We start from the raw sequence: 141,695 nt of genomic DNA on the forward strand, positions 1-141,695 counted from the left end.
TGGACACACACACACAGACACTCACAGACACACTCACAGACACACACAGACACACAGACACACAGACACAGACACACAAACATGCAGACAGACAGACACACACACACAGACACAAACAGACACACAGACAGCCACGCAGACAGACACACAGACACACATACAGACACACACACAGACAGACACACACATAGACACAGACACACACATACAGACACACAGACACACTCACAGACACACAGACACAGTCACAGACATACACAGACACACACACAGACACAGACACAGACACACACACACACACACACACACACACACACACACACACACACACACACACACAGAGTTGAGGTGGCAGAAAGAAGGCTGGGGTTAAATTCCCAGCATTTAGTGGCACATCAGAACCATCCCTAACTCCAGTTCCAGGTAATACGATGCTCTCTTCTGGCCTCTTTAGGTGCCGTATACATGTAGCATAAGAACAGACATGTAGACAAAAGACCCACAAATAAAACGAAAAGGTATTAAATTATAAAACCTCCAAAGCAGTTGCGCAGAAATAAATTCACTGATGAAGCAAGAAGCTTGTGACTTCTGGTAGGTATCAGCTCTGGCCACATGAGGGCGCTGCTGCCTAAACCAGACACTATGGAGTCTCCAGGGCACCAGCATTCAAGGCCTGGCTTTCAAGACCTGGAAGTAGGGTGAGATTTGTTTCTTCTTCATTCCTCCCCAGAAATCCCTAGTGTGCAGGGCCAGACCTTCACGGTCTGGGGCTGGGAACCGAAGTTCACACACGTCTGGCTCAGATCCAGTTTTGATTTGCTCTATGACCCCTGTGGAGCCTCTGCCTTCTTTGGCCTCTGTTTCCCCACTTGTCACCTGGTGGGGTCAATCAGTGGTGGGACCCAAGCAGAGAACTCCCAGCTTCAAGGTAGCCCTTGGGTGTCTAGGCCCCAGCTGACTCATCCAAGCCCCCAAACAGCACAACCCAAACCTCCAAGTATTCTCATAACCGGGAGCTTCATAGCCCAGCTCTGTGCGTCTCTGTGTAGCTCCCCCCACAGCCCCCCAACCTCCCCACCACCCCCTCCGCCCTCACTTCCCGTGTAAAATGGGAGGAGAAAAACTACTTCACTGGACATGTGGAAGGCCTGGACCCCAGCTGGATGCACAGCTGAAAGACAGCACTACCCTTCGTTTTGCTAGGGTGATTGATGTGTCTCCAAAACCAGGACACTTATCGCAGAAAGTAGAGCTTTTCGAGTGCATCACTGGGGGCTCTAGGGGTCCTGCCTGGTGGTGCTCTCGCCTAGAACCACAGTCCAGGGTTGTGTGTCCCCTAAGGTCACCGTAGCTCTGGGGACATTCAGATGCTGTCCTGCTGGCTGGATTCCTGTGGAGGTTGCTCCTGGCACTCTGGGCAGAGACTCCAGGCACCCGGGAAAGATCCAGTTCCACAGTCACCCACCCACCTACTCCAGTTGCTCACTCCCTGACCCCGAGAGGTATCTCAGCCTGTCTGTCTCTCAGTTTCAGGCAGAGAATGACTCCAAACAGTTGCCAGCCTCCTGCGGTGGTGGTAGGATCCACGTCTGTGCTGTCACTTGGATTCTGAATATCAGGAGTCGGTGGCTCCAGGACTCAACCCTGAGCCTGTCCTGTGTCTCCAGGTTCCCTTGCCAAACCCCATCTAGGCAAAGGGGACACAAATCTGCTGGAGACAGAGCAGGGTGGCCCTCATGTGAGGGCAGCTACAAGTTACTGCCTTCCTGTGACCTTCAATAGCAGATTTCTGCCTCCTCCCCCGGGGTGAGGGGGTTGTTTCAACAGTGGTGGGGCTGGATGCCAGTTTCACAAGATCCCCCTTCAAATGTAAGATACATTAATCCCAACAACAGTTGTGCCAACAGTCAAGCTGCAGCAGCCGGGGGAGTCAGGATTCCCAGCCCTCAGCTCCAGTCTCAAGATGGGGTGAGAAGGGAAAGTATTTTTAGGAAGTTTTTGGTTTTTTTTTTTCTTTTCCTTCCAAGAAAATGACTTTAAATGTGCAATTTATTCCCAGAAGCTCGGGTGTGCTATGGAGAAACCTCTGAGATAATGCTCTTCCTTTCCCCTCCTCCCTTTTTCTTCTCCTTCCCTCTCTTGCCCACCTCATTTCCTGTCTTTTCTCTCTTCTTCCTCTTAGTTCTTCCCTTTTCCCATCCCCCTCTCCCTGCCCTCTTCTCTCCTTCCCCAGTCATTCTTGGGTCCCCAACACAGGAGAGAGGACAGGTGTGAGTCTCAATTAGTCTAGGCCTAGCTTCCTCACAACCTTTCTAGTTCTGTGACCTCAGCCGCCTCACCTTGGGCAGAGGTGACCAGGTCCCAAGATTTTACAGATCGGGGGCAGCTGGACAAGGCTACCAGATCATCTGGGAGGAGACCTCAGGATGAGGAGCCATCCAGTCCCCAGCTCAGCCGTAGACTGTGTGGCATGGTACCCGTCGCCTCACTTTCTACGCCTCGCCTTTCTCAGTGTGAACCAGACGTACGAAATTGCCTGGGCAGGGCGAGGCTAACTGCTTTCTCCTCTTTGGACAGGACAGTTGCTGTCTAGAAGAGGAGTTGCGGTGACCACACCACGCCCTCCGGAAATGGTGCCCGCTCTGGTGTGAGGTAGCATACAATGGAAAGAACGGCCTGCAGAGGGCCACTCTGCAGTCCGGTAGCAGCTTCTCTAAGTCACCCATACTGGGAGGCTTTTTGAAGATGCAGCTGCTTTTGACTGAGTCACCCATGCTCCTAGGACTCACCCCAAGCCCAGCTCGGATGGGCTCATCCTATGGTCTGTTGAGTCCTGTCCGGGTAGAACAGGCACTTATGTCCCTCTCTCAAGGAAAAAAGTAACAATACTTAATCTGGGATTCTCAGGTAGATAGAAGCTCCCGCCCCTGCATGAGCAGAATGTCAGAATGAAGCTTCAGGTCACGCTTCTCGGCTTCAGAGCACTCGTCCACCCCAGCCTCTCTGGAGATGTCACTATTAGGCAGACCTCCTGGATTTCCCCAGGGGGAAACCTCATCCTGGCACCTAAGGATCTGTTCAAAGGTGAATGGTTGTCGAAACAGTATGGCCGCAGTCTCAGGACCCTCTGGTGCACAGCCCACCTTTAAGACTCTGTTCTCGGTGCTCTATATGGGTACCTCAGGGCAGCGCTGGGCAGCTAAGGCTCCCCAGAGCCAGTCCCACTATCTCCCTTCCCCTTCACAGCTGCAGGTCGGGAAGTCTCATCTGCTTTCAGTTTCCTTGGCTGTTCTGGTCCAGAAACTATGTGCTGCCAAGGGACCTGTTGGGGTCTTGAGGTTCCGCTGGCCCATCCACAGCTATTCCAGACACGAAGGCCTCTTTAGCCTGGACTCTTGACATCCCCTCTACACACCCATGAGACCTGAGGGATGGCTGGGCACTGTGGCTACCAGCTGCTGCCCACGCTGGATTTCACATGAAGGCAAAGAATGACCTCTGAGGCTCTCCAAGTTCTGCAAAGATCATTCTGGTTCCTTCAAGTCTGGTGCAATCCTGCTAGGATCCTGTTTCAGTTCCTACATTTGGGAGGTCACTGATTCCTCAGCCTTGTTTCACCAAGGCTTTCCCAGAAGTAAATCTTGACTTTGACCTCTATCCTGACTCTTGGGGAGCAAAACAGAAATTTGAGTAGGAGAGGGGAGGGCCTGAAAATGCAGGAGATGCTTTCAAGGACCCTCTTGTCCCAAGGTGACCACCCAGCACTGAGGTTAACAAGCCAGGCCACACAGCGATGGCATACACCCGTCAGGCAGATCTCTGTGAGCCCAAGGACACCCTGGCCTACTGAAAGAATTCCAGGTCAACCTGGGTTACATCGTGAGACCCTCTCTATTTATTTATTTTTACTTTTAATTAATTTATTGTCTAAGGAGAGATGGTTGAGTAGTTAAGCAAACCTGTAAAGCTTTCAGAGGACCTGTATTTGGGTCTCAACAGTCACATTAGATCTGATGCCTATGCCTGTCTCGTACCTCTATCTCCAGGGTGTCTGATGCCTTCTTCTGGCTTCCAAAGGCACCTTCATTCAAGCCCCTCCTCACACACACATACCTAGACAATGCAAACTTTTTCTTTTTCCAAGAGCTAAGTCCAGATTCCTGGTTCATCCACTTCCCGCCTGGGAGACCGGAAGCAAGTTACTGAGTGGGGGCCCTCAGAGTCAGCAGGCAAGGCACCTCTGTAGGCTGGGCTCTCTCCGAGGAATGAGTCGCTTGGTCCTTACAGCACCAGGCCTGGGAGAAGTCAAAGCGAGCAGGTGCTTGGCCAGGGCTTGGTGATGAGATGCCCTCTTGTAATCTCAGCTTTTCCTACTTGACAGGGGTTTTGAGGATCCCATCTGCTTGGCCAAACCTCTGGGGGAGGCAGGTGGAGAGAGAATCACTCAGTCAAGTCTGTCAAGTCTGGGGTGCAGCCTTGATCAGAGTGTTGATCAGTCCCTCCAACCCTTTTTTTGGGGGGGGGCTCCCGTAGTTAGGAGACAGTTTCACGAGGGGCACAAGGGATTGGGGAGACACGGTCCAGGCAGCTGGTGGGAATCAAACTTATATGCTAGGCCGCATCTAAGCATGTCTTGGTTTAGAGTGCAGCTCCCTCAGTAACTTTAATTCACTCACCAAACACTTCCCAATACAGCCTGGGGGTTAAGAGCAGAGGTCACGGTCTCCTCACTGGCTGGGTTTCAGCAGTAAGATGGTGGGGTGGGGCTGGACTCTTGTCCTGATTTACTTTCTACTGCTGTGATAAAAGTGATCGAGATCAACTCGGGAAGGAAAGGGTTAATCCTGTCTTCCAGCTCTCAGGTCATCCTCAATCACTGAGGGACATCAGAGCAGGAGCACAAGGCAAGAACCTGGAGGCAGGAACTGAAGCAAAGGAAATATGCTTACTGACTTGTTCCCCTGGACTTCTTCAGCCTATTTTCCCTTCTCTCCCTCCCTCCTCCTCCCCTCCTTCCCTCCTTTCCCTCCCTCCCTTCTTCCCTCCTTCTCTTCCTCCCTCCCTCCCTTCCTTTCTTTTCCTTCCTTCCTTCCTTCTTTATTTCTTTCTTATTTTTTCAGACAAGGTTTCTCTATGTAGCATTACCTGTCCTAGAACTCACTCTGTAGACCAGGTGAGCCTTAAATCAAGGGGTCTGTCTGCCTCTGCCTCCTGAGTGGCTGGTATTAAAGTCATGTCACCACCACCGGGCTTAAATATTTATTTATGTTTATGTGCAATAGTGTTTTGCCTGCTTGTATGTTTGGGCACAACATTTGTGCCCAAGGAGGCCAGATCCTCAGGGACTGGAATTACAGGCAGTTGTGGGTTGTCTTATTGGTGTGGGGAACTGAACCCAGGTCTCCTGGAGCTCTCAATCACTGAGCCATCTCTGCCTGCAACCTGCTTTCTTATGCACCTGCACCAGGATCACAGCACTCACAGTGGACGGGGCTCGTCCACATTCTCAGTCATTAACCAAGAAAATCCATGCCATCCCCCCTCCCCTCGCACCTGTCTATGGGCAAAGCTGATAGAGGCATTCTCTCAACTGTGGTTCCCTCTGACTCCAGCATGTGTCAACTTGACAACTGCCCAGTTCTTCTTGAGCTCTGAAAAACTGAACTGGAGTTCTGTCAGAGAGAAGGGTGGAGGACAGGCAGCCTGGCTAGAACCCTGCAGTTATTGTCCATTAAAAACTTGGACTTTGGGGCTGGGGATTTAGCTCAGTGGTAGAGCACTTACCTAGGAAGCACAAGGCCCTGGGTTCGGTCCCCAGCTCCGAAAAAAAGAACAAACAACAACAACAACAACAACAACAACAACAACAACAACAACAAAAACCAAAAAAAAACAAAAAACAAAAAACAAAAAACAAAAAACAAAACCTGGACTTTCCCTCCAGGAAAGACAGACGGACTGTTGAGTGTGTGGGGTGTTTTGTGTGTGTGTGTGTGTGTGTGTGTGTGTGTGTGTGTGTGTGTGTGTGTGTGTGTGTGTGTGTGAGAGAGAGAGAGAGAGAGAGAGAGAGAGAGAGAGAGAGAGAGAGAGAGAGAGAGAGTCTTTGCCAGGTGGCCTGAGGCTGGATGACGGCAGTTTCTGGAGTCTGTTTGGTGGATGGGGATAGCACACGGAAGGAGACATTCGAGTCCTGGGGGTGTGGAAGGACACACATGGTGGTATAGGTGGGGTGACCAGTGATGTTCTGAATGTCCAGGGACTAAAAGTGCACCTGATCCCCAGAGACTCCCATCTCAGCTCCGTCCATGATGTACCTATGACAAGCAGCAGGTGGCGCTCCTAGCCAAAGATTCCCCACAAGGTTTCCTGCTGGGATCTTGGTTTGTGGAAGGAAGAAGGCAAGGCTGGACCATGCTTCCTGGCAACTTGGTAGACTCCTTTGAGCAACACTCTGAGCCTTGCTTGCCTCCTAGCATGGGCAGCTCAGTACTTTGTTCGTCAGTCAGATCCAGCTATCCCAAGGGTTTTTTTTTTTTTTTTTTTTTTTTTTTTTTTTTTTTGCACATAGTTGACAGGCCACTCCTTGGGTCTCCTGCTTGATCCCTGCTAAACCTTTGGAAGCGCCTCAGAACCACTCTTGGTCTGCTTACCCACTCTGGGAGGTGGTGTCATGCCCATATCCCAATCCCCAACCACATTGGTTGACCTCCCAGTACATGAAAAGGAAGAGCTCACAGAAACTTCCCAGCCTGTCCCCTGACCTGGTACACACAAGGCGCTCGATGTGTTTGTTGAATGAATAAGTGAAGCCCATATGGTCATCATTTGCGTCATACATTTGGGGAATAGGATCAGAGAGGTGAAGCTGCACAAACAAGTACCACAGCTCATGATTGTCAGAACTAGGATTTGAACCCAAGCACTTGCTTAACCCAGAACTAGAGTCCCTCAGTTCCTAATTATGCTAGCGATAAAGCCAGCTCCTGATTCCTCAGCTCTACTCTTTTCCAGCTCTATTCTCCAAGGCATTCAAATGCCAAAATACGTCGAATGGATTTGGTTTAAAAGACTGTTTTTGAAGTCTTGGGGATGTAGCTCAGTTGGGGGAGTACACGCCCCTCTGCACAAAGCTCTGGGTTCGGTTCTTAGCACTGCATACATTGGATGTGATGGTGGTAGGAGGATAAGACGTTCAAGGTCGTGCTCAGCTACATCGAAGAAAGTTCAAGGTCAGCCTTAAAGCCCATCTTCTAAAATAACGTGTCAACGTTTGCTTTTATTATTTTTAGGAGATTTATTTGTATTATTCATGTGGGTGTGCACCTGAGGGCACGTGTGCCGTACCTGTGCACACAAGTGCAGGTGTCCTTGGAGGCTAAAGGTTTTGGATCCCTTGGAGCTGGAGTTACAGGTAGTTGTGACTTGCCTGATGTGGGTACTGGGAACTCAACTCACACCCTTATTAAGTAAGATGCTATGTCTTTCTCCATCTCCCTCTCCCCTCTTAGTTTTGTAAAGACAGAGACTCAGTATATAGTCCAGGCTTTGAGAGCCCCCTGCCTCAGCCTCCTAAGTGCTGGCCTTACAGCCATCTACTACTCAGGCTTGGCTCTTTCTCAGTGATCTGTAAACCACAGAGTGGAGAGATCCTCCCTCCCCTCTTGTTGTCTACTGAGGTTAGCTAGGCAGGCCTTGCATACCTGTGATGCCCCAGCCTCTCGCTCCTTCTGGGGAACCCATCTCGCACTCTGCCTTATATGGTGCCGAGTCTGGGTTTCTTTCCAAGGACACGTGGCCATCAAATGGATAGTGTTGATTGCAGGGACCTGGAGGGTGTCCTGCTCAGCTCATGTGCCAACGAACCAACGCCTACCCTTACCAGCCTCCCCCGAGATCCTTTCATGCAACTGAGCCCCTATGAATGGGGAACGGGTGACTTCACCAACATGTGTGGAGGGAGAAGCGTGCTGATGCTCCCCACGCGTGCCTGTAGCTGACCCAAGCCTCTTCTTCCTGCACTCAGGGTGCTAGGGGCTGTAGCCTGTGTTTCTCAGATAGACAGGTCAAGGTGAAACTCAGAAGGACCAGGGGGACCCCAAGCCGGATCCTCTGACACCACCCCAGGGAGTGTAGAGACGCGGGGTGCTGTCTGGAGGAGCCCAGGTTCTCCCGCAGCTCGCACACAGCGTGCTCCGCGAATCCACAGTTGGGGGGTAGACGTCAACGCCCCTCGTCCCCACCGCGCTCGGGGAAACTGAGGCCGGGGGCGGTGTCGCGTGCCGCTGTCGCCGCGGCCCCGCCCTCCTGCTCGCCCCGCCCGCGCGGGGGGCGGCGGTGGCGGCGGCGGCAGCGGCGGCGGCGACGCTTCCTGCGGGCGCGGCCGCTGTGGGCGCGGAGCCGCGAGCGAGCGAACGAACGAGCGAGGCGGAGCCGGCGGCCGAGGAGCCGAGCGCAGGTCCCGCGCAGCCCGCGCCGCGAACAAAGGCCGCCATGAAGCCCGGGCCGCCGCGCCGCGGGACCGCACAGGGGCAGCGCGTGGACACCGCCACCCATGGGCCCGGGGCCCGCGGGTTGTTACTGCCACCGCTGCTGCTGCTGTTGCTGGCCGGCCGCGCCGCGGGGGTGAGTGATGGGCCCCAAGAGAGTGCCCAGCGTGTACCCCGCGTGTCTTTGCGTGTCCCCTCGTCGCGCGCGCCGTTCTGGGTGTGTCCCGGTCTCACCGGGTCTCCTCCCCGCCGGGAAGCGTGTGCGTCCGGTATCCGCTGGGGTCGCCTTTTCCCCACCCCCACTCCAACCCAAGCCGCCTGCAGGGCCTTGGGGACTCCCCAGGAGGAGGGGGGTGGGTCGATGAAGGTGACCCGCGGGGGTGAATGAGGGTGACCCTGTGTGTGTCTGCTTCTAAGAAGGGTGCGTGGGCACCTGTGGGTGTGTGTGGGCATGGGAAAGGCTCTGTCCCTATGGGGCGGATGGCATCCGCATTCCGCTCCACACTGGGTGACCCATTGTGCACTCTGTGTGCCACCTTGGCCATGGCTGCGTGACTGCTGGATGAGGGGGTGTGTGCTCTGACCCATAGAAGTGCATGAAAGCACGCGCATGTGTGTGCAGGTGTGTGCAGGTGTGTGGCGATGGTGGGCCTGGCTCACCTCCCACCCCGGAAGACATGGATGTGCATGCCGGCAGAGGTGGGTAGCAGGTGACCCCTGACTGTCCCTTCGAGAAACCCAAGTAGCTATGGAATTGATCTTGGTTCTGGTTTCACTAGCAGAACAGGAGGAAGAAGGTCCTGCAGGTAGACCAGCTAGGTCCCTTCTCGGAGGAACCCAGCTCCCAAGTGAGTTCTGAGTTGATAGGTGTCTCAATGCGGGCCGAAGGAGCTGGGGATTTCTAGGTCCTACCACCGTGGCTGACTCCAGGAGCAATGGCTGTCCCTACCCACTCAGATGACCACCAGAGCCCAGGCTGGCCGGCACGCCCCTTCTCTCCTAAGCATGGTGGCCAGGTTGTAGGGAGTCAGGCAAGACCCTGAGCTGCCCTGGGGACTGTTAGCTTTGGGGACCCTAGAATAGTGCCTGGTGGTCCATGCATACCTTGTCTTTTCTCTCTCTCTCTCTCTCTCTCTCTCTCTCTCTCTCTCTCTCTCTTTCTTTCTTTCTTTCTTCCTTTTTCCTGAGAGGGGTGAAGGGAGAGGTTCCTGAGAGAAAGGCAGCGCTACCCATACTGGCAGTGGGAGCCGGCTTCTCAGCAGTATTAGAGAAAATTACCCTTGACATCAAAGACCTGGTTTCAAAGTCCAGCGAGGACCACCACCCATTCACGGTGAGGCCTTGAGCCAGCCTGTCCACTCCTCTGAGCCCCGGCTTCCCCTTCTGCAGAGACAGAATAAGGGTACTCTTCCTGGAGGAATAGACACAGAGTCACCTTTGAGGGTATTTTGGTGTGAGCACAAAGGGCTCAGGACAAATGGCTCCACCGGAGCTACTGTCCCTAGGAAGGAAAAGGCTGATAATACACTTTCTACCAGTAGGGAAAGGATCCAGGGAGATTTGGAGGACCTAGCACATAGTAGGGCCTCAACCAGGCAGGTGTGAAGGCAAAGTACAGCTGGCATGGTTCAGGCCAATGCTGAGTGACATGCCCAGGTGGTGGGCCTGGCTGAGCGAGAGGAGAGACTGTGGTAGGGATGGCTCTCCAAAGGTGTTCTTTCTGTAAGCATGTCGTCCTCCCAGGGAGGGACTGGGGCTGTCGAGGAAGGGCTCTGCCCTGGTGCCTGGCCTGAGAAGCTAAGGGTTAAAGGGTGGTGCTTTCAGAGAGGACTGAGGCTAGACTAGAAGAAGGCCAGCTGGCTGGTCCAGGAATGGTCTCTCTCTGGTGCCGGCCTTTGACCGCAAGGAACTGACAGTGGTTGGCTCAGTAGGTGAGAAACAGGATGACCCTGGGCCTTCTTGCCAGTCTGGGAGGGCACAGGATCAGGGAAATGGGACTTGAGGGAGGAGAAGGCTGCTTTGGTTTGATCCAGGCTGTGGCTGGCAAGTTGGGGGCGTGTCCTGACCTACAGATTTGAGGCTTCGGTCTTGAGAGAGACTGACTGTCTAGGGCTCTGAGGACCTCAGGCCACCTCAGCTGTTCTCGTTAAGTGACTCCCAGGGCGGCATGGAATGTGGGGACACAAGAAATTATAGCCTTGGGAGAATGTCCTTTCAAGGTCCAGATCTGGGAGTGACCATAGATGCCATTCAGTCTGCTGTCAGGGGTGGTTTATGCAACTGATTTGTGGCTGTGTGACTTTGTGGAAGTGACTTAACTGTTCTGTGCCTTAATTTCCTCTCTCTGTAAGATGCAAAAAAGAGCAAAAGCATAGCCTCAGTGCTTGGTGCACGCAGATTCCCTTTTGGCGGGGGTGGGAGCAGAGTCCCATGTAGCTCAGGCTAGCCTCAAACTTGCTACATAGGCAAGGATGATCTTGAACTCCCTACCCTCCTACCTCCCAAGTGCTGGGATTGCAGACACGAGTCACTGTTCCCTGTTCTTTGTCAGAGTTATGGTCGTGTGTTTGGAAAGGTGAGGTCTGTGGTGCCAGGTGAGGCTTGCTCCTGGCACCCAGGAGTCCTTTCCTTTTGCCCTTCAGACTGGTGACCTCACTATAGGAATGAAAAGCTGGGGACTGTCCCAGGCTGGTCACTATAGTAAGCAGAGTGATTTAGAGGCCCCAGAACCCAGGTCCTCATGACTTCTGGGGTGCTGGGCACCAGGAGCAGATGTTTGTTGTGTGATTGGAGCAGTGCTGTCATCTATCTTAAGACCCTCTCTGTGCATTAGACAGTGTTAGGCTCAGCCCCTCGCAGGAGCTGGAGTATGCTGCCTTTCTCTGGAGATGGCCCTTCTTGGAGGAAGCCTTGAAGGCTTCCTGGAAGAAGAGGCCTTCTGAGCTAAGCTGACAGGGTCCACAATGGCAGCCTGGCTAAACCTCCACACTCTCTCTCCCATCCATCACCTATAGAAACAGGGTTGAATTTTCGGGGCTGTTGGGTTGGACCTGAAGCCTCCTGCTCTCTGGGAGTGGAATCAGCCTCCTAATGCCAGATAGCTGTGGATGAATGGGCTGCCTGGGAGGGAGGGACCACCTGCTTCTTTCAGGAGAGGGGAGGCTCCTGGAAACTGACCCCCCAACCCCCACCTTTCCAAGCTGCCCAGGGAGAGGGCTGCTACTTAGAGCCCTCTGGGCCAGCTGCGGACTGGCTGAGGAGGACTCCAGGTAGGCGCCACAGTTCCAGGCTGAGCGCTGGGTAGTTCTGACACCTGTCCCCAGCCTTCTATATGACTGAGTGTAGGATGTGTGCCGGACAGTCTCTGAAATAACCAGAATTCCTGTTTCACAGATGAGGGAATGAGCCACAGACACTTGGTGACTTGCTCAGAGTCGCATAGCCAGAAGTTAGCTGTTTTGTGTTGGGGCCCAGCTGGCTCCCGCCCCGAGCCATCGGTCCTAGTCTATGCCTTCATATGCTGTGAGCTTACGTACTTTACTTCATCTCTCTGGGGTCTCCTTATCCCCCAAGTTATGTATTTATTAATTAATTTTTTTCCAAGACAGGGTTTCTCTGTGAGGCATTGGCTATCACTCTGTAGACAAGGCTAGTCTCAAACTCAGAGATCTGCCTGCCTCTCTCTGCTGGGATTAAAGGCATGCACCATCACCACCCCACTTACTAAAATAATTTTTGAGATCAAGTCCCATTGTCTAGCCCAGGCTAGCCCTTGAACTTGTGATTTTTTTTTTCCTGCCTCGACCTCCTGATTGTTGAGCTGATAGGCAAGGGTACCACTGTCTCTTCTTGGCTATCATTTAGCAGCTGCCCAGTCTCACTAGACACTGTCCCTGCTCACATTTCATTCTGCTGTAGTCTTGGGGGTTACAACAAGCCGCTAAAGGGAGAAGAGCTTTCCTAGGGCGTTTCCTCTACCATCTGCAAAGGGGTGACTCTAAAGGTCCCTGGAGACTGGTTGGGGGAACTTTATAAGAGAGGTGTACAAAGCCAAGGTAGTGGTGGCCCATGCTTTTAATCCCAGCACTCAGGAGGCAAAGGTAGGTGGGATCTCTGAGTTGGAGGCCAGCCTAGTTCTAGGACAACCAGGGCTTCACAGAGAACCCCTCAGTCCCCAAAAGATGTCTAGAGCTTGAAGGCCTTGTGTTGGGTCACATGAGTACAGGGCAAGGAGAATCCTGGATGATAAGGGGTTAAAGATCCCTTGGGTATGAGGCATGAGCCATGCTGCCTCTACACAGGTGACCAGACCTGCCTTTGCACCCCTACTCCACCCTCTATCCCTAGAAAACCATTAGGAACCCAGATCTCTGCCTCAGCCTTCCCTTCTGAGTGCCAGGTCTCTGACCCTCACTTTCTCTCTGTCCTGGTGGCAGAGAGGGAATGACTCACAAGGTCCAAGCCAGGATGAGGGGAGTCACAGGACTTTCTTGACAGACCTTGAGCTTCTAGGGGCACCCAAGGCCACTCTGGGCAGTGGGAACTGAGTATAGAGACGCAGAAAATGCAGCTTGGCCAGCAGTTCCGCTCCTGTGTGGAGGGATCAGTTGGTGAGGTGGGTGGGAACCTTCCTTATTCAGGGTATTGGACGCGGACTGGGAGGCGCCAGGGGGCTGCTTAGGGCGGGCCTGTGGTGATGCTGTCACCACCAAGTCTGGCCATGACCATGAGGTTGTGGCTCTGGGCTTCAGCCCAGCATTGTGCAGCCCTGTAATTTTGTGTCTGGGGGCAGGATGACCAAGTGGGACACTGCCTGGAGGCTGGCCCCTTATTTCCACCACCCCTCCTGGCTCCCACACCAACCAGAGCAAGGACTGAACTGGCGATCACCTGGATCGTTCAGATCTCTGTCCCACAAAATGTCCTGGGAACATTAGCCTTATTGACTGCTCCCCCCTCTCCCCCCACGCATTTGCCTTGGCTCCTAGCCTTCCAAGATTCCGGGAGGCTGGGCAGCCTTCACTTCCGGCCCCTCACTCCAGAGCAGGCCCCTAGCCAGAGGGGTGGCTGTTCCCCTCCCCCACTCCCACAGACCAGGCCTAGTCTGAGTATCAAACAGGAAGAGGGTGATTACAGAGGGGAGTCTGAGCAGCCATGGCTGGGGGGGACCTAGCCGTGGGAGAGTGGGGACCCTCACAAATGATCTAGCTCCTTTCTCATCTGGTGGCTGAGGGTGGCAGGCTGGGGCTATCTTGCTGGTCTGTGGGTGGAAGAATTCTCTTAATCCCCACTGCTGAAACAGTCAGAACTTGTCTTCTCACTCAGACCTTGGTGCTTGTCTCTGTTTGGGGCGGGGAAGGGGGAGCACCAAATCTGAAGGTGAAACCTGGAAACAGAATTGCAGAGACCTCTGCACCAGTGAGGTTGAAACCCTGCTGTTTCTAGTTTCTTGCTATGTGATCTGGGCGCAGTCACCCAACCTCTCTGAGCCTGTTTATAGCAGGGGCGGGGCACTTGAGAGTTAGGGTATGGCATAAACAGGGAGGGAGTGGCTGCTCCTGTAAATGTTAGATTAGCTTCTTGCTTCTAATTGCCCAGGCTTTTGCTTGTTGTTTTGTTCTTGCCCTCTTGGTCTTCTCTTGGACCTCTTGCCCTCTTGGACCTGCTGTCTGGAATCAGGGCTAGAGTTTCCCTATAAGACTGTGGGAGCCAGGCCTAAAGCAGAGCCCTGGGCTCCGAGTAGAAGAACTTGGGTTGGGACTCCCAGTTGCAGCTGACTGGATTTAGGCCAGATTAGGCAAAGTATTTTCTAGGCTCCACAGTGCTGAGTTTCTGGGAATTCTGTTCCCTGCAGTGCAGGCTGGAGACAGGTAGACCTATCTACTGCTCAGATGTCATGGCCCTGGGACTCTGCGAAGATCAGGTTGCCTGTGTGCAAATCCCTGGGCAGGGTGATGTGTGTGGAATCTGAGCAGCCATAGCCCACACACCCACCGTCCACACACCCACGACCTACACACCCACCATCCACACACCCACCGTCCACACACCCACGACCTACACACCCACCATCCACACACCCACCATCCACACACCCAGGATCCTATATCCTAGAGCACTTGGTCTGAGTTCTGTTCTCCCCCCTCCCCCTGCCCAGGCTGTCTAACGTTTAGGAACCTTGGAGTGGGAGTTTCCTGTAGAGATGGTCACCCTCAGCTGTCCCGCTCAGTGGATGACCTGGGCCTTGCCCAAACATGGTGGTACATTTTGCAGTCAGAGATGGCTGGCTCACTGAGCCTTCTGGCCTCCCTAGGATACTGATATCATTGCCTTACTTACAAGGCTCCGGGATGGGCAGGTACCCACCACCAGTGGCGCCCACACGCGCCAAGAGGACACGGGGTCTGCGCTCAGCTGTTCCAGTCCTACTCTGGAGCTCTGCCCGGGGTGGCTAATGTTGTATCACACCTTCAAGGGTGGGCGGACTATACCTGAGCAGCTCTGGAGTATCCTGTACCCTCTCCCTGCCCGGTGGACCACCCACCCACCCCCAGCCCCACCTTAGCTCTTAGCCAGGCTGGAAGAGTCATGTAGAAGCGGCACCAGTGCCATCTGGGAGTCTAATTGCAGCTGGATGATTGCCAGTTCGATCGCCAGTGGCCGTGGCCGGCACCAGAATGGGCGGAGGGAGGAGGAGGCCGGTTCTTTAGTGTCTCCCTCCAGCTTCAGGCCTGGGGGACAGCCGAGGAATCCTGGCGGGTAGGGAGAGCCGTTGGGCTCTGCTCTGAATACCTGGTGGAGCCCATAACTGGCGCACTTATCCAGGGTGTGGCAGGTGTGGGTGTCCATCTGTCCTTTTCTCCCGACCATTGTGGTTGCCTCACCTGGGGCACAGGCCTTGCCTCTGAATCCCACCCACATTCCTGCCTTCAAGGTGCCTCCTGTCAGAGGGGTGGAGGCAGACGGCAGGGATGACAGTTGCAGGGACAGTGGTCAGGACATAAGGGTTCTAGGTGCTGGTCACCTCTGGGTCCTCAGCACTGCTGGTGGGACGTCATGTCATCCTATCTTACCCCATCTGGGCAGCAAGCCGTCTGCCAAGGTGAACACAGTGCTCTGCATCCTTCCAGGTGCTTGCCCGGGGCACTGTGCCACCAAGTAGAGCACACAGTGATGAGGGCTTGGGCACAGCTCCTAGATCCTTGCGATGGACTACTGGGTTGGGGCAGCAGTCTTTATTGGGCGCCTACGGTATACAGGGCCCATACTGGGCGCTTGTGGTATTAGTCTGAAGAGCCTATCTGCCTAGCTGTGGATGGGAAATTTGTGGAGATGGAGCGGGAGACCACTTTTGTCCACTCAGGGCAAGACCAGCCTAGCCCTGGAAGGGGTCTCCTCTTCTGTGGAGAGGGACTGGTGGCTCCTGGTTCTTCAGGCTTTGGGAGGCAAAGCTAGTTCAGCGGTCACTAGTTACCAGGGTGGCAGGTTTTATTTTTAGTATCAGCTTCCTTTAAGGTTGCCTTGGGCTTGATTCTTCTAGCAACTCATCTAGGAAAAGGGAACTGAATGGTCTGTGAAATGGAACCATTGGATGGGGGGCGATCTGGGTCTGCCAGTCCTCACAGCCACTGATGGCCTGACCTCGAGTGTCCCACACCCTTCAGGTGTCCTATCATGGTTCCTCTCGGGCCTGGGTGGGAGCCCCTTTCCTTTCCAGTCACACTGAGTGCTATCTCTCTCCCTGACCCTTGGGGACATGGTCACTCACATCCAGGCCACCCAGGGGTGAGAAGAACACTGGGTGGGGAGTCCATCACCGGGTCCTTGTCCTCACCTGCCTGCTGAAACCCACCAGACCCACAGCCCTTGTCTGAGCTGTGTGTGTCTTCCCCTAACCCCCGTGCTTGGCTCTGGACCTTATGAAGCTCCAATAATGGAGAAGGAAGGAGTCAAGGAAGTGAGGTGTTGGTTCTAGAGACTGAAGGGAGGCCTTGTGAAGGAAGTGTTCTTGGTTCAAGCCCTCAGTGGATGGCTGAGGGTTGGAGTGGTCAAAGGCTCAGAAGCAGGAAGGGCCATGGTCTGCTGGAAGGACAAGCTATGGAAAGGAACAGTAGGATTGCCAGCCAGAGGAGGAGGGAGCACGTCGTGTGGAAGGCGAGCATGCCTGTGTTTGAGATGGAGGGTTTTTCTCTCCCTATCCTGTTGCTAAAGGGGTGGCCTTACTGACTGGCTACTTCCAGGCTTCTGGCTTTGTACCTCAGCACATTCTGGGGTTAGATAGTTGGCCCCACCCAACCCAGCCCAGGCCCCAGTGCAGAAGACTCCACACAGCTCACCAGGTGAGCTGTGATGAATTGAGACCTTTACGTTCTGCCCTGAGGCAGTGGGTGTGGCCTGTAAGGGGGTCGTATGGTGGATACCAAACCTAGTGTATCAAAAATCACACTCAGCCCTGTGAGAAAGGCACAGGCATTATCTTCATTTCTTAAATATGATAGAAACACAGGGAGATGAAATACTTTGCGCAAAGTCACAGAGGTAGAGCTGAGTTGGGATTTGAACCCATGCAGTGTGATGCTAGGGCGCCATCTATTACACAAACTGCCAGCAGCAGAGAAGTTGTGCCATCCGGTGCTGCATCAAGACTGAGGTAAAGACCAAGGTCTTGCCATATCCTTGAACTTGTGTGCCTTCTGGGTGCTGACTCAGACCAGGGCCTCCTTGACTTCGAGGATGAGGACGATTCTTTGTTATTACTATCTCTGCTGAAGCTAACCTAGGCTTGCAGGGAGGGGACTGCTGGTGGCAGAGGACCCAAAGTAACAGCAAGTTGATTACCAAACTGAGATTGCAAACCTTCAAGAGGCCCAGGGTGAGCATCACTCCCTATACTAGTTTGTCTTTTACCTGTCTCCATTGTTGTTCAGAGCCCAGGTGTGGTTCCACTGTTTGTCTCCAGAAGCTTCCCCCCTGGCTGCCCCCAGATACTCTTGTGTCCCTTGGTATCTGTGCCACATCTATTCTCACTGTTCTTCAGTGCAAGGCTTCAGACTGGTTCCTCTGCCCTGCGCACTGCCCCACCCAAGACCCCTTCAACAGCCCATTTCTGACTTTTCACACCAATGTATATCCTCGCTTACCCCTCCAGTGAACTTCTACTCATGCTCCAAAGCCCAGCTCAGATAGCCCTTCTTCCTAGCTGCCCAACACCGGGGGAGCCCTCCTTCTGTCCTACCTCTGCTAGATTCCCAGGCCCTGCTCTTTCCCAACATTAAGATTCCTTGCCAAGCACGGGTCCTGCTTCAGTGTTTCTTCTTGTCTGACTCCCCACAGGGTTACTTTGTTACCTAGCCTCTGGGGAGCCCTGTCTTGGATACACTGTTGCAGCTGCTACCTTCCCCCCTCCCCATGACATCATCTCCCGGCCCAACTCACACATCCACGGTTCGTTTTCCCTGGTCTGACATTGCTGTATTGTTTCTTTTCCCCATTTTCACACATCCTCATTTTGATTTATTTCTGGTTCTTCTCACTCTAACACCTTGTCTTTTCTCCCTGGCCCTCCCCTGTATGACGACCCCCCCCTCCCAAGCTGGGGAGAAAAGGGAAGCAAGAACAGCTGGGGAGATGTAGTCATGGAGTTGTGTGTGTATCTTGGTGCTTTGGTACTTTGATGCCTTGAAAGTGGGCCCTGGGGGCTGGGTTACCTGGAGGTGTCCCCTTCAGCCATCCTTCCCCCTCCAACACCTTTGCTCCTCTCTTCCTTCCTAGTTTTCTTTTCCTCCTACTCTCATTCCCTGAGGCTGTCCCTCCTTCCCTCCCTCCCTGGCTGATTGGGACCTCTCTCATCCCTGACTGTTATTCAGTGGGGACTTGAAGTCTTGTTCCTTGGAGGGACAGGATCTGGTTAGAGCTGGGATAGACATCCCTTTGGAAGTCCTCACCTCCCCGTCAAGGGCTCATCTCTCCCTTTAACAAGCCCCAAGGAATTTGAGGCCAAAGCTGCTTTGAGGACAGTAGACACTGGTCTTGCTGGTCAAGGTCCTGTAACTGAAGGAGCTGGGAAGCTGGTTTTATCTTGCTTTCACATGAAGTGGAGAAATGATTTTAGACCTGGCCGGGAGGCTGTGATGGTCCCTGGGTGACCCTTTCTCACGTATGGTTACTAACATCACGGTTCTGTCCAAGCTTACACTGTGGTGAGTGACGAGGTCATCTGCATGCAGGTGTATACGGAAGTTGCCAGGAGTCTAAGCTGATGATTGAGTGCCTAGAGTAGCGGAAACCACCTCTCCCACTTCCCCAGCTGCTAAGGTTCACTCCCTTAAGGTGACTCCACATGGATTTCGACGGAGGAAGTCGGGAGGCGCTGTGGCAACGTTGTAAGGGTCAGATGCACCCACAGAGGCTGGGCACTCGCTAATTGAAGTTCTAGCTGTCAAATGGGAAGACCTAGAGTCCAGGTGAGCTAGGTGAGCATGGTGACCCATGTATCATCCCAGCACTCATGAGGCTGACTGACACAAGGGGTCCCTGGGACAAGCTGTCTAACCAGGCTCCCAGAAACTGAACTCTGGGTTCAGCAAGAGACTATGGTTCAACCATAAAAGCTGGAGCAGGAAGACACCTGACATCGACTTTAGACTTCCACATGCATTCATACATGTGCACATGTACCGATGCATGCACACATGTGAAGACACAGATGAACGTACTCGGACTCCCAGACCAGTGGCAGGGACTGTTTTCGCATGGAGTACTAAGACTCCTTGTGCCCATAGGAACAGGCTCGGACTCGCAGCATCCACACCCACAATTGGCCCCATCCCATGCACACACAGTGTCCCTAGGTGCTTCCAGGAGCCCTCTGGACACATGTGTATGTGCTGTGCAGACACAGCACTGGAGCTGTGCTCACGGGAACAGGCCTGTCCCTAATCCAGGTCTTAATCCCAGGGTCTAGAGCTCTGGCCAGGGGCAGCTGGTCATCTGGCCTCCTTAGGGAGATTAAAACAAGGACAGAGGAGACACTGGGAGCTCTGCCTCCTGCCCAACCCCCAGAGGCACGTCATTCTCATGCCAAAAAGCTACTCTTGGACCCCTCAGAGAGCTGGTTCTGTATGCCACTCATAAATTCTGGGTGCTGTCAGGGTGGGAGTGAAGGCAGGAGCTGTGTGTCCCCCAAGAAAGGGACAACTACTAGAGAGAGGCCAGGAGGGCCATCTCCTACCACTTAAGTACCTACCTGTCTGCAGGGGCCCCTGACTCAGAATCTTGAGCTGGGAAGCCCTCTGATTCTGGTATTTGAGCATTCTGGTGAGGCGGGAAGATAGATGAAGCCCAGCCAGGACACATCATATGTTGGGTTCCGAGCATGTGTACAGCTAAGATTGAGACCTGTCTAGTCGACGGGAGATCTGAGCTGGAGGCCCTGGAGGTGACTAAGGAAATGTTGGTCACTAGCAGAATGGTGCAGGCACTGAGCAGGCCAGGCCATGGTATGTGACTGCTGTCTGAGCATGGTTCCCTGGTGGGTCGCTGTGCTATGAGGCATCTGAAAGTTGCATCTACTAGAGGAGATTGGCATGAACAGTGGCTCTGAGGTGACTGTCCCTGGCCCACTGTGGGAGGAAACACCCCACACTACCCAGAATGTAAGACCACGCAGGCTGGGCCTTGCCCCTGTTTCTTCCCACCTCAGCTCTGTCCGAGTTTGGACAGGTAGCAGTGTGTGTTGAGGGTGATGATGAGGCAGTGGCTTGGGTGACAGGGCTGTGACTTGGGCCTCTAGATCCCCTCTGTAAACAGAATAGCCCTTGTTCCACTAAGGAAAGCATTAGGGCTCATGTAGCCAGTTTATGGTGGTGGCCTCAAGCTGTGGCCAGCGTGTTGGTAGTGGGAGGAGTCTCAGCCACCATAGAGGTGACATCCTCACCCTATCCCAGGCTCAGTGAGCAAGACTGCCCTGGCAGCAGTCCACTGGCTGACATCCAGGTTGGTGGCCATCTTTCCAGCTCAGACCCTCTGTCACTAACACTGTCTTCTTCCAAGCTGGATCCTGGGCAAGACCATCTGGTACTCGCTCATTTGTCCCCTCGTTCATTCATTCACTCAGTCATTCATTCCCTCCCTCTCATTCATTCATTCCCCTCATTCATTCCGTTTCTCACTCATCTCCTTCCTCATTAATTTCCTCCCTCATTTAATTATTCTCTTATTTATTCATTCCTTCTGCACTTTTTTATTAGTCCCCCCACCCCCCATTCATTCTTTCCTGAGGCTGGGCTGGAGGCAGACACCCTGTAGGGAAGGGGCCAGGCAGGTGTTATGGGAGTTCTTCCAGCCTTGCTGTGGAAGGAAGGGTCTGGGAGGGGTCTTGGTAGAGGGGATGTGGTAGCTTTGTGGTAGCTGCAGAGTGGGTTGGAGGCCACTCAAGGTCCTCAAAGGCAGGGTGGTATCTGGGCCCAGTGCAGAACCTGTGTGGAGGGTTAAGGGGAGAGCAGGACTTATATGCCCAAGCATCTTGGGATGCTGATGAGGGCAGACACGGCATATGGGGTTTTCCATGCTCCCTCCACCCTGTCACTGAGGGGACACTGAGAACCTGCCAGACAAAGGCAGGCATCTGGGGCCTGGGCCAGGCCTCAGGACAGATGGGGCCTCCGTCTGGGAGCAGAGAGCGGAAACTGCCCGGGGCTTGGCAGCTGCTGTTGGCTTGGTAGAGGTTCAGCCTGGGAGCCAAGTGGAGGTGGGTAGGGATGAGGGACAGATCCTGGAGCCCTCAGGGCTGTCTGTCCTTGAGGCTACACAGGACAGCCACAAGGTAGGGGCAGATGGCCTTGGGTCTAGCCTCTAAGGCCCCCTCTGGTCCTAGATCTTGTTAGGACAGCTAGCAGGACTCCTGAGGGGGCATCTGGATGTGAGCTGCTCCTGCACCTTTCAATGGCCCTTTGAGAGTTGGTGACCTACAGACACAGAGAGAGGCCTGGCTGGGCTCTGCTTACTTGAGGGCTCCACCCCAGGGGTTTGTCTATCTGCCACCAGAGGGCTTCTCTTGGGTACCCAAAATGGGAGCACTGAGATGTGTGTGACAAGGGTGCATGATAAGTTCTCTGGAGATTCCAAATTTGTGTCTAGGCTCTGCCGTGTAACCAAATTTCCTCCCTTCCTCCGAGCCTTAGTTGTACGCATTCGCCTTTATTACACAGTCGTATCGAGAGGAGACCCCATGCCCTAAAGTGCAGATGTCTCCCTTAGCCACGGCTTTACTCCCTATGCTCAACCAACCACAGCATGACAATACTAAGTGGAAAATTCCAGAAACAAACAGTCCATCAAGTTCAAATTGTGCGTCTTTCTGAATGGTGTGGTCACGCTGAGTTCTGCCTGGAAGCAGAACGGGCCTCATGCTGTGTGTGCATGCAAGTCACTTAGGAACATCTCTGTAGCCAGATGGGCTGTCACTGTCACCGGGCAAGTCTTCAGGTGACCTTCGTTATGCTTACTAGAGGGCCCAGCATCCACAGTAGAGATGCCTACAAGGTACCTGGGTAAGACATGGAAGGACCACTAGGTCCCATGTGGCTGCAGGGCATTGTGGGACTCTGGGTCAGTCTGTCTGAGGTTCTGGGCACTCTCCAGGGGTCACTGGAGGAGAGTGGAGGCTGCTATAATTCAGAGCTGCAACCACCACCTAGTTTAGGACTTAAAACAAACAAACCAACGAACCAACCAGATTTCCAGTAGTCAGTCCAGGCTGCCCTAAAGCTTGCTTTTAGCCAAGGATGACCTTGAACTCCTGAGCTTCCTGCTTCTACCTCTGAAGTGTCTGTGTGTGGGGGAAGGGGGGGCGGTGTCTACAGATGTGTGCCACCACTCTGGGTTATTTCAGAATGATTTTTATTAAGTGTTTTAAGTGTTTGGGTTTTAAGATAGGGTTTCTCTGTGTAGCCCGGCTGTCCTAGAACTTGTTCCGCAAACCAGGCTGGCCTCAAACTCACAGAGATCCACCTGCCTCTGCCTCCCAAGTGCTGGATTAAAGGTGTGCGCCACCGCCGCCTTCTGGACTTTAAAAAAAAAATCATTCTGAAGGGAGACCCTGTGCCAGTGCCATTGTTCCCTGTGTGCCTAGGGTGCCCAGTGCTAGCAGTCAACAGGATGGACACTTCCTTCTCAGGGGACCACACAGTGTGAGGTCTGCAGACCTGATTTTGCCCCTTCGCACAGTGCTTGAGAGGTTCACTCACTGGGTAGTAGCGTCCGCCATCTTTGTAGCTTTCTCTGATGAGTAATATTCTTCTATGTGGATGGATCCTGCCTTAGGCGTCCTCGAAGCAGGTGACACATGCTAAGAACAAGGGTCATATGAGCACTGACACGGTGACACAGTAACTATTCAGCTGATAACAGCGATGTTCCTAGTGTGTGCACACCCAGCAGGGGTCCTCTGCATCCAGTCAGGATGAATTCACTTTTGCCCCTTCTGGACAGCCCTGCTTTTCTGTTCTTGATTGCATTTCATTTATTTATTTTTGTTTATGTTGGGGCACATGGAAGTCAGAGGGCAACTTTGTTCTTGACTTCCACCATGTGAGCTCCGGGAACCCAGGTCTTTGTCCTTGGCAGCAAGCTCCTTTATGAGCTGAGCCCTCTTGCCTGTCCCGCTTTTGTGTTTTAAAAATTAAAAAAAAAATAGAATTACTGGGTCATACAGACATTCTGTTTTCACATTCTGAAGAACTGCCAGCTGCTCTTTGAAAGTGGCCTTCCTGTTTTGATGTACCCACCAGAGGGGTCTGTGGTCGCTTCTCCTAGCTTTCTAAGCAGGCTCTTCTATGGCTTCTGAGCACAGTGGTCCCTGCATTACTCAGGTGTCTATGGGGTGGCACAGTGGACCAGGTATGAAGCTCAGGGTGACGATGGATAAGAGCTTGTCCTTTGAGGGGCTGCTTCAAAAGCTTAGCCCATGCACAGCTGAAGGAGCCAGACCATCTGGGAGCTGGGACTGCAGACCCATTGCTTGAGAGCAAGGGTGGAGAGTGGAAGGATCTGCCTGTGGGCCACCTGCTGTGCCCAGGATCCTGTGCTTTCCTTCTAAGGCCCCCTGCTCTGTGTCAGGGCCTGCAGATGGGAGTCTGAGGCTCAGGCCGACAGATTGCTGAGAAGGGAGGTTCTTACTGGGCCCTCGGTGTCAGATCCCCTGACCCTCTGAGGTCAGTGTTGTTATTAAGCATACATAAGCAAAGCAAAAGAGACCGCAGCTCAGAGAAGTCAGCTTCCTGCCTAGGGTTGCACAGCTGCAGAAAGCCTATGCTAGCATTTGGCACCTTCTTGGTTTAACTTGAGCCCCTCATCCTTTGGATGATCTGTGTGGCTTCTAGGAACCAGGATGAAGGTGGCTGGGGACAAGCATATTGGTTCCTAGGCAGGCTCTGAGCACTCTGCCAGTCAGACCTCCCTTGGTGTCTGATGTGAACCTTCTGTATATGTCAGTTTCTACCTAGACACTGGGATGGTGGCTCCTGAGGCCTCTGCTGCTCAGAGCACCCAGAGTCTCCTGAAATGAAGTAGCTCTCCTCCTATGGGACAACAGACCGGGGAAGGATGGGACCTGAGGCCCTAGTGTGTGAATCCACATGAGGTAAATAACCTGACAGGCCCCTGTACAGTAGGGTGCTCCTGGGGTCTGGCTAATGTTGATTTTGTATCTTAGTCCTATTGCTGGGAAACTCAAGGCCAGTTGCTTTACCTCTCTGAGCTCTGGTTCCCATGTATGGAATGAGGATTAGCCCCCACCAGTGGGATTTGTGGAGAGAATCTAGGCTGTATGTATCCAGAGAACCCAGGCCCACTATTCTTCACAGTGAGGGATGGAATGACACAGATGTCCTCTGAAAAATGCCCAGGGGATGCACCAGGCTGCAGCGGGGGGCCTGTGTGCACTCTTGGAGGCTCAGAGGTTTCAGTCAAGGGTTCAAGCCCTATTGGGACACACTGGTGGTCAATAGTCTTAGTGTCTTTATCTGTGAGTGAGAAGAACCTGGGACCCAACATGGTCAGGCAAGCCCAAGCCAAGTGGGTCAAGCCAAGCCCACTGAGGCCAGAGGACGGGAGCTGGGGTTTCCTGTGGGAGGATCACTAGGCAGAGCCTGGAAGACCCAGGCCTCCATGGGTGCTCCCCCTTTGCACAACTCAGGGCTGGGAATCAAGGAGCAGCGTGCCAGGGGGGTCTCAAGGGTGATCTCCAAAAGCACGTGTCTGGGAGAGTGGGAGTTGCCTCAGCCTGGGCTGAGGGGTTCCCTAGCTTACCAGTGCTGGTCACTGTCTTTCATCCCAACACAGGAGACAGACTGTGTGCTGTGGAGCGGCTGCCTGTATCTCATGCCTGGATGGGCAGCTGGCGGGTGCCTATTTGTAGAACTATCATGGTGAGGGTGATGGCGGGGTGGGGAAGGGGGCAGCCAGGCCCACCAGCCTCTATCTGCAGCCAACTGTTTTTTTGGGAGGTGTCCACAAAGGAAGAGGGCTGAGGAAACCATTGGCCATCAGGTGGTGGGGGTCCTTAGGAAGCAGGCACAGCGCTTAAAGCCAAGTACTGGAAAAACCACAGACCAGCCCAGATAGCTGGCCGGCCACTTCAGCCTCTCTGAAATGTAACTTGGGGATGACACTTCCATAGCAGGTTCTGCTAGGCTGGCTGGACGCCATGTGTGTTTAATAGTCTCCCTTTGGAACTTGATGGCGAGGGTATTAACTGCGACAGTCCTAGGCCCAGTCTCCATTATGATGCCCCAGAGAGGTCATACTGCCTTTGTTTTGTCTGGAAGGGCAGACTGACAGAGTTGGTGCCCGGCCAGGGCCATTCAGTCATTGAGGGACAGAAGTACCCAGCAGTCACTTTAGCAGTCCAGCTGTCCCTCTCCTGGCAGTCAGTGGACAACTTTTCCCTTATTCTGGAATATTCTTTCAAAACAACTTTTTTAGAAAAAAAAAATCTTCTGGGAAGCATTCAGGCCTTTCAGGGACCTAATTAAGCAGCTGGGCGTGTGAGAATACACTTATTAACAGCTACATACTATTCCATGTATGCTGACTTATTTAGCAGTTCCCTATTGGAGAACAAACAACTGCTTCCAGTTCCCCTTCTTATTCAGGGCACTGCCCCGGGGCTCCTGTTCTTGAGGCCCCAATTGCAGAAGGCTGGCAAGGTCCAGCTTAGAGGGGTCCTGACCTGGGCTTCATAGTCTGAGGTTTCCTTTGCACTTTACTGAGGAGGAGGAGGAGGAGAAAGCCCTGTTTGCAAGCGGGGAGGAGCTCACGTGACCTGTGCACTGTTGGTGCACCACTGTTATGGATAGAGATTTGGGGGGCACCAGCAAGCTGGAGAAGGTGATAGAGGGAGGTTTTGCTGACAACCCCACTCCACCCCCGTCCCCCTGGCACACAGAAGGGGAGGGGTGCAGTCACCATCTTGATTTCCTTTGCAGAGAAGTTGGCTGGCTGGGATGTGCTAGGTGGAGGTGAGGAGTGGGGAAAGGGGTTGGGGGGTAGGTGGGTTTTAGGGGCGTGGGAGCGGGTGGAAGCTGGGGTTGGGGGATGAGGGAGATGCTGGGGTGAAATGAGGAGGTGGGGGAGGAGTAGTGGGGGTGCATTTTCTGAACTCAGTGCTGCCCTGTGGGGGTGGGGTAGGGTGGGGGTGGGAAGCTGGGGCATAAGACTGGGAGGGGTAGGACTGAGGTTATCCATACTGTCATTGTCACCCTGGCCATCCTTCTGCCCAGAGCCTGGCCACAGCCCACATTCCTGCAGAGAGTCTCTGGGTCTCCCGGGTGGAGTTGGTGAGCATGAGAGGCACTGAGTTCTCACAGAGCTGAGGGCCTTTGGGGACGGAGCCCATAGGGACCCTGGGGGCTACTCTGGACCGCTCCTCTCCCCTCCTGTCTATCTCTGCATCTGCTGGGAGAGGGACTTGAACACTCTGATCTCTCAGGCCTAGTTTAGACTTGAAACTGAGATCTGGTGTGGGAATATCAGCCAAAGACAGTCAGGACCAACAACAGTCTGACTGGCAGCACACACGTCTTATGTGCTGCCTCACTGGATTCTCACAACAGCTCTATGAAGCATACATTATTGTTGTCACTGTTTAGCCAAATACAGGCTCAGAGAGGTTATATAACTTGCCCAGAGACACCCAGCAAACAAATAGGGCTTGACTTGAACCCAAGACTTTCTGAGCCCAATGCTGGGCTCTCAGCCCCAGCTCACATTGTCTCTGGTCACCAGGACGTGGAGCCCTAATCTGGCTAGTTGGGGGAAGGAAGCTGGGGCAGAATTAATTACACTTGATTTTGCTCTAGCTTTTGCAGCCTGATTAGCAGGGTGCTGGGCTCCTGGCCCCCGGCGGCTGACCTAATTTATGTGTCTGAATGCTTCTGCACCTTACTCTGTCCTTCGTCCTCCAGTCTCTCTCTCTTTAGTCCTCTGTGTGGCTTTGGCAACGTTATTCAACTTCTCTGGGCATCAGCAGTTCCCTCTGCAGCTGTCTCCTCCAGGACGACGCTGTGGCTTCACTTCTGTAATTGTGGAGAGATTAACATAACTGGTAATCAATCATTACTCACCCACCCACCCACCCACAACCCTGTTCCTGCTTTGCACAGCCCTGGCTACCCCTCCCAGTGGCTCAAAGATTCCTGCTCTTACCCTCTCATTTCACAGATGAGGAACTGAGGGCCCTGTCTCTCTACAAGGTGGAGGAGGAGGTGGAGAGGGTTCCTTGGGACTTTGTTGGTGACTTGGAGAGGGTTCTGAGTAAGGGGTGTGTCTCAGAGGTAGCGGTCAATGGCTGCTGTGGGCTATAGGGACATTTCTGACTTGAGGCTCCAGATGCTTAGTCTTGGGCAGGGAATCTGAGGAGATGGGGTGGCCTGCAGGAGGAAGCCTTCTGTCCAGGCATTTGGAAGCCCAGCAACTCCCACAGCTCCATGACACTCAGGAGAGAGGCCTGTGGCTGTCTAGGGGAGCTTGCTTATCATAGGGCCAGGACCCCACATCCCTGGACAGGGGCCTGGGTGTCTTTGAGGCCTGAGGCTGTTGTTCAGTTCCAGATGAATGTGATAAGGAGGGGTGGGACATTGTAGCCGATCACAGGCACATGAGTTTGTGCTGACCCTGGGGGTTGCATCTCTGTGAGTCCAGAGGGACCTGCTCTAGGAGTGAGAGGCCTGTGTCGTCTGTGGGGAGGGTGTGTGCTGTGAAGCAGATTCAGTCACTGAAGCCAAGTTTGGTGAGTAGGTGGGGCCGCAAGCACAGGTAGATGCTGAATTGCTGGGGTGGGTGTCAGACTGGGCAAATGGGGCTGGCCACACGTGTAGGAACCCTGGGCTCTGGCTGAACATGGGGTTGGGTGGCCTGGAACACTCAGAGAGAAGGACTGCATGAGGGTGGTGCTCATGCCTGGGTCGTTGGCTAGCCTTGCTGTCTGGCCCTGTAGAGTGAAGATAACAACCCTCCCACCCAGGGGACGATGATGATGATGATGATGATGATGATGATGATGACGACGACGACGACGACGGTGGTGGTGGTGGTGGTGATGATGATGGTGATGATGATGATGGCGGTAGCCTGATACCCAGGTCCCAGTGGCAGGAAGGAGGATGTTCTACTGGCTGTTTGCCTTGTGTTGGCCCTGGAAGAAAACATGTCAGGGGTACTTCTTCCCTTCATGGTGTGTGCTGGACCAGGGGGTCGTGCCGTGACATGCAAATGTGAAGGGATTGGATTCAAGTTGTAGTGTGTGTGTTTGAATGGAGCAGGCAGTGGAACAAGAGTGCCATGTGGCCTAGGGGACGTGTGTGTCCACGGAGGTGACACTTGGCACCTGTGGTCCCAAGCCTGCTGATGTTTGTGGAGCACCTGTAGGGGTGAGTCATTCCTTCATGAGTTCCCTAGGGTATGTGCACAACTGGGACAAGACTGTACTGGCAGACGCCACTGATAAACTCTACTGGGCATGTGCATTGGGGGTCTGTCAATGCCGCTTTTAACTGTGTCCATTGGGTCGTGTGTCTGCTGAGGTATTGGTGTGAAGGAGTGTGTGCATGTGTGTACAAGTGTATGTATGGGTATGCATGTCCATATATGTGTTTGTGTGTGTGCTAAAGGATGTGTGTCCACTTGTATGTGTGTGTGTGTGTGTGTGTACAAGTGTATATATGGGTATGTACGTTCATATATATGTTTCTGTGTGTGCTGAAGGGTGTCTGTCCACTTGGATGTGTGTGTGTGTGTGTGTGTGTGTTTATATATATGTCTAGGTGTGTTGTGTGTGTCCTGGGGTGTGTATACATGTGTGTTTATGTATGTGCATATTGGGTGTGTGTTCAAAGGACTATGTATTTGTGTGTGTGTGTGTGTGTGTGTGTGTGTGTGTGTGTGTGTGGTGTGTGATGGGGGTGTGCTGGGGTTGTACAGTTTGTGTCTATGTGCACATTAGGCTGTATCTCCTCTCAGTCACTTGCTGGGACATGAGCGTCTGCAGGCTGCTCAGTCACAGGGGGTTGTAGACCGTTTCAGTGGAGAGTCACAGGGAGGGTCAGACAGAGAGGCCAACAGGGCCCACAGCACTAGGACTCTATTCTCTTTTTTTTTCTTTTTTTCGGAACTGGGGACTGAACCCAAGGCCTTGCGTTTGCTAGGCAAGCGCTCTACCACTGAGCTAAATCCCCAACCCCTAGGACTCTATTCTTTAAGGGGGTGACATCAAGTGTGAAGTCAGGCCAATGCAGATGCCATTCAGGGGTGAGATGCTGTCTTTGCCTCCCCTCAGTTAGTGACATTTAAAGCTTTCTTCACTGCCACCTTGAAGGCTGCCCGCCAACCCCCCCCCCCCACTCCCTGCCCTTCTGCTGTTCCCTGGGAGCTGAGCTACCAGCATCCCTAGTGTCCTGCAAGCCTCCTCCTCCTCCTCCTCTTCCTCCTCTCCTCCCTCTTCTTCCTCCTCTTTTTCCTCCTCCTCTTCCTCTTCCTCCTCTTCCTCTTCTTCCTCCTCTTTTTCCTCCTCCTCATCCGACCCACAGGGTAACCTCAGGGTGACTGGGCTATGGGCTAGACCCCTGGCTGGTTCAAGCATCTCGTTCTAGAGGAAGGATGTCTGGTGGAGGCATGGTGGGGAAATCATGCCTCTTAAGGTTGCCTCTTCCCAGCAGCCTCTGATGAGTGAGACTAAATTGAGATGTGAGATTCCACCTCCCCACCCCCCAAAACGTTCTCACCTCCCCTTCTCCCCAGCCCTGACTGCTCTGGCCTTCCCCTTCTCCATCCCTCCTGTCCTCTGATCCTTCCCCATCTCCCTCTCCCACACTCTGCAGCTCTGTGGGGAGCTGCAGCTCCTGGTCCTTAGCATGGAGAATATGGTTACCATGGCAACTGTTGTCATGTCAATGGCTACTGAGCCAGGATGAATAGTATCTAGGTGAGTGCTACCTGAGTGGAGGCTGATGGGTTCATGAGAGGCTATATGCTCCTTTCTGAGCTCAGAGCTGCTTGCAATACCCTCCACCCCTCTCAACTTCTCTCACAGGCCCCCAAAGACATGCGGTCTGTTGCCTTCAATGGCTGCCTCTAGGTGAGTGTGTGTTGGTACATGTTTGTGTCTCTGACTTTATCAACTGCAGGGTCCCTGTAGCTTTGGAACTGTCTCTGGGTTGATGCAAGCCCTTTTTGGCCATTGAGGAGCCTTGAGGAATCCCCATTTTGACTCCTGTGTTCGCTCATATTTTGGGTCCCTGGAATGACAGATGTCTTAGAACATTCCTTCTCAGCCTGCTTCAACAGAACTTAGTCCCCATCCTGCTGTGTGACATCAGGTTACTGGCTGGACAATGAGAGGGACAGGTGCTTAAAGCCCCCACAGGATTCTAGCTTGTAGGAGATGTGGCTCTCACAGTCCAGGACCTGGGAAGTGTGGGCTGGGCAGAAATGGGAGCTGGTGGGGGGAATGATGGGCTTGCTCTGAGCTCCTGGGATGTCTACAAAGGAGGAAGACCCAGTGATTAGTCACGGGGGCAATTACACTAATTGTTCCATCCCATGACTCACTCGTATAAAGTAAATACTGATTAATTCATTACTTCCAGATGTGTGTGTGTGTGTGTGTGTGTGTGTGTGTGTGTGTGTGTGTGTGTGTGTGGTATATGAGGGGTATCTCCTGGCTCCCTGCCCTGGCTGCCTTGGCTGGGGCTCTGGAGCAGGTGCTGGGGGCTGGGGGCAGGAAGCCAGGACTAAGAGCCTCTCTTTGGCTCTGCATGAATTCAACAAGGGTCTGTGAGCGGCAGGGGTGTGAGATGCTGAATGTAAATGTAGTTCCTGCCCTTCTCACACACCTTCTACTGCTCCCCACTGCCAGCTGGGGCAGATACCCAGGCACTACCTGAGAAACTCACCCACTGGCTAGCCACCGGGCCCTCTGTGACCAGCCTGGTGACTTGGTGTCCACACCTCTAGCCATTCCAGGTCCTAACTCCAAATCGGTCATCCTAAGCCTCCTCAGTGCCAGGAACCTTGCTAGTCAGGACAGCCACCACCTTGGAACATCTTATTGTAGATGGTGAATGGGAACAGCCCCTTAATACTGGTACTTCAAAGCAAACTGCTCACGAACTTCAGGCATCATGACTTGGGAGCGTGGGATGCCTTTCAAAAGAAGTAACACTGGAGGTGGCTTGGGAAGAATGTGCTAGGCAGAGAAACCAGGGGCTGTGGAGGGTGCTGGGTGAACCTGCATAGCTGCAAGGGAGGCAGCTGCATTGACCAACCCCAGAGTGTATTAAGTTTCTCTTACCTAGGGTGCCTTTCTCCTTGGATTTTGGTTATAAGACGTAAATGTCATAGGCTTCAAATCCTAATACCAGGAGCTTCCCCTCAAAGCTCTGATGGTGGGGACCACGGCCGGGGTAAGTCAGGCAAGTCAAGGCCACTTATCAGTCTTTGGGAATCTTTGAGGTTCTAGGTGCTGGCTCCAACTGTGAGCTTATCAGGAAGACTACAGTTAAGAGCTGAGAACAGCAGCTTCAGGCTTCCCAAGTTCTGACCTGGAAGGGTTCTTAGGCCTGGAGAGCTAGATGCTTGGAGAAGCAACAGAGACAGAAGTACTATGGGGGCTTGTGCTGATCTGGGCATATACTGTGGGGTAGGCCAGGCGGCAGCTAACTTTCCGTTAAGAAAAGGGGCTTGGCTGGCTCAGCATGGACACTCCTTTTCTCCTTTCCCCTCCTTATTCTGGTATTTCTCTCCTGGGTCCTCAGCTTCCCCAGCGTCCATGTCTGTCTTATAGAACTATCTCTCTGCCCTTGCTAATTTTTGGTGTCATTTGGATCCCAAACCTCATTTCACTCCTAGCCTTCTGGGCACTGGAGCCTCAGTTTCCTCATCTGTGAGTTGGGTTGGTGGTTGCCACCTGAAGTCACTTATCTGGAGGCCCCAGTGGGATCCTGTCTGTGGGCACTGTTCACACGGAGGTGATGGTGAGCCGGTATTGAATCTGCAGTGTACCAGGCCAATCTTGGAATAGTGGAGGGAGCCATTTTTTTGTTTACCGAACATACAAACAGAATGAACCACCCATCCAGTGTGAGAACGACCTGTCTTGGTTCAAACTCAGCTCTGCATGCTCCGAGCCCATTCTCCTGTGTAGGGGTTTTCATGGCTGGGACTGGGGGGGGGGGTCGGCAGCTGATGGTCCCTAGTGGCAGCTGGCAGGTAAGGGAGAGAGCTCTTCTACTGTGGCCTTGGGTAGGTGGGAAGTGGCCACCCGCCAACACCCAGCTCTCTGTAGCACATATGGGACACTCTGCCCTTAAATGTGTCTGCTGTCTCTTGGGCCTGTATGGGCCAATATCTTGGGTGCCTAGCCCTGTGCATGTCTGTACCCTCCCAGGCTCAACGCTGGCGCAATGAGAACTTCGAGAGGCCGGTGGATCTTGAGGGCTCAGGGGACGACGACTCATTTCCTGATGATGAACTGGATGACCTCTACTCGGGGTCGGGCTCTGGCTGTAAGTAATCCCAGGTCTCCCTGCCTGTCTTTAGTATCTAGCACCAGCCCAGAAGCCTTTAAGGTCATTTGAGTGAGTCCTGCCACTGTATGGAGATCAAGACCTCAAGAAGGAGGAGGGCAGAGCAACCTTCTGGTGGGGAGAAGGCTTAGGGAAGCCTTCAGAGGCCAGGACCCTTGTCCCTATATTTGCATGTGTAGCCTGGGCCTGTGCCTAGCCTTGTGTCTTGTTGAATAAACATAGATAGCCAATCAGTGTTCCCAGCTCAGCACCCATTATATTCGGAGGGCCAGGGGAAGCCCTCATCAGGGACGAACTTTTCGGTTCCATCTGGAGCGGGTGACCCTTTGAGTCCATCAACAGTAGGCAGGCTCAAGTTGAGATAGGGCTACGGTGGGCTTCAGGGGCGTGGGATTGGCCTGCTGGCTCTGTCTTCAGTCAACTGTGAATCAGGCAGGGTGACAGTGGATGCAGCAGCTCTGTCTTGTGGCCAGGAAGCCGAGTGACTTCCGACCTCTTGAAACTCCCATATTTCTATGTGCTGAGGAGTTAACCTTCCTCTCATAGGCTCTGGGAGGTGAGGACAGGAAGTCAGTATGGTCATGAAGCTGGTAACTGAGGGAGCATGTGGAGATGGGCCCAGCCAGGGGATGCCTGTTCCAGGCTCATGGCTTCCTGAACTTAGCTCTGCCTCTAGTTTCCCTCCAGTGTCTGCTTTAAGCCTCTTCCTCAGGAACCTGGGCCCTCCTCACTCAGCCTGCTCAGCCCTCATGACCCTGATTTGCCATGGCCTCTTCTCAGGTCTCCTAACTCCAAGCCCCTCATCTTATCCCTCCCTGAGTTGCCCCTGTGGCCTGGGAAGGGTGCTGTGCAAGAAGGCCTCATCTGGGAGGTGCTTGCTTGGGAGTCTCTGCTGCCATGGGTTTGTGTGGGGGCATGTCCTCAGGTCCCTTCCCACGAGGTCAGGCCTTGCTCTCCTGTAACCCTGACTGAATTCCAGACAGAAGCTTCAGTCAGCCGTCGTTAGGCCTCAGGAAGAGTGAGTTGGCAGAGTCAGGGCAGGCGGTCTGGAGGTCGTGGCCCCCTCAAGGATTTTTTTTTTTTTTTTTGGTTCTTTTTTTCGGAGCTGGGGACCGAACCCAGGGCCTTGTGCTTCCTAGGTAAGCGCTCTACCACTGAGCTAAATCCCCAGCCCCAAGGATTTTTGACTAGGCACTGACTAGCTCATCTGCTCAAGCCTCTTCCTTTCTGTCTTGTTTTCCTGGGGAAATTGCTCAGAGAGGTGGGGTGTCCTCCTGGGACGGCAATGGTTGCCTGGGAACCTGGCGGTGAGGAACACCCACTCCCCAGGGCTTTCCTTTCCCCACCCCCCCAGACTTCGAGCAGGAGTCCGGCCTTGAGACAGCCATGCGGTTCATTCCTGACATAGCCCTGGCTGCACCCACCGCACCTGCCATGCTACCCACGACCGTTATCCAGCCCGTGGATACCCCGTTTGAGGAACTCCTTTCTGAGCATCCCGGCCCCGAACCAGTCACCAGTCCCCCACTGGTGACAGAGGTGACAGAAGTTGTAGAAGAGCCCAGTCAGAGAGCCACCACTATCTCCACCACCACATCTACCACTGCAGCCACCACCACAGGGGCCCCAACTATGGCCACAGCACCTGCTACAGCAGCCACCACTGCCCCTAGCACTCCCGCGGCACCCCCTGCCACGGCCACCACGGCTGACATAAGGACCACCGGCATACAAGGGCTGCTGCCTCTTCCCCTGACCACGGCTGCCACAGCCAAGGCCACTACCCCAGCAGTACCCTCACCACCCACTACTGTGGCTACCTTGGACACAGAGGCCCCGACACCTAGGCTGGTCAACACAGCTACCTCTCGGCCACGAGCCCTTCCTCGGCCAGTCACCACCCAGGAGCCTGAAGTTGCTGAGAGGAGTACCCTGCCGTTGGGGACCACCGCTCCTGGACCCACAGAGGTGGCTCAGGTAAGGACAGTGGGTGAGGGGTTAGTGTGGGCAGAGGTGGGTTGGCCAGGGACCAGGAGGTGCCATTGGTGAACTAGGCAAGATGGGCCTGGTGTGTGTGCTGGGTAGGAGCTCCTGGATGGGGTTAGGGGAGGTCAGAGAGCCATGGCATCTGAGTAATGGCTGCTTTTGAGCCTAGGCACCAATTAGGTGGATTTCTGGGGCAGAGTTCGGGAACAGTGAGTATGCCTGGCTGGGAGTCTATGTCCAGAGCAGCGTTAAAAGATTGCCAGCCAACCCGGTGTGGTGGTACACAATTTTGATCCCAGCACCCTGGAGGCGGGGGTTGGGGGGCAGATCTCTGTGAGTTCGAGGACAGTCTGGTCTACAGAGTGAGTCCCAGGATGGCCAGAGATAGACCCTATTGTCATCTGCCATCTTTTTTCTCTTTAGTCTTAGCACATTAGCTGGTGGTTGGTGCTTTCTATCTCTTCATTTCTTTATCTGTGAGGGGAAGACCAGAGAAGGTACACACACCTAGCACTGAGGAAGCTGAGGCAGGAGGATTGCTGCAAGTTCAGATCAGCCTGGGCTATACAGTAAGACAAGAAGGAGGAGGAGGAGGAGGAGGAGGAGGAGGAGGAGGAGGAGGAGGAGGAGGAGGAGGAGGAGGAGGAGGAGGAGGCAGACGACGACGACAGAAACAGAGAGATAGGGAGAGAGGCCTGCCGTGGTCTGCACGTGGTGTTTCCTGACCATTTAGTTCTTAGAATTCTGGAACAGTCCACAAGCCAGCTGCTTGACTGTTGTCATGGCCATATTCATCGTTGTCATTATAGTGGCCTGAGGATGACTGAGTGGGTGTTACAGGGAACATCTCTCTGCAGCCAGTGCAGGCCACTATCCCTGAATACTTCTCCAGCCCCGCCCCTTCCTGCTATGCTGACTGATAGATATTTCTCTAGCCCTGTCCCCTCCCTCCATGCTGACTGGTCCCCTCTTTTTACAAGTGAAGCAGAGGAAGCCATGTTTCTAGGTTCCTCAGGTAGTAGTTGAATCAGGCTTCAAATTCTGACTGGCTGGGGACTCTTGAGGTGGGCTCCTAAGGCTGGGGACTCCTGACCTGGGGGGGGCTCCTGAGCTGGGAGCTCCTGAGGCTGACCAGTGTCCAGGGCCAGGGTTAAGCTAGGTGGGGCATGGGGATTGAAGGAAAGACCATGATAAGGGTGGAGGGACTCCAGGGGACTCCAGGGGACTGCAGTCTGGCCTGTGCATCACACCATGGATGTGCACAGGAAACCCAGGGTGGTGTTACCTGCCTGCAATTCCCGCATCTGGGAGGTGGAGGCAGGAGGATTAGAAGTTTAAAGTTCTCCTTCCCTGTGGAGCCAGTTCTAGGTCAGCCTGGGCTATATGAGACCTTGGCTGGAAAAAGTGTTTCCTAGCACCAGGCCGGAAGGGAACATGGTGAGTATGGAGAGCCGCAGAGCAGCCTGCCTTAAACCTCGCAGGGGCCTTAGGGCCTAGGAGCCGACTTTTGGAGCCCTTCAGACCCTCTCAGGCTCCAGCCAGTCCCATAAGACGCAGGCCCAGGTCCTTCCCTCAGAGAGGGAGCCTTTCAGGGAGGGGGAACAATACTAGGGTGTGGCCTAGAAGCAGAAGCAGGTGTAGGAGGTTTGGGGACAGCAGCTCTGACTTGGCAGGTTTGCTCGTGGGCTGGCCGCCATATACTTACGCTGTATATGTGAGGACAGAGCCAGCCTAGCAAGCCCCAGACAAACCCCCCGCTCCTGGACAGGAATCCTCCAAGAATTGTTCTAAGGCAGCTGGAGAGGAAGTCATGGGGACAGGATGTGGCCAGGATGAGAACACTCTGAGGTCCGGTAATCAGAAGTGCAGACTGGAGTCTGAGAGATCCCGATTTTAGTTCTGCTCCCACCGTGTATGAGCTGTGTGTCCCCGAGAAAGTCGAGACACCTCTCTGGGCTTGTTTACCACTCTGTAAACTGGGGATACTAATCCCTTCTTCAAGGGGACAGTGATGGCCCCACCTGGTGCAGGTTTGTGTGTATGGAGTACCTAACCCTAAGTCATACTACTGTTTCTGCAGACCCCAACTCCAGAGTCCCTTCTGACCACGACCCAGGATGAGCCAGAGGTGCCAGTAAGCGGGGGGCCCAGCGGGGACTTTGAGCTGCAAGAAGAGACCACACAGCCAGACACAGCCAATGAAGTGGTGGCGGTGGAAGGAGCCGCGGCCAAGCCATCACCTCCACTGGGGACACTACCCAAGGGTGCCCGCCCAGGCCTTGGCCTCCACGACAATGCCATCGACTCGGGCAGCTCTGCTGCCCAGCTCCCTCAGAAGAGCATACTAGAGCGGAAGGAGGTGCTCGTAGGTGAGGCCAGGCTCCAGGCCTGGGGCAAGGCAGAGTGTGGGATTCCCGTGAGGGTAGAAGGGAAAGCAGGGTTTTACCTCCCACTCCTCTCTTCATTCTCTGCTCTCTCTCTAGAACTCTCTTTATACCCTCTGACCCCTCCATAGACTGACTTAGGAACCTTGCTTTTTGGAGTCAACCCAGTTGACCCTGTGGGACCTTTCTTCCTAGGTGCTACTCTCTCACCTGTCTTTTGGTTTGACCTTTAACCCAGCTTTGACCTAAGACCTTGAAGGCTTTACCCTGGCGGGACCTGCGATCCCACTGGCTCTCCTATCAAGGTTCCCATCTCCTCATGGAGACAGCGGGTGCTGGTCTGGCAGTGTTGGGGAGGGGCCTTCCCTTCCTAATAGCTTAAGGCTGCGGAGCATCTGATGTTTGACAAGGTCGCCGCCTCCATCGTATCGTAGGGATGCGGATTCATTGTTGAGCCATTGGAAAGGAGCTGGGAACTGTAGGTGGTATCAGCAGCGTCCTCTCCCATATTCTCTCTCTGACTCCAGGTCCGGGAGGATCTCTAGGCTACTGGCACCTGAACCCTCTGCGTTGCCTCTGGGTCTTGACCTCTGTGTCTTTCTCCACAGCTGTGATCGTAGGTGGCGTGGTGGGCGCCCTCTTCGCTGCCTTCCTGGTCACGTTGCTCATCTACCGCATGAAGAAGAAGGACGAAGGCAGCTACACCTTGGAAGAGCCCAAGCAGGCAAGCGTCACATACCAGAAGCCCGACAAGCAGGAGGAGTTCTATGCTTAGCAGAGAGAGCCACAGTGCCTCCTGCAGCCTCGACTCCGCCTTGCCCAGTCCCTGTCCCAACAACAGCCCAGGCCCAATCCTGGGCCTGGGCCTGGGCCTGGGATGGAGCCTGGCCCTGCTTCCTTCTGCTCAGGCTGCTAGCTTAACACAGACTGTCCTAAGGAGCAGAGGCGCCACCATCTGCCCCAGACTGTGCCCGTATGACCCCTTCTCTAGGCCCATTCCCTCCAGCCTGGGGCTTCAGGATCTTGAGTCCCATGGACAAGAGGAAGGAAGCCCTGGTTGCTGGTTGAAACATGGGCGGGGCCAGGGTTAAGATGGCCCACAGTGCTCTTCACGCAGAGGCCACCATGCTGGCTTCTAAAACCAACACATGGTACATCTAGCCCTCCAATTCAACATCATCCGGATGCTGAGGCCTCGAGCTGCTGTCCCAAGGCCTCTCTCGACAGGAGGGTGTCCTTTGTCACCAGCCTGAGTCGTCGTGGAGTCACCGCCCCCTCTCCCCTGCCTAATGCACATGTCCCCAGGCTGCACCTCTTTCTGCACCTCCTCCCAGGGAAAGGGCTTCCTCAGTGCACAGGGCAGTCAGTGGTAAGGGAGGCCACTCTAGCGTCCCTCCTGAGAGGGGATGTCACATCGCCTTTGTCAACCACTGCTATAATCCTATAATGCATTCACACAGGAGACAAAAACATACCCAGTCCTGACCACCCGGCCAGCGAGACATCACACACACGCACCACCTTCACGCAGTGCTCAGACATCCTGACGCTTCTGCCACGTAGGCCACTGTCATCGTCACCAGTGGCAACCACGCCACCTTCCTCCCACTCTCTCTTTACACACATTGGTCCTGCATCTGGCTCCTCTAACCATCCAGGTCACTGAGGAAGGCAGGACCGAGTTGTAGGCATCAGCCCATATTGGGTCCCCCAGAGTCACCCTATTCCACTTGGTCCCCACCATGACACCTATACCAGCCACACTGATGCTGATCCCAGCTGATGTCAGTCACAACCCCACACAGATGCAGGCTCGCCCTCCCCACTGTGGCTCATAGAGAAGTTTTGGGCTAGCCTCTGCCAGCCAAGTCTGAAGGAAGAAGGGAGCTAGGGTCTCCCAGGACCAAGGAGCTGTGTGGGTTGTCCCTGGTCTCTATGTATTTCCTTTCTGCTCTGAGCCAGGAGCTGTCTCTGCCTCCCAGGACACGTGTCTCCAAAGTGCCTGCGAGGGCGGGCTCCGCCCAGGCCCTCTGTGTCCCCTGCCCTGCCCTGGCCTGGTGAGACCGACCTCAGGCCTACCTACTCTGGGTCCTCTCTGTGGACACAACTGACCAGGCAACTTGGCAGTTCTGGCTACAACTGGATGGACCCATACTCCAGCAGGCTCATCCCAATGCTGTAGGCCCCAAGAGTCATTGATGGGGACAAGGGTGTCACAGGCCTCAAGTCTACCACCCTGTCTCTGTTATTCTTAGAAGTGGGGCTATTCCAGAGGTATTTTAAGTGTGGGATCACCATTCTCTTTGTGAGAGGGGTGTGCCGAGGGAATTCTCAGCACCAAAGGGACGCGGCTTAGGTAGTGATTAGCGGGTACCCCTCTGCCATCTCTCAATGTCCCAGACTCAGTCAGGTGACCACATGGTTTCTGTTTCATTTTAAAGATTCCCTGACAGCAGAGTTGGGCAGAATGAAGAACCACATCTGGGCAATGGGGACAGGATCTAGGCACAGCTTGTCTTTCTGGGGTGGGGGGTGTCCCCTGTCAGGCTCTGTCTGTCTTCCAGACCCCCAGGCTTCTTTCAATGGGGCTTTAGAGTTTTGTTAAGGAAGCCAGTTGGCCAGGACTTTAAGGAGGGGAAGAAATGAGAGGTGTCCTAGTCCCATGAGGTATGGAGGAGGGAGCTTGGCCGAGATCTTCCCTGCAGCAGGAGGGCTGGGTAGGGAGTAGAGGAGAGCAGTGTCCCAGACCTTTCCACTCCTCCCTGGTAAGCTGCAGTCTTGGGAACTAGAGCTTTGGAGAGAAAGGCTCAGGAGGTGGGGGATGCAGCCTCCAGGGGCTCATCCCTAGGGGACACCGGGATCAGAGCAGGAGGCCCCAGCTTCTTCTGTGTTGGGCTAGAGCTCACTTCTCAGTGTTCAGGGTGGCTCCAACCCTGGGGCTGTGGGTTTGGCCTCTGGGACCAGCACTCTTTCTGCGTCAACATTTGAAAGAAGATACTGTAGGTCTTGAGTATGGGGTCCAGGCCCCAAGGCCAATGTCTTAGGTTTTATGCCCATGACGTGTGACCTAAAGGTTAATGGTGTGAGCAGCCCAGATACACTGGGCTAGCCTGGTGAGGCCAGGACGATTTAAGAGAACTCAGTTCCAAGGGTGAACTGAACTCTTCCTAGTGCAATGTGGGTGCGGGGTTCCCACCCTGCCCCAGAAATAGTGCAGTACATGCGGGGCCTGCCCAAAGGAATCCGGAGACACCTCAGTGCTCCTGGGTAGGTATTCAGGACGCCGGCATGCCTGGAAGCATGGTGCATTCTGAATCAAAGGAGTTGGTGTGTCCTGGACCTCTCCACGCCCTGGTTTCCTAGGGAGTAAGACATGCTGGGGCCAGAGAGCTGAAGAACTAGGCTTCGTCTCTCTTGGGGGCCAGACTAGGGACTCTCTGTGGGCAAGGTTGATTCCCTTTGACTGCCAGAGGCAAGTGGGTGACAGCCAGGACTGGCTGAGCCGACCTGCAGCAAGAGCCTAGGATGCTGGGGCCAGACCTCCCTGGGCTTGGCCTCCAGGCTGGGGCTCGAGCCACACAGAGAAGAGCCAATGCTGCTTTCGGGGCAGGGGTGGCTGCCTGGTCTGCCCTGGCTTTCTCCTGGGATGGACCTCCCCAGACTTGGTGTCTGTAAATAGAAGCCCACACTGTACAGATCTACAGAGAGGCCCAAACTGGGCCCTGGAGTCACCATTCTGAGGGGCTGATGGCCTGGCTTCCCCCAGGGGCCCTCTGGGTGCTTGGGTATGCCTGGCCCCGGCGTGGTGAATGCATGTAAATACTTTTCGTAGACAGTGTGGCTCCAGAGAGCCCCCTGAGACAGTGTCCCCCTCCCCACCTCTACTGGTTCATCCTCTCTCCTGTACAGAGCCCTCCCGGCCTCTGGGCCACCAGGAACAGGGGCTTCCTCCTTTCCCTAGGCTTCCCTACCCGTCCTTTCCCTATAACCCATTTATTAACCAACCCTGTCCTGAGTTCATGGCCAAAACGTACATAAGAAAAGGAGGAAGGGTCAGATGGATAAAGATAAAGATACCAAGGCCTGGTCCATCCTAGCATGGGCGCTCGTCCACCCCTGACTTGGGAAGGACAGGGCTTGCTTTGTTTTGTTTTCTGTTTGTTTCGTTTTTGTTTTTTTTTTTAACATTTCCCTGTGCTGTGCCCATTTATAAGAGGGAATAAAATTAAGCTGAAAGATGCTGTGTGGTGGCCCATGTGTGACATGAGTAGGGGATTGGTTTGGGAGGGACAGCCTATGCTCACCGTGTGTCCCAGCCACTGTCCTCTGGGGAGATGGAGAATGACCCAGGGCTATAGGATAGCATCCACATGGGAACCATGAGGTAAACGTTGTGGTTGGTTGAATGAGGGGAAATGGTGTATATGACTGCGGTTGGGGCACTGGGTGGGGGGTTTGCTGTTCATCCCCTCGGGGAGACTCCAACTTGAGGCTGCAAAGAGAATTTCAGCCTAAGGGATGTGGGAATTGGAGCCCTGCATGAGGGGAGACTGTGCCCTTGGGGTCCGATATGCTCATTCTTGTTGCTTTTTGTTTTTGTGCTTTTTGCTTTTGGAGACGGGTCTCACTGTGTAGCATAGTCCAGGCTGGCTTTGAACTCACAGAGTTCTGCCTGCCTCTGCCTCCCGAGTGCAGGGATTAAAAGCATGAGCCACCAGCGCGCGGCTGTCATATCCATTCTTATGTCCAGGTGGTGGCATTTCCCAGCCTCGGGCCTGGCCTTGGGCGTTCCAAGTCTGTTTCCCTCACCACAAAGTGTCCCCTGTGGAGGGGGAGAGGGCTCCGTGACGAACTCAACATGATGTTCCTCGTTGCTAACTTGCTCAAGGTGTTTTTGAAGGCAGAGTGGGGACAAGAGCAGGACTCGGAGACCACACGTTTCTATGGCCCGGATCACTGGGTGCAGGCAGGGCAAGGCTCCTTCTAACCTCTCTGGGCCTTCACAGCCAGGTCCACTCAGTGCCTGACCCAGGGTCTTCCCGTGCGACGAAAGCCGCTGTGCCTCATTGGCCATCGCTCCTGCTTCTCTGGGGACACACACAGGGCTGTTGGGCCCCAAGGCAGGGGAAAGATGGTGCCCTTGGGTGTCACAGTCACAGTCTGCCCTCCTCTGAGGGGAACTTCCTCAAGGCTCATAAGTATTTCCTCAGACAATGGGGCTCCATTTCTGGTTGGCCCCTAAAGCCTGAGGACGCAGTGATGCTCTGGCTCCTTTCACATGCCTCCCTCCCCCACTCTTCCCCCCCTTTTCACTAAAGGTTCTCAGATGTCTACCCTCACCTGACCTGTGCTTGGAAATGGGAGCCAAGAGGCCACGGGGATGGGGGTGGGAAAGTGACTCAGTGGGTAAAACGCTCATCACACGAGTGTGAGGACTTCAGTTCGAACCCTGAGAACTCATAAAGCCAACTGCAGCTCCTGCGTGTGGCCTCCACATGTACACAATGGAATGCCCAGGGGAGATGGAAGCCTCTGGAGTCTTGCAGGTGAGCTAGCCTGGGATACCCAGTAGTAAACAAGACACCCTGCCAAGCAAGACAGGCCAGGCATACCACCTGTGGCATGGCACATGCATGCCTGCACACACGCACACACACACGCACACACACACACACCACAGCCAGTCAGACGACTGTGGGGCCACTAGAGCCTGGCAGGGAGTTTTTTCTTCTCAGCTCCACTGGTTCCAACTCTTCCCACCGTGTGGTAATTGTAAGACAGCTCCCCAGGGCCTCAGTGGGGAAAGGGGGACCTCAGATGGCTCGATTCCAGGAGGCTCCATCAACTTCCCTGGGTACTCACCGCTGCATTTGAGCAGCAAACACTCACTTATCAGCATGATGATGATGATGGTGAGGATGGTGGTGAGGATGATGGTGATGGTGATGATAGCTTTGCAGCTGCTGGTGATGATGGTGATGACAACGATGACGGTGATGATGTAACAGCCTTTACATAGTCTAGGCTAGCCTAGAACTTGTGGCAATCTTCCCTCAGCCTCCCAAGTAATGAGCTCACTGGAGTCTGCAACTACTCCTGGCTAGACCTGGCATACTGCCCACTGAGTGAATAAATGACCTGAACCTGGGCAGGGGTCAAGTGACCTCTGTTGACATAGTACAGACCCTGACTTGGGCCACGAGGGTCAACACTCATCTGGAGCAGCACTCTTGGGCCGGCCACACAATGGGCTGGGCACTGGAGGAGCTGGGGCCTCCCCTCTGGGGAGTAGCAGAACCGAAGGAGAAGGGGAAGAATGGCTGTTTGTTTCTGTAAGTCCAAGAGGTCACAGAGGCCAGCCTGAGCCTCCTTGGGAACAGAGTGTACTCAGCTTCTGGAGGCCACCCACCTTATTCTGCTGGGCTGAGGGTGGGCTGCCGGCCATTAGAGGGTCCAGACTGCTTGTGGTGGATTCTGAGCCTCAGCTCCCTCTAGAAGGAAGGAGGCCAGGCCTGCTGTGGTAATGGAAGACTTGGGTTGGGAGCGGAGGAGAGGATCAGTTGGCGGAGGAGGCTGGGCTGGGCTCCCCTTTATGGCTCTACCCACACAAGCTCTCCACAGTCTGTGCTGTCCTTGCAGCGTGCATTTGCAGATGGAGAAACTGAGGCTCCAAGAACCAGAATTCAAAGTCCTGCAGTTGAGAGGGTGCAGGAGACCCAGGCCAGAGCCCAGTCTCTCCCCTCCCCCCCTTCTCCTCCCTCTGGGGTGTGTGTTGGGGGGAAAGGCTGTGTGCTGCGTGAGTGTGGGCAGTTACCCAACCCCAGTCAGCAGCTGAGGAGCCACAAGAGGAGTACGTGTGATTGAGAGACTGAAAAAAATACATGGGACAACATGGGGGTGGGCTCCCCTGTCAGTGACTCCCCCACAGGCTCTGTGCTCAGTTCCTACACAGAATCAGCACCCTTGTCTCACAGCCGAGATTGGCTTCATCAGCAAAACCCAAGCTATGAAATGTTCTATCAAATGGTCCACTTCCCTCAATAAATCATTTGTAAAGAAAGAGAAAGGAATTTAGAATGTATAGAAAATATACACAGATGTATACACATGCATGTTTGTTAAGATAAAGTTGGGGGTGTGTCTGGATGACCTATCGGTCAGTAGAAGCTTGCCTTACAAGGGTGAGCATTTGACTTCAACCCCCTGCATCCAGACAAGAGGCAAGCATGACGGGATGCACTTATAACCCCAATGCCAGGGAGGCGGAGGCAGGAAAATCTGTAGGGCTCACTAGCCATAGGCTGCCTGATTGGTGAACTCCAGGCCAATGAGAGCTCACGTCTTGAAGGAGGTGGACAGCATTCCTGAGGAAGGACACCTGAAGCTGACCTCTGACCTCCACGAGTAGTCCATATATAGATAAGCACACTCACATGCAAACATACTAAAAACAAAAATAAAAACAACTTTTTGAGATGGGATTCTGCCGTGTTACTCAGGCTGGCCCCGAATTCCTGAGCTCAAGCAATCCTCCTGCCTCAGCCTCCTGTACCTTGCACCATAGGCATGCACCCCCCTAAAGACTTCATAAAGAAGATTAAAAGATGTAGTGGTCAAACACTGTAGAAACTTGATATGGATCCTGCTTCAAATAAACCATATTTTAAAATGCCAGTTAGGACACAAATAGAAATTTGAGCTCACTGAAGTCTGTATAGCCTAAATTTGTATTTGCTCTGACAGTCTCCTGAAGCCCAGGCTAGCCTCAACCGTTCTAGTAGCCCAGGATGACCTTGAACTTTTGATCCTCCTGCCTCCATTAACCAAGTGTTAAAATTATAGGCAGGGACCACCATACCAGGTTTGTATGGAGTTGGGGATCTAATCCAGGGCTTCACAAATGCTATGTCAGCACTGCATGGTCAGAGCCACAGCCTGACCCCACTCCCTTTAATATTTAAAACATTTTCAGCCAAGCAGTGGTTGTGCACACCTTTAATCCCAGCACTCCAGAGACAGAGGCAGGTGGATCTCTGAATTCAAGGCCAGCCTGGTCTACAAAGCAAGTTCCAGGGCAGCCAGGGCTACACAGGGAAACCCTGTATTAGGGAGAAAAACCCCAAAACCCAAAAACCAAACATTTCCATCATTTGCTCTTTCTTTTTCCTTCTCTTCCCCCTCCCCTTCCTTCCTTCCTTCCTTGTATGTGTGCATATATGAGTGTGAAGCACATGTGTGAATGCATATGTGCATTTTGTGTGAATGCATGTATATGTATGTGAATGCATATATGTATTGTGTAAATGCATGCATGTGTGTATATGAGTGTGAATGCATATATGTATATGTGTGAATGCATGTGTGTGAATGTATGCATGTGTGAATGCATGTATGTGTGTAGGTATGAATGCATGTGTGTGTATGAATGCATGTATGTGTGTGTAAATGCATGTGTATGTGTGTGAATGCATGTATATGTGTGAATGCATGTATGTGTGCTAGCTTGTGCATGTGTATGTGGAAGCCAGAGGTTGCTATCACACATCTTCCTCTATTACTCTCCCTCATTGTTTAATATTTTTATTGTGTTTATGCATTGTGTGCATTTGTGTGTATGTGTGTGCGGGTGCACTTGTGCCCTGGTTCACAGGGAGAGGTTAGGTGACAACTTGTGAGAACCGGTTCTCTTGTTCTACTGTGTCAGTAGTGAGGATTAAACTTGGGTTGTCACGCTTGGCAGAAGGAGCCTTTACCTGCTGAGCCATCCTGTCAGCTTTTTCTTCTTTATCTTTTAAGACCCTGTCTCTCTCGACTTTCGAGCTGTGTCTCTCTGTGTCTCTGTCTCTCTCTTTCTTTCTCATGTATATATGTATGTATCTATGTATCATGTATGTATGTGTCTATGTCTATATATCTATATAACTCTCATGTATGTATGTATCTATCATGCATATATGTGTGTATATCTCTACCATGTCTCATTGTATTTATAATGTATGTGTGTATGTATGTATGTATGTGTGTATGTATGTATGTATGTATGTATGTATAATGTATGCATGTATCATCTATCTTTTTTTTCTCTCTCCCTCTCTCACTGAGCCTGGAACTTGACATCTTATACCGATTGGCTACTGAGCTCAGGAGAGCTGCCTGTCTCTGCCCTCTGCTCCTGCTCAGCACTGGGGCTACATACATGAACTTGGCTTTTTGTGTGAGTGCTGGGCACCCGAACTCAGGTCCTGACTCAGGTGACTTTGCTGTCTGAACCATCTTGCTATCCTTACTTTCATAGTTTTTATAACACACACACACACACACACACACACACACACACACACACACACAATTCATATAGTACCAGGGCTTGAACCTAAGACCTTGGGCAAACTCTACTGAGCTATATCTCGGCCCCGCGTTTGTATTTTTGTTCACAAGATGGTTCTGTTTTTCTACAGAGGACAAATTAGCTTTCAAGGGCTGTGGGGGACTGGAGGGGAGGGTGGGCCTGGCCCAGCAGAGGCAGAACTAGCTGTGTGTCCTCTGTCCCTGCTGTTACCTCTCAGTGTCATGCTGATGTATACCATCCATTTCCAGTTGGTCAGCACCTCCATGGCCCCAGTCCCTTTCCAGGTAAGTAAAGGGACTTTCGAGCTGGCCTCTGACAATAAGGAAGCACACGGAGCCTGAGCTAGCCATGGCTTCAAAGACTCCTTCTACAGAATCATGAGACGGAGCCTTCCCGAGCAGTGGTGAGCTTAGCCTCCCTCACTTTCTGGGAACTCCCAACCCTGGCTTCTGGGATGATGGCACGATCTTTGAAGGATGTGTGATTTGTGTCTTTCCCTCAGCCCATTGCCAAGGCCCTGACAGGTCTGCACTCTCATCACGTCTTAGTGTGAATATTGCTGCTCACCCATTGCCAGCCAACTGTGATGTAAGAAGGGGGCGTGGACTGGTAGACACAGGCCCTTCCTGATTGTCTATGGGGGTAGGGTGGGGTCATCCCATACCCTTGCCTTGGCTTCATCCTCTATGTAGTGGCACTATGCCTCTTGCCAGGCATAGTCCAGCATCTGTTAGTGTTGGGCATTAGAACAGTGCCTCTGGGAGATGTTAGATGGCTCATTCTCTCTTTTCTTCTGGCATGGGTTACCCACTATGCTTGCATTACTATGCAGCCTACACTAGCCTCAAACTTGAAGCAACCTTTCTGTCTCAAGTCTCCTGCCTGCTGGCATGACAGATGTGCAGCACCACACCTTGACCTCTTTTCCTTTGTCATTTTGAGACAGGGATTCTCCGTGTAACCCTGGCTGTCCTGGAACTCACTCTGTAGACCAGGCTAGCCTTGAACTTAGAGATCTGCCTGCCTCTGCCTCCTCAGTGCTAGGATCAATGGCAGGTGCCACCATGGCCCGACTCATTTCTCATTTTGAGACAGGGTCTTACTAAGTTGTCCAGGCTGACCTTGAACTTGTGATCTTCCTGCTTCAGCCTCTGGAATGGCTGGAATCATAGATCTGTGCCAACATACCCAACTTGGGTTTTGAAGGCTATTCAGGAGTTCTCTATGAATAGAAAAGAGGAAAAATATTTCCTAGAAGAGAGAGAAGTATGGAAAGTCCTAGTATCGCTGAGGATGGACAAATCAAAATCAAGGGTGGAGGGGATGCAGACTTTGCTGGGGACCTATGCAATTCCATAACGGCTGGCATGGAGTTTATGAGCTGCCTTGTGTGGGTGTGTGTACTTGAGAGCTCGTGCTCTCTGTACCACAGCAGGGAAGTAAGAGGATGCGGATGTACTGGCTGTCAGTACGTCCCCAAGTATACTGCTGAAAGTCTTTGCCAGCAATCACCCATACCTCTCTTACCTTTGTTTCCCCAAACACTTTTAGGAGTAGGGTATGCAGCTGGTACTTAAGCAATGCTTTTGTGTAAAAACACAGGTGCCCCAGGTGGTGCCCCTCCCATACCTACCCCTGCACTGACACGATGTCCACAGTGCTAACACATGCTCTAGCCCCAGTGGTGGCTTAGGGTTGGTGTGTGTGTGTGTGTGTGTGTGTGTGTGTGTGTGTGTGTGTGTGTGTGTATGTGTGCATGTGTGAGCGTCCACATGCACTCAAGTGCACCCCCACATATATACACAAGTGTGCAGAGATCCCTCAGGGAATACCTGTAAGCCTTAGTGCATGATCTGGAGACAGGCATTGAAGCCAAACAAAAGCCTGGGTTGGAGGCTGGGGAAGGTGTTTGCTTTTGCTTTCCTTTTTGTTTTTTTGAGACAGGGTTTTACTCTATGGTGCAAGTTGGCTCAGCTTCCAGAGTACTAGGATTACAGGTCTCTCCCAGACCCAGGCCCTACGAGGAGTTTCGAATGTGACATTGAGCGTGACAGAGCTGGGTGTGGTAGTACACACCTGTAATCCAGCACGCAGGAGGGAGAGGCCGAAAGATCCCAAGTTCCAGGTCTCTTGTTGCAAGAATAAAGCTAGAAAGGAGAGGCTGGCATCTCCTAGTCACACCCAGGTACCAGATGCCACACAAGTGACAGAGGGACCAATTGGCGGGCACGCCTTCCTACAGCAGGAGGGACCTGAGTTGGCTTTGAAGGGCTTATAAAAGGATGCAGGTCAGTCAGGGGAGGGGTCTGGGTAGAGGTGACAGGTGGGCATAGCCATCGTGGCAGAGCCGAGTTGAGACCCTGCCTCCGTATCCCCCTTTCCTGCCTGCCTCCTTTCTGAGGCTCTTCTGGGAGGGTGGAATGCGTGTGAATCTCTGGCTGAGGGAGAGGCCGGGCCAGGCCAAGCTGGCTTAGGTCCTTCCATTGTGTGTGAGGCCAGCCAGGAGACAGAACCCTTTGTCTGCCGAGTCACCCAGCAGACACTCTGGTGGCCTCTAGTTCTCACTAGCCCTAGACTCCAAGGCCATGTCATGGAGACAGATTTTTCTCCCTGGGCAGGCTGTGACATCATAGTTCAGGGAGGAAAGGAGGGAGGGAAGGGTGAGTAGTAGTGGCCTTCCAGGCTGGCTGAGGGGCTGATAAATTGCTTCTTGCCCTCATGGCTCAGCAATTACCAACCCATTAAATCCTTTCACCCTGGGAAGCAGAGACTGCTGGAGCCACCAGTCCCAGAGAATCCCAGAGTAATGGAACCTTTTATAACAGACCCTGTGGACTACGCCTTGCTTAAGGATCATAGACTCAAAGGGCTGGGGTGGCTCCCAGGTACTTGCCTACCGTGCTTGAGGCCCTAGAGGACTCACAACCAGATACATAATTATAATCCCAGGGCTCAAAAAGTAAAGGCAGGAAGATTAGGAGCTCTAAGTCATCCTCAGCTACGCCGAACTTGGGGCTAGCCTGGGCTACTTGACAGCCGGTTTTACAAAATCAAATCAGAGCAAAAAACGAACAAACATAACAAAACATAGACTCAAGGCCTGGGGATGTGACTCCATTGTAGTCCTTTCTTTCTTTCTTTCTTTCTTTCTTTTTTTTTTTTTGGTTCTTTTTTTCGGAGCTGGAGACCGAACCCAGGGCCTTGCACTTCCTAGGCAAGTGCTCTACCGCTGAGCTAAATCCCCAACCCCAATTGTAGTCCTTTCTTAAGAGGAAGGTCCTAGGTTCAAGCCTCACAGAAAATAGACACGTTGATGGTTTCTTTGTAAGACTACCCTGAAATTGTATATGAAAAAAGATACAGAATAGCCACAGGTATGAGCACACTTCCTAAAGATCAGGCGTTATCTACATTCTGAGGGACCTCAGACCCAGAGAGGTGGTGTGTCTTGTCCAGGAACACACTGTGAGGAAGTGCCTGCATACACTGACCTGGAGGAGACCCAGGTGAGCTGACACCTCTTGAGGTAACTTGTCCCTGTGCTCCAGACCTCCCTGCTTCTTTCTGAAGCTGAAGGCTTCAGAGACTCTTCCTTGATTGCAGGCAGGGGGATGCTGAACCAGCTCTGACTCAGTCCCTTTGTGGCTTCGGCCTATTTGTTGAATCTCAGTTTCTTTGTCTTTGAAAGAGCAATGGAAATCCTCTCTGTGTGTCCCTAGGCAGAGGACAGCAGTTCTCTGAGAGGCTTCTTCCTGTGGGTGCATAGACACCGGCCATCCCCAGCTGCAAAGACCATCACAGGGAGACATGCTTAGCCTGGCTTGCATGATACAATGCTGGGTGCTGGCCAGGTGTTTCTGTGCTTACCTCGGTTCTAGTCGTCTGTAGGACAGAGGATTCCGTCCTGTGAGGATTGCTATTGCCTTAGGGTTTCTGGTGCTGCAATAAAAACACCATAGCAAAACCAAACCAAAACAAAAAACCCAAAGTGGAGAGGAAAGGGTTTATTCGCTTACACTTCCGCACTGCTGTTCATCACCAAAGAAGACAGGATAGGAATTCAAACGGGACAGAAACATGGAGGCAGGAGCTGATACAGTGGCCATGGAGGAGTGCTGCTGATTGGTTTGCTCTCCAAGACTTGCTCAGCCTGCTCCCTTATAGAACCCAGGACCACCAGCCCAGGGATGGCCCCGCTCATGATGGGCTGAGCCCTCCCACATCAATCACTAATTAAGAAAAATGACTTACAACTGTGTCTTATGGAGGCACTTTCTCGATTGATGTTCCCTCCCTTCAGATAACTGTAGCTTGTGTATCAAGCTGATGTGTGGTCGGGGCAAAAGCTTTGGAAAGCCCTGCACACTTGTCTGAATGTGTGTGGGAGCACAATGTGCCATCATGCTTGCAAAAGGCAGAGCTCAGAGTTGAGCTGTGGGCTTGGAATTGCAGCTTCTTCTTCTGGGTCTCCCCAGAGACCAGAGGGTAATAAGTGTTTACCAAGGAAGCCCCACCCCCTGCCAGGCAGAAATGAGATGCTCTAGCCAGCATGGGAGCTCAGAGCCGCCGCCAGGCTGGGGCTGCGAGCCCAGCCTTATTATATTAATGAGCATCAGGGTGAGGATTACCACTAATGAGATTAGTCACCAGTCGAGCCTTCCCCGCCCCGCCCACGCCTCCAGTGGAGCATGCGTGTGGCAGGCGCTGGGTACCCAGGACTAGTCCATCTTCCCAAAGCCCTGGGTGGAGGAAAACACGCCCCAACTTTACAGGTGGGGAAACTGGACCCCAGCAAGGATCTACCTCATGGCACGAATGTTGCCTTTTGCTTGCTTGGTCTTTCTCTGGCTTTTAAACATTTACTTTCTGAGTGTGTGTGTGTGTGTGCGCGCGCGCGCGCGCATGGAGATTAGAAAGCAACTTACAGGAGTGGGTTCTCTCCACCATGTGCATCGAGGGTTGACTTATGTTATCAGACTAGGCAGCAAGCTTCTTTACCCATCCACTGAACCTCGAGAGAGCTGTCCCTGTTCTCTCTCTCTCTCTCTCTCCCTCTCTCTCTCTCTCTCTCTCTCTCTCTCTCTCTCTCTCTCTCTCTCTCTCTCTCTCTCTCTCTCTTTCTGTCTCCCTCTCTGAGACAGGATTTCTCCTGACTGCCTTGGAATAAGCATCGATTCTGCCTTACTGTCCCTTCTTGAGTGCACAGCTGAGGACTGATCTTGGATCTAATAACAACAGCCCCTTGTTTTTTCCTTCCGGGACCCCTTTTCTCCCAGCAGTCATCACGGTGGGGCTCTAGATCCCTAGCAGAGCTGAGGTGGAGCCAGAGGCTTCCGTACTGCTTTGTCTTTTACCCCCTCGGACCCCTGTGTCAGGCCAAGCTCTTGGTGTCACCCGTTGGGCAGAACCGAGGCTACTGCTTAGCCATTCACCACACAAACCTATGTCCCCTTTGGGAGTGATGCATGCAGGGAGTCCAGCTTTCAACTGACTTCCCAGTTAACCCAGTGACCTTCCCAGGCTCTGGGGACACCAGAAGGGGACATCCCTATCCCATGAAAACTTCCTTCTCACTGGCAGTCACTGTGGCATGTGACAAGCCAGTCAACTTCTCCCTGTTGAGAAGCCTGGCCCTCTGTGGTTTATGTGAACCAAGCTGAAAAATAAAGAATTTTTCTCCTATTTAAGCCAGTTATTTTTGGTTTCTGACTTAGAAGCTAAGCTTACATCCTGTCTAAGAGGCAGACCAGAGGCTATAATCTGCTGGGACACAGAGAGATGCTGGTATTGGGGGGAGGGAGGGGGGTGCTGTTAGAGCCACATCTGGTGGATCTGCCCAGATGTGTCATTTCTCCTGCCAGTGGGAGGACCAGAGGGAGTTTGCACTTGTCGGAGTGCAGCCTGTTCTCAGAAGGAGACTCACATTTGAGCTTGTCAGTCAGGCCTCTCTGGCTATCAGCAGCAGCCTTCTCCTTATACCCAGGTGGTTCTGGGAAATGAATCCTCCTCTGTTCTCACAGCCCAGGACTGCAGGGTCTTCTGAGGGTGGATTTAGGGAGAAGTGAGGGATGATGGGAAGCTGGCCTGGGGGTGCGGGGGGGGGGGATGGGATGAGCAGTGCCAAGGGAATTGTGCTGTGAAGCCTCTTATAGTTACAAGCAACGGGAGTCCAGTCAGGCACCCGGATGCTCCTGTGAAGAATGGCTGGTACTTGCTTTGGTGTGTGTGACTCAGAGGTGGGAACTGTCATTCTCTACTCTGCCTCATTGTATTGGGTGACTTCACCTACAGTGCTAGATAGCAAGCAAGAGACATGGCCATGGGGAGAGGGCGGTTGGCATCACTTCCTTTCAGCTGGCAAGGACAGAAACCCCTGTCTTCTCTCTTTCTCTCCTAGAAACATTGTATCAAGTCCTGGGTAATGTCTATGGGCCAGGTGGGCCGGGGCCAGTCTCTCCCCTCGGAAAGGGGAATGTCCTGATGGACCGGCCTGAGTGTCCTGATGGCTTCAGGTGGTGAGATCATGTCACTTGGATAAAGGGGGAGGAAAACACAGAGAAGGATCCATGTCTTCTGGTACCTAAGATGGAGCTCCTAGATGGAAAACAGACATTGCCTACAACTGTAGGCAGGGGAGTGGACCCATGCAGGATGTCAGGTGGGCAACAGAAGACGGGAGAATTCAGAGGGAGGGAGGTGGGAGAGCCAGGTGGGGAGGGGACAGTGGTGTTCTTGTTTCTTGAGGCAGCGTTGCAGGCACTGTGTAGCCCAGGTTGGCTGGAACTGGCCATTCCTCTGCCTCATAATCCTGCCAGATGCACACTCACGGATATATTCACCGACACGCCCACAAATATATATTCAAAGACATATGCACACTCAGAGACTCCAGGCAGCCCCCACCCCCACAGCTACACAGATACGCAGCCGCACCCACAGGCCTACTGCAGAAGCCTAGAAAGCAACATGGCTGCAATTTTACAGGGTTTCCCTCTCTGTCTGGGACATTTTCCTGTGCCCAGCAGTGCCTGGGAGTCAGCCTGTGACCTCCATTCCTGTGGCTGGGACCGCGCCTCTGGCATCAGGATGCAGCTGGTCCAGCTTCCAGCTTTGGAAAACAGAGGTGGGTCCTACGCCCCTGAGAGGAGGGAGCTGTCACTGGACTGGAGGGCTGTGCTCTGCTTCTGGGTCAGTCTTCCCCACATGTCCTTTTTACCATGGTCACAGGTGTTGGGGTGCAAGCCCTGGGGGAGGGGGAAGTGGAGGGATCCATTACTTTTGTGTTGTCCCAAAGGTCTTCACCACCTTGGGCATTCTGGTTCTGAGCACAGGGGAGATAGATGTTCAGCATACTGTTGAGGATTGGGTTCATGGAGCAGTTGCTACTAGTGCCCCTGTAGACATGGACCTGAGGGTCCCGGAGGGCAGTTTGTTCCAGGTGGAATGGCAGCTGAGTGACACAAGTGTCCCTCTTGGGACCCTGCAGGTCCTCTATGGTCATTGCTATGCTCAGTTTCCTCGTCCCTCGGTGGGTTGCTGAAAAGACAATGGGGGTGAGGTAAGGGAACCATAGGTAGCTGTTTAAGAGAAATCCCTCTCCAGCTCCAGCCTGGGTTCTACTCTGAGAGAGGAAGAGAGAGAGAGAGAGAGAGAGAGAGAGAGAGAGAGAGAGAGAGAGAGAGAGAGAGAGAGAGAGCCTGCTTTGAAACTCTTATTGGTTAGCCTGGAATTCACTAGATTGGTTGACCTGAAACTTAAGGTAATCCTCCTGCCTCAACTTTCCAAATGTTGGGGGTCACATGTACTCCACTGAAGGACTGTGAAAAGCACCCTGGTTCCTGGTTGAGCTAAGTCTAGAAACCCCTGTGACCCTGAAGGGATGCTAGGTATTTTGTCTGACTTTCGGGGGGAACCAGGTCCCTGTCACTAGCCACAGCCCTCCTTAGATTTGTGGTCATCAGCCATGTAAGGGCAATGCTTCAAGCCCCTCCACAGGTAGAGAACGTGAACTGTGGTCACATAGGCTCAAGACAGATCTCTCCTTTAATGAGGTACCTAAATGCCTGGAGGCTTAGCCAATGAACTCTCCTTCCGAGACACTCCTCCCTGCAAAAGGTATTTAATCTAAGGCCCACCCTGAGAAAGGGGGGTACGGTTTCACTCATTCACCTTCCGCCATGACAATAAATGTCTTAAAGCCATGGACTGCCTCTTTCATCAGGATCTGCTGTGGGAAGCCATGGAGAAGGTCTTCACCTACAGAGCCACCATCTAATCCCCCATATAGGCCTCTCTGCGCTCCCAGTCACGATGGCCACCATCAAGCAAAACCAAGCCTGCCACTGTAAAGCCAAAGACTCCCCCACTGGGGACCAGCCGGAGCCCCTCCCCTTTCCCCCCGGCCCCAGGCTACATCTAGCCCACGGGCCCTCACTCCATTCTCAGCTCTTTCATGGCTTGGATGCCCAAGAGTCTGAGAACCTGATGACCCTGGTCTTCTTGCTGGCCTGGGGACCCCCAAGCCAGCCCAGGCTGTTCTGCACCTCAGACTGTGCTTCCCCACCCCCAGAGCGCTGTCCCGAGGCTGTCCTATAGCCTGACACCCGCCTGGGCAGCAACAGCGTGGGGTAAGTGCAGTCAACTTCCTGTGTCCTGCCTCCCTGAGCAGCGGTGCCCATGGCAGATGGGATGTGGGACCCCGCCCAACCCTACACTCCACCACACTGGGCTTCAGCTCTGAGTCCTCACTTCATTCCTTCAGTGAGGGCTGGAGTTGGGCAGCACAGGGAAAGAGGACAGAGAGAATCTTTTGGGGTGACAGGTTGGGGACCTCCCCTGGGTGACACTCATCTCCTGACTGACTTTTGGGGTCTAGCCTCAGTCACTTGGCTCCAATCCTCATTCCTCTGAGTTCCCCAGCTCCAGTCCTCCCTGGGGCCCTCCTGAGCTTGGCTGGGAGCCTCCTTGAGTGGTGTATGCTGGTGAGTCCTCACCCCGGGTTTCTGTCTACATGGTGGGGATAAGGACCCACAAGTGTCAGGAAGCCACTCACAGGGGATGTGGGATGGATGACAGATCTGCCAACAGTGGTCCATGGGGCTTCTGATGGTACAAACTCAGGGATGAGCCTGTCCCATGAATTTCCTACAAAAGCTATGCATAAGTGTCATTTTGGGGATCCCTGGTGTGGATTAGCTGTGTTCTTCCACCCCCAATCTTGACCTTTGTAATCTGAAAGTAGCTTTCCTTACCAGACAGTTTCTGCTGGTGAGATCCAGTTTAGAGGACGTCACTGCAGGCTACGGTAGGTCAGTGCCTGCTGCTCTTTAAGGGGGACATTTAGACACACAGGGAAGTGACTGGCAGAGGCAGAGGGTAGAATTTGCTGCCACAGGCTGGTGAGAGCTGGGAGACATACGTGAGTCTCAATCTCCCTGGGAACCCCAAGGAGGATCCAGGCCTGCTCTACCCTTGGCCTTTGGGGTTAGTCTCCAGGACTGGGAGAGAACAGAGGCTGTTGTTTGAAGTTTCCATGCTGGTGGTCCTGATCCCAGCAGTCCTGGGAAATGCATAGGGATGCCAGAGATGAAGAAACTGAAGCCCAGAGAGGTTAAGTCCTTAGCCCAAGACACACAGCAAGCTGGCACTGATGTCAGACAGACTCCAGGGCTGTTTGGCAACCAAGCTCATTCCCCTGGCTGGGGACTGATGCGACTGGCCACCTTGTTTCGGGATCGTTTGTATGTAGGGTCCACACCATGGGTCTATCTCCCCAAGGACAACTGCCAAAGTGCAGATTTGAGACAGACACATGGGGCCAGCAGGAGACCCCATGCCATGCTTCTCAGAACACAAGCAGGAGAAAGGAGCACAGCATTCATACCAAGGTGACCAGATATGAGGGTCAAGCTCAGCTTCTTACAGTGTCCCCACGACACTGTAAGACACAGTACACTTAGTACCTAGTGCTCTGGACAAGGTTTCCAGAAGTTTCAGTCTCAACCCTCACCAGCCTGGAAACCTGAGAAACTCACTTCCTCCACCTTAGTTTCCCCATCTGAAGAATGGGTATGGGCTCACAGGGCCTAGGATGTAGGGAGGGAACATCTTGGGGCATTTTAGGGACAAAGGACCCCTTGTTTCTAAAGTTTCAACACCCACACAGACTGTGGGATGACGCAGGGGAGGTGATCTGGGGACAGATTCCGCCGTGGCTAAGGGGAGGGGAGGAAAGCAAGGGACTGCATCCTAGCCTCGCATTCCCTTGGGAAACAGGAAGTCCATTCTGCACAGGCGCTGCTCTGGCTCCAGGAAGCCAGATGACCCTTTCCTCTCCTGTCTCCTCCCAACTGGGGAAGGAATTCACTATACTGTCAACAGCCCTGCCCAGCTTCTGACTATGGCTCTCAGAGCTGGGGAGGTGGGGCAAGGTACTGCCAAGACGCCCCCTCATCCTACTGGGTAAGGTTTACTGAGGCTCAGAGAGCCTAAGGCACCTGCTTCAGGCCACACAGCACACACAGCACACACAGCACACACAGCACACAGGGCCGGTGTGGTTAGAACTTGGTAGTTAGGAGTTCTCATGCTTAGCAGGACCGATGTCACAGGAGAGCAGGGCGCCACCACTCTCATGGCAAGCCACTCAAGGCCAGCCCCCTTCCCTGAGGACCTCCAACTGCCAGATTCCACCCACAGAACACTCTACCTATCCTAACAGCCTGACACAGGCCATGTCTCAGTCACCCAGAATGTCAGCATCAGGCTTGGACTCATCCAGCCCCAACCCCTACCCCTGTAACTGACAGCAGGCTGTCTACTACAATGTTGCCTCCACAATGTTACCTACTACAATGTCTCCTGGACAGTGTGACCCACAAAGGCAGGCTGCTTTGCCCTGGCTGTATGCATGGAGGCACCTGTTCTCCTGAGTACATCAGGATGCCACAAGACCCTCATTATGCTTCCAGGAGAGTCTCCCGGGGAAGCTCTTTGCTTATCCATTTCTTCCTGTTCAAATGCAGACAAAGGGCTGGAACCTTGGCACCCATTCTGGGATAGCGAGGCTCTGAAGAGGGAGGTGCATGTGGAGGATGCCTAAGGTATGAGAGGGAAGGAACACAGTGCCCTCGGATGCACCTCTTCTAGCCTGTTTTTTTGTTTTTGTTTTTAAGTTGCTGTGACTTCCTTCTCCTTTTCCTCTTGCTCCTCCTTCCCTCCTCCTCTCATATGGCCCAGGTTGACCCTGAGGTTACTATGTAACTCAGGCTGGCCTTTAACTCTAGATGACTCCTGTCTCAGTCCCTTAAGTGCTCGTGAATGACTACGCGAGGTAAGCTGGCATTTAAACAGAGGATACGGCGGTTCAGAGGTAGATATGACGACTATATGAAGACTAGATCACCGGAGTGGGTAAGAACTTGTGTGGGGAAAGCCGCAGCAGGGAAGGGTGATTCCATTGTCTCTAGTAGCCAGCAGCAGCTGACCCCAGTGTAGGCAGAGCGTGCCCTGGGTGCAACTGGAGAGGGATTCATGGACAGCGATGGAGCCACCCTGGGGCTTCCAGGAGTATGGATGGGGTGGATGAGGGTCTTGCCACTGTTCTGAGTCCTTGACACGGCATGGGATAGTGACAGGAAGACAGGACCCAAGTGCTATCTGTACAAGTGTCTGACAGGCAAGTGCTGAGGCCCAAGGTGCTACATGGAAAGTCAGGGTGCTCCACTGGCAGACATCCCAAGGTGCTCCACTGAAATTCCAAGGTGCTCCACTGAAATCCTAAGGTGCTCTATGGAAAGGTCAGTGCCCGCTTGCAAGTTGGGGAAGAAGCATCCTCAGCAGAGTCTTCTATTGAGCATATGACCTTGCCCTACCTGTTGTGTGGTCTGAACCAGCTCCTGCCCTCTCTGGGCCTGGTGAGGGGGAGGTGCCATGCTCTCCTATGAAGAACGCAGTGTGGCAGTGGGAAGAATTATTTTTCTGCGTTTCTAAGCTCTTTTATGTGCCTCTTCTTTCAGTCACAGACGCCAGGGTCTCAGGGAGGACCAGAACTGGGGATCTGAGGACAAAAGGGAAGGCTTGATGTTAGCTTCTGAGTGAACGTGCTGCTGCTGTTGCTAGCCCACTGATAATGGCCCGGAGAACCGGCAGGGGAGGGGCTCCCAAGTCTAGACATGTTCTTTGCACATCAAGAGCCAGATTACAGGATTGTGGACAGGATGAGGAGAGCAGGGAGAGGACACAGAGGCCACCATACTGGGAGTGAGAGGGACAGGGAAGACACTCAGGGATCCTGTGGTCCTGGGTGGGGAGGGTCTGGGTCAGTCTCTGCTTCTCATGATGTGGAAGGGGAGGCAGGCTTTGATGGCCCCTGGAGGTGCTCAGCTGCCTCAGCCCATACCCGTTAGGACACTTTCTCATCTGTGAAGTTCTCCTGGAACCAGTGCAGGATTTGTGGGGTTCAAGGAGCCGGTGCCAACTGTGGTGCCAGTTGCAAGAGGCAGGGAGAGGAGCCACAGGTAGAGCAAGTGTTACCTGGGGCACTGGGTAGGGGGTGTGGCCCAATCTGCATGCCCACCCTGCTGGTTCCTTCAGGAAGCCACATCAGCTCCTGTCTCCATCCGGGAAGCCATGGTGAGAAAAGGACTATTTTTTTTTTTTCTTGTGTGGGGCTAGGGTTGGAACCACAGGCCTGCCTGATAGGCCCTCTACCACCAAGCTTTTAAAATGGTTTCTCTTCAGTTTCCCTTTGCAGTGTTTGTTGGAATCCAGGTCCTCACAAATGCTAAACAAACCCTCAAGCACTGAGCCACACCCCTGCCATTTGGGGACAAAGTATAAAGGTGAGGGGTCCTGAAATATTAGATATTTTTTCTTCCCTCAGCCACTGAGTCAATCATTGAGACATTGCGAAGGGACAGAGCCACATCTATGTGTCAAATGCAAGCCCCCTTTCTCCACACCTGCACTGTCAATGGGTAGGGGCACCAAGAAAGCGGCATGCATGAAGAGCATGCAGGGGTGTAGGCAGGGGTAGAGAGATGGCTCAGTGCTTAAGAGCACTGGCTTCTCTTCCAGAGGTCCTGAGTTCAAGTCCCAGCACGCCATGGTGGCTCACAACCAACCATCTATAACTGGGTTTGTTCCCTGTTTTGACATGCACACAGAACACTCATATACACATACATTTTGAAAAAAGAGATCACGTGCGCAGGTCTGAGCTCCCTTCTCCAGCAGCTGGCCTCTTGCCTTTGTCTTGTCTCCTCTTGGGCCAGGTTTGCCCTGTTGCCGAGCTGGACACCTGGGCAGGGTGCCCATGGGTAGCCAATATAAGGCTCAGCTCTTTAGGGAGCCCGCCACTTGTAACATTGTATTTGACAGCCTAAAGGGTAAGCCCAGGTAGGTGGGGCATCTGATGTTCAGAGAAGGTAAGTGATTTTTCCCAGGTCACACAACACATTCTTAACTGAGCTGAGATTTGAACCCGGATCCTGAGAATTCCGAAAGCCACTTGTTTCTCTCTTGTACAGGCATTCCAGAAGCACCATGGCAGGGTGACTGGTGACAGTGGTCAGAAAGCTATGATCTACTTGGAAACCCTCCCACCATGTGACAGTATCTGCAGTGATTATAAAGAGGGCGGACAGACCTGTGTGCTGGCTCTCCTGCGCTCCGGGCTTTGTAGCTATTGCTGTTCCTGCGGTGCATGGGGAGGTGAGAAGAAAAGCCTCAAAGGCAAGGAAGAGTTGTGCCTGCAGCTCACTCTGGGACACTGGGAGAGGAAAGAGGGTAGTTGTCCCACAATGACCTTTGTTATGAGGCATCTCGGCAGAGCTGCCTGGAGTTGGACTGGTCCCACCTCTGATTGGGTCTCAGTCTTGCAGGTATAAAGAGGAACCACACAGGAATGCTGAGTTCTTCTGCCCTCAGACAGCAGGATGAGGCCCTCTCCTGCTCTGACTGACTTGCTGGTCACTTCCACTGAAAGGAGATAATTTCCCAGGAGAGGGAAAGGTTTTCTGGCACATGGTGCCTGCCTGCGGCTTCAAGGACTTTCACTTATGTGGTGGAGTCCCCTATATGGTCACTAGTGAGGCTTTAAGCCATCCTCCCAACAGGGGTTGACAGGTATCATTTTTGGGAAAGACCCACCTTTAGGGATAGTGTCTCTCTTTCCACATGTGCCTATCCCAGGTGATTTGCAAAGGTGGACATCATTTTTTTTAAGACATAGCTTTTTATTGGTCTAATTTACATGCCAAGAGACCGGCTTGGGCAACTTTCTCCATGTGCCCTCTGTTGAGAGCTCCTGGCTTGCCCCAGGAAAGAAGAGTGTCCTGGTCAGGGGTTGACAGACATTCAGTTGGGACCTGAAGGGGCTCAGGGTGATGGAGAGATGGGGCCTCAGGGCAGAAGGAGAGCAGTGCCCTGAACAGCCCATGCCTTGACAGGATGGGAGGGATTAGAAGGGAAGAACTTTCCCAGCAGCTCCTACTGTGCCCTTCAAGCCATCAGCAGGTGGACATCATTCTTGACTGATGCTAGTGTTCCTATACTCTGGGATGGAACCTCCAGCAGAGTCAATAAGATGAGGAGATAAAGTTCGTGATCTGCCCAAGGCCACGTGGCTAGCAATTCTCAGACCAGTTCTGACCGTATCTCCAGAGAACTTTAAACCATGAGGGAAGGGAGATCTAGAACTTAGAAAGCTCCAGAGCCAAGGATAAATGGATGGCATCATTGCCACCTCCTAGTGGCCATGTATCCACAGTACCATGAGGGTCACTCGAGCAGCAGGGCAATCCTCGGAGAGTGACAGACAGTTGTTCATGTGTCAGGTTCAGTTTTATGTAGTACTGATAGAGATGCCCAGTTTCAAGGGCTGCCTTGTCTGCTGGGGTAGAATCTGGAAGGGTGGTAGGGGGTGTACTGGGATTGTGGAATTAGAGGGGTATTTCTGGGGTCTGGGTCAGATAGAAATCTAGAAATTTCCTGGTGTCTTTGGTGCTTGTGTGTGTGTGGGAGAGCCAAGAGGAGTGGTGACTATGGGAGGAGCAGCCTGTGCCATGGCCCTGCAGTGAGGGAGCTTGGCTCAAAGAATATTGAGTATCACAGAAGGCTAAGGTGAGGGTGGGGACTGGATCCTGGGTAAGAGATGGAGGAGGCCACAGGGGTGGTGAGATGGGAGCTAGGGTGCTCCTCAGGGCAGAACTAGGGCTAGAATGTGTGATCCCCAGCTAGGAGGTCTCTGGCATGAATGAGATGGGAAGCTGTGGCTCCTGGCTAGCTTGGCTCAACAACTAATGCTCACTTTAGAGGCTCAGGGCTGCAACATGCCCTCCAGGTCTGGGCAGGGAAGAGAGGGAAGCCCTCCGTTTTACACTCCTTCCCTAACCTCGAGGCCATGCCAGGAACCCGGCCTGGAGGTACCCCTGCCTGACAGAATAGAGAGCTGGGCCCACAGTACCTCAACCTGAACTAGTTTAAAGCACCCAGGAACTCTAGGTGTGGTGCTACACATCTGTAGTTGCAGCTTCTGGGGAGGCAGAGCTGGTGGATCGGAGTTCGAGGCCAGCCTGGCAACTCTGTGAACTCCTGTCCCAAAAGGAAAAGTAACATCACGGCAGAGAAAGCTGAGGTAGACCAGTTATCTAGCATGCCTGAGACCCTGGGCTCCATCTTCTATGTCAAGCACATGGATGCACACACAGGCACAGGCATATGATGTATACACAGGCATGCACACAGCACACACAGACACACAGACTGAGTGAGGGCTGGGTAGAGAAACCCCCTTGCAGGAGGCTGTCTTTCACACATCAGCATCTCCCTGCTCATGGCATTGTGGGTCCCATCCTGTAGGTGAGAAGGCTCCTCAAGAGTCTGGGGGCAGGTGGTGGAGAAACAGCTCTGAGTCCCTGTGTGTTTGCATGCCTGAGCCTCCCTGGCAGGGCGAAACCTGCCCTAAAGGAGGAGTGTGCACCAGATCTGACAGCAGATGACAGAGGTTAAAGCAAATACTATCCTGGTGGCCAAGCCTAGGTCTCATGAGGCAGGAAGCCACATGAAGGCTGGGAAGAAAGCCTTGGGAAGGCTCAGCCTGCTGCCTGGTCTGCCCTGGGGAGCATCCTTTGGAAGGAGGAGAGATCCCATTGGTCTTCTCATGCACAACACATTCTTCCCCAGCCAACCAGCCCTAGGCTCTCTGCACATTCATACATCACTACATCTCATCTCAACTCCCATGAAAATGTTTCCACTCCTCGACTGCTTCATCCTTCTTTCCCTCTCTCCCTTCCTGCCCTCCCTCCATTGCTCCAGCCCTTCCTCCATCCATCCACGTATCCATCTACGTACTCCATCACACATCCCCATTCCAGCATCTGTCCCCATTCCTCTATCCCTCCCGTTTCCCTTCCTCCATCCATCCATTTATCACATCCATCCCTTCACTTCCAGCATTCTTTTATCTCTCCTGCTTCTTTCCCTCCCTCCCAACATCTTCCCCACCCTCCTCCTCTTTCTCTCTTCCTCCATCCCCACACCATTCATCCATCTATCTCTCTACTCATCCATTTTCTTATTCATCCATCTATCCACCCACCCACCCATCCATCTGTCTGCCCATCCATTCATCTACCTGTTCATCTGTCCATCCATCCACCTGTCCATCCATCTGTCCACCTGTTCATCCATCCATCTGTCTGTCCATCCATCCATCTGTCTCTCCGTCCATCCATCTGTTTATCCATTCATCCAGTCACCCAATCTATCCATATACCAATGTCTCCATCTACCCTCACTCCCATGAAAATCTTTTCATCCACTTATAGATTTCTAAGTTATTCATCCAAACACATTTCCATTCATCCATTCCTCCACCCACCCATCTGTCCATCCATCCATCCATGTACCCACCCAGTGACACTGGTTAATCTAGTGATTCAAAGACAGTGCTGGGGACCCAGGTTCTTCCTGGATATTTGCTCTGTGGTGCTAAGGATGTCTGGCTTTTCTCCTTTGTCATATCTCTCATGGCTACAAGATGGCTGCACGTCTCTGTATGTGTCATCTCACACACCCATGTTGGAGGCCAGAAGAGACAATGTTCCCTATTTGAGTTTCTTTAACGAGGAGTTGCTCTTGCGGGGCCCCAGTGGGGGTGGCTCCCCTGTCTCTCGAGCCAGAATTGCATCACACGGTTGTTCCTAAGCAAGTCTCTGGCTGGGGAAAAGGTATCATGGCGGACTGGAGAAAAACAAGACGCGTTGCCTGGAGAAGGGCTGGTCTCCTCCCTGAGTGCTAGAGACTGAATAAAGCCGGGATTCGTTTAACATGGAAAAAGGCAAGGGAAGAGGGAGGCGGCTGTTGAGTAGGCGAACGCAGGACCACTCTATCCCTCTTTCCGTTCCCGCATTCCACGTGGCGATTCATTCATCCATAGACCCCTCATTTATCCATGCATGCCCTGGCCCATCCATCAAACGTTTATTGATGCCCACTGTGAGCCAGGCCCTCCGCTCGCGCTCTATCTGCTGAGAACTCAGAAGAGAAAGATCTCGTTAGGGAGAAATATGGAATTTCCCATAATACCCCTGATAATGGCTTTATTTAGTCACAGTAAGAATAATATCGGTGGCGCGCGCGCGCAGAGATCTCTCAGGGCCACTCCTTCATTCTACACACGTTTGTCAAGCATCTGCTGTACGGCAGGCACAGGCTTTGAGCTTTACAGAGTGCTCTCTCCTACACTTGTCAGCAAGAGATTTCCAAAGTCAGGACCCGACAGCTTCTAGAGTCAGAAGAGGAGTGTCCCTGGGGCCTTCACCAGAGTTGCAATGTCTCCCGGGCTAGGTTGTCAGGAGACTCCTCCAGGGATGAGGGAATGTTTTGCAGAACCTTTTCTGAATGGCAGATGAATCTCTAGAGCGTGTGAGGGGGTGGTGTCCAGGGTGGGGGTGGGGAAACCCTGTCCAGGCACAGGTGGCTGCTGGGTCAGCTCTGATGGAATTGTGACTTTACAGTACAGCGTCCCATTTTCACTGATCCCAGGTGCCCAGAAATTTATTTACTTTGCCAGCCCAAGCTGTGTTCACAGCCACTTCCCCAAGGTCTGTGATGTTGATAGCTGTTAGGTTGGTCTTGACACATGCGTCATTCTTTTCTTTTCTTTTCTTTCTTTCTTTTTTTTCCCCGGAGCTGGGGACCGAACCCAGGGCCTTGCACTTGCTAGGCAAGCGCTCTACCACTGAGCTAAATCCCCAACCCCTGACACATGCGTCCTAATCTTGGTCAGGACCAGTAGCCTATCTGATCTCTGTAAGTCTCTCTGGACCTCCACATTCATTTTCATATTTCACCAAAACCTTCCATCAACCCATGTCTGTTTTCCTGTTCTTTGCTCAGAGGGTACTGGGTTCTTCCTTCATATGCCAGCTAGAGAGCCTTGCCTCCCTGGAGCTCATAGTCCAGGCTGTGTTCTGGGGACCTGAGGGGTGTGGTCAGGGCACAGAGACTCTCTCAGAGCACTGGGAGTGGGATTCCTGCTGTAAGGGAAGGGATGTCATAGGTCAGTTGACCAATGACCAGACCTAAACATGGCTCCCAGCCTTAGGCATGCGGAGCCTAGGAGTCCCTTCAAGCCCTGGCCTGTGATTTTTCCAGCTCAGATGACAAAGACATCTAGGCCCAGTGTCTTGAGAATCCCTATAGTCAAGGATTAGAGTCCTCCTCACTCAGTGGAGTCAGCTCCCCCAGTCAGTACCCTCACAAGATATCAACCCCATCAGTCATCACCCCCACAGTCACTGCCCCCACCAGCCAGCACCCCCACCAGTCAGCGCCATGTTCACTGAAAACCCATCCTTCCCCATCTCTCTGCATACCACAGACACCTCCAGGGGCAAGTGCCAACATAGCAGCCTCGCCAGGAAAGGTGTTCTGGAGTTTTGGATGTTGTGGTTTTTAGAATCCTAGGCAGAATATGTTTCATAGTTCAGGAAGGCATATTTCTTACATTTTGGGACAGAGTCTTTCCAGAACTATGTAATGCTTTCCTAGACTTAGAATTTTTCCTGAATTGCAACTAAGGGGTAGCTTTTCTCTCTGTCCCTCCCTCCTCCCTCCCTCCCTCCTCCCTCCCTCCCTACCTCCCTCCCTCCATTCTTCCCTCCCTCCTTCCCTTCCTCCCTCCTCTCCTTCTTCCTCCCCCTCTCCCTCCCTGCTTCCTTCCTCCTTTCCTCTCTCCCTGTGTCTCTCCTTCCCTCCTCTCTCTCTGACTCTCCCTCTGCCTGTTCTTCCTCTTCCTTTTTCGGCCTGGGATTAATGAGACCCTCATCCATACATGGCAAGCTTGTCACCACTGAGCCACATCCCTTGCCATCCCTGCCAGTCGAGCATGTCCCTAGCCTCGCCCATACCAGGCGAGCACACCGCCACTGAGCCACGTCATTAGCCCACGTTCTCCTTCTCACCTTGAGACAGAGTCACATTAAATTGTCCAGACTGGCCTCAAACTCACTCTGTAGTCCAAACTAGCCTTGAACTTCCGATCCTCTTGTCTCAGTCTCCACTGTAGCTGGGATTACAGGCCTGCAGCCACCAGCCCAAGCCAAAAATTTTCTTGATACAGAAACAGATCTCCTCTCCCCCAATTCATGGCCAGAGGCAACAATAAAAACTCCCCACCTGTCCTCCAGGGTACAGATGGCTTTTCCTCCAGAGGTGACGCCTACCTGGCATTCCCAGGTCCTGTTCACACAGAGACTTAGCAGCCCCACCCCCATAACCTCAATTGTAGCTCCCAGAGGTGGGTAGCAAACCTGTCCACATGTTAGCCATATGAATGGATCCACAGAGGAGCCCACAGCCCAGGCTTTGTGCTCATTAATCTATTTTACTCTTATGGAGGGAAAGGGCTGAGCTTGTGACCTGCCTTAGACTGTTATGTGTGAAGGGTTCTAGGATCTTCATCAGCTACTCTCTGCTAGTGTAACCTCTGCTCATCTATCTCCACGCACACAACTGCATGCAGAGTCCACATTATCGGCTCTGTGAACCTTGACTCTGGCACAAACACGGATGTGAGCCTCATTTGAAGCATAGTTGATCCCTGGGCCAACTTCCCAGCATGGTTCCGGGGAGGAAAGACCCCAATAACTGGGAGGTACAAGAGATGGTGGGTGGTGGTGGTGGTGGTGGTGGTGATGGTAGTGGTGGTGGTGGTGGTGGTGATGGTAGTGGTGGTGGTGGTGGTGGTGATGGTAGTGGTGGTGGTGGTGGTGGTGGTGATGGTGGTAGTGGTGATGGTGGTGGTGATGGTGGTAGTGGTGGTGGTGATGGTGGTGGTGGTGATGGTGGTAGTGGTGATGGTGGTGGTGATGGTGGTAGTGGTGGTGGTGATGGTGGTGGTGATGCTGGTGGTGGTGGTGGTGGTGGTGATGGTGGTGATGGTGGTGATGGTGGTGGTGATGGTGGTAGTGGTGATGGTGGTGATGGTGGTGGTGGTGGTGGTGATGCTGGTGGTGGTGGTGGTGGTGATGGTGGTGGTGATGCTGGTGATGGTGGTGGTGGTGATGGTGATGATGGTGGTGGTGGTGGTGGTGGTGGTATATTGACTTTTTCCTGTAAGCTTAGCACATAGAAGGTGGAAGCAGGAGGCTCAGACGTTCAAGGTCATCCTGAGTTACATAGTGAGTCTGAGGCCAGTCTGGACCTCAAAACGAAAACAAAACCAAAAAAAGTAAAAGACAGATGATGACAGCCACTGTTCTGCTGTGATGTGTATTGCCTCAGAACGGAAAGCTGCCCCAGAGCCAGCCAGGGAGAGTATCCTAGACTATCTTGACACCAGCACAGTCCTCCTGCTCACTGGGATGGGGTCGCTCTCTTCTCGTGGCCATTTGTCTTTTTGACAGAGGCTTCATGAAGTAAACCAGGAAGGTCTCAAACTCATAGTCCTGTTTCCACATCTGGAGTTCAGAGTGTGTGCCACCATATCCTGGGTATCTTGCAACTTTTGGAATAGGTGTTTTGATGCTATAAACATGATGACTTGACCGGGATTCCAGTCAATAAGGATTCCACGTCTTAGAGATTTTTCAAGGTAACACTATAGAGAGATCTAAAAAACCCAGCGGAAATCAGAATGTTTTTCAAGTCTAATTCACATTTCACAGAATGTGTTTTAAGGCTTGAGCTGTGATTTTTATTTGTGAAGACCATTGGGCCACTAAAAGGAAAATCCATATAATTGATACAGTGATAATCTGAGCTGACATTTTGATGAAACTGTATCTCCTCTAATTCTTCATGCTTTTGTGTTTTAAAAATATCAGCAATAAAATTTAGTTTGGCACCCTGCCTTTGAAATCAAGCAAACAAAACAAAATAAAAGTGTCTTGCTGAGAGAGCAGGTGGCAACCCCCCCCCCCAACCCTGTCCCCTGCACCCAGAAGGGATGAGCAGATATTGCCACATAGGAGTTAAGTCTGCTCTTAAGACTCATTGGAAAATAACACACTAGAGAGCCTGTGGGCCTCCTGACTCATCTAACTCCATTCAATCAGCACTCAAGTGTCTCAAAAGCATAGTGATACATTTATATACAATGTTATAATGTTAGCTATAAATGTTAGCTATCTTTCTTTTGTTTTTGGTTTTCTGAGGCAAGATCTGGGACTCCGTATGTAGACCAAGCTGGCCTGGAACTCAAAGAAAAATGTTCACCCATCAAAGGACTTTTGACCCAAATAAAACTTTTTATGATGAAACAAAGACAATTGCCTTTTATTGGTTGTTTGTAAAAAGCATCTAGCTGCAGCTGGAGCGTGTTAGGTAGAATGCTTGCCTAGCATGCATGAAGCTCTGGGTTTGATCCCCAGCACTGTGTAAACCAGCTTTGGTGGTATATGTTTGTGGTCCTAGCACTTGGAGGTAGAAATAGAAAAGCAAGGTCTTTTTGGCTAGAGATTGACTTTAAAGCCAATCAGGACTACATGATGCTAAATTAAAAAAAAACAACATTTAGCTAGGTCTCTGGTGTAGGCCTGTAAGCCCAGATACCAGAGAGGCTGAGGTAGGATAATAGTAAGATCAAGGCTTGACTGGGCTACTGAGTGAGTTTGAGCTTACCCTGGCAATGTAATGAGATATTTTAAACTGAAAAGTCAGAGAGCTGGGGATCATAGCTCAGTGGGAAAGTGCTTGGCCAGCAGGTTAAAAGCCATTGGTTCAATCCCCAGCGCTATAACATAAAAGTCACAGTGAGTGTCCAGTTGTATGCATGCATGCTTTCAGGGAGGCTGAGGGTGGAGCTTTCTTTTTGGGATGTAAGAAACACCTGCCACAGTGTAAATAACCACCAGACGTATCGATAGCTTAAAGATGCCAAGGATTCCACCAGGGTTCTACCATGCTCGAGTGCCCCAAGACCAGCGTGAAATAAGTATGGGAGATAATTCAGCAATAAGTCCCCAAACCTCAGGGAAGACCAGCTGAGGCTTGACCATAGCACAGGGTCTACCCTGTCACCCAGACTTGTGCAGTGCAGGCTACCCCAGCAGTGCGCAGGACCCTCCCAATGCATGGTGCTTTTTTTTTTTTTTAAATGTATTTAGGATAACTTTTTCTTTGGTGTGTGTGTGTGTGTGTGTGTGTGTGTGTGTGTGTAAGCCATTCAGGTGTGAGCATTCAGCTAGCAAGGGACAAATACAATGAGCTACTTATCAATCCATATTTAATTTCTTAGTGTTATGGATCTCAGACCCTTGCTCCTGCCTTGGCTTTTCCCTTCTACCTTACGGATCATGATATTTTATTTATGAACCTAGTAATTTTTATATAAAGTAAGATCACATTTACTTTCTCATTGATTGGTATTCAATTAAGTCATAAACTTGACAGATTAAATCCTCGTAAACTTTTAAACCACTCAAACATTTAATTAAGCAAATTCCTTTAGATATTTCAAAGTACAATTACAAATTTAATTTATCCAATTCAAATACTTCAAATACCTGACAAGGGAGCCTTACAAATATGATGAACAAATTCTTCCTAAGCACTCAAGCAACTTCTGTAAATCTAATCAGATGCGAAACTAGTTGCTTAGATTTCGTTTTAAATATTATAAAGGCAAGACATGACATCACATGCCTGTCATGCCAGCACAAGAGAGGCTGAGGCAGGAGAATCCAACGTTTAAGACCAGTATGGGTTTCCTGGTAGAAATCTGTCTCTTAAGAAACCCTAAGAAGCATGTAGAAAAAAAAAAACTCTTACCCCCACTCGGCCCCCAGACCTCCTTAATGTGTCTTATTACAACTGAAATACAAATTACAAAAAGTATCAATTCTATGGGTTCATTTCTTCTTGTGTTAGAAGTGAGGTCTATCCTTGGACCTCTGTACTTACTTCCTCAGACCTGGGGATGAAGCCCAGGCCCCTGAGCATGCTAGGCAAGAGGTCTACCACTGGTCACACCATAGCCCCTGGACCTCTATCTTTCTCATTCTAATGGAGAAGAACAATGTCTTAAATTAAATATACTTAGTAGAGATCTGGGGATGTGGCTCAGTTGGGAAAGGGCTTGCCCAGCATGCACAAAGCCCTAGATTCCATCCCCAGCACCACAGAAACCAGGTGACTGGTAGGACATGCCTGTTGGCTCAGCACTTGAGAGGTGTCTGCAGGAAAGTCAGAACTTCAAAGTCTGAGCTAGATGGCTCGGTGGTTAAGAAGGCTTACTGCTATTTCAAAGGACCAGAGTTCAAATCCCATCTCCCACAAGGAGTAGCTCACAATATCCTATAACTCCAATCCCAGGTGACCCAGGTGGGCTTTTCAAACATCACATACATACAGAATAAGCTCCCTCCCTCCTCCTTCCTTCCCTCCCCACCTCTCATACACACAGATTTTTTTTTTCCGGAGCTGGGGACCGAACCCAGGGCCTTGCGCTTCCTAGGCAAGCGCTCTACCACTGAGCTAAATCCCCAACCCACACAGATTTTTTTTAAAAGCTCATATTGATTCTTCATAAATTTTACTTCATGTACCCTAATCCCATTTATCTCCCCCTCCCCCTGTGCCTGCCCTCAACTCTTGCAACCACTCCCCTACAACAGGAAAAAAAAACTCATTGTGGAAGCTGTAGTGTGTCACAGTGTGTCCCACAGTATACCCTTTTATCCACACGTTTTTGCTTGCAAATGTTCACTGCGATGACCCTTTGGTCTGGTTCAAGGCCTCTGTCCTCTGTCACTTTATCAATAATGGAACCTCACTGGGACTCCTCTAGGACATCCTGCCGTTGCTGTGCCATGGAGGTCCTGCAGCTTTGCATCTGTGAGTCTGCCCTGCCTCACACACTCCAGCAGTTCGTGGATGGGGTAGATGTTCCAGTGGGACAGTTCAAAGCCCTGAATCTGAACATGAGAGGCGTATCTGAGCTGATCAGCCACCAGCTCTCCCACTCTCATGCCCTTGCAGCCGGCTCACCAGCAACGCCCCCACTCCTATCCCCACCGCATCTTCAACCAGGGCCTGCTTTACCCTACTACCCAGGTGAGGTCAAGGGCCTACTCTCCCAAGTGTTGCTACTAATGAGAAGCAGGACCAGTTCTCCTGCTCTAAGGACCCCAGGTGGTGAAGGTAGGGGAGGGAATGGGGAGGGAGAAGCAGTGGAGGTCTCTTTCCCTCCACCAAATGGAGACCAAGTGGTAAGGTCAGCTCTCCCACTCTCATGGCTCACCCGCAACTCCTGCAATGTCAGGACCTGCTCTCCCCAAGTACTGCAGCTGGCTAGGGGTGGGTCAGCTCTCCTGCCCTTATACCTCCAGGGCCAGCCTCCCAAACAATGCCCATGAGAGGGGTGGGGCAGGTTCTTCATAGCTCTCAGACATCAACATGTCCCCAGGTGGCAGCCCAGACCAGGGACTTCAGATCTCTGCTACTGCAGGGCCAGGGATCCAGATGTGTCCCTCCCCCCTGTGGCAGCACAGGCCAGGAGCCCCCCAGATGGCATCATCAGCTGCTCACATCAGGCTGCTCCCTACTACCCTGAGTCTCCAGTTCTGCCTCTCTTCATTGTGCCCACATCCTTCTGTTTCTCTTTCTCTTCCATTTCTCCACCACTTACTTGCTCCTCTTAGTGATGCCCAGGATCTCCTAGTGTTTAGGATCCTCTCAGGAATGATCTCAGGAGTGTTAAGCCCCACCCATGCATTGTGGCACTGAACAGGGGTCATTGCAGGCATGATCTGACCCTCCTAGGCCTGCATGACTCCTAACTGGTGTTCATATTAGGCTAGCTACCTGTCCAGGTTCTATGGTGCTGATCTGATGGCCATCTTGGGCTCGGTCCCTACTACCTTGCCTGAGTAGCTCCTTATGAGCGTTGTCTATCTGGGACTCACTCCCACACAGAGTCCCCAGTACCAGGCAGGGATTCTTTAAGTCTCTAGCAGCCTGACTGGGCCTGTGCTGGACTGGTGATCATCTCAGGCTAGTTCCCTGACCAGGTTGTCTTAGGCTCACTCTTTTCAGGGACTTTTAGGCTACTACTGATCATAGTCAGAGCCTCTCCTCTGCCACCTACTGACACACATGGGACACAGCAGCCACACCTGCAATGCCTCTAGGAGCAAGCAAATTAAAATTTCAAGAGAATTTGAAGGTCATCCTTAGCCACAGAGGGAGTTTGGGGCCAGCCGTGGCTGCTCTAGCTCTTATGGGGGGGCGAGGCAGGGACACAAGAACAACAAAAGCACATTACAACAAAGAATCCACAAGACCTCAGGCCCATGTCACAGAAGATAGTGGCATGAAACACAAGTTGCCAACAGAGGCCAGTGCAGGACAGCCTGCAGTTATCTGCCATTTTGCTCCAGAGTGGTGAGTTTCCATCAGCCACACCACTGATCCTCTTGTTTTGAGGCTGGGACTCACCCAACACCATGGGCCTCTCTAGGTTATTTCTTGGGAGCTACCAGCCGGTGTGTGAAATTCCTGGGGATCCACCGCACTGCCTTCACTCCCTTCTTACAAAAGCAATTTAACTGTGCAATTGTTTAAACTAACACTACTAAAACAGGCTCCGGCCCGTTCTCTCTACAACACACCCGCTGTCTTTACAAGTTGGTCTGTTTTTCCTCTAAGTCAGGAGATGTTGGATGTTCTGGATTCGAGCTCTTAGCCACACATGTCTGCTGCTGACATTTTTAAACACCTCTTCTTCAGCTGCTGTGAAGACTGGTCTCTCTCTGAGGTCCTCTACTCTACTACTTACTCCTGATAACGTCAACTGGCCATCGGGCATGGCGAGCTGGGTCCATGAACTGCTGCCTCAGCCTTGCCCTCAGTCTCCCTCGCCATCTCCTCCTCTGCGTATCTGCTTTGAAATCAAAAGTGGGCACTGCTCTTTCTCCAGCTGCTCCTCCCCCATTTACTGGAACAATGGAACCTTGGAACATATGATTATAAAACAGAAAATTTATGCAGAAAGTTTATGAGAATACAAGTAGCCCAGCTTCTGTAAATAACTCCTCCCCAATGCTCCTCTGAGTCACCCTAATTAAATTTATTGGATCCCTAGAAATAAGATATGAAAGTGTGTGTGTGGGGGGGGGAAGGGGTTAGTTGGCAAAAGGAGAGGCATGAGGGGGAGAAGGCAGACAAGAGAAAGTAACAGGTAGAGATGAATATGTTCAAAATACATTGTAACAATACATTATACACAGCACACAATGCATTATTTCACAATGAAATACATTTCTATACACAATTACTATATGCTAATAAAAACTGGAAAAAGATGCACAAACATAATTGCACAATTTAGCAAAGATAAACACCCACACACTCACCACCCACAGTGCCAGAATGCAAAATGAGTGTGTGTGTGTGTGTGTGTGTGTGTGTGTGTGTGTGCGCGCACGCATTTAAGTTTTGCTTGTATCTGAACATATTGAGACTATGTCTCAAAAAAACAAGACCTAAACCTGAGTCTATGGTTAGGAAGCCAGATAGAACTGGCCTCTGTCTCTCTGGACCTCATGCACTGCCTATTCCTGTGGGGCCCGTGCTCCTATTTCTTAGAATAATGTTCAGAGAGACACCAGCTCGGAGTAGGCACACATAAGTTCTTGACGTGTCTCTTTTGTTATCTAGTGAGGAAACCCAAGACTTCCTCAGGTACTTCACAGAAAATGGTTCAACTCAGGGAATTGCTTTAAATTGCCAGTGGAAAGAGACAGAGCTGTAATGTCGCTGGGAGCTCATGAGTCTCTTCTTACCATCAGAGCTGTTAGACACTGTCTTTTTTTTTTTTTTTTTTAATTCTTTTTTTTCAGAGCTGGGGACCGAACCCAGGGCCTTGCGCTTGCTAGGCAAGTGCTCTACCACTGAGCTAAATCCCCAACCCCGTAGAGTGGCTTTTTACTCCTTTTCACTGCCTAATCTTTCATGGATCCTCCCTGTTGGCAGAACCCACCCAGAACCCAGAATTGTAAAGGTATCTGGGAAATGTAGTTTTCTAGTCTTCTAGCCCTGCTCCTTCCAGGGAGACACAGGCCTTTTTTAGAAACAGTGCTGGGACAGTGAGGGAGGCTTTGCATAGCCTTGAGTGTGGACCTCCTGGCACCTCTGCCTGGGGAATGGGACAATGAGGAAGGCCTGAGGCTGGGTCTTCAGGTTTCAAAAATGTTTGTAGCTCTGATCACCAGGAGCTCCAACCTGGCATTCTTGACATCAAAGAAGCAGCTAGATTATTCTAGATGTTATGCACAGCCATCGAGTCAAGGATTTGGTTGAGATCTTGATGACATTAATGTGGCATTATGACACAAATTCAGGATTCGGTCTCACCACTATGTTAATACTCCAGGATACGCCTTCCCCTGAGAACCTGTGACACCACCCTGTGACACTACCCTGTGACACCGCCCTGTGACACCACCGCATGGCAAGCATAGTGAAAGCAGCATTCTGTGATGAGGTTATGAGGTGCCCCCTTACAGGGCTGTGCACAGTGAGGCCCTAAGTAGGTCTCCTCACCCGCTTGCATGTTTATTGAGGATCTGTCATCATGATGGTTGACTAGTGGGTGTGCGCCAAGTAGCACACAGAAGAGGGGCCCTATTAGGCTTTAGAAATCTACTACAATGGATTAAAGGCTTTCCTCTTCATTGGGAAGGGCTGAGGCATTGGTGTGTGTGTGTGTGTGTGTGTGTGTGTGTGTGTGTGTGTGTGTGTAGCAGAGAGAGACAGAGACAGAGAGACAGAGAGACAGAGAGGAGAGGAGGAAGAGACTGAGAGGGGAGGGAGGGAGGGGAAGGGAAGGGAAGAGGGAGGCAGAGGGGTTGAGGGTGAGGGAAGGGAGGAAGACAGACCATCCTTTGACCTAGATGGTGGTTACAATATTACCAGAGCTGTGAGAGAGGAGGCTGGGTGAAACGGAGGTGGGAGCAGAGGGAGGCTGGGTCAAAGAGATGATCCTGGTTTGGTGGGAGCTCGCTGTTGGTGGAATGGGATTTAGGAGGAAGTTCTGTGCCAGGTGCTAGACCTGGGGTGGGGGAGAAGAAGGAAGGAGGGGAAGAAGAGAGTAGGAGGGAAGGAGGAGCTTATCAGTTTAGTACAACTGATGGAGCTAGCATTACATACACAGATGTGGATGCTGTGGGCCATCATGATGGCCCTGGGTGGTTATCAGGAAGCCTCTCCCCCTCTCACTCCCCCCTTGCCAACTTCCTAGGTAAGGGAGCATCGATTCAATCACCTGACCTGGGCTGTCCCCATCCTTCATGCCTGCATCTCCACTCTGGCTAGGGGCTCAGCATTTCTTTATCCTGCTCAGAGCCTGCAGAAACTGGTCTCCATACTCCCTCTCATCATCCCTCATGGCAACCAAAGTACTTGACTCTCTTGTCACAGGTTCCCACACATCACGACCCCTCCTCTCTCCCTTGGGTGTGGTTCAGAGCTCCTTGACATTGCTTTCAAACCTTTTTGGGACCTCGCTCTTGCGTTTCTTTCCAATTTAGGCCAACTCCTCCTTTTCAGTCTCCCCATCACAGCACCTAATTTCCTGCCACAGCGCCCCAAGCGCCTCCTGCCTCTGGGTCTTAGCACGGGATGGAATCCTTTTCCTACCTTCTATTGTCCAGAAAACTTCAGCCCTGCTTTCCTCTCTCCCAGAAACCTCCACGAGCCAGTGGTTGAGTTGGGACATCTCAGAGTACCCAGGGGCCCTTAACATAGGCTTGCATTTCCCGGCTGCTCGTTCATTCAGTCAGGGCAGGACATCGGGGCACAGACTTGCAGGGGCTCATCTGTCAGCGCAGAGGTCAGCGCTGCCCTGCGTGGTTATGGGTGCCTGGCTGTCTGCAGGTGCTTGTGTAGTGACAGGGTGGGGCCAGGCACGGAATGGAAGGGAGCGGTTGTGGCAGAGTAGTAGTTGGTGTCGTTAGAGGAGTTCTGATTTCTGCTGGAGCTGCTGGAGCTCAGTTTTTCTCTTGAGGTCCCAGCAGAGGTCCTTGGAGTTGAATGGGAATCCCCGGGGAGAAAAGGGGAGCCTCCTTCTGGCATCTCTGCGCAACGCCGGTCCAAACTGTCATAGCAACAGCGCGCACCGGCGCAGGGGCCAGCCAATGGCAGCGCGTTCCGGTGAGGTAATGCCCAGGCTTGGCAGCCCATTGGTTCCGCTTTGGCCCACGCTGGGATCCCGGGCGCGGGTGGAACAGGTTAGTGAGCAAGAGGAGCGCGTGCTCAAAGCCAGGCTCCATGCGCGCTCTTGCTTGTGGCCTTGCGCGCGCACGGGCTCTCCCTTCTCCTGCTGCACTGTTTTGGATCTGACCGCATCTTCTTTCTCTCGGTCTCCAATTATCTGGATCCTTCTGTGACCCTCCCGATGTGTTTCAGGGCCTTGGTGACTCCTGATGACTGTTCTGTCTCTGCGCTGCAGCTCCTGGTCTTCTCCAAACAAGGGCGCACTGAGGGTTCCTTGATTTGCAGCCAGGAGGTGACTCACCACCTCAGACTGCAGCCTGGTCTGGCCAGTCTCAGGGGCAGGACCTTCTTCCATAGAAGCTCGAGTCCTGCAGACTCAGACCGGGAGACCGAGTTGAGCCTTGGACTGTGCTAGCTCACCAGGTGTCCAGGGAAAGTCTGTGCTTTGGAGAAGGGGCAGGCACGGAGATGGGCTTGAACTTCAGCAATTACAGCAATTATAGAAAGGGTGGTTAGACACGTCTATGTGAAGGTAGCAGGACTTTGGCTATAATCATGTACAGCACGGTCTGTCCATGAACACAACATGCCCCTCTGTGCCACATTTGTATTTGGCTATATTCATGGGGAGTGTCTAGGAGTCATAGGCTTATCTGGGAAGCTGGGAGAGACGTCAGGGGCAGAATGGCAGGGGACTCAGCAGGAAAGATCAGTGTGGCCGAGGTGGGCAGTCCAGAAATGTACTCACATGAGGAATTTGCACTTGACCCCAACGGTCATGGGGGAGCCACTAGAGGATGTCTGAGCAGGGAAAAGTCATGGTCCAGCACTGGCTTCATGCAGTCATGGAGACTGTTTTGCTCAGCCCCTATGCCCAGTTTGAGGCCCTGAATGACTGTAGGGAAGAGATAGATACTTGTTGAAGGAAAGCAAGCACTAGAGGGTGGTTCTGATGGCAGGGGACATGATGAGGTGGGTGTGCTCCTGTGGTGGAGGAGAGAGGGCTCTGCTGGCTCACTTGCAACAGTAGGGACAAGAGTGGGAGAGCAACCACCGTGGGCAAACATTAACCGTGGGAGAGGTCCTCAGGGCAACACCTACCACGCTGCATTGAGCATCTGAGTGTGTATAGTGGGGCAGATGGGGCAGATTCCAGAGGAGAGGTGGGCAGGGCGGAGTGTGAGCCCCGGAGTCTGAAAGCAAAGGGTAGGGGTGGTGGATGCCCAGCTGGGGCTGCCGTGTGGAGAGTTATGGGCTGGGGTTACCTGAATGAAGTTGTGGATGAAGAACTGAGACTCCGGGAGGACAGGGATGCAGAAGGGCGACTGTGTCCCGGGAGGGTGTCCCAAGAAGACCCAGCTTGGGGTTGGGTATCAGATGAACTCTGACACTGGCTTGCCGGGTATCTTTGAGCGAGTTACTCTTCCTCAGGAATACTACCTCTGCTCTGTCAGCAGAGTCTCTCAGAGGCGGAGAGAGAGGGCTTCAAGGGCTCTTCTGTTTTCTGCCCCGATGCCTACTAAGAAATTGCTATTCTATTTTTATACTCTTCATTATGTTTATTCTGCGTACAGTGGGTGTACGAGCCTGCACACGTCACAGCAGGGTGAGGCACCTGCTGCCAAGCCTGATGACCAGAGGCCAAACCCCAGAACTCACACCGTAGAGAGAGAGAATAGATTCCCACAAGTTGCCGTTTGACCTCTACATATGCTCTATGGCCTGTGTGCACTTGTGCATGTGTGCACACATGTGCATGTGTGTGATGGGGCATGTGGAGCATAGGCTAGCCTTGAACTGGCTGTGCAGCGAAGCTAAGGATGACCCTGGACTTCTGCTCCTCCTTTGCCTACCCTCCAAGAGCTAGGATTTCAGATGTAAGCCAGCACTCGTGGTTTATGTGGTGCTAGGGATTGAACCTGCAGCTTCATGCATATTAGGCAAGTACTGATCCATATACATAGACGTATCCTGTTTTAGTTAGCTTCAGCTGTCAACTTGACATGGCCTGGAGTCCTCTGAGGGAAGTCTCAATTGAAGGGTTATCCAGACTAGATTGGCCTGTGGCCATGTCTATCAGAAATGATCTTGATGATTGATGTGGGAGGTCCAGCCCACTGTGGGTGGCACCATCCCTAGTCAGGTGGATCTGAGTGTAGGAGCCAGACAGTGGATCAGTTAGCAGCATCCTCAATGGTTCCTGCTTGAGTTCCTGTCCTGACACCCCTCAGTGATGGACTGTGACCTAGAAGTGGATGTGTAAGCCAAATAAACCCTTTCCTCCCCCAACTGACTCTCTTGGAGTACAACCTAGATCTTAGAGTCAAGGTCAACCCCAGGCAAGGCTGAGGCTGAGGGCGGTGCCTTCCAAGTCAGGTTCCTAATCAACCTGTGCATATCCAGGCCCCACCTTGTTGCTGGCCCTAAAGTCTGCTTTAGCCATCCCCAAACAGATTCAGAGGCACCTAGCTGGTGTGAGGTAGTTCTACAGAGTACAGCATGGTTCTTGGTCCCAGTGTGACTGGGAATACTTCTTGCCTGCCAAGCACGGAGTCCGCTCCACCTACTTGCTCTGGGTGGCTTCTTGTGTTCAAACCCCCAAGCAGCGTGACACCACTTACATTGCTTCTGTTTTCTAGCTGTTGACTGGAATCTCATGAACTGCCCAGAGCTGCCTGAGGGCAGGTTCCTCTGAGCTTGGGGTGAGCAAGGAGATGGTGTCCGCTTCAGGCTTCAGGCTTCAGGCTCTATCTTCTGTGGACCTAAGAGAGCTCCAGGTAAGGAGAAACTCCAGGGGACAGAACGATGCTCGAGGTGTTCCCTGGGCCAGGAAGCTCAGTGACCAGGGACAGATGTGCTTTTATCGTCCTCTGTCATGTCTGTTTGGTATTTGTGACAGAATTTGTGAAAACATGTGTATAAGTATGTTAGAATGTCACACACCCACATAGCAACACATACCCACACACAGAAAGAGAGACAGCCAGACAGCCAGAAAGACAGACAGGTGGGGGTGGATTGGCCTCGCTGCCAAAAAGCCCCATGGGGGGTCCATCCTCCTGCAAACAGGCTTGCATTTCCATGGCCAGCTGGAAATGTCAGCGCTGTACGAACGCCAGTCCCTGCTTAGAACAGGAGCCTTCTCTCCTCTCAAAGGCTGTACTTTGAAAAGCATGGGCTATGCCAGGCTGAGAATCCTGGCAGAATTAAGGCTAGAGGCCAGGAAGTGAAAAGCCAGGCCCCAGGAGAGAAAAGCAGTGTATACCACAAACCAGAACCGTGCCTGACTTTTTTTTTTTTTTTTTTTTTTTTTTGAGACACAATCCCATGTAGCCCAAGCTGACCTCGAACTCACTGATGACCTTGGGTTTCTGATCCTTCCTGGTTCTGAGATTACAGGTGCGTGCCAGTACACACAGTTTATGAAGCACCAGGGATTGAACTTGGGACTTTATGCATGCTAGGCAGGCACCCTACCTACTGAGCCACATCCACCGCCATCTATTTCACCCTGTGTTCCAGACATCTCACCGACGTCATCCCACTTTTCAGAAGAAGCAGCTCAGTTTTGGAGAGGCCTGCACGAATGCTCAAGATCACATGGCTGGCAAAGAGCAGGTCAGAGAGTGGAGGCGCCAAGAGAAAAAGCAAGTGTCACCAGTATGCAAGGTGGAGCTGGGATTCGAACTCATGTCTCTGCTCCTGAGGTCTGTGCTCTTTGTGTGCCCTTCTTCCCAAGTTCTCTGGTGAATAGGCACACCGAGGGTGTGTGACAAAACAGACGTGGGTGGTCGGGGGAGAACAGGGCTGATGCTGACTGTAGGGTCAGTATACAAGGCATGAATGACAGCTGCGGGTGCTCAGGGGAAGGGGCGGGACAGGTCAGAGAAGAGAAGAGAAAGGCATACAGGCGTGAAATGGGGTGCCACATTCTGGTGCTTTATGACTGACCCACTGAGTGGGAAGATGACCTCCATTTCTCCCTGCCCCCACCCAGCCTGGTTCAAAAATCCTTACTGTCCTCACCATTCCCCTGCCCCCCTTCCTCTCCAGCCTCCCTGCCCCCCAGGCTCCTGAGATATGGACAAGAAAGGAACTTGTCTTTCCTGGCTCTGCTGGAGTCCTGCCGCTGAGGTTTGGTTACCATAGCGACAGGCTCCATGGAAACCCTCAGCTGGCCTTTTCCAGGATGGGCCTGGACCCAAGCCCACCTGCTGGTGCTTTGCCTCTATGGCCTTGGCATCTGGGGCGATGTGTGGGTGGTCATTCCGGGGGTTTGCTTGCATCCACACGCTTACCTTGGCAGGAGCAGAGAGTTCCAAGGGTGGCAATCCCGGGAGAAGGGTACCAGTGGGTGGCCTTAGGATTCCACATCAAACCCAGGCACAGAAGCCCAGATTCTCACGTGGAGACAAACTAGGGGAATGTCTGTCTGTGGCTACTGGTTGGTGGTCTGCCAGGCTGTGCCTACATCTGAGTCTGTTTCTCTTGAGTTCTGCTCCAGCCAGCTCGTCATCTACCCCACACCCTGTGCTCATTTTGTTTTCGGGGCAGCTAAGAGGCTGCTTTAGTGGTGATGTACTGAGCATGCCACCCACTCTTCCTGAGCCACAGCCTCACTTACTCTCTCTCCTCCCTTTCCCTCTCCTCTAAGACAAGATCTTTCCATGTAGCCCAGGCTGGCTTCAAACTCGAGATCCTCCTGCCTCAGCCTTCTGAGTGTTGGCATTACAGGTGTGTGCACCATGCTCGGTCCTGTCTATCTGAAGCAGCTCTTGTAGGGCTGCTGCTTATCCAGTGTATATGAGCTAGGCCACTGCTGCATTTAGGGAGCACTTTTTGACGTCCTTGCATCTGGCACAGTCTTTGTGCTAAAAGCTGCTCTCACACGGTCTCATGCTCGCCTGCTATGAGACAGAATTCTCATGCATGCGGGCATGCGTCCTGCCACCAGCTACACATGTTTATGCACATGCCACAACCCACAAATAGAGGTCAGAGCACAGTCTGCAGGAGACGGCTCTCCTTCCATAAGTGGGACCATGGGATCAAACTCAGGTTGTCGGGCCCTGCTGCAGAGGCCTTTACCTGCTGATTCGCCATCTGGAGCCCGAGACAATCTTTGCACTGGGGTGAGGAAGGGGGAGGTCCTGTCACAAAGCCACCAGGGAAGCAAAAGAAGAACATTGCCTGCCTGATGGCTGAGTGTCACTCTTAAACACTTTATTTCGTGGTCTGTCAGCTTTTATTGAGTACCAACTATACCGTGGCCTCCTAGCTTCTGCCCTGCTGGTGCTGCCCCTTGGGAGATGGAGCTGTTGCAGGGCATGGGTACAGGGCAGTGGGTGGAGGCGAAATGCTTGTTTTACCTTTATTTCGTTTCCGGTTGATGCACGCTAACCGTGGAGGTTTGTGGGTTACAGTGTGAGGTGTTGACCTGTGTACATATCGCATGGTGAAAGTTTGGGGTAATTCGTATATCCCTCACCTCAAATAGTTATCATTTTGTTTCGGTGTGGGGGGGAACTCCAGATCTCTCCTGGCAACATGGGTGTCATTAGGAGGATGATGGCATCTCAGCGTTGCTGGCACGCAAGGATGTGATCTGAAGAATAAGAGGGGCCAGTCACAGAGGTAGAGATCTAGGCAGGACCAGCATGGGTGAGCCTTGACAGGGGTGGGGCCTGGTGTGTTCTCAGGTAGGAAGGGACCAAGGAGCTCTGAGGTCTGAGTGATGGGGGAGAGAGTTGGGGAAAGTGGGAGGCTCAATCTCACAGGCGCTAGAGATGCAGCTGTGTGGTGTGGTTGGTTCTGAGAACGGTAGAAGCCGTTAGAAGGTTCTATATGGAAACAAATAGGAGAGTGGAGGCCAGGAGGCCGGGAGGCTGTCTCAGTGGTCTGAGTTGGTGGCTTGGGCTACAGAGGAGATGGGGTTGCTGAGGGGGATGCACTTTGTGTTTGGAGCAGACAGGACTTGCTGATGGACATTGAATGGATCAGGAGGAGCATTAAAGAATCGGGGATTACCTCCCTCCCCTGTACCTCCAGGGCCTGCGGAAGGATGACAGACAGTTCGTGAGGCGGCTGGCTTCTGAGGGAGGAAGTTCAGAGTATGTACTGGGTTTGGAGAAGGGCATGTGAGATGTTGAGGGCTGAGATTCTGGGGTGAGGTTTGGGCTGCGGAGGGAAACTTGGATGCTGTAGGTCACTATTTTAAGTCATGGGCTTGAGAGAAAAGACAAGGAAGAGAGACTGATGGGCAGAGAGGGGACAGGGAGGAGAGAGACAGAAATGAGAGGAGAGGAGACAGAGAGAGGTAGAGAGGGAAGGGAAGGCAGGAAGAGGGGAGAAGGAAGGGAGGGAAGGGACTGAGCGGAGGGAAGGGAGGGAGAGAGGGGAGACATTTAGTCATCACACGATGGGCATTTATCTGTAAGACCCGTCCTGGTGTGCACCGTGTGTGCAGCACCAAGGAGCAGACGGAGGATTCCATAGGTGTGGTGAGTCCCAGACGTGCTCTGAGCCTAGAGGCTCAGCCTGGGATTGTCCACTGTGGTTCTGAACATTCTGTGTCGTGCTCGCCTTCGAGGAGAGCTGGTTGCAGCAAGATGCTAGGAAGGAGGGAGTTGGGAGAGAAGGACCCTGAAGGTCTGAAGGATGTGGAGGAGGAAGGGGAGAGCAGACGTTGTGACAGGCAGGTGTTTGGTGAGGGAGGGGATGGGAAGGTAGCTAGGTAGAGGCAGCAAGAGTGACTGACTGGCCCATGGAGACCTGCATCACTCCAGCAGAGGAGCTCCCAGCAGCTCCTTCCCCATCCTCATCCCGAGGAGGCCACCAGCTTCCTGGATTTCCATGTTTTGGTGTCTTCCTGACCTATTAGCACACATACCCCTAAGGCAGACAGCACGCGCTGATGCTTATGTGTGCATCAGAGGGCACATGTCAGGCTGCAGAATCTAGCTGGGGCAGCTTGGAGCCTTAAAATTTCCGAACTTGGAGACAGCTATGAGTCGTGAGCTTTGGACAAGGGGTGGCCGGCAGCCGCTAGACTAGGGTGTCACCCGGAGGAGTGACCGATGGTCTGTTACAGAGCTCTGCTGGCTTCACTGCTCTGTCAGAACGTGACTGAGGCTCACAGCTGCCCGACTGTGAAACCCTGAAGGAGGGGTCATCCCAAGGGAGGGACAGAGAGTGACGATGCGATCTGGGGAGAGGGCGAGGAAATGAGCGTGAGATTACAGGTATGAGGCCTGAAGAGATGGCTCAGTGGTTGAAGCATTGACTGCTTCCAGCATGCCCAAGAGCGCTCACACCGTCTGTAACTCTAGTTGGATCTGAGGCCCTCTTCTGGTCTCTGTGGACAACAGGCACACATGTGTTACCTAGATGTGCATGCAGACAAAACACCCAAACATGTAAAAAAAAAAAAAAAAAAAAAAAAGGTCCAGGGGCTGGAGAGTTGGCTCAGCGGTTAAGAGCACTGACTGCTCTTCCAGAGGTCATGAGTTCAATTCCCAGCGACCACATGGTGGCTCACAACCATCTGTAAAGAGATCCGATGCCCTCTTCTGGTGTATCTGAAGACAGCTACAGTGTTGTGTACTTATATATAATGAATAAATAAATCTTTTTGAAAAAAAGGTCCATATGTGTATGTAGGAATGCAATAAAGACATTGAGACTAAAAGGTAGTGTGACAAGGCCAGAGAGAAATAGGAGAAAGACTCTCTTTCTCTCTGTCTCTCTGTCTCTGTCTCTGTCTCTGTCTCTGTCTCTCTGTCTCTCTCTGTCTCTGTCTCTCTGTCTCTCTGTCTCTCTCTGTCTCTCTCTCTGTCTCTGTCTCTGTCTCTCTGTCTCTCTGTCTCTCTGTCTCTCTCTGTGTGTGTGTGTGTGTGTGTGTTAAGCAAGGGTGGAGGTTGTGGAAGTCAAGGGAAGAAAGAGAAAGACAGGAAGGAATGGACGGAGGAGAGAGAGGGAGGGAGGGAGGGATATTGATTTGTATCTTAGCTGTGTGTGGCTTTGATTTTACACTTCTCTTCATATTAGTTTCTGGGTTTTCCTTATGTATACTTAAATAGTGATTTCTTTAATAAAGAAGGCTGGTGAATGGCAGAGCAGGTGAAGTTGCCTGCCATGCCCTGAGCTAAATCCGGGTCCGTTTGGTGGAAGGAGAGATGGGCTTCCGGAGGTTATCTCCCCTAACCTCCATGTTGCAGTAAGGCTCCAACCCCCTTAAGCCCGTGCAAACACACAGGACTCAGCTATAACGTTTGTAAGCTGCACACCTAGATTGGGCAGATTCACCACTGCGCTACTATATTCCCCAGTTTGGGATCCCTTGCTACGTACAGCTCCTCCAGGCCATGTGGTTCTCCCCCAACTTCCTTCCACCTCTTCTTTCTCTGTCCTTCCTCCTCCCTCTCCCTCTCTTCCCCAACTCTCTAAAACCTCCAGCCCCACCTTTCCCTTCCACTGTCCAATCACACATGCATACATGCCCATGCATTCATGTACACACATGCATACATACACATGTACTCATGCACACACACATGCAGCATACACTCAAGCATGCACACCCATGCATACACACCTGCACATACACCCAGGCACTCATGTACACACACATGCAACATACACTCAAGCATACATGCACATGCATACATATATTCAAGTATACACACATGCATACACACCCATGCACTCATGTACACACATGCAGCATACACTCAAGCACACACATATGCATTCATGCACACGTACATGCAACACACACTCAAGCATACACACACATGCATACACACCTGCATATATACCCATGCATTCATGTACACACATGCATATGTACACATGCACTCATATACTCAAGCATACACATACATCCATTCATGCACACACACATGCAACATACACTCAAGCACACACACACACAGAGGCACTCATGCACACAACACACATACAACATACACTCCAGCACACACACACATGCACTTATGCACACACATGCACTCATACACACATGCAACACACACTTATGCATAACATACATGCATACATACCATGCATAACATACATGTATACATACCAATGCACTCATGCACACACATGCATACTACATATGTGCTCATGCACATATACGCTTTAATACATACACATGCACTCATGTACACACATGCATATATACACACAATACATACATTTGCAATAAAAATATAAAAAGTGGTTTCTAGATGTAAGTTGGGTCTTTTAACTTTCTGCAATTTGGAAATATCTGAGGAAAGCTTAGCGATTTGCATGCAAATTGACCTGGAAATTTAACTTCATAGAATTTATTCAAAGGAGATAATCATGGACAAGCTGATGATTTAATTGCAAGGATGTTTTCGAAGTGTCAGTTGGTAATGGCAAAAAACTTCCCAAGAAACAGAAAGAGAAAAGAAAACCCACTCTCTGAATGAACAAAAATGGGAAACGGACAAATAAAAATGGAGCCATTTGCAGAATGGGGCTTTTTCTTACATTTGATCCACGCGCTGAATCTCCAAGTGGCCTTTAAAACAACGCAGAAGGCCAGATGCAGAAGGGTGCACTATCATCCAATCTCACTAAAACAAAAAACCATGTTTGCCTGTAGAATGACCTGGAATTTACAAATTTACAACATTTTTGTTCATTTTTATTATGTGTACGGTGTGTGTGGGGGGGGAGAGAGAGAGGAGAGAAGGAGGGAGGGAGGGAGAGAAGGGAGAGGGAGGGAGGGAAGGAGAGAGAGAGAGAGAGAGAGAGAGAGAGAGAGAGAGAGAGAGAGAGAGAGAGAAGCACGCTTCTGCCGTGGCACTCATGTGGAAGTCAAAGGCCAGCTTCGTGAAGTTGGCGCTCTTCATCCATCTTTATGGAGGTTCTGAGGATCCGACCCAGGTTGTCAGGCCCTGCGGCAAGTGCTTTGCTGGCTGAGCCCTCTTGCCAGATCAACTGTCAGGAATTTTTATCAAGCAGGTAATAACTTCATAGTGCGGCAGGGAGAACACTGGAAGTGAGTTACATCACTGCCCTGTGGTAAATGCTCCACACTGGGCTGCTGTGGGCTGCCCTCCTGCCTTGGCGAGTCCTCTGGGGCACACGGATGGTGGCTATCGTCCAAGTGTGATTTCAATGGTCACCACTGAATCCCACCCCATCCATGACAATTCACACAGATCTATGCCACCTCTTCTCTGTTAACTGTCCCACAGGGGCTGAAGCCAGCTGCTACACATTCAGAAAAACAATCTCTTGAATCTTAATGGGCACCGAGGCAGTCTGCCCCCCTGATAGTTGCAAATGGATGTCTTTTAAGGTGGTCTGTTTGGTGCTAGGAAGTGAACCCTGACACTGGCATGTCAGGAAGGCCAACTCAGGTGCATGGAGAAGGCTCACACATACCTCAGGGCTTTCTCCTTTTCCTTCCTTCCCTTCCCCGAGGAAATAAAAATAAGATTAACAGGGGCTGGAGAAATGGTTCAGTGGTTAAGGGAAATGGCTGAGCTCCCAGAGGACCCAGATTTGATTTCCAGCCCCTACATGGCGGCTCACCACTGTCTGCTGATGCCAGTCTGTAGGGAGCCCCCTTCTGGCCCCAGAGGGTACTGCACACGTACATGATGCGCATACATGGTGCGCGCGCAGAAACCAAACACCGATACACATAAAAGAAACTGAAAAAAGAGATAAGTGGCAAAGTTAGAAGCACCTCAAGGCACTGAGAGACTCTCTGGCAAACAGACTGGGTTTGCCTTCATCTTCCTCCTGGGCCACTCTCGGTTGTGCTGAGGATTGAACTCAGGGTCTCACGTTCACCAGGCTGGTGCTCTACCGGATGCCGAGCCTATCTCTCTGGCTATCTGCTTTCTGCATTCAGCCCGATCTGGAGGAAAGGGAGAGAAACATAAAGCCTAGACTATCACTTCTTTCCAGAGCTCAAAAGTCATCTGTGTCTATGCAAATAAGGTGGCTCTTCTTCTACGTCATGGGAGAAGGGTTCTTCCACCCACATCCATGCTTTCCAGCCAGCAAAGAGCTGGTGGCCTGCCCAGGAGCCACAGCAGGTTTCTCTGTGGCTTTCGGAGGAGATAAATGCACAGAGAGGGTGCCCAGCCTCAGGCTCAGTGGCGGGGCTTCCTGTCAGCACTGGTCTCCCTTTGGCAGCCCTTGGCCATAGTTTGATGTTTCAGATTCTTGGTCCTCAGACAGGAGTCATTCCGTCACATCCTCAGTCCCTGCGCTGATCCCGGGTGTGCCCGCTGGGGTGATGATTAGATTTCAAGTGAGATGTTACCTTGGCAACCAAGTTACCGGCTCACTCAATTAACCCGCTTTCCCCTTGTAATCAATACTCATTAGCTTCCAATCGCTTCTTTTTTGTGTCTTGCAGCTTTAACTGCATTCAGGTCCAGGCTGCTTCTCCTAACTGCCAGCTCACTCTCAAAACCCAGGACACATTTGAATCCGGCATAAGGCCTCTCCTGGAGACCGGGAGGCTGGTGCCTTCATTCAGGCTCACTGGAGAACATGCTAGCTAGTCAGGTAGGTAGGAACTGCCAAGGGAGCCTCCATGTTGCTTCTGGCGTTCCATCGGGCCACAGGGAAGGTGGCCAGGAGGATGATGGCATGTTGGCCTTCAGAACCAGAAAGAGGGCTTTTTCTTTCTTTCTCTCTCTCTCTCTCTCTCTCTCTCTCTCTCTCTCTCTTTCTTTCTTTCTCTCTTTCTTTCTTTTTTTATTTGTCTCCTGGAAAGCCCTGGGTCTTCAGAGGGAAAAACGCTGTGTGGTGAGTATGGTAGGACACAGGTTGAAGATAGAGAGAAAACATAGATAGATGCCCAGCAGTCTGTCCCCTCCTCACTCTGCTTGTTTCATGGGGAGAGAAGGTTCCAGACATCTTCCTCCACTGCACAGAGGTGGGACCATGACAACGGACATTCCAAAGCCTCTGTTCCATTCCAGAGCTGGTGCCTTGCAGGGCCCTGGCCTAGCCCTTTGTGGAACAAGGATGTCACTGGGGCTGGTCAGAGGAGACGGGGATTGTTCTAATAAAGCCAGAGTCATAGGCATCCAACCGCTGCGTTTGAGCCATGATACATGTGAAACACCACCTCCCTTCCACATGTGCACACGCACGCAGAATGAACCAGAATATAATGGAAATTAAAAAGAAAAAGGGGAAGGGCTACTTCAGCCTTTAGCGGCTGACAGAATCGTCCTGTCAGGTGGTCAGCTGACCAAGTTGAAGGAGCTCGCTTGCTCTCTCTCTCTCTCTCTCTCTCTCTCTCTCTCCCTGCCTTCACTCCCTCTCACCCTCCCTATCACTCCTTCCCTTCCTCCACCTCCATCCTCTTTTTTCTTGCTATTTCTTTTTTAGAAAATTCCTTAAAATTATTAAAATTACATGTGTGTGTTTTGCCTGAATGAATGTACCACGAGCATGCAGTGCCTGGGAAGGCCGAAAGGGGGCGACAGATCCTTTGCAACTGGAGTTACTGATGGACACAATGCGCACCTCCATGTGGTGCTGGGAGTTGAACTTGAGTTCTCTGGAAGAGCACCAGGCTCTCAACCACTGAGACATCCTCCAGCCCCTGTTTTTGTTTGTTTGTTTATAAATAAGGTGGTTCCATGTAGCCCAAGCTGGCTTCCAACTCACTATGTAGCCGAGGATGACTTTGAACTCCTGACCCTGCTTCTGCCTCACCAGTGCTGGGGCTAAAGTGTACTTACCCTGGATTGCTCATTTCAGTATGTAGCAGAGGATGACCTTGGACTCCCATCCTCCTGCCTCCACGCTTAAGGGCTAGGCTATGGATGTGTATAAACAATGCTGTTTATTTGATGCTGGGCACTGAGCTCAGCAGGTGTTGAGCTCTCTGCCTCCCCCAGAGACAGTTTACCATGCAGTTTGAATGTCACTTGGTCCTCACAAGCTCAGGACCATTGATCCCATTTTATAGATGAAGAAACTAAGGCACACAGATAAATTTGGAAGGAGTCACCTGCAATTCCTGATTTTTGTACATGCTGTTGACCTTTTCCCTCATCTCTTCGAACTCCTATTTATCCTTCAAGACCCAGTTTAAATATAACCCAATACCACCTCTTTCAAGGAGCCTCTCCTGGTGCCCCTATACTCGGGGATGGGCACAGACTTCTAGGGAGTCACGAATTGAGTCGAGAATAGGGCATTAGTAACCATCCCAGCTCTAGATTTAAAGCCCAGGAAGGGGGGTAACCTCCCACCTCTACATACACTGTGAGGTAGGCAGACCAGAGGGATGTGAGTTGTGTTATTCCCAAGTGAGTGCCCTGAGGTTTAAAACGGGATATGTGTTCTGTGGAGGGTATCTGCTTTTCTTTCTCACGGAAGACTCTGCAACTGTCCACTGCCTCAGTTTCCCTGCCTGTGAAGTGGAGGTACGGTAATGCTTCCTCCAAAGGCTGGGGGAGGGCATGACTGAAATCTGCGAAGCGTTCTCATTCCCGCAGGTGACTGCTGGCGGCCGGCTCCACTCGATGCTCAGAACTATTATTTTCATTAATCTCATTACCGAAGGGCGCGTGGTAACGGGCTGCTCGCCAGAGCCTCCTCCCCGGGGTTGGGCTGTGTCTTCAGGCCAGACATGGCCTGGCTCTGTGCCCAGCTCCAGGGAGCTGCTCTTCAAGGGAAGAGGAAAGGAGTCTGTGGCTCAGGGAGGGTTCACTGGAGAGAGGATGAGTGTGGAGCAGGGACAGCATTCTTGGGGGTGGCCCACCTCTGTGGTGGCAGATCCAGGGCAGAAGCCAGCAGGTAAGTCACCGCCCCGACCTCACCATCCACTTGATATTCACCTGTAACTGGATCTCATTCCTGACCTTGCCTAAGACACTGGATCTGCATTCAGCTTGGACCCTAGGGAGGGTTCTTACAGTCTCTGTACCTCAGTTGTCCCCTCTGGGAACTGGGATCCACCCCATTGGGGTCAGTGCTAACCAAGTTGGTCCCAGGAAGTGGCTCAGAACAGGGATAGCATGTGTTCAATAGAATGATAGCCTGGGGTCCTTGGCACTTGGGAGAGCCTTGTGGGAAGGTCCTGGGTTTGCTCTGAGTGGTGGCTTGAACTCTACCTGTGTGATCTGAGGGAGCTGCAGGGTCTTTGTCTGTAAATAGGTGCAAATGCCCATCTCAAGCTGTGACAATCTATAGTCAGACATTGGTTCCACTTGACACCATTTTGATGGGGAGGGAGAAAGAAAAGGAGAGGGAGGAAGGGAATGAGGGAGGAAGAGAGACAGAGAGAGAGACAGAGACAGACACATACAGAGAGAGAGAGAGAGAGAGAGAGAGAGAGAGAGAGAGAGCACAAATATCAGGCATACATGTGGGGGTCAGCAGACAGCTCACAGGACTTGGTTCTCTCCTTCTATCTTGTAGGCTCAGGGCTCAGGAATCAAACTCAGGTAGTCAGGCTTGGCCGCAGCAAGTGCCTTTACCTAGTGAGCCACCTTGCTAGCTCTTTTGGTTGGTGTGTGTTTAAGGCGGAGGGGTGAGGTCGGGCTCTGGATCAGTAGTTAGCTCCACTCCCAACACTAGCAGTCAAGCCCATCTCCCAGAGAACCTGCGTGGGGCTGAGCACGAGATGCACTTTATTTAGTAGCCCACAAAATAACTCTGTCTCAGGAGGAGTTAGGGCTCCATCTAAGGATCAGAGAAGGGGTTGGGGATTTAGCTCAGCGGTAGAGCGCTTGCCTAACATGCGCAAGGCCCTGGGTTCGGTCCCCAGCTCCGGAAAAAAAAAAAAAAGAATAAGGTTCAGAGAAGCTGAGGTGGTGACTCCAGATCACACAGCTCTGTGGCCAGTTCTATCAACTCCCTCCCCCGCCAGTCCTCAAACTTCCCCTGGTTGTCAGCCCTGAGCCCCAGCCCTCCCAGTGCTCTGAGAATTCTCAGAGCCACCAGACTGTTCCTGCCAGGTTCTTTCAGATCTTGTATAATACCTGGGCTCCCACACGGCTCTTCTCTGAAGAGTGGCCTTGGCTACAGGCTGGGACGGGGAGGACAGGGGAGGAGCACGACTTCTCAGAAACCCAATAAGTCAAGTGACTCAGTGTGTGGGCATTCCCCTCCCCACCCTAGCCTCACTCTAGTCCCAGAGGACTGTGGTCATGGTCACCTCCACCCCTGCCCTGCCCTGCCTCAGCCCCTCTTGGGGGGGGTCTGTGGCTCGCAGAAGTGTTTGCAATTAATCCTTCTTTGTCCCCTCCTCCATCCCGGCCCCCCCCTCAGGCACAGCCTCCTCAGTCTCCCCACCTCTGGTCCACTGCACACCTTTTCTAGACTCTGTCCCGGCCTGCTTTCTAAAGCTTGCCCACACAGCACTTTCTCACAGGCAGATTGGATCCTGTCCCTCTTCTACCCGTGGCTTCACACAGACACGGCCCAGTGACCTCTGAGGTTCTGAGCTCCTTTGACACTTGCCAGGAGTGACCCCACCTCTGATCTCATGGCCCTCCTAATTAGCCTCTCCTTGGCACCTTTCTGGGCATTCCCCCTGATGCCCACAGGGGGCTGTTGGTCCTTCCCGGAATCAGCGGTAGTCTCCTTGGGTGACAGTTACCTAAATATCTGTCTCTTCTCTCCATCGTCCTTGGGAACCTTTAATGACACCCAACAGCTGCCTTCAACAGGCTCCGTTCCGAGCTGGTTCTTGCTATAGGCTTTACCTGCCTGATCTCCATTTTCCATTCAACCCCTGATTCCATTTATGTGATCTACAGGAGTGCAGACAGGCTTGGTCCAGCTCAGGCTAGCAATGTCTGGAAGTCTCCTAAATGAAGGGATGAGCAGGAGGATGAATTAGTAGGTGAGAGATTGCCCTTGGATAAATCATAGCCTTAGAAGCTTAGTGGGAGAGAAACCTTTAGTGGATCTGTGATCCCCAGCACCATTATCCCACTTTACAGATGGTAAAACTGAGGTTTGATTACAAAAATGACTCTACTTAGCTGAGAAAGAGGTGGTGGCTGAGGATCAGTTGTTTCAGGGGAGAGGAGGAACCCATTTTATTCAGCAAACCTGCCTTCCAGTGCCTGGGGCTGTGGCCTTGACTCTGTTGGGAACCTTTCAGGTTATTGGCCTTTTGGGGTGAACCTAGCTGAGGTTCAGCCCAAAGAGCCCCTTCAGAACATATTAGAGTGGTGGTTCTCAACCTTCCTAATCCTGCGACCCTTTAAAATAATTTTTCCTGTATAACTGTAATTTTGCAACTGTTATGAATAGTACTGTAAACATCTGATTTGCAGGATATCTAATATTCGACCCCTGTGGAAAGGTCATTAGACTCTGCAAAGGGTCACAGATTTGAGAACTGCTGTACCAGAGGAAGGGTGTGTGGGTATGACTGGGAACTCAGCCCTCTGTGCTTCTGGGTTTGAATTCTGCTTTTGCTTCCTGCTGGCTGAGTGGCCTTGTGCAACAGTTTAATTTCTTAGGACCTTCTTCCCCTCACCTGCAAGTGGGAACAGGGGCTTCCTAACACGTCTGTGTGAAGGTCACACACACACACACGCACACCTTGCCCATGCATATACACATGCACACACACAGGCATGCTTACATGCACGCATTCACACGAACACATGCACACACATGTACACGCATACTCATGCATACAGGCACATGCACATTCACCCTTGCACACAAGTGTTCCCACCCACTCACACACAATCATGCTTGTACACATACACACTCATGCTCACATGCAAACACACACGCACACACGCATACACACACACACACACACACACACACACACACACACACACAGAGTGTCTAACCAGCATTCACTTCTGTTGAATCACAGAGAAGCTGGAACTTGTGAGTTAGGTTGAGAATTAGGCTACAACTTATGAGAAGCTAGGAGTGGCCCTTCTAGCCAAGCACTAGGACTTTGCTACATTTCTTGGCCTCTTGAGGTCACCTAGAGGATTTGGCTTGCGAGTAGCAGAAGGCTGGACTCACAGCTGGGGCCTGGGGCATAGCTGAATAAGGGGGAAGGTGTCTGTATTTGGAACCCTGATGCATCTACCCATGAGCTGCAAACTTGAGCCCCGTTTAAATCTTAGTTTCCCCTTCCATAAATTTGAGTAGTATCACCAAGCCCAACAGATGGAAAAAATCAAGTCAGATCATGAGGCGACCCTTAGACTCAATGAGTGCTTTATATTTCTTAAATTGACTGAGTGGATGGCTACACCTATTTTTCCAACTACTAGGGTGGCCAAGTTGGGATGATCCTAAGTTCAAAGCTTGCCTGAGCTTTGAGTAAGACCGGCTCAAAATAAAACAATGTAAAAAAGAGGCCTGAGGCTATAACTCAATGTTAGAATGCTTGCCCGACCATTAAAAAAAAAAAAAATTGTCTTCTCCCGGGATGTCTGCATTGAATTATTTGTTTCTGAACGGTGTGGGTGGCTGGTAGCTGGGTTTCTCTACCCATCAGTCACTCATCCGCCCAGGCATTTCTCCCCGTGGAGGAGCAGGCTGGCAATGAAAAGTCATGGGGGTCTGGGTGAAACATCTAGTGAAGAATATGCAGGAGAAGCTAGACCGGAAGTGAGCCGGTTTGCTCCGTCAGCAGCCTGACAGGGGCACAGTGTATGCAAAGGTGCAGAAGCCTGGTCTGTGCATAGTGGGGGAGCTGTGCGTGGAATGGGAAGCTGCTGGAGGGAGGGTTGTTTCCAGCCGCCTTCGGATGCCACTGCTGGCTCTCTGGCAAATGAAGCATACACGCCCCCTGCTGGACATAAGGCCAACTGCGGTTTGCCTTTGACTGGGAAATGACATAGCTCAAAGAGTGGACTTCCAATGGCTATAAGGAGCTCTGTGTGGGCCTGGGGTCTTGTACAGGGCAGGAATTTGAAGCTGTGACTCCATGATTGAGCTCTAGCAGTGCCTGGGGTGAGGGAACTTCTCTGGGAGAATCCTGGCAGCTAGCCCCAGCGTATAGGAGGCAGGGTCCGGTAGGAGGCTGTAGAGAGCGGAGGGGGTTTCAAATTCCCAGCCCCTTACCTCATCTGGCGGGCTTGGTTCTGGGATTTCCTGTTTTGTCCCAGATCAGCCCCAGGGGGTAACCTGATAGCCATGAAAAAGAGCTCGAAACACATTCACCAGGGTGTGTGTGTGTGTGTGTGTGTGTGTGTGTGTGTACTGCATGTGTATACGTGTGCATGTGTGTGTAGACATTGCATGTGTGCATGTGCGTGTGTATGTACTGCATGTGTGCATGTGTGTGTGGGTGTGTGGGACTGGGTACTACATGTGTGCGTGTGTGTGTGCGTGTGTGTGTGTGTGTGTGTGTGTGTGTGTGTGTCTTGACATCCATCAGCAGCTGCCCTGGACTGGTGACATCACCCTGCTAACACTTTGCTGTTCCTTTAAAGTGGGTGTCCCTGCCCCCACCCCCAAATTCCTAGGATTGCCACTGCAAACTTGTTCTGGGTTCTTTAGCATTAGGTGGTGGTAGTGGTGGGGCACAAAACAGGTCAGTGGGTGGAGGGGACTGTGGGTGGACCCAGACAGAGTTCCCCTAAGTCTGGAGCTGGGAGGTAGAAAAGCTGTTTGGTGAGAGGGGTGCCTGAGCCTTTAGCTAAGGGGGGCGGTGCACCTCAGTGCCACGAGGAGCCTGGGAGGCCACAGCTGTGTGATGCTGGGCACTTGTGGCATGTGCGGGGCTCTGTGTCTGTCTGGCCTCCTCTTCCACTCTGTCTTTCCTCCTGGCTGAGCTGCAGTGTGCAGGCATGTGCACACGTCCTTGTGTGCACAGGTGCCCACCTTCATGCTCATGCCTGGGAGCTGGAGGCCAGGATTGCTAGAGACAGGAACCCTGTTGGCTTGACTCTCCCAGAAAGGCTTATCCACACTGGAAGTTGACATATGGACATTGTTCTTCTTGTAGCCTCTCCTTGCTCTGGCCATGCTGGCCTTAGGTGGACTTCCATGGCCCAAAGTCACCTGGTTCCTCCCTGTGGTGGAGGCTCCTCCCTGTGGTGCCTCCTCTGCTTGGAATATCTCACCCAGGTGCTGACAGGGGACATCCTCCTGTGCGATATCATCTTCCAGGAGTTCATCCCCTGACTATTTTCACCAATGCTTCCAGGCCCTGGCTCCCACACTATGCAGCTCTCTTCTTGGGTCTGCTCCTTTTAGAACCCTGCCTCTCTCTCAGACTAAGCTTTGGAGTGGAGACCTCATCTCCTGTATTCCCTACTGTGCCTCTGGGCACACAGTAGGCTGTCAATATCTATGATGGGCTTGGCAAAGGCTTCTGCTATGGGCCACATTGGGGTCAGACCATTCTGACTTGAACTTGGGTTGGAATCCCAGGTTCTGGCTATGTCTCTGTTTGCTGTGTCTGCCCTGGCAGGGGGTGAGAGGGGGTAAGTAGACTGAGAGCCAGCGGTTGGGAGGGCTGGGTGAGGTCCTGCACATGCGTCGGCATGTGGGAGGCGGCATCTGGCATCTCTGAGTGGTAGCAGCAGGGCAGGCCATGTGCTTAGATCCTCGCTTCTTTAGGCCCATTTTACCATCACTACCACCAAGGCAGAGGTGGGGGTGGGGGTGGGGGTGGGGTGAAGATGGGGGTAGGTTGGGGTACGGTAGAGGTGGAGTAGGGATGGGGGTGGGGGTGTGAGTATGAGTAGGATTATTGTCCCACTTGACAGATGGAGACACTGAGAAATGAGACAAATGTCCAGTGTTTTCCTCATCTTCCCAGCCAGGGCTGTGGGTTAAGTGACTTGGGTCCTGGCCAGCCTCCTAGGCACTGACTACAACTCAGGATGATGAACTGAGAGCCCTAGGTCCCAGCTCTGCCCTGGCTCATTGTGGCCCTGGAGATCCATGTCTCCCGAGAAGCCCATTTCTCTTCATGTTTCAGGGAGGTCCACAGGTCCAGAGCCTGGGAAGATAGCACAGCACCACATGGACTAGGCATGGTGGCACAAGCCTGCAATCCCAGAACTATGTGGGCCAAGGCAGGAGAGTCTGAAGTTCCAGGTTGTCCTTGGTCAATAGTTCAAGGCCAGCCTAGGCGGCAAGAGACTGTGTCTCAAAACCAACCAACCAACCAACCAACCAACCAGCCAACCAACCAACCAACCGACTGACCAACCAACCAGTCAACCAACCAACCAGCCAAACAACCAAACAACCAAATAACCAATCAACCAACCAACCAGCCAGCCAACCAGCCAACCAGCCAACCAGCCAACCAACCAACCACCCAACCAACCAACCAACCAACCAACCAACCAGCCAACCAACCAACCAACCGACTGACCAACCAACCAGTCAACCAACCAACCAGCCAAACAACCAACCAACCAACCAACCAATCAACCAACCAACCAGCCAGCCAACCAGCCAACCAGCCAACCAACCAACCAACCAACCAACCAACCAACCAACCAGCCAGTCAACCAACCGACCAACCGACTGACCAGCCAGCCAGCCAGCCAGCCAGCCAGCCAACCAAATAACCAATCAGCCAACCAACCAACCAAATAACCAATTAACCAACCAACCAGCCAACCAAACAACCAACCAGCCAGCCAGCCAGCCAACCAGCCAGCCAACCAAATAACCAATCAGCCAACCAACCAACCAAATAACCAATTAACCAACCAACCAGCCAACCAAACAACCAACCAGCCAGCCAGCCAGCCAACCAGCCAGCCAACCAAATAACCAATCAGCCAGCCAACCAACCAAATAACCAATCAACCAACCAACCAGCCAACCAAACAACCAACCGACTGACCAACCAACCAGCCAACCAAACAACCAACCAACCAGTCAATCAACCAACCAAACAAACAATAGGAAGTCTGGGTGCAGGGAGGGCTTGTACAAGGACAGATAAGTCTGGGAGGAACCAAGGACTGTGGACACGGAGTCTGCATGGCCTAGGCCACTTGGCTCTGGCTAGAAGTTACCAGGCCAGAAGGTAGCCTGGCCCTGCCAAATGTTTGAACTTTTCAAAGAGAAGCAGATAATTTGGATTTTTGATGTGAAATCTGATTTTTTTAAAAAAAGTGTTGGCAACAATTTAAAAAGAAAAAAAAGAAACAAAGAGGTCTGTGTGGGCAAACAGAGGCCATTTGTGGCCTGCGTCTGGGCTTGTGGGCAGTGGCTTTGCAATCCATGGCATGCCCAGTCGCTACAGACCCCTTCCTGTCCAAGATGCTTCTTAGAAATGACTCTCACAACTGAGTGATTGCTGTGTGTGAAGTCACTTAACCTCCGTCCCCTCCTCTCCCCCAAGTTCTCCTACGGTATAATATCCCATCTCTTTTGAGCAGCTGAGCAAGCAGAGATTCAGAGAGGTGACTTAACTTGTCCAGGGCCACACAGCACATAAATGGCAGACTAGGGGAAGAGGGAGACTCCCTGCTTTGAAGGTCATTTGTATAAACATTTCACCAACCTGCCACAAGACAGGCTTTGCTCAATTTTCTATCCTTCAGGACCCTGATCCTGGCTTTCTGGGGTTTCACGCACTCCTTGGCTGACTCATGCCTGATTGGACACCATCTTTAAAAAACGACTAAAGATTTCTTTTTAATCATGTAGAGGTATGCGTATGTCTTGGGAATATGCACTCAGATGTCCCTTCCAGCCTTCTGAAAGGGCAGTACTACACTCTTTTTTTTTTTTTTTTTTTTTTTTTTTTTTTTTTCCGGAGCTGGGGACCGAAACCAGGGCCTTGCGCTTCCTAGGCAAGCGCTCTACCGCTGAGCTAAATCCCCAACCCAGTACTACACTCTTAACCTCAGAGCTACCTCTCCAGTCCTGGGCACAGCCTTGATCTGGAAGGATAAGGAGTCAGGTTGACCACCACCGCTGCTCCTCCCAGCATCCCTCAGTGCTGCAGGCTGTGTAGGAACTTGGGGTCGGACGAACAGAGGCTTGAGGAAGTAGCCTCCTCCTCCAACAGCCAATCATGGCTGTAAGCAGATTCCCCTCCCCTCTGAGGTTCTGCTGAGTGATTGTTTTGCTCTGGAGCACGCTTAAGGTCTTGGGGGTTCGGATAGACCCTAGGTCGGCAAAGCCACTGTGAACTTGTTACTTCCAGTGACGTGGAGAATTTCTCCAAAATGCGTGTCCCTGAGGGCACACCTCTCTAGCTCAGGTGCCTTGGACCATGTGTCTGCCCAGGCCACTGCATCTGGGCCCAGGAAGCTGCAATGGCCATATCCTCTTGCTGGCTCAGGTGTCTGCTGTGTGCACCATCGATGGGGTAGGTAGGCCAGAGACCACACGGGGATGCGTGTGTTTGGTGCTTGGATATTGAAAAGGCTTAAGGGTTTAAAAAGAATTGAGGGTTGATTTACTCACAGAAATGGCAGACGCACAATGTGATAGGGTTTTAGATTTGTAATAACCTGACTGTTACCGGGGTTCAGGGGCTCCCCCTGTCTCTGCCACTGATATCTCCTGGGCCGGCTTCTGTTTTATCCTCTATCCTGGTGGGGCTTCGCTTTTCCTTGATTTTGACCTTGATCCTGCACCAGGCGTTTATTACATCTGTGTGTTCAAGCAGCAGCCGCAGCAGGGAGATATTTGGAAGGACTTCCAGGCGGATGTTAGGAGAGTCTAGGACCCACGCCCTCAGGGAAGCTGTGAAGATGCTCCTTCTGATGGGAAGGTGGTCAAAATCAGTCATTAAAGCGGCCATTGCTTATGCTGTCCAGAGAAATGATTTTACTGAAGTGCCACCCGTCTGTGTACAGCTGGCACACTGGTTCCCATCTTGTGGACAAACAGACCGAGCTCGGCTCAGAGAAGTCAAGGTCCCCAGGCTCATGGAGTGGTCAGGATTTGAACCCAGTTTTTTTTTTTTTTCTTTTTTCGCAGCTGAGGACCGAACCCAGGGCCTTGCGCTTGCTAGGCAAGCGCTCTACCACTGAGCTAAATCCCCAACCCCGAACCCAGTTCTTCTATCTTCTTCCCATCTCTCCACTGTCCCTTTGCATCCATGGAGACCTCTTGCTGGGCTGGGACCCCACGCCTGAAGGCTGTCCTTGAATCATCCTCTGCTCCTTTAGGGAATCCATTCCACACGCAGGTGAGTGTCGCTGGTACCTCAGACACTCTCCAAATGGAGGATCTAAAGTGACCTCTCCTGAATGTGCCCCTGGAGCCCATCTGGCCCACCCCTTAGCTGAGGGCTGCATGACAGCCTCTCAATTAATGCACGTCCACTGACCTGCTCCTCACCCTACAGTCTGAAGCCTGGTCACTCTCAGGGAGGTGGCTGTGGTACTACTTATTGTCCGTGCCATCCACTGTTTCAAAATAGTGGGCCCCGAGTCTAAAGAGGGGACACTGGGCTCTCATTTCTATGTTATCGACCCTGGTACACCTGTCACCATGGCCCAGTTAAGAGGTACTACGGTGCCACAGAGACAGGTTCTCAGGCACACAGGATGTGTCAGGCCAAGTCCATCTCTGCCATGCATTTGCTGTACGGTCTCAGGCAAGCCATTCTGCCTCTTGTGGCCTCAGGTTCTGTACCTATGAAGTAAGAACGATACGGACCTTATTAACCGGATTGTGGGAACTCAGAGAATGAAAGCGTCAATAACTGAGACCAGGTCAGAAGCGATGACATTGACCAAATGCTGTTACCCACTCAATATCTCCAGAAGACTATGGGGGTGGGGCACGGGGCACCCCCATTTTATAGAGGAGAAGGCTAAGGCTCAGAGGGACTCAACATCCTGCTCAGGGGCTTCCATTAGTGCTTGGTGTCGCTCCCAACCTGTGACTGACTCCACAGTTTAGAATGCTCAACCAGGTGAGTTGTCTACCTGCTTAGGGGTCGGCGTGGCCTGGGCCCCACATACAGATGCCTGCTGGAAATAACCAGCGGCGTGCTCTCCCAGCCTTGCATATCCGATACACAGTTGACTGTGTTAAATGGGATTAGTCCAGGAAATGAGATTACCGATGTCAGGCATCTTGGGGAACCACAGAATACTCTGGAAGCCTTGGGTTTTAGATCTTCCCACACGGTGGAGAAGGCGAACTGGCTGGTGAGTCAGGAGATCAGGGCTTGAATCCCGGTTCCATCATGAGCCTCTGCCAACTCTTCCCAGAGTCTCTAGTGATTAGAGCCAAACCCGCTGAGCAGCTGCTGTCCATTAGCACCCGTCAGGTTCTGTGCTAATTACAGACGGCTGGACTTGGAGGCCTTCTCCGTGGCTACTGTTTGCTATGTCTTTCAGTGAAGGGATTCTGCGCTCCTCATCGGGAGACCCCTATAGGCATTCCCTCATAGAAGGAAGGGGTGGGAGGGGCCTCAGACCCGCACCTGACTACTCTGGCCCCGCCCCCTGGCCCCGCCCTGCCAGCCGTATAAATTCAGATTTAACTGTAGAGGCTCAGGAAGCACTGGCGTGTACAGACTTCAGAAGGCCGACTGAAGCAAAGAATTCATTTCTGTGGCCGTGAGGGAGGTGTCGTCTTGCGAGGCGGAGACTTTCCAGTGATATGGCTACTTTGGGGCTCCTAAGGCTCCTGTAAGTGAGCTCAATAAAATCATTGATTCGCCAAGTTGGACTTTGGCGGACTCGTACGTACGTCTGGCATTGACGCTGTTGGGGAGGGGCAAGCATTTGCCTCCATTTTCCTGAGTAAGAGTTCACACCACAGTCTCCAGAAGCTCAGTTTGCAAGGCAGGAGGTTTCCACATATCGGCACATCAGAAGTGCCCATTGTGAAGTTAAACCAGCGTGCCTATCTCTCCTAGAAGGTTTCTGGATCCCCTCAGACTCAGGACTTTTTTTTTTTTTTTTTTGGTCTTGTTCCCCCAGCAAACCCTGATCTGTGTTCTGCCATGCTAGGTCAGGTCATTCTCTTTTCCTAAGTATGTAATGAACGAAGCCACACCACACTCCTTCCTGCACCGTTGAGGTGACCCCCACTGTGTGTATTCCTCCTATCCTGACTGTCTACTGCACAGATCAGTGTGACCCTTAACTCTTCCACTCATTTAGGGATGAGTGTGTGAGTTGTTCCCAGTTCTGGCTGTAAGCTGCTGGTAGGCGGAGGGGTAGCTCTTGAGACGGTTCCGTTAAATGCTTGCCACGCAGACATGGGGACCTGTGTTTGAGCCTCAGTAAAAGGGCTAGGTGTGGTGGTGTGGAGCGCTAATCCCAGTCCTGGGAACAAGATGGGGCTCTCTGGGGCTTACTGGATGGACAGCCTGACTGAGTCAATGAACCTGGGAAGAGACTCAGTCTCAAAACTCAAGGGGACTGGCTTCAGAGGAAGGACTTCCAGGCTCCACAGGTACATACACCTGCATGTGAATGTGTGCTTGACCCCACATCACAGCCCCCCATACAAACATTAATGCTGCTGGGAACATCATCCCCCTGTGATGCTTTGGGTGGTCAGGTGTCCCACTGTTTACCAGATAATTCTGCCCAGTTACTTCTGCTCCACAGGATGTAGCGGGTTCCTTTTCCCAGTTTTTTTTTTTTTTTTTACAAAATTGCTTTTCAGACAGGCTCTCATTATACAGCCCAGGTCGGCTCCAAATCCAATATCTTCATGCCTCGGCCACCCGAGCATTGTGCTCACAGCTGTGGGTCATCATGCTTGACTAGAGCGTGTGGCTTCTCGTGGCCTAAGGTGGATGAGGGAAAGTCAGAGGAAGGAGAGGCTGACCACTGGGCTTCACTACCTGTGTGCTCGTTACGAGGGAGCAGAACAAGGGGCAGTCAGAGAGGACTTCAGAGAAACAGGTTTTGTTAATGTTACAGAGAGGGCTTCCTGTTAGCCAGTGCAACCTAAGGGTGGGATAGCTTTCTTCACGAAACAATCTCTCACGGTTGCTGGGGCGGCTGCTCTTGAGGCAGTGGCTCTACCAATCGATCTGCCTCCGAAGGCCCCTGGCTGTTGCTGTGTGATGGGGGCACTTGCCTTTAATCCCAGCATTCAGGGGCAGAGGCAGGTGGATTCCTGTGAGTTCAAGGCCAGTCTGGTCTACAGATCGAGTCCTGGTCAGCCAAGGCTGCACGGAGAAACCCTGTCTCAAAAAAAAAAAAAAAAGAAAAAAGAAAAAAAAAAAAAGAAAAAAAGAAAAAACCGAAACAAACAAACAAACAAACAAACTAAACAAAACAACAAAAAAGACCCCTGGCTGTTGAATACTGGGAATCCTCTGCACCACTGCAATGGTGGTCGAACAATAATCCTGTAAAATTCTATCCAGATGGATACAGGGTACCCCACAGACCACGTCTGCCCTCATCTCTGCTCTCGTTCCCCTCTGGCTCTATATTTAGGTTATCCCGTGTTCTACGACACAAAACTCATCAGTGAGCACCTTTGGCACTCATGGCTTTTGGGGTATAAATCCAGTTATGTATCCAGTCATGTGTCTTCTTACAGGAGGGGGAGGGGACAAAGGCTGCAGACCTCAGGTACTCAACCCATGCAATGTGACTTTCTAGAATGCTCATCCGGGAGCTCTCATCATTGATATGTGTAACTCCCACCTCCTCTCTGTGATGGTTTGTATACGCATGAGCCAGGGAGTGGCACTATTAGGAGTGAGGGCCTTGTTGGAGTGGATTTGTCACTGTGAGCATGGGACTTTTTTTTTTTTTTGGTTCTTTTTTTCGGAGCTGGGGATCGAACCCAGGGCCTTGCGCTTCCTAGGTAAGCGCTCTACCACTGAGCTAAATCCCCAGCCCCGAGCATGGGACTTTTAAGACCCTCATCCTAGCTTCCCGAACGTCAGTCTTCTCCTGCTTGCCTTCGGAACAGGATGTAGAGCTCTCAGCTCCTCCAGCACCATGCCGGTCTGGACCCTGCCACCTGACTTGCTGTTAATGGACTGAACCTCTGAACCCGTAAGCCAGCCACAATTCCATGTCGTCCTTTTAAACGCTGCCTTGGCCATAGTGTCTGTTCACAGCGGTGACACCCTCCTCCCTTGCTGGTGCTGGGTTTGCTCTGTCACGTTCTTCCACCATTTGCCAGGCACCTGTGACCTTGGCTCTGTGCGTACACTTGGGGACAGTACCCGGGAGTCACACTGCTGACACAGCAGCCATGTCGTACCAGGCCTCTTGGGCACTAAGCAGTCATGAGAGAGCCGCGTCGCTTTTATTTAAAATGAAGTGGATTCTAAACACCACTTAAAAACACATTAATAATGGTGTTGGTGTGTTATTCATCTTAGGAAAGTGACAGATGTTTCCCTCAGCGAATCGGTGATGGGGGAGTGTGAGGTAGGGAGCCAGGAGATTGATTAGTTCCTGTCAAGGGGCCCATTATGGTTGCCTGGTCACCTCCTTGCTCTGCCTGCCCCATCTGCCCCTGATACCCTCTAGGGTATGCTTATCTAGACAATCTTCCGCAAGGATTTGTGGGCTGCATGCTGGCCTGGGCTACTGTTGTCTTTATTTTGGGGTGAGTCCTCTGACTTTCCTTTGGGGTCACATCTGTCCCTTTCTCCAGCCCCATCCCAGCAGATACAGGGTTAGTCTTTGAGACTTCCCCAGAGGGCCAACTGCCTCCAGCTGAGGCAGTGTTTGCAGATGGATCCAGAGGTACTTGAGGCTGACCCTTCAACATCCCGGTGATTCAAATCCAAACCCTTCCCTTAAAAAAGCAAAAAGAAAGTAGAAAACAAAACAAGGGCTGGAGAGATGGCTCAGTGGTTAAGAGCTCCGACTGCTCTTCCAGAGGTCCTGAGTTCAATTCCCAGCAACCACATGGTGGCTCACAACCATCTGTAATGGGATCTGGTGTCCTCTTCTGGTGTGTCTGAAGTCAACGACAGTGTACTTATACAGAATAAATAAATAAATCTTAAAAAACAAAACAAAACAAAACCCACCAGACTCCCAAGTTAGTCCATGTGAATCGCCAGTTATCAGCAGAAATTCCAAATGACGTGTCATGGGGTCTAGACTAGGTAGGTCGTTTCTCTGTGGAGGCCTCAGTGTCCCCTCTGGGCTCTTCCTTCTTGGGAGAACTGTAGAATTCAAGCTTGGGGAGAGTCACACAGAGACAGGCAGTGGCTCAGCAGCCTTTCTAGAAGTCCCAGGGCACACCTTGTATCCACGGCCACCCAGGGCAGAGCGATACCACACTCAGGAGGAACACACCCCCATTCTGCTCTCTCTCAATGGCTCCCCAGTCCTCCAGGATTAAGTCTGAGTGAGGAGCTGGAGTGTAGCTGGGTTGGTGGGGTGCTCACAAAGGCAGCACGCACAAAACCCCGGGGTCCCTGGCACTGCGAGGGCCATTGTGGCTGTGTATGTCTAGAATCCCAGCACTTGGGAGGTGGAGGCAGGGGGATTCAAGGTTATTCTTGGCAACACAGCAGGTTCCTAAGGATACCTGAGACCCTGTCATATAAAACAACAACAGAGACAGAGGAAGGAATGGGTGTGCTTCACTGATGACCCTGGGACTCCTAAACTCAGGTAGTGTTCTCCTGGGCCTCAGAGGCAGGTAAGTTCTGATCCCTCTCCCGGGATCCCCTCCTCTCCCATCTGCCAGGCTTCACGGCTGAGACAGCACCCCGCTCAGACCCACACCGGATTTTGATGTTTGTTTGTTTTTGGCTCTGCTGTTTGATGGGACCTATTCCATGAGCTGTTCCTGATTGGAGCAGGAGAGATAGGGAGGTACCAATATCAGGGCCAGCCAGTGCTAAAGGCTGTGGGGAAGTCAAGCAGGAAGGAGGGCGGACATGTTATGTTTGGAAGGCACTCTCTCTCTCTCTCTCTCTCTCTCTCTCTCTCTCTCTCTCTCTCTGAGAGAGAGGAAACAGTACACACCATTGAAAAAGGCAGGGCCGCAGATGCAAAGGCCCTGTGGTGGGGGTGAGTTCAGAATGCTCTGGGGAGTTGGACAGAGACGCCAGTGCCGGGGGATGGGGTGGGGGGGGGAGGACGGAGTTAGAGGAGGGAGAGGGGCTTCTATACAGCCTCATGGCTGCTCCCTGGCTTTTACACTGAAGGAGATGGGTCCAGGGCACAGGGGTTAAGGAGAGAGCCTGGACGGGACAAGAGAGACGTGTCATTAGAAATCTAGAGTGAAGCAGCAGGAAAAGCAGAGAGGTCTGCCAAGGGAAGCCATAGGTGAGGGCTTTGCCATGTGGGGTGGCAAGAAGGCAGGTAAAGTCAAAGACCTTCCCTGGAGGAGAGTCAAAGGCCAGGGAGGAGGAGGCACAGCAGATTGCTAAAGAGGGCCAGGAAGCTGAGCAAGCTCTAGGGAACTGCAGGGTCATCAGGACAGTTGTCCCCAGTGCCACCTGCAGTCAGCCAGCTGCCCATACCAGCTCAGGGCTTAGCTATGCACCCAGGAGCAGCAGGGCATGATGACTTTGACAAGAGCATCAGAGACAGGGCCTGAACCTCCAAAAGGAGACAGAAGCACTCCAGGCACCAGAGGTCAAGGGTCAGAATTAAGGGAGGTCTCTAGAGCCAAGTTTCAGGGACCAAGGGAAGTGGTTACCCTGCCCTTGTTACCAGATAGGGAAGTGCCGTGGGTGGGGAGTGGGATGGGATGGGGTTGTGTGTGCATGTGTGCGTGCGTGAGTGTGCATGTGCGTGTGTGTTCATGAGTGTGCATAGGGCACACTGGATCTGAGCCTGTCAACAGCTGACCGGAAGCTACTGGGGACTGTGAATACTCTTTATTTTCAAATGCCTTCAGGCTTCTGCAGAGAGGCCTTTGGGGGCCTTTGATCTGTGTGCACCCCTCCCACACCCCTTCCTGTTGTACCTTATCTTGGCCCCTCTGGCCTCCAGTAGAGTCACGGCCTCTGTCCCTGCTGCCTCTGATCTCTGCCAGGCTGCGTGGGCCCTCAGGGCTACCCAGCAGGAAGCTGGGTCAGTGGGCATATCCCAAGCAAAACCAGGCTTCTCTGGCCTGTGAGGTTCTTTGTTTGGGACAGCCTCTACAATTTCTTGATCTGGCCCAAGTGGGACAGGAAGTGATCTCTGGCACTCACCAGACAAAGGGCCTCTTGGAAGCCAGGAAACGACCACTGGGGTTATCTGTCCAGGGACTCATGGACCATCTGAGAGACAGAGCTGGAGTCTGGGCTCCTGGGACACTACTGCTTTGTGGATGTTGCTATGATTACCGAAGGCTTTTTCCTCCAACTCTGGCTGGGTCCTCCAGGAGCCATGTCAGCTTGTCCCCACCTCGCCCCCAGGAAGTCCTGGGCCCCTTTTCTGAGGAGGCTTCTCTTCCTGAGCCCTTCTGCTAGTCTTGTGTGTGTGTGTGTGTGTGTGTGTGTGTGCGCACGCATGCACACACACACACACATGAGCATGTGTTCAACAACATTCTTCCCCTCCCCACTCCCAGAATCCAGAGATGACCGCAGCTCAGGTGATGACACCCTCTTAGACACCTAGACATTTACGATGGATTTAGGAGCTTCTCAGAGAGATGGCCCAGTACCTGGAGGGTTTTTTCAACCCTCTCCATATAAGGGAAGGATCCCCAATGTTGGGATGTCCATCTATGCAGGTGGGAGGAGAGGGGACATGAAATGTTGGGGTGTGGGGGGTCAGCTCCCGTGTGCCCAGTGGGCCAGTTGCTGGAGTCCCTTGGGCTTGGCTCTCCGGTAAAAGGCTTCGAGTCAGTGATTATTCTTAGCTTCTCCTCTGTTCAGAGCCTCCATCCAGTTTTCCTTTTTTGGGCAGGAAGAGGGTACCAGATCATGGTGTCTCCTTTTCTCCTCTCCTAAGACCAGTTGAGTAAGCCATGTGTGGGTTCTTAGTCCTGGATGGGAGACCTGGGGTCTTCTGTACTTTGCCAGCCTCCTTCAATGTGGGTGTGCGGTAACCATGTCTTAGATGTAGAAATGGATGAACCCCGTGGCTTATCATTGCACACTAACAAACTCTCACCCAAATCACACCACTCCTAGTCCAAAAAGGGCCAAAAGGCAGATCTCAGCTGCTTCCAGAAATGGCCACAGGCACCCACTAGACAGTCCATTCTCCACGGACCCACCGTGGGCTGACCCTGCCTGATAAGGACCCTGTTCCCTAATCAATGACCTCCAGTAGGGCTGTGAGCCATGACCACAACTATGTCATGGTTTCTCAATATGCTTTCCCCATGGGGGAAGGGGCTTCTGGGCAACCACCTTGGAGCCTGACATGCTCACGAGGGATTCAGACAACCTTGGCTGCTCTATCTCCAACGTATGCCTCAGTTTCCCCATACCCCGGCGGCTTTCGGTAGGCACGGGTGCTGCTGTCTGTCCCCTTCTTGGTCTCTCTGCCTTCCTTCACATTGGCTTCCATCTTGGCTGAGCTCCCTGGGGGCTAGAGGAAAGAACAGATGTAGGCGTGCATGCTGTGTCTCGTTTCAGCTGTGTCTGGGTGCCATCAGCTCCCGGGCCCCCGCTTCTAGAACAAGGGCTCCAGTTCTAAGCACCTGCCTAGTTTGACAGCCCACATTACCGGGGAGGATGCTTCTCTAACCACTGTTTAGAAGCAGAAACCTGCTGCCCTCTGGTGGTTGTTCTTTGGTACTGCCCTGTCCTGGCCCCGTGGCCAAATTCTCCAGGTCGGAGAAACCCTGTTTTCTTTCCTTGCTTCGGGGAAAATAGGCTGAAGTGAGGTCGTTACAGCTCCTGCAAGCCTGCTGTTACCCCTGCTCCTCCCAAGCCAAGGCCCTAGTTGAAGCTTCCTTTCTTGTTTGGTGGGAACCTTTGTCTCTGGGAACTGGGCATGTTCATTCCTATACCGCGAGTGAGAAGGCTAAGCCTTGAGAGCCCACACTGATGGGTGGGACCTGCCCAGCCTCCTTCTGTTCTGGTATATGTCGTCAACTTGACAGAATCTGGAATTGTCTGGGCGATGGACTTCTGGGTCTCTGAGTGTGGGGAATTATCTTGATTATGTTAATGAGGGAAAACTCATTTTTAATTATGGGCGGAGCTACTGGAAGGGCGGGAACCCTGAACTGTATAAAACAGAGAAAGCAAGTTAAACACTGGCATATATGTGTTCATTCCTGGCTCTCTGCCTCTTGACTGAGGACGTGATGTGACTTTTCTGCCTTGAGGGTCTGTAAGCTGGAAATATGAGCTAAATACTACCTTTCTCCCTCAGTGTGCGTTTGTCTGAGTATTTTATCATAGCAACAGGGAAAGACTTGAAGACACTGTCCTCTAGAGACTCTCCAAGTCAGGTGTGGTGGCTCACACCTTTAATCGCAGCATTCAGGAGGCAGAGACAGGTGGATCTCTGTAAGTTTGAGGCTAACCTGGTCTATAAAAGCGAGTCCAGGACTCCAAGACAGTCAGAGCTACTCATACTGGGAAACCCTGTCTAGACTCCTCTCCCTACCAAAAACAAAACCAAAACCACCACCACCAACAACAATAACAAAACCTTCCCAGGGTCTCTGGCTCCACGGGAAGGTAAATCACAGTTCTGCTAGGAAAACCCTTTGGGTTTTTTTGTTTTGTTTTGTTTTGTTTTGTTTTAGAAGAATGCTACTAGTCTGAGTTCAAAACTTCCCCCAGCCCCTTCAAATTGGGGTCTCTTGTAGTCCAGGTTGCCCTTAAACTCAATATGTAGCAGAGATTAATCTCTTGCTCTCTCCTGAGTGCTGTAGACACCATTCCCAGTTTCCCAGTTTATGTGGTTCTGGGGATTGGACACAGAGCTTGGTGTGATGCGAGTCCTAATGACTTCTCTATTGCTGTGGTGAAGCCTGTACCAAAAGCAGCATGGGTAGGAAAGGGTTAATTTGGTTTACAAATCACAGTCCACCAGCGAAGGAATCCAAGGCAGGAAGCTCAAGGGAGGAACTTGGAGGCAGGAACTGAAGCACAGACCATGGAGGAGTGTGGCTCACTGGCTTGCTCTCCATGGATCGCTTTGTTAACTTTCCTTACGCACTGCCTAGGGATGGTGCCACCCACAGTGGACTCAGTGTCCTACATCTATCAGCAATCAGGAAAATGTCTCCCAGACTTGCCCCAGGTTCCCAGGCCCCCAGCACCCCAGGTCCCTAGGCTCCTAGGTTCCCAGGCCCCCAGGTCTCCAGACCCCCAGATCCCTGGGGATGTTTTACTTATTTTTAGTTTAAAAAAATGGTGATAATAGATGTAAAACCTGAGATTGACCATTTATCTGTCTTTCACGCATAGTTGAGCAGCATCAAGCATGCTCTCATCATTGGGAGAATGTCACCGGTCTGCATCCTCAGAGTACTTCACACCCTCCTCACCTCCCAACAGCCATCTTCTCTTCTGTGTCTTTGTGAGTGTCCACTCTGGGAACTTCATGACTGGAGCTGCAATAGTGCATTTCATTTGCTTAAACCTCGAGGCCTATCTGTGTTGTAAGTAGATGCCAGAACCTCCTCTGTGTGTGTGTGTGTGTGTGTGTGTGTGTGTGTGTGTGTGTGTGTGTATGAGCACATGGGTGCATGTAGAAGCCAGAGGGAGATGTCTACAGCCCTCCATCTCTTTATCTTTTATGATCCTGCAATGTTCATGCATTTTATCTTCTTAATAATTTTAAAATTTTAGCTAAAATATTATTCCATCATTTCTCTCCTCTCTTTCCTCCCTCCAGCTCCTCAGATTCATGGTTTTCCCTTTTGATTATTACTGTTACATGTATGTATTATTATGTAACCACAGTCTGATGGGTCTGCTTAACGTTGCTCGTGTGTATACGATTTCAGGCTGGGCAACTGGGATAGTATAACCAATTAGAGGGCTCATCGTTGGGGAGGAGTCATTTTCCTATCGCAGCAGTTTTGCTCAGAATTCTTCGTCTGGGGATGGGGCCCTGTGAGATTTCCCTTCCATGTCAATGTGTCTACCGGCATTGTCACTGTTTGGGTCTTGCTTCGGTAGCCATGTTGGTGAGGTACCCTGGGTGTAACTGCCCTGCCATTTCTAGGAGACGCAATCTCACGGCATATTTCCTCGCTGTCCGGCTCTTCCAGTCTTTCTGCCATCTTCTGAGGTGCAGACATTGTGTTGTTCTCTGTTGTTTGGCCACTTGGTTTTCTGTTCTCGTCTCCATTTGCTCCCAAGAGCTTCTTTACCGGGAGATGGCTCGGAGCCTCCATATTTGATTTTGAGATAGAGATGCTCACTGCCCACGGAGTTCACTGATTGGCTAGAAGAGCTGGCCCAGGAGCCCCTGGGATCTTCTTGGTCCCACTCTTTAGAGCCAGGATTATAGGAGCCTCTAGTTTGGCCTTTTTTACGTGGGTTCCAGGGATCCAAGCACCTTACCGACCGAGCTACCTCCCCGTTCCTGCTTTCTTGATTTTTTTTTTTTGCTTTCTTGATTTTTATGACCTAATAACCACCCCTATGCCCGTGTCTGTACCCATCCTGTTAGTTCGTCTGTCGTTCAACCGAGACTGTGCGGTTCCCACACCTGGAGCTATTGTGAATAACGCTCGCCTAAGCCCAGGGCTTGAACAAAAGCAGTCAAGCTCCCGGTTCTGCTTCCCTTGGGTGTGTCCTGGGAAAGGACCTTCTGGTAATGTCTGTGTTTATGTTTCTGAGGCTCACCAGCAGCTGTGCCAGCACACGCTCCTGCCAGCCACATGCACGTCACCGCATGCTCCTGTCTCCGTTTTCTTCTTCGTTCTCTGCTTCTTAAAAAAAAATCACAACGCAGTAGTCATCCTAATGGATGGGACGTAGAGTCGTATTCTGGTTTTGTGCACATTTCCCAGTGATTAATGAGGGTGCATGTTTTCTCAAGAGCATAGTGATTTTTGTCACTGTTCTAAAAATTAACATCTATTCTTCCCTGCAAGCATCACCACCACCACCATCACTACCACCACCACCACCACCACGACCACCACCACCACCACCACGACCACCACCACAACCTTGCCTTTCCCTAGGATGTATCAGGTACCTGGGTGAGGTTCCCTATATGGCCAGCAGGGGGAGGACTTGAGCTGGTTTTGGAAGGCCAGCATACTGTTTCAACCATGGTCTTGTACCACAGGGGTGGGGTCTGAAGCACACGGTACAGCTGGTGAGTGGTGGGGTTGGGGTTGGAACTGCGTGTGTGTGTGTGTGTGTGTGTGTGTGTGTGTGTGTGTGTGTGTGTGTGTGTGTGTGTGTGTGTGTCTCCAGGGTTTTGTGGTTTTGTGTAGCCTTGGCTGGCCTCAAACTCGTCTATAGCTGAAGATGATTCTGAACGTCTGACCCTCCCGCTTCCACATCCGAACGCTGGAGTTATAGGTGTGCACCACTGTGGCTCACTACTCCAGGCTTTCAATTCGCCTGAAGGGAGGTGACAGTTAGCAGAAGCAGGAGGGGACCAGCTATGGCAGACAAATGAAAAGCTGGTCCCATGGCCACACAGTCAGTGATTACAAAGTACCAGCCTGGGGCTTGCACATAGTAGGCCTAGCGCTGGAAAACCGGGACAGGCAGTTTTGTCCCCAAGGAGCCTGTGGTGCTTGCCAGGTGAGAGCTGGGAGAGGCTGTGGGTGTACCCCTACTCAGCCCCCTGATAAAAGCCCTCAGTGTGAGGGAGTCCCTGTGAGGGACATGGGGATGGAGGAGAGGCCCTTTGAGGGGTGTGGGGATGCAGGAGGGTCCTGTGAGGGGATATGGGAATGAATGGGGCCCCTGTGGGGGGTTGGGAATGAAGAGGGCCCCTGTTAGGGGTGTGGGGATGGAGCCCCGCTATCCACACCATGCTGTTGGCTGATGTTATCTTTGGAGCTGGGCTCCTGGGTTCATCTCTCAGGGTCTGAGATGGGCAGGTCTGGGTACACAAACACCAGGCACACTGGAGGCTGGGAACAAGGCTTTCCCTTAGCAGTTTGTACAAGGCTTCCAAAAACAAGAGCGTGAATTCCTGCCTCCTGCTGTAGCTACTAATTTATGTTAATCAGATGCATGAAACCCCAAGTCCCAGCGGCACCTGGGCTTAGCTGGGCTTAGGGAGGATGGAGCTGGCTTTGAAGAGAAGATAAGTGGCCCTGTGTTTCTGAGGTGGCTCTGCTGGCCTTTACCGGCCCTAGGGCATGGGTTCTGCTTCCCATGAACCTTTGCAGTGTGAGGCCATGACAGGGGGCTCTTCCCTAGTACCCAGATACTGAGGAAGAGTGAGGGGGCTGCTCTGTTGTCTGGTAGCAAAGGGTAAGGTGACCAACTAGAGGACATGTCCTAGTCAGGTTATGGACCCTCATGAGTTCACAGACTCCCCTCCCTGGCCACCTCAGAGGCATAGAAAAGAAAGGGAAGCGCGTGGGGGCAGCTTCCATGACAGGTAGCTGGGGCCGAGCACCTGCACTGGTCACTTAGCTGCTGGAGGACAAAGTGTCTTAACCTCTGTGCTCCGTCTCCTTCCATGAACTGGGGACACTGACTGCTTCCTGTCACAGGATTCAGGACACTGAAGGATGTGCCCTGTGTGGGGAAAGAGCACTTTGGAAGCGGCTGTAACCCAGTAGCAGCCGAGAGGTGAATCTAGAGTCTGGACTCCTGTTTGAACTAAAACTTCTTCTCTGACGCCTTCCAACCTGATGAGATTCTCCAGGCCCCTCCCTTTGCAGTGAGACCTCAGTCTCTTTGCAGGCTCCCCCCCCCCATCTCTCTGGTCATGGGGCCCAGGGTGACCTTCATGCTGTGAGGGAGATATGAGTGTGTGTAGTATATGTATATGGATGGCACGCATATGTGCTGTGTAGAGTTTACGTGTTATGTGTACATGTGCATGGAGAGAGAGAGAGAGAGAGAGAGAGAGAGAGAGAGAGAGTGTGTGTGTGTGTGTGTGTGTGTGTGTGTGTGTGTGACTCTATCTGCACAGTGGCGATGGCAGCCTGGTTCCTATTTCCTCAATTTCTTTGGGTGGGCTCTGCTTCTTTTTTCTATTTGTCTCTTCTGCATGCTCAAAGCCCTGGGGCCCATGCCACATTCCGTTTTTTAATTGCCTGGGTCACTCCTTGGACATTCTCAGCTGCCTCTACTCATTCATTCTGGAAGTGGCTTACTTTCCTCTTTCTCTCTCCTTCATGGATCTGGAGCACTCTCCTTCCTGTTTCCTGGAGCACTCATCCACTTCTCCTGGAGTGCTCTCCTTCCAGTTTCTTGGAGTATTCTCTCTTATCTGGAACATTCACCTTCCTCTCCTGGAGCACTCACCCTCCTCTCCTGGAGCACTCACCCTCCTCTCCTGGAGCACCCACCCTCATCTCCTGGCACACCCACCCTCCTCTCCTGGAGCACTCACCCTCCTCTCCTGGCACACCCACCCTCCTCTCCTGGCACACTCACCCTCCTCTCCTGGAGCACTCACCCTCCTCTCCTGGAGCACTCACCCTCCTCTCCTGGAGCACCCACCCTCCTCTCCTGGCACACCCACCCTCCTCTCCTGGAGCACTCACCCTCCTCTCCTGGCACACCCACCCTCCTCTCCTGGAGCACTCACCCTCCTCTCCTGGAGCACTCACCCCCCTCTCCTGGCACACCCACCCTCCTCTCCTGGAGCACCCACCCTCCTCTCCTGGCACACCCACCCTCCTCTCCTGGCACACCCACCCTCCTCTCCTGGAGCACCCATCCTCCTCTCCTGGAGCACTCACCCTCCTCTCCTGGAGCACTCACCCTCCTCTCCTGGAGCACTCACCCTCCTCTCCTGGCACACCCACCCTCCTCTCCTGGCACACCCACCCTCCTCTCCTGGCACACCCACCCTCCTCTCCTGGCACACCCACCCTCCTCTCCTGGAGCACTCACCCTCCTCTCCTGGAGCACTCACCCTCCTCTCCTGGAGCACCCACCCTCATCTCCTGGCACACCCACCCTCCTCTCCTGGCACACCCACCCTCCTCTCCTGGAGCACTCACCCTCCTCTCCTGGAGCACTCACCCTCCTCTCCTGGAGCACCCACCCTCATCTCCTGGCACACCCACCCTCCTCTCCTGGCACACCCACCCTCCTCTCCTGGCACACCCACCCTCCTCTCCTGGAGCACTCACCCTCCTCTCCTGGAGCACTCACCCTCCTCTCCTGGAGCACCCACCCTCATCTCCTGGCACACCCACCCTCCTCTCCTGGCACACCCACCCTCCTCTCCTGGAGCACTCACCCTCCTCTCCTGGAGCACTCACCCTCCTCTCCTGGAGCACCCACCCTCCTCTCCTGGCACACCCACCCTCCTCTCCTGGCACACCCACCCTCCTCTCCTGGAGCACTCACCCTCCTCTCCTGGAGCACTCACCCTCCTCTCCTGGCACACCCACCCTCCTCTCCTGGAGCACTCACCCTCCTCTCCTGGAGCACTCATCCTCCTCTCCTAGAACACTCTCACATTATCTTCCAGAATACTCTTCCTCATCCCCTGAAGTACTGTCCCTCCCTCATTCCCTGGAACATTCACCTCCTCCTATCTCCTTGTGCACTGTCCCTTCCTCACCCCCTAGGGTACTTTCCTTCCCCACCTCCTGGAGCACTTCTCTCTCTTAGCTCTTGGAACACTGTCTCTTCCTCATCCCCTGGGCACTGCCCCTCATGTTCTTTTTTATCACTGATTTGCAACCTTGACTGATCTGAGGCCAGGCTGCTGGGGTGGACAGCCTGGTGTTCTGTCATAATAGTTACCACAGGTGTGAGTCCTTGCACAAGAAATGACCACTGAGTCTCCTCAGACAGGAGGAGGATGCTGTGAGGAGCTGAGAAGCTCAGGAAGGTGGAGAAACAGTGTCACCCTTCAGGGACTGTGCCTGCCCTTACGGAACCAAAGCCTGAGGCCAAAGCCACAGTGGCCTTCTTCTTCTTGTTGTTTGTTACAACTACTGGGTGCATGAGGAATCCCAGAAACACAGGCCTGGCTTCCTTCACATCAGAGATGGCCTTGGGACTAAATCTCACACTTGGGAAGAATTAATTTAAATTTTCCATGGAGGGTTGCTGTCAGCTCTGGTCTCTGAGTTATTTTAGGACACCCTGGCTAGGGCACCATGCCCTCCTCTAAATAAATCAACCCCAATAAGTCATTTAAGAGCCCCCCTCCTTCTTACAGCCTCTGTGGCTGGCAGGGTCCAGGCCTAGCATGAAACCTGTATTCCCTGGGTCCTATGGGTGGGGCATAAGTGTCTCAGCTGGCTCACGGCACTGTGGTCTCTGGGTTGAGCTTGGGGCACTTGTAGTCAACATAAACAGCCGTGTGACACTTAAGGCCTCCAGAGCAGTGCTCAACAGGACCTGTGACACAGCCTGAGACCAGGAAGAAAACCACTTTCCTGTCACCTGCTCACTCACACATAGCCCATGTGACCTGGCAGAAGAACTCTGAATTTTCCACTGAGCTGTACTTCAGCCCATGTAGGGCTGGGTTGTAGGGTTGGCAGCAGAGCAGAGTCCAGGTCCCTGAGCACTCTCCCTGCACCCTACCCCACTGCTCTGTGTCCCCCCTACCCCTGCAAGAGTCCATTTGCTGGTTCCCTGTGAGTCACGCTACCCGTGGCTTGGCATTCCTGTCTCCACAGCAGACTTGATCTAAGAGAGAAGCTCCCTCTCCTGATAAGGCATTGTCTGGGTATAGGTGTGTGTGTGTGTGTGTGTGTGTGTGTGTGTGTGTGTGTGTGTGTGTGATACAGAGAGGTTCTGATGGCACACAAGGCTAAAAGCTCCTCTCTCCCCCAACACACACAGCAAGAATCGGGCAGGAAGAAGAAGATACAAACTTTGCTCACATAGGTTATGGGTACCACCGTATGGGTTGCTGCTTTTGGCTTTACTCCTTTTGTGGTACAACCAGTGTCAACTCCATTTGCAAACCTGCTGTGGCAGGGGAGGCCTTTTATTTTCTGTTTCCTTTCTGGGTTTGACACTTCAGTTTGAGCTCAGGGTCTCATGCATGCTAAGCAAATGCTTTACCACTGAGCTCTATCCTAGCCTTGCTTCCTAAAAATACTGTTTTATTTTATTTATTCGTTGTGTGTGTGTGTGTGTGTGTGTGTGTGTGTGTGTGTGTGTGAAATTTTGGGAGTTAGTTATCTAGTTTTACTATGGGATCTGGGCTTCAAACTCAGATCACCAGGTCAGCACAAAACGTGTTTACTCTCCTGGCCGTACCCTGCCTCCAGCCCCTGTTAATTTCGAGACAGGGCCTCAGTAAGTTGCCCAATCTTTTCCTGAATTTGTAATGCTAGTGCCTCAGTCTCTGGAGCAGTGGGGATCACAGGCCCATGGCTCTCTAGGTTTGGCTAAGGAAGGGCTCTGTCTCCTTAGTGTTCTCTGTCATTCTTGTCTAGCTGTCTGCTTTGATGATGCGTGGACTGGGGCCAACAGCCAGGTGGGGAGAGAGGAGAAACCAGAAATCCAGGAGGAGGCAGCATTGGGAAGCATCTTACCACATTGTCCTAATAAAGAACAGAAGTAACAGTGTAGCCTGCCTGCGTTCTCCATACTGAGGCAGGGGCATCAGGACTAAGGGCCGTTCTCTGATAGGCAGTGCGGTTGAGGCCAGCTGGAGCTATAAAGGCTGTCCCAGGCAGGGCAAGCCCACCCCCAACTCCCCACACCAAAGCACCGGAGAAAACAATCATCTAGACCTTTGGGCTGGGCAGGGTGGTGCACATCTTTAATCCCAGCACTCAGAAGGCAGAGGCAAGAGGTTCTCTGTGTGCTCAAAGCCAGCCTGGTCTGCACAGTGAGTTGTAGGACAGCCAGGGCTATGTAGAGAGACCCCGCCACAGACAAACATATGACAAACAAAAATGAATGAACGAATGAAAATAAATAAAAATAAAAAGACCTTTGGACTAAACTTATTGTCTACTGTGCTCAGGTGTGGGCAGAGACCCAGAGAGGACGATGCCTGACGGTGTGGATGCAGTGAGTCTGGGCAGAGCAAAGGCTGCCACAGCTGTGGGTTCCACGGAGCATGGCTGTGCAGAGCTTCCGAGGAGGGCTTCTGTGAGAGGGATGTGAGAAGGAGCTGCTGATGCCTCTGGGCTTCAAGTGCTGTGTGGCTGCAGGCAGGGCTTCACCGTCTCTGGTCATCATCAGCTCCACATCTTGCCAACTGGAATGCTTTGGGTGGAAAAAGACTGAAGGATGCAAAGAGCCTTCTTCCTGACTCCCTCTCTCACAGCCTCAGACTTCCAAGAGAGCAGGTAAACACGGTGGGAAATGTCCCTTGATCCTTGGGAGATGAATTGTGGGCCTACGGCTCCAAGCACACACTGGGAATGTCTGCTTTACGCCAATGAAGGCATTGTTTCCCACAAGAACAGGGCGACAGGAACCAGCAGCTTGGTGCCTGTCCTCAGACTCTACCTTGGTCCATCTCCTTAGCATCCTGCAGTCTGGAGCTGCCCCTCAGCCTCCTGTATGAGGGCTACACTGTAGACCCTCCTAGGGTCCCTAACTCGTGTTCCCTGCCCTGGCTCTGCTTAGCAAGCACTACGGCTCTCCCACAGATCTCTCCTAGGAGGCTCAGATCTGTCCTAATGCTGATGACAGTCAACTGGGCTCTTTGTGGGTCGAGGCTGTCCCCAGATCCTTTCCCTTCTGAAATGATGAAGGACTCTTGGAGATAGTGACGAGTTGTCCTTCTAAACCCTCGGCTGCTTGCTTGTTCTTCCACAGGAGCTCTGACTGGCTTCCGGCTTGTTCAGGGCACAGTCATGAAAGGCTGGTATTCTTTTTTCTCATCACCCTTCCCCGAGGAGCTGGAGGGAGCCTTGCATAGCCTCTGGCCCCACGGCTGTCTTCGAGTTCTCTATCCTCTTCCCCATTTTCTAGTCCAGGAAGCTGGCCTGACTTCCTCTCTTCCCTGGCCAGCCCCAGATCCAGCCCTTGCTCCAAAGAGTGGGCTGATTTGATTTCCAAATGAGGCCTCACACACAAGCCACACACGCACGCTGGGTGCAAGTTACTAGAGCTGACTTATGAAATGCAGCAGTTAAGGAAGACGGAAAAAAGAAGACAAAAACGGAAGTTTTACGAATGTGGTTGGATGGTTTTTTCTGTTTGAAAATAAACCAGATGCTTTCAAAGTAGTGGTGGCACAGGGCAGTGTGCAGACACCCTCTGTGGCTTCTGCCTCCTTTCCAATCTAGGAGGCACCCTCTGCCACTGATCCTGTTGCCCACTTTGGTCACACAGCCCAGAACACACAGGCTGGGAACCCATGGAGCAAACAGCAGAGTCAATGGTAGGGCCTCAGGAATCCACTCCAGAGCTGTGGCTCATCCCAGGGCTCTGGTGGGAGAGAGCCCAGGTGTTCACAGAGCAGACTGGATGGGGACCTGACTTGGCCATAGCTCAGAGGTCGTACACACACACACACACACACACACACACACACACACACACACATACACGGACACACACAAAGTAACATACACAGATACATAGAGACACACTTAGACACACATAGACAGGTAGACAGACAGACAGACACAGAGATAAACACAGAGAGACACACACAGACACATAGAGATATATATAGACAGACACACACAGATACACATAGACAGACACACACAGAGACACACAGAGACATACACACAGACACAGACACACATAGAGACACACAGAGACATACGTAGACACATAGACACATGTAGACAGACACACATAGACAGACAGATACAGAGACACACACACAGAGACACACAGACACATACACACAGAGAGACATACACAGACACACAGAGACACACATAGACAGACACACATTGACAGACTCAGAGACACACAGAAAGACACATACACAGAGACACACAGACACATACACACACATACACAGAGACATACACAGACACACAGAGACACACATAGACACACATTGACAGACTCAGAGACACACAGAAAGACACACACAGAGACACAAAGACACATACACACACAGAGAGACAGAAAGACAGACATAGACAGACACACACACACTTATTTTCTCCACTATTTTTTTACATTTCTGTTCCTACCTTCTCCCTGCCCTCTGATTCTGGGGACAGCTCCAGGCAGGGCAGCTCTCTCTGGTTCTCCTTTGGGACTCTGAGAAGCTATGGATCCCCTCTGGGCCCTTTTATTAAAGACCCCCTACAAGCTGCCAACTTTGACTTTCTGTGAACCTGTCTGAGAAGTCAGGTGCACAGGATGGAGACTTTTGTTATAGCTCTTTGAGGCAGGCCCTCACTATGTAGCCCTTGCTATCCAAACAAGGCTCGCCTTGAACTTGTAGTGCTCCTGATTGTACCTCTGGGTACTGAGGTTACAGGTGTGCACCACCACATCTGTCACAAAATCAAATGTCTTCAGAGGTTGCGTACATGCAGGTGACGGGATGAGTGTGAGACAACAGGGAGAGCCAGAGACGTTCGAGTTAGACTGGGTCGCAGTTAAAGTACAGCACGTAGGTATGGTGGGTGTGGGAAGCACGGCCCCCAAAGGCCCTGCTGGCCTGCTGGCTCCTCTTGCCACACGCTGCCTCCATGACTGACCCTGGTGGGCAGGAGTCCTGGCTGGGGTTATGACACTCGATGTTGGGTTTGACTTTTCTGACTTCTGTCTGAGATTGTGTCTGCCTTCTGTACATCCCTTACCACCAGCCCCTGCCTCATCTCTGACCCCTCCCCCGCCCTGTAATTCAGGCTTCCTATTTCACTTTAAGGGAAGAATTTGGCTCACAGTTCAAGGGTGCGGACCTGTGTACCTCATCATGGCTGAGAAATCAAACAGAGCAGGACATCTGAAGGAGCTGGGCACACCACATTTACAGTCAGGAAGCAGAGAGAGATGAACGCATGCAGCTGCTCAGCTCCCTTTCTCCACAGACCTGGATCCCAGCCAGGGAATGACACCGCCCACAGTGGATGGGTCTTCCTACCTGAATCAATGAGATTCGGTGCAGTTCCCATAGGCCTGCACTGAAGCCCTGCCCGCGGCTAATTATAAACTCGGTCAAGCTGATAAACTAATCTATTTTGACAGGTACTCAAACTGGTGGGATAAAACACATACACAAGGATGATTCTTGCTTTAGTATTTTAAGTGCAAAGGATAGGAAATAATGAAATTCCTGTATAGCTTGAATGTGTCCTCCAAATGTTGGGAATTAACACCCTGGTTCTTTCTAGTTGTATTTAGAAGTGGGGGCCCTCGGAGGGATGGAACCCTATGGGACAGCTTGTGGCTTTATAAGGGCTCCAGCTAACAGCCTGTCTGGCTTCCTCATGGGGCATCATATATGTCTTCCCATGCAGCGTGGAGGCTGTCTAGCTTCTGACTGTGTTTTTGGACCACCCTACCAAACCCCGAGCAAGAGGAACCTCTGTTCCTCATGCGTCCTTCCCACCTTTACTTATAGCAGCAGAGGCAGCCATGAGTTCACTGGCTCAAGGGTATTTAACTGTGACACAGGCTTGAGGGAGCAGTTCGGAGCTAGAACAAAGGGTGGCTGTCTCTGTATGTATCCATTACTGGTGACAGACTGTTTGAGGGAGTCAGCTTCCAGGCAGACATTTAGGCAGAGAACAGCAGAGAGAAAGGGGGCTGGACAAGGGTTAGGATCCACAGTGTCCAAGGGAATGCTTGAAGGCCTGCTGTCTTCAGTGAGGCCCCTCCTGAGTCCCCATACTCCCTAGGAGCCCAGAAGGAGCCCAGCCTGGATGTGCAACTGATGAGAAAGATCCCCTCTTCCCACAGCCCAGACCCCTCAGTTCAGGGCCTTTGTGGGACATTTAGGTCCAAACCATAAAAGATACTTAACATTTTCTTACCTTTTAAATATTAACTTAAAAAATATTAACTCACTGATTTATTTACTCTCTCTCTCTCTCTCTCTCTCTCTCTCTCTCTGTGTGTGTGTGTGTCTGTGTGTGTGTGTGTGTGTGTGTGTGTGTGTGTGTGTGTGTGTACATGGGTACCCACATGCATACCACAATGATATATGGACCTTACAGGACAGTTTGTGGGAGTCAGTTGCCTTCCGTCACCATGAGGGACCTGGGAGTTGAACTCAGGCTGTCAGGGTTGGTGCCAAACGGCCTGTAAGCCGAGTTATCTCTCAGTCCCAAAGTCACTGCCCCTCACCCCATGCTCTCTGAGCCTCTCGGACCCCAGAGAAGGCTTGCTCTATTTTCTATTGCCGTGATAAAACACCAGGGCCAAAAGCAACCTGGGAAGGAAAGGGTTTACCTCAGCTTGCACTTCCACCTCGCAGTTCATCACTGAGGGAAGTCAGGGTAGGGCCTCAAATGGGAGGAACCCCAAGGCAGAGGAAACTCAAACAGAAACATGGAGGGGTGCTGCTTACTGGTTTGAGCAGCCTTCTTCCTTCTAGCACTCTGGAAGGGGTGACACTGCCCACAGGGATGGGGCCCTCCCATATCCCACAGGCCAGTCTGGAGGGGGGGGGATTTTCTGAGAACCCCCTCTTCCAAAATGTCTCTGGGTCATGTCAGGGACAGGCTTCACAAAACTAGCCAGCAGAGTGCTTTACCATTTGACTTACACTCCCAGACCTTTTTGTATTCTTTATTTTGAGATAGGGTCTCACTAAGTTCCCCAGGCTGACCTTGAACTCACTCTACAGTCCAGGCTAGCCTCCTGCCCCAGGTTCACTAGGCCTGGCTCAGCCCCATTCTTCATGTGTGTTAAATGAAGCAACATGCAAAGCCCTATGTATGAAGTTCCCTACCATGTGTGAGCCTGGTGTTGACATGAACATGCTTGTCTGTCCATAGAAATCTCTAGAAAGAAGCAGAAGAGCCCACTCAAGAGTGCTGCCCCACGGAAGAACATCACCACCAAGGGGCCAGTAGGGGCTCTATGGTATAGTCTCTCCCCATACCCGGACAGCACGGCTCTCCCTGTATAGAGACACTATTTTGTGCAGGACCTGTGCCCCCCTTTTCCTGGGCAGAATGCCAGGCCACATATGCCCTCAGGCAGCCAGAGTGTGTGGAAAACAACAGCCTCAGATAGGCTGACTGGGAGATGGCGTGCCTCTCCAACCACAACCACCCCCACATTTCCCTCCAGCATGAGGAGGCTTTGGGGGGTAGCAATACCAATGCCATTTTAGACCTGTACCCCTGGTCCTCTTGGACAAGATGCCCTTGGGGTGGAGACTATGTTCAGGGAGAGACTCCGTGCTTGTGGAAGAGTCACCAGGAAGCCTGTCAGCAGAAACATTTGCTCTTCTGTCTGTGCTGAATGGAGCCCGAAGGCCACTGGGAGCCACTGAAAGCTCTTGAGCCAGGCAGGGCTTGTTCAGAACCAACTTTCAGAAGCACAACTGGCCGAGGGGGAAGGTAACAGGTTGGGGGAGGAGTGGGTCCTCACAGGCCACCTGCCCAGTCCAATTTCCCCAGCGTTACCTTATCTTCATCCTCACAGTAATTCTGTAAGCAGGACAGGGCTATTGTTACCTCCTTTTTACCACTGAGAAAACGGGCCCCAGGGAGGTGGTGACATCAGCCTTTGTCACTCAGCTTGCCCCAGCAATGAGGATGGGAAGCCAGGCTGTGCCCTCCCCAGGATCTGCACCTGATTCTTCTCCAGGGAGGTATTTTTAGCTGGCTGGCGTCATTTCGTCATTTCGATGGCACCTTTTACTAAGTGGGGGTCTTGGTACCTGTCTTGGGAACTGTGACTAATGTGGGGGACTGCGGTCCCCACTGGCCCCTGCAGAGGTTCTGCTGGGGTCCTAGGGTCTGAAACCTTCTCCGTGAGGGGGATGGGATCCTCGGGGAGCCTTCAGGCCGAAGCTTGTTGTGAGTCACTGCTATGTCTCTGGAGCCCAGCCTTGGGCACAGAGTAGGGGCTCAATAGAGAACCAGAGAGCACCCAGTCATCCAGTGATGGCAACATAGACTGAGAAAGCACATTCACGATGCTATCCTGGGCGAGGGCGAGATCAAGGACCAAGTTCCCTCACTAGTGATGTGACTAGTATTCTGTTAGATGCTTGTGGATGGGGCAGGGCTGATCTGGGGGAGTTGTGGCCCTCCAGGAGGACAAAGGTTCTTGGTCTGCTTGTTAAAAGCTCCTAATTGATTGTGTATATGGTCGTGGCACGGTGGCCCAGTTACTCGCTCTTTAGACACAGTGGTCCCTGGGTCTAATAATGGATCCAGCCCCTTGACTCCCTGCACCCAGCTCCTCCCTTGTCTAGAAAGCTGTACGTGGTGGCCAGGAGGTGCCCAGGGTGGGGTCTTCTCCCCATCAGCCCTGAGCTCACTGCATATTGAGGTACAAGGACATTTGGTGTGGCTGGACCCTGGTGGTGGCACGTGAGAGAGACCGAAGCCACGGGGCTCGGGTGAATTGAGAGAGGAAGTTGGAGTTAAAGACGGAGGAGGCCGACTCTGCCATTTCAGCCTGGCCAGCAGTAGAAGCGACAGGCAGTCACCCCTAGAGGGGTCAGTTTGAGATGTACCAAGTGCGTTATGGTCGCCAGGCTGTATATATGTGTGCACACATGTGTGTATGAGAAAGCCTCCTGTAGGGAGGTAGAGACCCAGCCATGATCTAGCAGGCGCTGGCTATTATCGGAATACCCGGACTAGAGCTGGCTCCCTCACAGAGTGGCCTTGCAACCTGCCCAGAGGCTCAGCATGGCACAGCCAGAAGGAGGCCTAGCCACAATGGAGCCCTTTAGCCCACAGCTTGCTGGCAGGAGCCAGGGTTTTTCATCACCTGCCGAGATTTATTGGCAACTCCAGAGAGCTGCAGGCCAGAGGCCTGGCAGGCGGCGGGGCCTCCTGGCTCTTTACCCAAAGTCAAGGAATCAGAGAGCAGCATTAGCTTGGTCCTGCTGGAGGGTGGCCAGCTGCTGGGCACAGATGTGTCGAGGGGTGGGTCTGACCATGCAGGAGGACCTCAGTGAGTGTGGAGTTGGGGACGCTTGGGCCTTCCCAAATGTTACAGATGTGGGAGTAGAGGCTGGAGAGGGGAAGTGAATACCTCACAGTCATACATCTCTTCAGGGCTCTGGTCAAGACCAGAAACCTGGCTTAAGGCGGTGAACTCAGACTACTAACGGCCTCTTTGATGGACGTCTTCTCTGGACTTCTCTTTGAGAGTTGTGACCTTGTGAATTATTTTTCTCATGGCTTGGGCAAAAGCAAACACCCAGCGAAGCAACTTAAGGGAAGAAGGGTTCGTCTGGGTTCGTGGCTTGAGAGTACTGTCCGTCATGACAGGGAAGTTGTGGGGACAGGTTGTGAGGCGTCTGGTCACATCAAGTCTGTGGTCCAGAGGCAGAGAGAGTGGAATACTCAACGCTCAGCTTGTGCACTGTCCTTTGTGTCTGGTCCAGGACTCTAGGCCATACCCCACCCCGATTAACCTAGTGTGGCTAACCCCCCACATGAATACCCAGAGGCTTATCTCCTAGGTGGTTCTAGGTTCTGTCAAGCTAACGGAAACAAACCTTATGTGTCTGGTGGATGGCTGCGATTCAAGCAGTGTAAGCAGGCCTTGGTGTGCATGTTTCCCTCAGAGGACAACTTGCTGGAGTCTGTTCCCTTCCTCCATCTTATGGGTCCCTGGGATTGAACGCAGGTCATCAGGTTTAGCAGTAATCGCATTTACCCACTGAACCATCCCATGGTTCTAAAACAAGCCATTTGTTAAACTCACACAGGGATTTAGGATACCTGGATGTGTTTCCTTTTTCTTTTTTTCGCCACAGTATAAAATATCCAGGGAAGGAAGTCCAGACCTGAGGCAGGCTTTCTGGTGTCACCAGGGACCTGGGCTCTTTCTATCTTTTTCCTCTAGTTGACATATATAGTCTTTGTCCTCATCATTCCAAAAGGGATGCTGTTTCTCCAAACACTGTCGTTGCCTTTGTGGGGTGAAGGGATCTGCCAATGGTTAGAGGACCTGTGCTCATGGAAAGCTGTGTTTTTGAAATCAGAAAAAGATTTTTCGGTTTCCTAGAAGTGCCCGGACAACAGATTGTTCGAAGCATAAGCAGCACAAATGGCCCTCTGCCTTGCTTTTTATTTTTAGCTTTTCTCAGGGGCAGGGCCTATTATTTTTGTTTGGTGGCCGTTGTTGTTTTATTTGATTAAAGAAAAATCCCCTTTGTGGGGGAAATGCCCTGTGAAGTAATTCTTCCTGTAGTGTGAGGGACAGGTGCTGCTTTAGGCACTCCCTAGGTAAATAGCGTGCATGTGTGTGTGTGTCCGTGTGTTCCCGTGTGTTTGTATGTGTGCACGGGTGCCTGATTGTAATCTCATGTGGGCACATGCGTGTGTGTGCTTGTGTGTCTATGTGCATGTGTGCATGAGTGTGTATACACGAGTGCATGTGTGCGTACTTGTGTGTATGTTCATGTGTGTGTGTGTTCACATGAGTGTGTGTGTGTGCGTGCAAGAGTGCGTGCTTGCTTGTGTGTGTATGCATGAGTGCATGTATGTGCACTCTTGCACATGTATGTGTGTGTGTGTGTGTGTGTGTGTGTGTGTGTGTGTGTGTTGGGACACAGTGTGACAATCTCACTTCCCTCCACAGCCCTGGTCACACCTATGCTCCTGCCCCTATCCTCCTCTGTAAACAGGTCCAGGTGGGTGCTGCTCAGGGCTAATCATCAACCAAGGGCCCAGCTTCAGACTTTACAACAGAGTGTCTGCCAACCACGAGGGGCGATTCTGAGGCCTCCTGGCTGTAGGGCCCATGGAGGTCTCCACAGGAGAGTGTGTGTTCTAACTCTGCCTCCTGGGCAGCCATGCCCTCTACACTGCCTGCTGATGATCCTGGAGGACAGAGGGACCGACACGTAACCTCAGAGAAGAATCCCCTGAAAGCCTAGAGCTCAAAGCAGCTCAGAATCTTCCTGGCCCAGGCTGTGGTTTACCAGGGTGACTCTTACAGGGTTGTGTCCTTTCAGCCAGGGCCAGCACACTGGGTGAGGTTGAAAGGGACAGGGTACTGTGCAGCTTCTCGCATTTCCTGTGCCTCTGTCCTTGGGCCTATAGGTCTCAGTTCCAAGCCCGAAAGACAGAGGAGGGTGGGGTCACAGGGCTCCATCAGGATAATACTGAGCAGGCTTAAGGGCCCAGAATGGTTGGAAGAGGCCCCGCTCTGAAGTTTCCCAAATCTGCCTCATTCACAGCCTCCCATACCTTCTAGAAGGTTCTACTGCTGGGCTCTTGTGTATCCTGTTTCAGGTCCAGGTCAGCTAGGAGTACATCAACACCCCTTCTCACTCCTTTTGCTTTCCTTTTCCTGCTGGAGCAGGGGTTTGTGGAGCACGTGGGGGTAGGGCTCAAACAAGGACAGAACAGGTAACAGCAGCTATGGAGGTCAGAGGTCCCCAACCCCCAGCTCCCACTCCCTGCCCGATGGAGATTCAATAGCCCCACTCCTTGCCTGGTGGAGATAGAATAGCAACCTCTTCTAGAGCAGTGTCTGGGTTGGCAGAAAGGACACAGACTCCAGCGTTCATTGTTTAGCTGTGAAGCTTGGTGGAACGGTGAGGGTTATTTTTACCTCCCAGCATGTGGGCGGAGAGGGATGTTCCAAGCCAGCTCTGGCCTCGCAGAAAGTGGTGAGCACTCCGAGGAGCACTTCCTCCGACCGAGGAGGAGGCAAAGGTCTGTTTAGATGGGAGCAGGCTGTGGCAGGCCGCAGAGCCAGGCGGCCCACCAGGAGCGCGATCTCCTTAGGATGGACGATGTGTTGCTGGGCTCTTAGAAGTCTCACCAGACAGCTCCTTTGCAAAGATGCTTTTTTATTGCTGATTTATTACATTTTGTAGCACTGGGACTGGGACCCAGAGGCTCATAGGTTACCTACCCACAGGCTCTGCCACTTCACTGAGCTCCCAGACCTCTCTTTTTGAGACAGGGTCTCTCTAAGCTTGCCCAGGCTAGCACCGAACTCACTTTGTAGCTAAGACAGATCTCAAAGGTTTGATCCTCCTGCCTCAGCCTCCTTAGCAGATGGGATCCCAGATCAGACACAGCACAAGGACAGTTTTGTGAAGATATTGGAGCCTTTCTTTACCCCTAACCCCGGGTGACTGGAGGGAGGGGGGGTCTGAGCCACCCAGGGCTCCAATGGCCAGCAGGGAGAGTGCAAGTTTGGTGGGAAGAAACTCAGACCTGCCATTTCTACCAGGAGAAGACAGGGTGGGTGCTCAGGAGAAATCTCTGTTGCCGGCCTCTGCACCTTCTAAATTCTCACCTAGGAAGTGGGGGTTGTCCTGGTCTCCATGCATGAAGAAACAGAGGCCCTTAGACCATCTCGGCCCAACCGAGGTCACCACCAGGAAGTTGAGGGCGCCGTGGGTATTGATAGGGATTATGGCTTCTGTGGAGCACAGAGGGACTGAGGGCTCTGGAGCAGCCATATTAGCATCTGAAGAGCAAGTCACCACGAATAATAACGGGAGTTTGTCGTTTTACAGCTCTGAGGGCTGGGAGGCCAGATGGGTTCCGACTGCTAAGCTGAGAGATCAGGAGCCCCCAGGTGTGGGTCCCCTCTTCCTCTTCCTGCTCCTAAGAGCAGCCTGCAATCTTTGGCTCCAGAGCTGGCTCTGTGGTACCTTCCTGTCTTCCGATTCCGGTTCCCTCCTTTCACTTACAGAGCATGTGGTAACGTCTAACCTGTAACCCAGCCCTCTTCTCTTTACTGTGTAAATTAATGCAGATTTCAGGGTTACCAGGTGGGTGTTGTGGAGTGCTCCGTCCTAGCAACAATGGAGGCCTTCCTGTAGCGTCTGGTTTTGAAGATAACGGTCACCCACGCCTCAGGACAGTTGCTGGGAGAAAAGAACTGGTCAGGTTCACTCCAAAGGGGACTGTGGCTTCTCCCTGGGAGACACTATCCTCTGGAGGCTGGCGACCCAGTCAGGAGCAAGGGACTCCAGGTCTTGGCAGGTAGACAATGTAAGGAGGGCGTGTGTGTGTGTGTGTGTGTGTGTGTGTGTGTGTGTGTGTGTGTGTGTGTGTGTGGTGTACTTGCAGTGAACAGTGCAGTGTAGGACTTGGAATCCAGCAGACCAGGGTTCAAATCTCACCTCCGCCTCCTCACAGCTCTCCAGCAGGGTCTAGATGGAGGTGTGGGCGGGACTGCCAGAGAGGAAGCCAACAGACGCTTCCTGTGACCCCACTTCGTCCGCCCTGCAGCCTCTGCAGTGTGGAAACAGCAGCTCAGAGAGGCCAAGTTCTGTTCTTGAGATAACACAGCACCTGAGAGGGGCTGAGCTTTCCCAGGGCCTCGAGATTTCAAGCTGGGTTGTAGCCACACGGTGTCTACCCGCAGGCAAGGCCTCCTTACTATGTCCTGTAAATCCACCAGCTGCCTTTAATTTAATGTGTCTGTTTTAAACTGGAGCTTTATAAGTTCCTGTAAAGGGGGAATCACAGAATTCATGGGCTGGTTATCATGTATTTTTATAAGGCACATTAAAATAAATTTATCACTATAAAAGCAAAAATGTCCGTCTATAGATTATATAAAACGATGTCACACAGGGTAGGTATGCCTTATCCCTCTCCTTGGAACCAACTCTGCACCTGGCTCTCCAGGCCACAGTAATAATACCACAGGCTGTCCCTCGACATTCGTGCTCACCCACAACCTTTCCCTGCCATCAGATGTAGATCGCCAGAGGCCTCGGGGTCTCCCAGAACTGCTCAGTTCTATTCCAGGCCCTCCACCCTGGCTTCTCTGCTGCTCTCCTTCCCAGCTGGAAGTTGTCAGGGTTCAAACCCAGGCCGTGAGTCCTTTTATGTCAGGGCTCAGCAAAGCTTTTGAAGAAGAAAATGGCTCTCAAATGAAGTGGTGAAGGAATAGCCAGGTCTGCCAGGAGTGTGTGTGTGTGTGTGTGTGTGTGTGTGTAGGCCAGGTGTTGACTCTGAGTGTCTTTCTCAATAGCTCTCCATATTAGTTTTGGAGGTTCTCTCACTGAACCTGGAGTTGTTCACCTACCAGATTGCAGCCAGCAAGCCAAGCCAGCATGTATGTGCTGGGGACCCCAGCTCAGGAACTCCGGTCCTCAAGCTTGCTCGGCAAATACTTTATCGAGTAAGCTATCTCCCCAGAGCTCAACATGCCTGATTTTGTTGTCCTGCCAGAACAACCCTTTTCAGGACAAGGATGCTGAGGGCCGTTTATAATCTCTCCCCTGGCAAAAAATGATGAGCAGCTGTGGTGTCCAATCCGAACTCCACGGTGTCACAGGAGGCGGGGCTTAGCGGTTCCTGCCTTTCTGTCTGCTTGGGGCTCCCCCAGGTCTGAAGCAAGGGCACCTTGTCCCTTCTTTATTGCAGTGTGGGTGATTTATCCCCCGAGACACCAGGGAAAAGTTTCAAGCTTACTAATGCCAACATTTCCTAGGGAGTGAGAAAGAATGCGCAATCCCAGTTTTCTGTTTCAGGTGACCCCACAAAGTGGGTTTGGCCAAGGGTCTCCCAGATCACCTCCAGAGGTTATAGACTGTAAGAGAAAGAGCCTATTACAGGGCCTGGTCCATACTCATGCCTATGGCTTCTCACAGCGACAGTTCTCTCCTTCAGAGCTCAGAACGAGGAGGTGGAGCTGTGTGAGAAGCTTGGCTTCAGGGAGAGCCCCTAGGGCAGCGTTTCTCAACCTTCCTGATGCTGCCACCCTTTAATACAGTTCTTCGCGTTGCGGTGACTCCAAACTATAAATTTATTTTTGTTGCTACTTCATAACTGTGATTTTGCTGTTATGAGGTGTAATGTACATGTCTGATATCCATCATATCTGATGTGTGACCTCCGTGAAAGGCAGGTTATGACCCGCAGGTTGAGAATTACTGCTCTGGAGTCAGTTGGCCTCCGTTCCAGTCCCCACTCCTTTTGAGACTGCAGGCGAGGAATGACATCATCCTGTGCCTCAGTTTTTCCATCTGTAGAAATGGGGATAAGAGTAGCACCTCTTCCTGGAAAGTGGTAGCATATGCCTTTGTTAGGGAGAGGCAGGCAGATCTCTAAAAGTTCCAGTCCAGCCTGCTCTACAGAGTGAGTTCTAGGACAGCCAGGGCTACACAGAGAAACCAAACCAAACCAAAACCGAAGAACAGTTCCTTCTTGGAACAGCCCAGGTGAGGAGCAGAGGGACTAAGCCCCTAGGGTCTCAAGGAAGCAGTTTACTGACAGCTGCTGTTTTTACAACCAGGCAGATCTGGGTTTGAATCCTGCCATTAGAATTACTGTTTTATCTGATTCTTCTTCTAGAAAAGGGCTTCTAGGGGTGGTATTCAGCATCCAGGAAGCGGAGTGCGTATAAATGCATAGCCCGGCCCTGGTGAAGCATTGGAGCCCCACTCGGGCTCCCTGATGTCAACTGTGACAAACCCTCTTCCCTCCCCACTGCAGCTGCTACATCCCAGACTTACAGACCTGGCCCCTACCATCTGAGGGCAAGGCGGAAGTGAGGCGGACAGCCCGCGGCTTCCTCTTTCTTGCCCTGCTGTGGGCCCAAGACTCCTTACTCAGAGCCTCGGAAGAGGGGACCGTGCACCATGGCCTCCCGTGCAGTGCCAGTCAGGCAGACATGCTGTTGTTTCAATGTCCGAGTTGCCACCGTAGCCCTGGCCATCTACCATATAGTGAGTATTGGGGTGTCTGGTGTGTGTGTGTGTGTGTGTGTGTGTGTGTGTGTGTGTGTGCGTGCGTGAGGACGTACTGGGATCTTCCAACTGGGGGATGGCTATCTATTACTTGTCTGTGGGACCCTGGACAAGCTGTGTGCTACTGGGTGCCTCAGTATTTCCCTATGGAGTTGAGCGGAAGAGTGTCCTTAAGGTTGTAGTGTGCGAAGGGGAGAGTAGGCTGGCAACGGGGAGGAGTGCAGCTTGGGATTGTTCCAGGGCTCCAGGCCACACACACACCTGGGTGTAGGGCTTTCTGGGTCCTATCCTAGCCTGGGCTCTGTCTAGGGTTACACTTTTGGACTTCTAGTGGGGACCAGGGAAACTTTCCTCTCAGCTCACAGCTCAGCCAAGCCACCGCCTTCTCCCTTCAAGGATAACTTAAGCTCTGTGTTTGGGGAACTGCTTGGGGGCCGCCAGCATGTCGCAGTGGCTGTCACTGTCACAGTGTGACCCCAGGTCTAGTGTTAGTCCCCAGGGATAAGGCTCTCCCTTTGGAGTGGCCGAGGGTTGGAGTCTCTGTTCTCTTCTGCTGGGATTTACCCCTGGCCCCCGCCCCAGGCCACAGTTAGCTCCCTGAGGCCCAAACATTTTCTGGCTTCAGTGACTCAGACAGAACCTGTGGCTAACAGCTCTCCTGGGCCTGGAAGAGCTTCCTCAAAATCAACCCAAATCAGTAGGCTGCTGCACAGGGCCTGGTGACATCTGCTTCCGGCCACAGGCAGTGTGACCAGGCGGTGGTACAAACCAGTTCTGTCCTTAAGCCCTTCTGGGTGCCTCTCTGCCCGCCCCCCCATCATTCCCAGTCTTTGCTGTGCAGTATCAGATGACTTGTTTAACCTCTCTGAGCCTGTTTCTTTAGATCAAAAACAAAGATGGGACGATAAGAGAGCTGCATGTTAGGTGTCTGTGTGGGTGAAGTTGATAACTATAACTTGCGAGGGACGTGTGCAACATGCCCCCACCCTGACTTTTCATGAGTGTGTCCTGACCCACCGGTCCACCTTGAGCAGGGGTTCTCAACCTTCCTAACGCTGCAACCCTTTAGTACAGTTCCTCATGCTGTGGTGACCCCCTTCAACCATAACATCATTTTCATTGCTACTTCATAACGGTAATTTTACTACTGTTAGGAATCGTAACGTAAATATATCTTTAGAGATAGTCACCAAAAGGGTCGCGACCCACAGGCTGAGAACCAGTGATCTAGGACCTGGCTTGGGGGTGAGGAGCTCAGAGTTTGTCCCACAGCCTCAGCCAGGACAGGAGCTTTGAGGGGCGGTAGCACTCTGTCTTGGCATCGAGTCTTTCGGATTGTCATCTCTGAGATGGCACAGCATTCTGGGAAGCATGTGATGAGGGTCCTGATGCCACCTCTGTTCGAGCCAGCTGTTTGAGCTCCTGGGAAAACCCTACTTGGGACTTGCTTCCTTATCTAAAGTGGGGACTAGGGGCCGAGGATGGGAGTTTTGAACGCAGGTATTTGCAGTATGCTGGGAGGGGTGGTCACTAAGTGGCTTCAGTGGGGTGGAGGGTCTTGTAGTTGCTGGGACCCTTGGTCCATCTGCTCTGGTGGCCCCGTCCCTGCCTTTCAGAGAAGCGCTTTCTCTCCAATTGTCTGGCATCTCAGAATGTCGTAAATATATTAAAAAGTAAATAAACCAGGCAGGCCGTATCATGCAACTGTTGTGGCCTCTCGTCTTATTGGTGTGGTCCAAGCACCTCAGCTGTGGACGCATCAGTGGTGTCCTGTTTCCATAGAGACCCAGGAGACTGTGGGTCAAGTGATCACGGGTGGGGATGCTGCAGTGTGGGAGGGGGAGTGTGGATGAGGAGCTGGTGGGTGTGAGGAGGTGAGATGTGCCTGGTTCCGGAGCCGACTGAGAGGGTTGGGGAGGAGGAAGTGAGGAGCGCTTTGTGTAAAGTTGAGCCTTTGAGCCTTTCCTGGTGCTCCAGTGTTATTTAGGGCTGGGCCATTCTTTGCATTGGATGAGCAGGTCACCTCCTAGCCACCGTTCAAGTCCCTAGACGTGAGCCATGATTGTGCAGTCTGCAAAACCCACTGCTTGGTATGGGAGTCATTCAGAGCCGTGGGACGTTCTCGAGCCACGGGGTGGGGGTGTAAGATCAGAGAAACCTGGAAGGGAGATACCCATCCCAGGGACTGGGTTAGGGTACACACACAGATGGTCTTCCTGCCCCCCTTGGCCAGATCCCCTTTTTTCTTCCCACAAGAAAAGGGCTAGGGGGCTTTCCTTTGGCGCAGCAGCTGGGTGACAGGTGTGCCAACAGGACCTCAAACATCTGGGTAGAAAAAGAGAAGCCACCACCAGATGTACCAGTCACTTGTGTTAACGTCATCTGGAGCCAGCCATGGGTGACATCTCTGTACGTTGAGAGCTATTTGTGCACTTGGCCCCTGTGGGGAGGATTAAATTGGGCCATTGACGCCCGAGATGGGGCCACGCTTCGTGGAACTGTAGGGTACAATTACAGGAAGATTCTACCTGGCCAACAGGTCTGTGCTCTGATGCGTCAGGCTTCCGGCTTGCCTTGGGCACAGGGGAATGAGAGCACGGTCCCCAGCTGGCCCCTTGCATTCTTGGATTCTAAGTTGGTGGCAGGGAATAAGGAAGGGAGAGGGGACACTGGCAGACCTTTCAGTAGAGAAATCCCTGGGCTCCTTCCTGCTGTGTTCCCATGTCTATTCCTGATATTGGGGTTGGGATAGGGGTGGGAGTAGAGCTGGTACCTGCAGGGACCAGAGAAACCTACGCAGACTCTTGCTGTGGAAGGGAAGAGCTAACACCAGAGACAGAGTGGGGCTGGTGTGAGGATCAGGCTGTAACTGGCTGGGGACGGTGAAAGGTCTATTTATGCCTTGCTTTTCTGTATTTGCCTCCTTTCTTTCATTTCTTTGAGACCAGGTCTTGCTACACAGCCCAAGCGGCTTAGAACTCACTCTCCTGCTTCAGCCTCCCCAGGGCTGGGTCCACAGGTACGCACCAGCACCCTATTCATGGGACATTTCTCCCCTCTCTCTTCGTCCTCTTTCCTTTACTGTGATACTAGGGAGGGTGGGACCTAGGGCCTCGGAGCATCAGGGAAACCCACCAGTACACCCTCAGCCCCAGCCTTCTTTTTATTTTGACATAGTGTCAGCCGATCTGCTCAGGCTGGCCTGGAACTTGTGTGCGTCCTGCTCCAGCCTTCAGAACCTCAGGATCACGGGCAGGACTGCCCTACTAGGCTCAGCACGCAGATCACTTCTTAAAATAAACATTTTGTTTTCAGGACAGTTTCTGACTTTAGAGGAAACTGCAGATTCAGTGCAGAGAGCTCCCCGAGTGCGTGTCCCTTCCCTGTCTCAGGTCAGTGGGATGCACCTGTGACAATGGCCTCTCAGGACCTACAGACTGCTTTCTCTTTCTGTCCATATCCTTTTTCTGTTTCAGTCTGGGGCTCGTCACACCGGGTACCATCCGTCTCGGGTTCCTCTGGGCAGTAGCAGGCTCTCAGGTCTCCTGGATGAGGACTGCAGGGGCTCTGAGGAGTTCTATGTGGTGGCCTGGTGGCCTAGTGGCCCGGTGACCTGTCATGACAAATCGGGGCTCCTCTGCACGACATTGCCTACCAGGCATCTTCTCTGCTAAGTTTTCCTTCTCTTCTTTGTGTTCTGGGGCAGGGGGTGACCCTTTGCTCACGTCATATGAGTAGTGGAACTGGGAATCAGGTTCTTCTCCCGGAGGGTGGACTAGACAAAGCACTGGAGCTTCCTCAGGGTACGGCCATCTTTTTCCACGTTCTGTGTAAGGGGCTTATTGCTGCATTGGACAGCAACTCGCAGATAGACGTCATCTCTATAACAGATCTACCATGTTGACGGAGCACCAGATGGTGGTTTCTGTGTACAGAAGTGTTCAAAGCGTGTAGACAGGCAGGGAAGGGGCAACGGGACTCCTAGGCCCTGGCCGGGGTCGCTTGCCTGTCTGAGAGGCTCCTCTCCTTTCTTAGTGCGCTGGGATTCATTTCTCTTTCTTGGGATCTTCAAGGAAGCTTCTTCCAGGAAGTCCTCCTGACTTGCTTGCCCCAGAACTCCAGGCCTCCTTCTTTAGCTTCATGTTGTGGGCAGTGATTGGATACATGTCACTCATTGGGGACGTGACGTTGAGAGCACAGGTGTCTATCGTTGCTGTCTGAGCCTCCAGTTTTCCAGCCGTTAATGGAGGCCAGTGGTCTCTGTGCCAAGGGTGATTCTTTTGAGGTTCTGAGCTTGGTAGTCCTTGGTGATATTGGGGAGGGGGATTAGCTGGCCATGTGACCAACCACAGAAGTCAGCCCTCTTTTGAAAACTCAAGTGCTCAACGGGGATCTAAAAATCAGCCCCACTGGTCCCTTGGGAAGGTCTTAGCTAAGGCCTGAGGACCTGGGCTGGACAGAGGCAGGATCCGGCCACCTCTGTGTGTCCTTCCTGCTGTGGGGAGGCCAGCAGGGTTAGGCCAGGGCCCTGGTCCTTCCTCAGTACCATTTAGGGCATCCTGCTTGAGGGTCCCCCACATTGGGAGAGAGGCATGACCAGGGAGGCACTGGACACTTCTATGTGGGAGGAGAAGCTGCACTGAGTTAGGGCTGGTTTATGCCGGTCCAAGTCTTCTCTGCCAGCACAGGGGCACAGTGACCCAAAAAGCAAGCTTTTGTTCTTGGCCCAGCGTAGTGGTCTAGTACAAGGGGTTAGTTCTGAACTCGAGTCTCCTAGGAGATCTCTCTGCCTTAGACAGGGGTGGGGTGTGGGGGTGGGGTGTTCAGAACTCCAGGAAATCACCCAGCAATTCGTGGCTCTAATCCTCACAACAGAGCCTCTGGTTCCTCCCGCTGCCTGCGGAGTCAGTGTGCCCCGTGTGAGCCCCTGACAGCAGCTGCCTCCACACTCTTGATTCTATAGACAGGGGAGCCAAGCAGGGTTGCTGAGGGCACAGGCCACGTGGCCTGTGATAGATAAAGAACAAAAGGTCAGGGCTCCCGATCCAGATGGAGGCTGGGACACGGTGGTGTTTCTGGTAGCCACGAGCTGCCACACCCAGCAGCCATATTCTTAGATACAGGGCGCACATGTCAAGATTCAATTTCAGCATCTCCCTCGCCATAGGGAAAGTGGGGATCCTGATAGAGCCTGCCTCGGAGGGCTGAGAGGGGGGCGTGAGAGAGGGCCTGCCAGCGTTCAGGGGAGGACTTGGCATGCAGTAGGTGCCTAATAATTACGGCCATCATAACACCCAGCGTCATTATTGCGGGTGTTTGCCCTGAAAATGGTTGATGAAGAGCACACAGCTCCCACTTCAAAAGGTCTTCGCATGGTGTCAGGTTCGTGACGTGTTTTTATCTTACAGAAACGGAACAAAGAAAGTCCTAAGTCAACAGACTGTTCAAACACACCAGTGGAAACACTAGGTTACAAGCCAAGCAGAAAAGTCTCTGCCGTGGGCCTCAGATGCCTATCTGGGACAATTTTAGTCTTTTAGTAGGTGGAGGCTTGGGTCTGTTAGCACAGTCTGAAAGGATTTATCCAATAGTCACAAAGATGTCAGGTTAGAGACATGTCCCCATGTCTTTAATAGATGTCCATTTAGGGGCTGGAGACAGCCTACAGTAAGCTGACTTTGGATCTGTAACATTCCAACTCTCCACAGCCTTCGGATCCAATTGATCTCACTTGTAGTTTGATGTGTTGTGTTTAGTGTTTTAAGGTGTGGGTTTTCTTTTTTTTTTTCTCTCTCTGTTAACGTCAGTTAACAAGATAAATAGGAAGTGGTGGTGTGAGGAATTGCTCAGGGTGGATATACAGGAAGTTGATGTGCAACCAGGCCATAGGTTAAGCCTAGAGAACGGTTTCTCATGATTGCGAACGAAGGGAGATTACTTGGTGAGCCTCCCCAGGACGCCCCTGTCATTCTGTCTGTCCTGTGACCTCATTCTGTCCGTTCCGTGACCTGGTAGTCTATTCCTGCCTCCCGTGTTCTCTACCTCCTGTCTTCTCTTATGGTGGGCAGCCTTGCTGGGGGTGGGGGTGATCTCCAGATGGGTAGAACTGGCTGCCAGTGCTCTGGGTACAGCATGTCCTGAGCTGCTCACTGGTGGCAAACTGTGTCAAGTGTCATCACCCGCAGTGGGGGGTGGGGTGGAGGAGGGGCGTGCGTGTGGGAGGGGGCTTTGTGTGTGCTCTGACTTCTCCTGGAGGGCCATTGTCAGCCATGCCCACCATGGTGTTCCCAGCCTGTCCCACACCCTCCCCAGCCTCATACTGCTGCCCCTAACAGAGGGATTGGGGGGGGGGGAGGAACTTACTGTGGGATTGGATGACTTCTGATCCTGTTTATAAGAGGGATGTCCCCATTTCCTGGGTGAGGGCTCACACTCTGTTCTTCCCTATTGCATCTGCTATGACTGAGTTCCCTTCTTCTAAGTCCTCTTCTCTGAGCTTCCCAGGGTCCCTAGATCCTGCGTGTTGAGTCTCTGTGCCTTGCCTTACAGGCTGGCACAGTAGCCGGCTCAGCCCGAGTTATCTTTGCTAAGTGCTGAGCCCTGCTGTGCTACAGGTGGCAGCTGATCTCTAATGGCTGCAACTTTTATAAACCGTTGTTAGCTCATAACTCCCTCCTAGAGACATACAGACAGCCCATTCCCAGATTATGGTCAGTTGTCACCAAGTAACTGTCCCCTGAAATGTCCCTACAGCCACTGCCCTGCCCTGTGACTGCCCTGACTGACAGAAGCTTGGAGCTCCCCAGGGCAGCCTCAGCCTCCTGAGATTCAGCCCTAGCCCCTGCCCCCCCCCCCCTCCCCCGCAGCCCTGCTGCACAGGCTTTCGCAGTGGGTCCTGTTTCCCTGAGAGGGAAGGCGGTGCTTGAGGGGAGGCGGGGAGGCTTCAGGTCTGGGTTTCCAGTTGCAGCTTCTGGTAGCTTGTGTTTCTTTCTTTTTTTTTTTTTTGTTCTTTTTTTTCCGGAGCTGGGGACCGAACCCAGGGCCTTGCGCTTCCTAGGTAAGCGCTCTACCACTGAGCTAAATCCCCAGCCCCGTAGCTTGTGTTTCTTGTTCATACTCCCATGCTCCATGGGAATCAGCCCACCTGTTTGGGTCACCATTCTTTGTGGTAGATAGATTTCTTCTCATTTTCTCCTCATAATGATTCTCTGAGGTGGGAAGAGTCTGCTCCTTTTTTCTCTATCGGGGAAACTGAGGCACAGAGCTGTTTATGTGGATTGGTCCCAGCCACACAGGGCACTTATGGGTATACCGGGGTTATCTCTTAATTTCTCTTTTTCCTTTCCTGTTTTTCCTCATTTCTCTTTGTCCCTCCCTCCCTCCGTCTCTCTAGTCCCCCTCCCTCCCTTCTTTTTTCCCTTTCTTCTGCTTTTATCTTGGAGGCAGGGTCTTGTGTAGCACAGGCTGGCCTAGAATTCTCTATGTTCCCAAGGATAACCCTGATTCCAAGGATAATCCCCAAGGATTCTCCTGGTTACACCTCCCAGGTGCTGGGATGACGGGTGTGCACATGGGGGCCTCTGAGCCCGGACAGAGAGTCCAGGCAGTGGGGAGGGATGGTTAGTTATGTAGAGGTGGGTGGGGAGGGACTAGCCGCTGAGGAAAAGCCAGCTCAGGTGACTCTGTCCCGGGAGGGAGGCCAGCTGGGTGCAGAGGACTGGATCGGGCAGGCAGGATGAGGGTATTGCAGTGGCTGGGGGTATAATGAGGAGATAGTGCTCTGGGGGAGTGACTCCACCCAGCCACCCCATAAACTGTGACAGGAAGCAGGGGAGGGGAGCTTCCTCTGACTGATGACATTTCTGTCTCTCTCTGTGACCTCCCCGATGGATGACTTGCTTGACCTGGGATCCCCAGGGTAGGCAGCTAACAGAGGGTCACAGGAGGGATTAATAGCTACCGTAAAGGCCTAGAGTTTTGCAGTTTCTCCAGATCCCAGGTCACCCAGTGGAGCCCAGGGCAGGGCTGATCTGCCCTTTGGGTCAAGGGTGGAAGGGTGTGGGTGGCACTGAGGATCCACTGTTGGTGAGGACAGGGCCGGGCATGGCTATGAAGCTCATCTTGAAGGGTTGTTAAGAAATGTCTTCCATTTCCCTTTTCTCCTTTTGATGAGTTGATTATAGGGTGGCTCCTGCAGCAGTACCTCAGGTGGGATTAGCATTGCCGAGGCAATGCAAGGAAGCACCAGGGCTTAGAACAAGGCTTTACCTGTCATGGGACTCCTGGGAAAGCCCTAGAAAATGGGTTTACGACCGGAAAGGGAGGATGGCCTTAAGGAGTTGTTCTCAATTGTTTTGAAATGACTTCTTTATTAATTTTCTTTCTGTGTACGTGCTTGGCCTGCGTGTGTGTCTGTGCACCCGCAGAGGTCAGAAGAGGTACTGGGTCCCCTGGAACGGGAGTTATAGACAGTTGTGAGCATCCGTGAGGATGATGGGAGTTGTCCTCTCAATCACCGAGCCATCTCTCCAGCCCCGCTGTTTGGGAACTCTGGATGCTTACCTGGTGAGAAGCTTCAAGAAGATGTTAAAGCAAGGAACTCCTGTTCTTCTCAGGTCCCCATACTCCCCCTTTCTGTCTTGCCTTTGCATGCAAAATGGGGCCAGCGGCTCTGCCCTCTATGATCACCCTCACTGCAACCCCATTGCATTGGGACATCGTCACCCCGACATCTCCCATGTGTGTCATCAGTGTCACTTTCATCGCAGGCACCACAGCTGTTATTTCCTGCCTCCCATGTCACTGGTGTTTCCTCCACTGTCCCTGCCAGCTGTGCCAGGCCGGCTTCATGAAAATGGTGCAGCCTCTTTCTGTCACCATGGTTGTCACTGGCAGCCTGATGCTTCCTCCTCACATCACCACATCCATTCCAAGCCATTCTAACACACTCTTTCATGTTTGTGCTCAGTCCTGCTCAAACTGTGCGCTGGCTCTGTGTCCTGGGTGCCCTGTGTCCCTGCTGTAGCCTTGCAGGGGGCGTTCATCTTCATTCCAAAGCCCAGAGAGGTCAGCGGCTAACTCAGGGTACAGAGCTCGCAGCCACAAAATGTCTCCCACCCCGTATGGAGAGGAGATGCTGGGGTGGGGACAGCAGGCTCAATGGCATCTGTCTCCATTGTAGAGAGGATAGTACAGTCCCCGGGGACACTGCCAGTCACTCACCTACAGCCAGGTAGAGCCCAGGGTCAGTGAGGGGAGACTAGGTTTGGAAATCCCCCTTTCTGTCCCACTGTCCTTTCATGGCTGCCCCGAAAGGGTCAATGGCTTCTCTGGAGCTAGGATGCTTACTGAGGCGTGAGGCCATGGCGTAGCCTGTGCAGCTGGAGGCTTTGTGGGTGGAAGGTCCTACTCTGTGCAGAAATCCTGCTGTGTGGCCCTCACGTACTCAACAGCGCCCTTCTGTTGGTGAAAATGGAGGCGTGGGAGGGGCCAGGGTGAAGCCTGTCTCAGGTGACACAGACAGGAAGAAAGTCTGTGGGTCTCCAGAATCTGCTGTTCTGAGAGCCAGGCAGTTCCGATAGTTCCCAGGGAAGAGGAAGGTGGCTGTGATCAGGGTCACCAGCCCTGGGGTTGGGGACAGAAGCTTGAGGTTGGGCTTCTTCCTCTCTGTCCCCATTGCTGGGTTTTGTCCTTTTTGCTCTAGGGTATGGACAATTGAAGGCCAGACTTGTGTTCAGGTCTCAGCACACAGTAGGGCTAGTAATGTCAGGAGTTGCTGTTCCTTCTTTTGGGGACACAAGGTGGTGGGCTCTGAGGATACCTGCTTCCTGCTGAGCTAACTCTTAGGTTGCCTTACTGTGTGACTTCGGGCTGGTATCTGCCCTCTCTGGGCTCCAGACTCTCATATGAGGACAGACTCCACCCTCAGCAACATCTTGAGTAGAGGTCCAAGGTGACAGTAAGCTGCTCAGAAGAAACCTCCCCTCCCTTCCCACCCCCTTCCTCGCAGTGGGGAAACACTTCCAGCCTAACAAATACTGCTCACCCCTGCTGCCAGGATCAGGGAGGGCCCTTGGCCGACCCTCTTGAGAATTTTATAAGGGAGGGTGCAGGAGCAGCCTCAGCAGGGACAGGAGGCCAAAGATACAGGGAACAGCCAGCGGGGGAAGAGCAATAAATAGCTTGGTAGAAGTTTCTAGAGAACGGGGCTGCTGGGAGGCGATGGGCAAGCTCCAGGACCTCTGAGCCTCACTCCCCTGGTCTACAGGAAGGGCCAGTGAATAAAGACTGACCTTGTCCTGGCTCTTTTGGGGCACTTCCCAGGCCACTGGCCACTTGCTAGGGTTGTTACTGGGATGTGAATGGTGGTGTCCCTCAGAGTACAGGGAAGAGTGGGGTTAGAGGCTCTGAGGAGCCATGGTCCCCTCAGTGGAGTAACAGTTATGTGGATGCCCCATGGGGGTATTTGTTTATTCGTTTTGAGTTAGGGCTTCAGGTAGCCCAGGATTGACTCACACTTATAACTTCTACCTCTCAGGAAGTGGGATACCTCATAACACCCATAATTTGTGGGGTGCTGGAGGTGAAGCCAGGATGTTTTGCATGCTGGGCGGGCACTGTCAGCTGTGCCCAGCCCCAGTGGGAGGGTTTCTAAAATTTGTCCTGCCTCTTAGATTAACCTCTGGAGGCTCTTGGCATGAGTTTAAAATGTCTTTAGTACACTGCACAGAACATCAGGATGTAGACATATTTCGAGATTTTCCAATGTTGGTGTGTGGCCATGGTGACTTCTCCTTTCGGGGTCTGGACCAGCAGGTCTGGCTCAGGGTGTTTGGAGGTGGCCCAGTGTCGTGTCAGCACTGACGACTTGGGTGCTGCCTTGCTCTTGCTCCTCTTGTGTGGCCTCAGGCAAGCCTAATCTCTGAACTTCTGAAAGGAACAGAGAGAGAACTTACACTCCAAGTCCACCCAGGGCTCAGTTAGCAGCTGGAAATTGAGGTCTGATTTGAGCCAAACGGCAGGCAGGCACGGGCTCGGCCTCTTCC

At 52.3% G+C, this 141,695-nt stretch overlaps 2 protein-coding genes, 2 long non-coding RNA genes and 1 pseudogene across 4 annotated transcripts in view; 3 read left to right on the top strand and 2 right to left on the bottom strand.

Moving 5' to 3' along the window:
- The first annotated feature begins 8,447 nt into the window (after nucleotides 1-8,447).
- On the top strand, nucleotides 8,448-41,180 carry Sdc3 (syndecan 3). The gene is made up of 5 exons (NM_053893.3): nucleotides 8,448-8,625; nucleotides 32,431-32,548; nucleotides 33,924-34,546; nucleotides 36,636-36,924; nucleotides 37,548-41,180. Exons 1-5 carry the CDS (start codon nucleotides 8,494-8,496, stop codon nucleotides 37,712-37,714), a joined length of 1,329 nt encoding a protein of 442 aa, NP_446345.3. The 5' UTR covers nucleotides 8,448-8,493; the 3' UTR covers nucleotides 37,715-41,180.
- An 11,163-nt stretch (nucleotides 41,181-52,343) lies between these two features.
- LOC108351040 (uncharacterized) lies at nucleotides 52,344-54,828 on the top strand. The gene is made up of 2 exons (XR_005505012.2): nucleotides 52,344-52,946; nucleotides 53,273-54,828. It is a non-coding gene; the product is annotated as an uncharacterized LOC108351040 (long non-coding RNA).
- A 16,982-nt stretch (nucleotides 54,829-71,810) lies between these two features.
- LOC120103325 (small nucleolar RNA SNORA17) lies at nucleotides 71,811-71,935 on the bottom strand (annotated as a pseudogene).
- Nucleotides 71,936-98,437: 26,502 nt separating this feature from the next.
- On the bottom strand, nucleotides 98,438-100,354 carry LOC134479034 (uncharacterized). Its single transcript, XR_010051987.1, has 2 exons — nucleotides 100,026-100,354; nucleotides 98,438-99,592 (listed from the first exon to the last, which is right to left on the bottom strand). It is a non-coding gene; the product is annotated as an uncharacterized LOC134479034 (long non-coding RNA).
- A 30,181-nt stretch (nucleotides 100,355-130,535) lies between these two features.
- Laptm5 (lysosomal protein transmembrane 5) overlaps nucleotides 130,536-141,695 on the top strand; it is a 22,048-nt gene continuing 10,888 nt past the window's right edge. The window contains exon 1 of the mRNA NM_053538.2: nucleotides 130,536-130,629. Coding sequence (NP_445990.2) covers nucleotides 130,543-130,629 — 87 coding nt within the window. The 5' untranslated portion in view covers nucleotides 130,536-130,542. The remainder of the gene's footprint in view (nucleotides 130,630-141,695) is intronic.

This window comes from Rattus norvegicus, chromosome 5 (assembly GCF_036323735.1).
Source record: "Rattus norvegicus strain BN/NHsdMcwi chromosome 5, GRCr8, whole genome shotgun sequence".
Classification (NCBI taxonomy): domain Eukaryota; kingdom Metazoa; phylum Chordata; class Mammalia; order Rodentia; family Muridae; genus Rattus; species Rattus norvegicus.

Bases quoted from the DNA above. Each gene is read 5' to 3' on its own strand.
- Sdc3 (NM_053893.3), top strand. From the start codon at position 8,494: ATGAAGCCCGGGCCGCCGCGCCGCGGGACCGCACAGGGGCAGCGCGTG. The intron at 32,549-33,923 runs GTAAGTAATCCC...CCACCCCCCCAG, and splicing joins CTCGGGGTCGGGCTCTGGCT to ACTTCGAGCAGGAGTCCGGC. The intron at 36,925-37,547 runs GTGAGGCCAGGC...CTTTCTCCACAG, and splicing joins GCGGAAGGAGGTGCTCGTAG to CTGTGATCGTAGGTGGCGTG.